The sequence below is a fragment of the Procambarus clarkii genome, unplaced genomic scaffold (assembly GCF_040958095.1).
Source record: "Procambarus clarkii isolate CNS0578487 unplaced genomic scaffold, FALCON_Pclarkii_2.0 HiC_scaffold_106, whole genome shotgun sequence".
NCBI classification, from domain to species: Eukaryota; Metazoa; Arthropoda; class Malacostraca; order Decapoda; family Cambaridae; genus Procambarus; species Procambarus clarkii.
The window spans coordinates 3,662,003-3,806,181 of NW_027189139.1; the positions used below are offsets into that span (position 1 = coordinate 3,662,003).

At 42.2% G+C, this 144,179-nt stretch overlaps 1 protein-coding gene across 1 annotated transcript; it reads left to right on the plus strand.

Annotated features, from left to right (window-relative positions):
* Positions 1–2,114: 2,114 nt before the first annotated feature.
* Positions 2,115–75,231, plus strand: LOC138360291 (methyltransferase-like protein 27). The gene is made up of 6 exons (XM_069320205.1): positions 2,115–2,243; positions 7,853–7,895; positions 16,387–16,502; positions 25,701–25,793; positions 68,881–68,993; positions 73,431–75,231. Exons 1-6 carry the CDS (start codon positions 2,192–2,194, stop codon positions 73,506–73,508), a joined length of 495 nt encoding a protein of 164 aa, XP_069176306.1. The 5' UTR covers positions 2,115–2,191; the 3' UTR covers positions 73,509–75,231.
* Positions 75,232–144,179: the final 68,948 nt, after the last annotated feature.

Genomic DNA, 144,179 nt, shown 5'->3' on the forward strand with positions numbered 1-144,179 from the left:
TATACCAACTGCCGGGTATACCACCTGCTGGGTATACCAACTGCTGGGCATACCAACTGCTGGGTATACCAACTGCTGGGTATACCAACTGCTGGGTATACCAACTGCTGGGTATACCACCTGCCGGGTATACCACCTGCTGGGTATACCAACTACCGGGTATTCTACCTACTGGGTATAGCTTCAGTACCTGCACACGTCACTCTCTGGACTCACTGACGACAGTTTTGTCTCACTAACGATAGCTTCTGACCTACTAATGACAACTCCTGATCCACTAATTATAAATACTGACAGACTGACAATAGCTACTGACCAAATGACGAGTTATCTTTACACACTACTGCACCTAACCCGCTGATGACAGCTCCTGACCCACTGACAACAGCTGCTTCTATATGTGATGTTCATTTGTCCCTTGTTCCATCTTTCTTTCATGTATATGATGTTGATCTTGTCTTTCCTTGTTACTCGCTTCATTAGTGTGGTTGCCAGCCCCTGGTCTTTCAGCAGCTTTATACTCTGTTTGAGGAGAACTTTTATTCCACGCTGTTTCTGTTTTATACAGAATATATCTTCACCCTCTTTTACAAACATATATATAATGGAAGATCCATAGTCGGCTTATATATCACATTCAGTTTGTGAAATCTGGGTGTGATGAGCCTTAAGAGACAGGTTCAGTAGATATCAACCTCAAGATCTTGTCAGTGTGAGACTTAAGGAGGGTTTCATCTCCCATTTGGTAATGTGAAACCTCAGATTCCAAGCACACAGTTGCGTTGTTTTGCACTTGCTTGAGTGGTAACGTAATGCATCATTCTTTCAGTTAATAAATTACACTTCGTAATTTTTTTTCAGTCTTCCACAACATATCTCATTATCAGAAAGCATTACGGAGGAAAAGATCCATCTATTGGGGAATATCATTTGCATAACTCAGAAGTAAGATTTGCACTATGATCCCATTGGGACTCACCTGATAACATCTTAAAACTTTAGTTTTATATCCCACTATATTTATTAATATTTTGTTAAGATGTTCCTTTACTAACTGAAGTACCTTCCCTGACTCTCCTGCTGGTTTGTCTACCTTGTGCGCTATTGTCCTCTGGCTACTGTGTCCAAGGGTTTAGACTACACACATATACAGTCTGTCCACTCTGTCTTGTCTGTACAGTCTGTCCACTCTGTGTGTCGTGTCTGTACAGTCTGTCCACTCTGTGTGTCGTGTCTGTACAGTCTGTCCACTCTGTGTGTCGTGTCTGTACAGTCTGTCCACTCTGTGTGTCTTGTCTGTACAGTCTGTCCACTCTGTGTGTCGTGTCTGTACAGTCTGTCCACTCTGTGTGTCGTGTCTGTACAGTCTGTCCACTCTGTGTCGTGTCTGTACAGTCTGTCCACTCTCTGTGTCGTGTCTGTAGAGTCTGACCACTCTGTCTTGTCTGATCTCTGTCATCTTTACTAGCATATATATATATAAAGTTCAGGTGACAAGATATCCACATAAATGTGTAGTATTGTACTATATAGTATCTTTTCATTATTTGTTCTCCCATCCTCTGAGTTACGGTATTATATATCATCTTGCATGTAAAATATATGAGGGACATGCCTATAGTTTAACCCCCCAGGACTGTCTTCATAACTTTAAATACTGACCCAACATTAGCTGCGTCCAACCATCTCACTGAACTCCAGTGTGTAGGTGTGATGTTAAACCTCAATATTACTCGTATGATAACTGAACATTTGAACATCGAATGAGTATAAACTTAAAGTGAATCCAGAAGGATTAGAAAATACAACAATACAAATAAATACAGAACAGGTAAACGTTTACAAGAATGTCTCCTAGTAAATAATGGGATGTCAGGTGTCATTAATCTATGAACACTAGGAGCAGTTTAACACATCAAAGCAATAGGATTGCTCGTAAATTCCTTATATGCATTAAAATTACCAATATCTTGTTACAATATTTATACGAATATAATTATAACCTCAGAGGAATATAAATTGAGATATTTCGTGTTTTTACCTTTCATACAAGATATTTATGGTCAATTACTTATAGGTATTATAATAATAACTATGACGCATCTCAGAAAGGTGATATTCTTCTCTTGGCCAGGTATTGGTCTGTACGGGTTATAGAGGACACGTGATCGCTGCTGACTACGTGGCTCAGATGGTCCCAGAGGACCGCCGTCAACACGTCCGAGTGATGGACATTGCCGCAGGTACAGTACAATTTGCCTTCAACATAAAGATAAATTACTTAAATGCTAAAATAATTAATCTTAAACAAAATAAAATTAGGGAAAATAAGTTATGGGTCTTAGGTATGGGTGAGACCCAACGTTGTCTCTGTATCCTGAAGACCATGTCCAGGATATGGTCAACTGGATATTGGTTATGGTCTATTATGGTCTGGTTGATAATAGTAATGACGTTATCTTACAAATGAATGAGAATAATCCACATATTTTGATATGGATTCAAAATATAATATAACTTATTTAAAAATATTCTAAGCAAAGCAAAGGAATGCAGTATACCTATGAAATTGAATAGATCGAATACTAATTACCCGAAATGGATAACAAAGAATCTGAAGAATCTTATAGGTAGAAAAAGAGCTTGGTACAAAAGGATTAAAAATGGGGAAGATAGTTTAAAACAAGAATTCGTACAACTGGTTAGAAATGTTAAAATAAATATAAGAAGGGCAAAAATGAACTATGAAGTTCGTATAGCAGGCCAAGCAAAGGTAAATCCTAAAGTTTTTTTAAGTTAAATCGAACAAAGGCTTGGGAAAGGATAGGTTCATTAAAAACCGAGACAGGTCAGATAATAAATAATGACGAAGAGATGAGTAGTATTTTTAATAAATATTTTATCTCTGTATTTACTAAGGAGGAACTTAACTCTATGCCTTCAGCCGAACAAGTCAATGTGGGTGGGAACGAGGACAGGTTGACTAGTTCAACAGCTACCAAGGATGATGTTATTAAACAAATAGTGAAACTCAAACCAAACAAATCCCCAGGGCCGGATGAAGTGTTTGCCAGGGTTCTTTAAGAATGCAAAGAGGAGCTTTCCACTGTCTACCATATTTAATAAATCATTAGAGTCAGACAAAGTGCCAGGGTCATGGAAGGTTGCTAATGTGGTACCAATTTTTAAGAAAGTAGATCACTTGCGTCAAATTATCGGCCAATTAGCCTAACATTTATTGTTGGAAAGTTGCTTAAATCGATAATTGCAAATAACATTCGTCTTCATCTTGAAAAACATAAATTAATAAATGATTCACAACATGGTTTTATAAATAGCCGTTCAAGTTTAACAAATTTGCTATCATTTGTTTCCAGCATAGTTGAGGCAGTTGATAGTGGTAAGGTTTGTGATGTTGTGTACCTTGACTATAGTAAAGTTTTTGATACAGTCCCCCATGAAAGACTGATTAAAAAGATAGAGGCTCATGGTATTGGGGGTGCTATATTAAGATGGATTAAGACATGGTTATACCAAAGGAAACAGAGAGTTAGTATAAATGGGGTTGACTGGGAAAATGTTGTAAGTGGAGTGCCTCAGGGCTGTGTCCTGGGACCTCGGTTATTCATAATATATGTGACTTAGATTCAGATGCAGGCGATGAGTCACTATAACGTGGCTGAAGTATGTTGACCAATCTACACACTAGAAAATGAAGAGACGACGTCGTTTCGGTCCGTCCAGGACCATTCTCAAGTCGATTGTGATGAGGGAATGTTGTTGTTGTTTCAGATTTAGCTACTCATGACGAAGTATAATTGTAGCACGGGCTGTGGTGAACCCGTAATTGAGTTTGGTTATACATGATAACTTTTTTCCTGTGATATTTGGGTCTAAGTTTAAAATGGAGGAGAGGACTTCTCCTTTTTCCCTGCTTATTTATCGCTTCTGTTTTAGTGCAATGGTTTTAATCTTGTTTTATTAACATTATCTTGGTGGCGGATGTAGATGCAAAATGCTCACTAATGAGTCCCATTCCTCAACAGCTTTTCTAATCATTGTAGTCGCGGTGAAATGTGAACCTAATGCAGCTGCTTTCGTCAGATTAATGTTGAGTTTGATACGCGAATTGACCATAGATCCCAATACTCTGAGTGTTGGGATCTATGGTTAATTCAGGCTGAGACTGTACAACCCAGAACCCATGCGCTGTTACAGATGTCAGCGCTTCGGCCACCACAAAGATGGCTGCAGAGGCCCGGAACGATGTGGTGTATGTATCGAGCTCCACAATACCGACATAAGCAAGAATCTGCACAACTGGCCTACCCTGACCAGGGGGCCAACTGGCCTACCCTAACCAGCGGGCAAACTGTCGTATCCTGACTAGTGAGCCAACTGGCCTACCCTGACCAGGGGTCCAACTGGCCTACCCTGACCAGGGAGCCAACTGGCCTACCCTGACCAGGGGGCCAACTGTCCTACCCTGACCAGGGGGCCAACTGACCTACCCTGACCAGGGGTCCAACTGGCCTACCCTGACCAGGGGGCCAACTGGCCTACCCTGACCAGCGGGCCAACTGGCCTACCCTGACCAGTGAGCCAACTGGCCTACCCTGACCAGCGGGCCAACTGTCCTACCCTGACCAGTGAGCCAACTGGCCTACCCTGACCAGAGGGCCAACTGGCCTACCCTGACCAGGGGGCCAACTGGCCTACCCTGACCAGGGGGCCAACTGTCCTACCCTGACCAGTGAGCCAACTGGCCTACCCTGACCAGGGGGCCAACTGGCCTACCCTGACCAGGGGGCCAACTGGCCTACCCTGACCAGTGAGCCAACTGGCCTACCCTGACCAGGGGGCCAACTGGCCTACCCTGACCAGGGGGCCAACTGGCCTACTCTGACCAGTGAGCCAACTGGCCTACCCTGACCAGAGGGCCAACTGGCCTACCCTGACCAGTGAGCCAACTGGCCTACCCTGACCAGGGGTCCAACTGGCCTACCCTGACCAGTGAGCCAACTGGCCTACCCTGACCAGGGGGCCAACTGGCCTACCCTGACCAGGGGGCCAACTGGCCTACCCTGACCAGGAAGCCAACTGGCCTACCCTGACCAGGGGGCCAACTGGCCTACCCTGACCAGGAAGCCAACTGGCCTACCCTGACCAGGAAGCCAACTGGCCTACCCTGACCAGGGGGCCAACTGGCCTAGCCTGACCAGTGAGCCAACTGGCCTACCCTGACCAGCGGCCCAACTGGCCTACCCTGACCAGGGGGCCAACTGGCCTACACTGACCAGTGAGCCAACTGGCCTACCCTGACAATCGGTTCAACTGGCCTACCCTGACCAGGGAGCCAACTGGCCTACTCTGACCAGTGAGCCAACTGGCCTACCCTGACCAGGGGGCCAACTGGCCTAGCCTGACCAGTGAGCCAACTGGCCTACCCTGACCAGGGGGCCAACTGGCCTACCCTGACCAGGGGGCCAACTGGCCTACCCTGACCAGGGGGCCAACTGGCCTACCCTGACCAGGGGGCCAACTGTCCTACCCTGACTAGGGGGCCAACTGGCCTACCCTGACCAGGGGTCCAACTGGCCTACCCTGACCAGTGAGCCAACTGGCCTACCCTGACCAGGGGGCCAACTGGCCTACCCTGACCAGGGGGCCAACTTGCCTACCCTGACCAAGGGGCCAACTGGCCTACCCTGACCAGGGAGCCAACTGGCCTACCCTGACCAGGGGGCCAACTGTCCTACCATGACCAAGGGGCCAACTGACCTACCCTGACCAGTGAGCCAACTGGCCTACCCTGACCAGGGGTCCAACTGGCCTACCCTGACCAGTGAGCCAACTGGCCTACCCTGACCAGCGGGCCAACTGTCCTACCCTAACCAGGGGGCCAACTGGCCTACCCTGACCAAGGGGCCAACTGGCCTACCCTGACCAGGGGGCCAACTGGCCTACCCTGACCAGGGGGCCAACTGGCCTACCCTGACCAGGGGCCAACTGGCCTACCCTGACCAGGGGGCCAACTGGCCTACCCTGACCAGGGAGCCAACTGTCCTACCCTGACCAGGAGACCAACTGGCCTACCCTGACAATCGGTTCAACTGGCCTACCCTGACCAGCGGGCCAACTGGCCTACCATGACAATCGGGTCAACTGGCCTACCCTGACCAGCGGGCCAACTGGCCTATTATTTTAATATTTTATTAATATTTTTACAGCTGATTTTAAAATTTTAAATTTTTAATATTAAATTTTATAATTATTTTAAATTTTCTTGGTTTTCAAGTTACGTTGGTGATCATTTAGACAAAGTTGGGGCATTTGCCAGTTAGATTATGCAAAAAACTTTGGAAAGCGTTTCAGTAAATTTAACAAACAGAGTGATATGCCCTATCGTATATATATGCCTTGCACAGTTTAAGAGTTAAATGGTCCACAAGCCAATATACAACAGAAACATTTACATAAACTCCAGTTTTTTCATTATGAATCTGTCTTTTTTAAATACAATGCATGGCTACATTTGTCATTTCAAATATATATATTTTTTCTGTTATGTATTTGTTATAATCTCTTTGTCGTAACAGTGCAATTTTCCCTATGAATTGCTACATCCAAACAATCTAGCTATGCTGTTAAATTATCTTATTACTGATGTATTTGGTATCTACATTGAAACACTTGATATTACAATGTATTCCTAGGCCTGCTAGAGCGTAGCCTAATCCAATTAAATTTTAATTGACAATATTTCCTTTTTCTTCACTACATATTTCTAAGCTATTATAAATCAATAGTTTTCAACATTTTGATTTCTAAGAATATAAAAATTCCTCTTACAAATTTCGTGTGTGCTCTTAATTTAATATGTGCATTGCTTCTCACTGACATATGCTTCATGCTTCTCACTGATATATGCTTCATGCTTCTCAGTGGCTTATCATGATATAATAAACGGTAGTTGGTTAACACTTATCTTGAAGTAACTCATTTCAGGGTTGGTATAAAAACTATTTTTAGATTAAGAAATATATTATTTGATGGTTATATAAACGTGCACTAGATTTGGTTTAGAAAAGAAATAAAGGAAGCGATATGGGAATTTACCCAATAGTAAATGATAAATATGCAGCTATTAAAAGCGTATCACACATTTGAAAACAATCTTTTTCCTTTCATTTCAAATCATGTGTATTCTCTGTAGACAGAAAAGATTCAAACGTTATTTGCACTTTTATTAGTACTAGTCGTGCATAATGAAATAAACACTATTTATATAATTGGCAAAATTATTAAAACAATACAATAATAAGCCTAGTTATATTATTCTTGTCTCTTACTTCAACATAATATTCTTGTCGCTTACTTCATAACAATATTCTCGCCTCTTACTTCATAATAGTATTCTTGTGTCTTGCTTCATAATAATATTCTTGTCTCTTACTTCATAATAATATTCTCGCCTCTTACTTAATAATATTCTTGTCTCTTACTTCATAATAATATTCTCGCCTCTTACTTAATAATATTCTTGTCTCTTACTTTATAAAAATATTCTTGTCTCTTACTTCATAATACTAATCTAGTCTCTTACTTCATAATAGTATTCTTGTGTCTTGCTTCATAATAATATTCTTGTCTCTTACTTCATAATAATATTCTTGTGTCTTACTTCATAATAATATTCTTGTCTCTTATTTCATAATAATATTCTTGTCTCTTACTTTATAATAATATTCTTGTCTCTTAATTCATAATAATATTCTTGTCTCTTACTTTAATTAATCATTAATAATTTCATTAATGATTAATTTACTAGAGAGTGGAATATATTCCACAGGTACCGGCGGCGTCGGCCTCAAGCTACACAAGAAAGGATTCACGTGAGTATAATGGGAGAATTGTACCAGACAATCCCTTCTGATTAATACATCTGTCGCGGAGTGCATAGTTGGTTTACAATGAAAACGTCCTGGGCTCGATAAGATTGAAGGACAATGCTAGGCTGGTCGTATTTATTTCCAACAACTCACATTCATATATTGTCTAACAAAACCTTCAAAAAATCTAGTGTGTTTGTCTGTGTGACATTACATAGTAACTTGTTCCATAATAATGAATTTAAAGTTCCTGGCCAGTGTTCCCTAATATATGTTTTAAATCGAAATTTATCAAACTGAAATTTATTATTTAGTTGCTTGCATAGTTTATATTTGTAACACCTAGTTTATATCCACTAGTGAACATTTTTCTTACATTTGACAACTCATTCTCATAAAATGATAATACTTATAGTCACTACTTGCTTAAATGTAATAAAATGTACTGTTAGCCCTAAAAAGTTAAAATTTTGTCCGATTAATTTGGAAGACAAAACTAAAACCCAACTTAAACATTCTTAGGCCTAGTATAGCCCCATTAGGTGTCAATATTAGTTCTAGCATAGTGTGTGGCATTGTTTGAACTGGTTAGGTTACGTTAGGTCTTTCGGTCTCATTTGTGATTTAATAGAATGTCGGCTAATTCAGTAATACAAAATATATGCAGACGATGAGTCACAATAACGTTTCTGAAATATGATGACATATGTCGTATATATTGTGACGATAATCTCTTTCAAGAGAGATTGAGCCTGCTCTTCCCTACTTCAAGTTACGTCCAAATATACAAGTATAAGATACTACATTCAAAATACGTCACCAGTAGCACAAAACGTTTTGACCAGGAGGCAAAACGTACCAAGATCCCCCCACTCCATACACCCTCCACACGCCAGCTCGTCATCAAACCAGCTAACTACCCTTCACCAGCTTGCCTGCTTCTGATTGGTGACTCGCCAGCCGCGCACCTGCACACCGCACCTCAGCTCCTCTACCCGAGTCGACTTCTGAGCCTGACCAGCTATCAACTTCAGAATATTCTTTGTGCTCTTAGCGTTGATATCTCTCTCTGGCATACTAGCTCATTAGCTCGTATACAAAGGGAGGTTTCAGCCATAGCCGATATTCTCAGCACAATTTTATTATATTACCTTTATATTATTGTGTCTCACATTGTCTTTGCCTTTTCTTTATTATTTCGTTGAATTTTTAATTCCCCGAGATTTGTCTTTATTTTCATTTATGTTTAAAGTAAATATATTAAAGTTTCATTGTTCATACTTTGTGTTTTTTTCGTGTTCCTCCCTCTCACTTACCACAGACAACAGGCAAGCCGTCTATATTTTTGTTTTAAGTGTGACCAGACCATGACACCTGCCATTGGAGGACTGCCGAACATCAACACTCCAACACTTTCCCGTCACAATATATATATATATATATATATATATATATATATATATATATATATATATATATATATATATATATATATATATATACATATATATATATATATATATATATATATATATATATATATATATATATATATATATATATGCGAACAAGCCTGAATGGTCCCCAGGACTATATGCGTCTAAAAACTCACACCCCAGAAGTGATTCGAACCCATACTCCCAAGATTACCATCCGAGTTGCCGGCGGGGAAGTGGTTCAAATAGCTTTTCAGACATATATATATATATATATATATATATATATATATATATATATATATATATATATATATATATATATATATATATTATTAAATATGACCGAAAAAGTAAGATTAATAATTCTAACACGAATTTTCTCAATCTTTCGTACATTTCGTTTCACTGTTGGAGGTAAATCAAAAATCAATTCTCCAAAATTCATTTTTATTTCTAGTCTGACGCGACACGAGCGCGTTTCGTAAAACTTATTACATTTTCAAAGACTTTAGTTCACAAATACACAACTGAATAGAACTTACGCATCTCCGATTTTATATCTACATTTGAGTGAGGTGGAAGGGGTGATGTGGCATTAACACAAGACAGAACAAGATGTGGTATTAATAGGGTATTAATTTCATCAACACAAGACAGAACAAGAGTATTAATAGGGTATTAATTTCATCAACACAAGACAGAACACGAAACAATGGATATTGAATAGAAGTGTTTGTAGAAAGCCTATTGGTCCATATTTCTTGATGCTTCTATATTGGAGCTACCTAACCCAACCTAACCTATAAAGATAGGTTAGGTTAGGTTAGGTAGGGTTGGTTAGGTTCAGTCATATATCTACGTTAAACTTAACTCTAATAAAAAAAATTAACCTCATACATAATGAAATGGGTAGCTTTATCATTTCATGAGAAAAAAATTAGAGAAAATATATTAATTCATGAAAACTTGGCTTATTAGGCAAATCGGGCATTGCATAGTATGCTGAGAAGTGCGTTCTGGCTACTAGGTACGACATATATATATATATATATATATATATATATATATATATATATATATATATATATATATATATATATATATATATATATATATATATATGTCGTACCTAGTAGCCAGAACGCACTTCTCAGCCTACTATTCAGGGCCCGATTTGCCTAATAAGCCAAGTTTTCATGAATTAATTGTTTTTCGACTACCTAACCTAACCTAACCTAACTTTTTCGGCTACCTAACCTAACCTAACCTATAAAGATAGGTTAGGTTAGGTTAGGTAGGGTTGGTTAGGTTCGGTCATATATCTACGTTAATTTTAACTCCAATAAAAAAAAATTTACCTCATACATAATGAAATGGGTAGCTTTATCATTTCATAAGAAAAAAATTAGAGAAAATATATTAATTCAAAAAACTTGGCTTATTAGGCAAATTGGGCCTTGTATAGTAGGCTGAGAAGTGCGTTCTGGCTACTAGGTACGACATATATATATATATATATATATATATATATATATATATATATATATATATATATATATATATATATATATATATATATATATATATATATATATATATATATATATATATATATATGTCGTACCTAGTAGCCAGAACGCACTTCTCAGCCTACTATGCAAGGCCCGATTTGCCTAATAAGCCAAGTTTTCATGAATTAATTGTTTTTCGACTACCTAACCTACCTAACCTAACCTAACCTAACTTTTTCGGCTACCTAACCTAACCTAACCTATAAAGATAGGTTAGGTTAGGTTAGGTAGGGTTGGTTAGGTTCGGTGATATATCTACGTTCATTTTAACTCCAATAAAAAAAATTGACCTCATACATAATATAATGGGTAGCTTTATCATTTCATTAGAAAAAAATTAGAGAAAATATATTAATTCAGGAAAACTTGGCTTATTAGGCAAATCGGGCCTTGCATAATAGGCTGAGAAGTGCGTTCTGGCTACTAGGTACGACATATATATATATATATATATATATATATATATATATATATATATATATATATATATATATATATATATATATATATATATATATATGTATATATATATATTATTAAATATGACCGAAAAAGTAAGATTAATAATTCTAACACGAATTTTCTCAATCTTTCGTACATTATGCTTCACTGTTGGAGGTAAATCAAAAATCACTTCTCCAAAATTCATTTTTATTTCTAGTCTGACGCGACACGGGCGCGTTTCGTAAAACTTATTACATTTTCAAAGACTTCACAAATACACAACTGATTAGAACTTACGTCTCTCTGATATTATATCTACATTTGAGTGAGGTGGGAAGGGTGATGTGGCATTAACACAAGACAGAACAGGAGGGGATATTAATAGGGTATTAAAAGTATCAACACAAGACAGAACAGAAACAGTGGGTATTGAATAGAAGTGTTTGTAGAAAGCCTATTGGTCCATATTTCTTGATGCTTCTATATTGGAGCGGAGTCTTGAGGTGGGTAGAATATAGTTGTGCAATAATTGGCTGTTGATTGCTGGTGTTGACTTCTTGATGTGTAGTGCCTCGCAAACGTCAAGCCGCCTGCTATCGCTGTATCTATCGATGATTTCTGTGTTGTTTACTAGGATTTCTCTGGCGATGGTTTGGTTATGGGAAGAGATTATATGTTCCTTAATGGAGCCCTGTTGCTTATGCATCGTTAAACGCCTAGAAAGAGATGTTGTTGTCTTGCCTATATACTGGGTTTTTTGGAGCTTACAGTCCCCAAGTGGGCATTTGAAGGCATAGACGACGTTAGTCTCTTTTAAAGCGTTCTGTTTTGTGTCTGGAGAGTTTCTCATGAGTAGGCTGGCCGTTTTTCTGGTTTTATAGTAAATCATCAGTTGTATCCTCTGATTTTTGTCTGTAGGGATAACGTTTCTATTAACAATATCTTTCAGGACCCTTTCCTCCGTTTATGAGCTGTGGAAAAGAAGTTCCTGTAAAATAGTCTAATAGGGGGTATAGGTGTTGTGTTAGTTGTCTTCTCTTCTTGTCTCTCCTCTGAAGAGACAACTAACACAACACCTATACCCCCTATTAGACTATTTTACAGGAACTTCTTTTCCACAGCTCATAAAACGGAGGAAAGGGTCCTGAAAGATATTGTTAATAGAAACGTTATCCCTACAGACAAAAATCAGAGGATACAACTGATGATTTACTATAAAACCAGAAAAACGGCCAGCCTACTCATGAGAAACTCTCCAGACACAAAACAGAACGCTTTAAAAGAGACTAACGTCGTCTATGCCTTCAAATGCCCACTTGGGGACTGTAAGCTCCAAAAAACCCAGTATATAGGCAAGACAACAACATCTCTTTCTAGGCGTTTAACGATGCATAAGCAACAGGGCTCCATTAAGGAACATATAATCTCTTCCCATAACCAAACCATCGCCAGAGAAATCCTAGTAAACAAAACAGAAATCATCGATAGATACAGCGATAGCAGGCGGCTTGACGTTTGCGAGGCATTACACATCAAGAAGTCAACACCAGCAATCAACAGCCAATTATTGCACAACTATATTCTACCCACCTCAAGACTCCGCTCCAATATAGAAGCATCAAGAAATATGGACCAATAGGCTTTCTACAAACACTTCTATTCAATACCCATTGTTTCTGTTCTGTCTTGTGTTGATACTTTTAATACCCTATTAATATCCCCTCCTGTTCTGTCTTGTGTTAATGCCACATCACCCTTCCCACCTCACTCAAATGTAGATATAATATCAGAGAGACGTAAGTTCTAATCAGTTGTGTATTTGTGAAGTCTTTGAAAATGTAATAAGTTTTACGAAACGCGCCCGTGTCGCGTCAGACTAGAAATAAAAATGAATTTTGGAGAAGTGATTTTTGATTTACCTCCAACAGTGAAGCATAATGTACGAAAGATTGAGAAAATTCGTGTTAGAATTATTAATCTTACTTTTTCGGTCATATTTAATAATATATGTCTACAGGAAAGACTGCTACCAAAATATACTAATAGTATATATATATATATATATATATATATATATATATATATATATATATATATATATATATATTATATACATATATATATATATATATATATATTATATATATATATATATATATATATATATATATATATATATATATATATATATATATATATATATATATATATATATATATATATATATATTGGTGTGTGTGTGTGTGTATCAAGAAAATAAACACGTGATTAAAAATGTGACAGTTTCAGACCACGGAGGAAAATTGAAACAGGAATTTCCTTAAGTACTTTTGTAAATTAACTCTTAATTAATTTCGTATATTCAATTTTCCTTCGTGGTCTGACACTATATATATATATGTCGTACCTAGTAGCCAGAACGCACTTCTCAGCCTAATATTCAATTCCCGATTTGCCTAATAAGCCAAGTTTTCATGAATTAATTGTTTTTCGACTACCTAACCTACCTAACCTAACCTAACCTAACTTTTTCGGCTACCTAACCTAACCTAACCTATAAAGATAGGTTAGGTTAGGTTAGGTAGGGTTGGTTAGGTTCGGTCATATATCTACGTTAATTTTAACTCCAATAAAAAAAATTGACCTCATACATAATGAAATGGGTAGCTTTATCATTTCATAAGAAAAAAATTGAGAAAATATATTAATTCAAAAAAACTTGGTTTATTAGGCAAATTGGGCCTTGCATAGTAGGCTGAGAAGTGCGTTCTGGCTACTAGGTACGACATATATATATATATATATATATATATATATATATATATATATATATATATATATATATATATATATATATATATATATATATATGTCGTACCTAGTAGCCAGAACTCACTTCTCAGCCTACTATTCAAGGCCAGATTTGCCTAATAAGCCAAGTTTTCCTGAATTTATATATTTACTATAATTTTTTTCTTATGAAATAATAAAGCAACCCTTTTCTCTATGTATGAGGTCAATTTTTTTTTATTGGAGTTAAAATTAACGTAGATATATGACCGAACCTAACCAACCCTACCTAACCTAACCTAACCTATATTTATAGGTAAGGTTAGGTTAGGTAGCCAAAAAAAGCTAGGTTAGGTTAGGTTAGGTAGGTTAGGTAGACGAAAAAACATTAATTCATGAAAACTTGGCTTATTAGGCAAATCGGGCCTTGAATACTAGGCTGAGAAGTGCATTCTGGCTATTAGGTACGACATATATATATATATATATATATATATATATATATATATATATATATATATATATATATATATATATATATATATATATATATATATATATATATATATATATATATGTCGTACCTAGTAGCCAGAACGCACTTCTCAGCCTACTATGCAAGGCCCAATTTGCCTAATAAGCCAAGTTTTCCAGAATTAATATATTTTCTCTAATTTTTTTCTTATTAAACGATAAAGCTACCCATTTCATTATGTATGAGGTCAATTTTTTTTTATTGGAGTTAAAATTAACGTAGGTATATGGCCGAACCTAACCAACCCTACCTAACCTAACCTAACCTATCTCTATAGGTTAGGTTCGGTTAGGTAGCCGAAAAAGTTAGGTTAGGTAGGTTAGGTAATCGAAAAAAATTATTTCATGAAAACTTGGCTATATATATATATATATATATATATATACATATATATATATGTCGCACCTAGTAGCCAGAACGCACTTGTCAGCCTACTATGCAAGGCCCTATTTGCCTAATAAGCCAAGTTTTCATGAATTAATATATTTTCTCAATTTTTTTTCTTTTGAAATGATAAAGCTACCCATTTCATTATGTATGAGGTCAATTTTTTTTTATTGGAGTTAAAATTAACGTAGATATATGACCAAACCTAACCAACCCTACCTAACCTAACCTAACCTATCTTTATAGGTTAGGTTAGGTTAGGTAGCCGAAAAAGTTAGGTTAGGTTAGGTAGGTTAGGTAGTCGAAAAAAAAAATTAATTCATGAATATTTGGCTTATTAGGCAAATCGGGCCTTGCATAGTAGGCTGAGAAGTGAGTTCTGGCTACTAGGTACGACATATATATATATATATATATATATATATATATATATATATATATATATATATATATATACGTGTACATACAAAAGAATGGGGGTGGTAGGAGAAGATAATATTAGTGTTCAGTGAGAAACCACAAGGTCTCCTTTGAATACTTTTTATTTTCTTCTCTGAGGCTATGGGTCCCCACATTGGCACCAGAGGTGGTACCCTCACAAATTTTATATAAAAATATATATATATATATATATATATATATATATATATATATATATATATATATATATATATATATATATATATTTATATTTATATATATATTTATATATATATACTTATATATATACTTATATATATATATATATATATATATATATATATATATATATATATATATATATATATATATATATATATATATATATATATATATACTTATATATATGCTTTTATATATATATATATATATATATATATATATGTATATACTTATATATATACTTATATATATACTTATATATATACTTATATATATATATATATATATATATATATATATATATATATATATATATATGGTGTATATATATATATATATATATATATATATATATATATATATATTGTATATATATATATATATATATATATATATATATATATACACCATATATATATATATATATATATATATATGTATATATATATATATATATATATATATATATGTATATATATATATATATATATGGTATATATATATATATATATATATATATATTTAATATAATATATATATTAATATATATATATATATATATATATATATATATATATATATATATATATATATATTTATATATTTATGTAAATATAAATATATTTCAAAATGAAAATGTTGACATATATTCATTCCATAAATTTTAACAGAAAGTAACATTCTAGGAACATAGATGCCCTGGATCCATCAGAAGGAATGTTGAACATTCTTACAGAAACTGGAGTGTACAGCCTTATTTATCAGGAGTTCATAAGCCAAGACCCGACAACCATTCCTGAAGGTGAGAACCCGTCCACATCTTTGTCTTTAATAAATATAAATATGTATGAAAATCCAGAGTATGGAACCTTAAGTGAATACTGCAATGCTTCTGTATTGTAAATAAATGCTAATATACATAGAGATACTTAACGCCTTCCTAAAATTCATGTCACTACACTCACTTATCTAAATCCATAACTTATATAAAACCATGTGTTCAATAATGCTATCATTATTATATAATAAACTTCCTAACTTATAACTGGTATTTAAAAAAAAATAATGTTTTTCAAGTTTTTATAGCAAAAAATTTAGTCTGTGTATATTGTTGTTTTACAAGTGCTGATAGTCAGTAAGCTAATTAATAACTGCTTGATTATGTTCCATTTAGTGTTGGTGTCACGTTTTCTAAAGGAAGGAAATTGTAGTTTCTTTGAATAAAAAGATGGCAGTCAACAGTGATCTGATGTTATGTCATGTGTTTAATCCAATGGAGGCAGGTGTCATTATGGCGAGCTTTGATTGGTCCGATTGAGGCAAAGAATGCTAGGGAAGAGAGGACGTAATGAGGGCAGCCAGGGAGAGAGGGCCTGAGGATGGCAGCAGGTGTAGGAGGACCTCATGCTGGCAGCAGGTGTGGGAGGACCTCATGTAGGCAGCAGGTGTGGGAGAACCTCATGCTGGTAGCAGGTGTGGGAGAACCTCATGCAGGCAGCTGAGGAGAGAGCCCAGCAAACACTTTTAGGTTGTCACAACGTACCAGGAAAGTTTTTGAAAGCAGAGGCAACGTTTGTTTTCACGTATTAGCTACGTTATTGTGTGGAGTTATTACGTTGTTTTGTCTTTGCTCGGAGTCTGGATAGATTATAGAGCTTTCCATCAGATCTTGTACGGAGATAGATGCCTTTTGTGGTTGTTTCAAAGGCATGCTTGACGAGGATCGCGAAGAAGATGCCGAACAGGGTTGGAGCAAGAACACACCCTTGTGTTAAACAGGGGTGTGTTCGAAATAAAAAAAAAAGCACTGCCAGTATTGGATCTATTTGTATAAGTGAAGGTTCATACACGGAGGATGACAAAGAAATTAGTGAAATCCTAAAAAAAAAAATTGAGGACATGCTTAGTACTCCAAAAAACTGCATGAAAGTGGAAGATCCAGACAACTTCTTTATGCGTGATATCCAAACTCCTGCAAATATAACTGATATCAACACGAGCATGGCAGATTTTGAAAGGGAAATTGAGAACATGCCCATGCACTCAGCATGGATATATACCATACTCCATACTCATGGATTCAATTTTTATAAAGAAATGCAAGGTGCCAGTAGCACAGGCACTTAGTATAGTGTGGAGGAAGCGCGTGGACACAGGGAAGATACCAGATGTGCTTAAATCAGCAGACATAGCCCCTTTACACAAAGGAGTGAGCAAAGCATTGGCAAAGAATTATAGACCAGTTGCACTAACATCCCACATAATAAAAGTATTTGAGAGAGTGATCAGGAACCAGATCACAAGTTTCATGGAAATCAATGTCCTCCACAACCCAGGCCAACATGGATTTAAAGCGAGGAGATCATGCCTCTCACAGCTACTTGACCATTACGACAAGTTCACTGAGGCATTAAAAGGAGAACAGGATGCAGATGTGGTATTCACGGACTTTGCGAGGCATTCGATAAATGTGACCATGTAGTGATAGCACACAAAATGAGGTCAATGGGAATAACTGGTAAAGTAGGACGCTGCATACTCAGTTTTCTGTCGAACAGAACACAAAGAGCAACAGTCAATCATATAAAAATTGAGTCCAAGCGCAGTTAATTGCTCTGTACCTCAGGGTACAGTCCTTGCACCACTGCTTTCCCTTATTCTCATATCAGATATAGACTCAAATACAAGTCACAGCTTCGTATCATCATTTGCAGATGACAAAACATGAAAATGACCTCTGTTGAAGACATTGAAAAACTTCAAGCAGATATTAATGAAGTTTTCGACTGGGCAGCATACAATAACAAGATGTTTAACAGTGATCAGTTCCAGGTACTCAGGTACGGTAAAAATGAGGAACTTAAACATAATACAGGGTACAAAACACAATCAAATATGCCCCCTAGTAGGAAAACAGCATGTGAAGGATTGGGGAATTATGATGTCTGACGACCTAACGTTTAGGGAGCAAAACCAAGCAAATATTGCGCCAGCCAGAAAAATGATGGGATGGATTACGAGAACTTTAAAATCCAGGGATCCCATCACAATGGTTGTACTCATGAAATCACTTGTGCAGTCCCGTCTTGAGTACTGACCAGTAGTCGCTTTCCCTTTCAGAGCAGGAGAGACTGCTGAAATAGAGGAAATACAGAGAGCATAAACGGCATACATTGACACGATAAAGCACCTAAAATATTGGGATCATCTCAAAGCTCTCCAAATGTACTCCTTAGAAAGGAGACGAGAGATATATCAAAAAATATATACGTGGAAAATACTGAAGGGCCAGGTTCCAAATCTACACAATAAAATAACAACCTACTAAATTGAACGATATGGAAGAAAATGCAGAATAGAATCTGTATAGAACAGAATAGAACACTGTATAAGCATCAGAGGTACACGGTTATTCAACATCCTCCCAGTGAGCATAAGAAATATTGCCGGAACAACGGGGTGGATATGTGGGCCTGCGGGCCGCTCCTAGCAACAGCCTTGTGGACCAAACTCTTACAAGTCAAGCCTCGCCTTGGGCCGGGCTTGGAGAGTAGAAGAACTCCCAGAACCCCATCAAGCAGGATATAAAGAATATTCCTATCCTCAAGTACATGCTTTCATCCTCAAGTATATCCTACCATCCTCAAGTACATCATGCCATACTCCAGTACATGCTACCATCTTCAAGTACACCTTACCATCCTCAAGCACATTCTACCATACCCAAGTACATCCTACCATACTCAAGTACATCTTACCATACTAAAGTACATCCTTCTATTCTCAAGTAAATCCTACCATCCACATATATATCCTACTATCCTTAAGTACATTCTACCATCATGAAGTACACACTACCATCATCAAGTTCATCCTACGATACTCATGTGCATCCTACCATCGTCAAGTACATCCTACCATCCTCAAGTATATCCTAGCATACTCATGTACATCCTACCATACTCAAGTACATCCTACCATTCGCAAGTACATCCTACCATCCTCACGTATCCATCTTCCATCCTCAAGCACATCCTAAAATCCTCAAGTACATTCTATAATTTTCAAAGACATCCTACCATCCCCAAGTACATCCTATAATCATCAAGTTTATCCTACAATACTCATGTACATCCTATTATTCTCAAGTACATCCTACCATCGTCAAGTACATCCTACCATCTTCAAGTATATCCAACCATCCTCACTTACATCCTACCATCCTCAAGTTCACCCTACAATACTCATGTACACCATACAATCCTCAGGTACATTCCTACCATCCTGAAGTACATCCTGCCATACTCAAGTACATTCTACCATCCTCATATATATCCTACCATCCTTGGGTACACCCTACCATCCTCAAGCACATTCTACCATACTCAAGTAGATTCTACCATCCTGAAGTACACCCTACAGTTTTCAAATAAATCCTGCTATCCTCAAGTACATCCTACCATTCTCAAGAACATCCTACCATCCTCAAGTACACTCTACTATACTCAAGTACATCCAACAATCATCAAACACATTCTATTATACTCAAGTACATCCTACCATACTCAAGTACATCGTGCAATCCTCACTTACACCCTACCAAACTCAAGTACATCCTACCATCCTCAAATACATTATATAATCTTCAAGTACATCCTACCATCCCCAAGTACATCTTACCATCCTCAACTTTATCCTACAATACTTATGTACATCCTACAATACTCATGTACATCCTATTATTCTCAAGAACTTCTTACCATACTCATGTATATCCTACCATCCTCAGGTACATCCTACCATAATCAAGTACATTCTTCCATACTCAAGTACATCCTTCCAAAACTTAAGTACATCCTTCCATCCTCAAGTACATGCTACCATTCTCAAGTACATGCTACCATCCTCAAGTATATCCTACCATCCTCAAGAACATGCTACCATCCTCAAGTACATCCTACCATCCTTAAGTTCACCGTACCATCCTCAAGTACTTCCTTCCATACTCAAGTACATCCTTCTATTATCAAGTACATCCTTCCATTCTCAAGTACATCCGACCATACTCAAGTGCATCTTTCCATACTCAAGAACATCCTACACTTCTCAAGTACATACTCAAGGTAAACTTCTAAAATGGAAGGTGTAGTGAGTGAACTAGTGCTGGCGAGGGAACAATGTGGAGTTCTCAGGGCAGTGTTGGATTCCCTGCGGGAGGAGCTACGACAGATGAAGGAGCTAAGACAGACGAAACAACGTTAAAGGGAAGCAGATGAGGAGAGCAGCAATAGAAAGTCTTCGCCTTGGAATGTCGTAAAGGACATGGGTCTTAAGAAGACTCTGGCAAAGCCGCTGACAGATGTCATAAAGACTTCCAACCTATTCCCCGTTCTGGAAGACGAGTGCTGTAGGGAGACTGCAGTTCGCACGAAAGTCAAGGCAACACAGGAAGCGCAAGTCCATCAAAGTGCTCACAAAGTAAAGGAAGTACCTAAGCAAATTTTGGTTGTGGGAGATTCCCAGGTGAGTTATTTAGATAGAGCTTTTTGTCCCAGAGATAGGGGGACAGATTAAGGGTTAGCTATCCGGGAGCTGGAATTGGCGATATAGTAAATAACATGAATGATATTATGGCTCGAAATGGGAACAAACCCTTTATATGTATCAGTGCAGGTGAACGAGTTAGGAGTGAGGCACTGATACAGAAGTTAAAGACAGCCATAGAATTAGTTAGGAGCAAGGGAGGAATCCCGATCATATGTGGCATTCTTCCAAGAAAGGGAGTTGGAAATGAATGGTTGTTGAAGGCACTTGATATCAATTGCCAGCTGGACAAATATTGTAAATTAAATGCAATATCCTTCATTGATAACTGGGAACACTTTTATGGAAGGAATGACATGTATGCTCAGGATGGGCTGGGGTTGTTGCTGTTGCAAACTCGTTGGAATCTGTGTTTGGATATTTTTTTTGGGGGGAGGGGGGTTTAAACTGTTAGTAGAAAGTGGTGTGGGAATTAATATGGAAAAAGGAGGTAATAATAGTATGTGTCTGTGGGGAAACAAATTGACAAAATGAACAGGGAAAGAGAAGGGCCTCAAAATAACAATACACTTAGGGTATATTACATGAACAGTAGGAATTTAAGAAACAAAATAAACGATTTAAATGCTCTTGTCTGCACAGAAACAATAGATATTATTGCGCTTACCGAAACATAGATGAATGAAGAAAACAGAGAACTTGTAACACCGGGTGGAGAAGGGTTATCTTGAGATGATTTCGGGGCTTTAGTGTCACCGCGGCCCGGTCCTCGACCAGGCCTCCACCCCCAGGAAGCAGCCCGTGACAGCTGACTAACACCCAGGTACCTACTTTACTGTTAGGTAACAGGGGCATAGGGTGAAAGAAACTCTGCCCATTGTTTCTCGCTGGCGCCCGGGACCACAGGATCACAAGTCCAGCGTGCTGTCCGCTCGGCCGACCGGCTCCCTAGGGTAAAGCAAAGTAAATGAAGAAGGAGAAGGGGAGGAGGAAGGGATGAAGGAAAGGAGTGGATGAGGAGGTGGAACATAGATAAGGTTGAGGGGGAACTCGTCAGTCTGCCAACAGGACACGAGGGGCGCGCGGGAAGGGTGAAGGTAGGAGAGGAGAAGGAAGGAGGAGGAGGAGGAGGAGGAAGGAGTAGAGAGTAGCTGATGTTGATTACTCTCTAATATATGCTGCCACCATCCTGCCAGTTCTACCACATTTTCCACTTCTACTAAATAATGGTGAGGTGAAAGAAGGTAGCGCGAGGTACCTCTCACCAGGCCACACCTTCCCTCATTCAGTGGCCCGTGCATCCCTCACTGGTCCACCTTGTTATCTCTCACTTGTTCATCTAGGTATCTCTAGTCTTAACTCTTCTCTAGTTTTACTTGAGAGATCCATATCACTGATCATCTTATAAATACTTTGCCATGGAATATTAATTAAAAAATGAATGAACACAACTCAAGATTGCTATTCAACACTAAGGCAATTATTATACCAAATTATCTCCATTTTAGTCATTTAACACTTAGTTCTAAAACTTTTGAACACTTTATAAAATTACTATTTAACATTGAATTAGTCAACCCAAGAAATCCACCAATCCACCCATCCTCAACCATACAGTGGTTTCCTGGTTCAGGCTACACTCGTCACCACTAAGACACTCCTGGTCAAAACAAGCAATACTCACACTCTAACCTTACGACTCAGATGGATGCACTCTGATGAGTGACAGGCACCCACCAAATTGGCGATTGCCTGAGGAAAGCTCTCTGGTCACCCTCTGTCTGTGCAAGGCTGTCTCTAATTGAATCATCCAGCCTCACCCCAACGTGGGGAAGGCTGGTACTGTAGCATCTTGACTGCCCTTATATGGACTATGACATCCTAGACTGATCCTTACTAACCTCATGTGGGCCCGGCAGTACACAAGGCGCTCCTTGTGGAAAAGTACTGCTGTCAGCAGCTTGTGCCAGCCAGTGCCTGCTCCTACCACCTCGCATACACACACACACACACACACACACACAGTACACCACATATGTAAGACCAATCCTGGAGTATGCGGCCCCAGCATGGAGCCCGTACCTTGTCAAGCACAAGACGAAGCTGGAAAAAGTCCAAAGGTATGCTACTAGACTAGTCCCAGAACTAAGAGGCATGAGTTATGAGGAAAGGCTGCGGGAAATGCACCTCACGACACTGGAAGACAGAAGAGTAAGGGGAGACATGATCACAACCTACAAAATCCTCAGGGGAATCGACCGGGTAAACAAGGACGAACTTTTCAACACTGGTGGGACGCGAACAAGGGGACACAGGTGGAAGCTGAGTACCCAAATGAGCCACAGAGACGTTAGAAAGAACTTTTTCAGTGTCAGAGTAGTTAGCAAATGGAATGCATTAGGAAGTGATGTGGTGGAGGCTGACTCCATTCACAGTTTCAAATGTAGATATGATAGAGCCCAATAGGCTCAGGAATCTGTACACCAGTTGATTGACGGTTGAGAGGCGGGACCAAAGAGCCAGAGCTCAACCCCGCAAGCACAATTAGGTGAGTACACACACACACACAACTCACAATTAACATGAAAGAGTACAAAACACTTGCAATGTTACCAACTTTTAGCTGAATATCAAATAATGGATTTACACTATTTCACACAGATAGATAAAATGGACGAGAATCGGGATTAGCAATATATTTGGAAATACAAATATACATTGAAAAAAGGGAAAATTTGAAATGTAGTCTCAAAGAGGGAATTAAAACTGAGCCACACACTTAACCTATATGACTAGAATTAGAGGACAAAGCTAGAAATCTTATTATAGGAGTTATATATTGCACAGAAAGTACATCCACAAGTACATTCTACCATCCTCAAGTACACCACTACCATCCTCAAATATATCCTACTATTATCATGTACACTCTACCACCCTCAAGTACACCCTACTATCCTCAAGTACACCCAACTATCCTCAAGTACACCCTACCATCCTCAAGTACATCCTACCATACTCAAGTATATTTCTAATATCCTCAAGTACACCTTACAATAATCAAGTACATCCTACCATTCTTAAATACATCCTACCACACTTAAGAACATCATACCATCCTCACCTACACCCTACCATTCTCACCTACACCCTACCATTCTCACCTACACCCTACCACAATCAAATACATTCTAACATCCTCAAGTACATCCTACAATACTCCAGTACATTCTTCAATACTCAAGTACATCCTACCATATTCAAATACATCCTACCATACTTAAGTACATTCTACCACACTCAAGTACATCCAACCATTCTCGAGTACATCCTACAATTTTCAAGTACATCATAAAATAATCAAGTTCATCCTTCATGCTCAAAAACATCCTTCCATTCTCAAGTACATCCTTCTATACTCAAGTACATCCTACCATACTAAAGGACATCCTACCATACCCAAGTACATCCTACCATCCTCAAGTACAGCCTACAAAACTCAAGTAAATTTTACTATACTCAAGTACATTCTACCATACTCAAGTACATCCTACCATTTTCAAATACGTCCTGCAATCCTCACGAACACTTTGTTATCTTCAAGTACATCCTACCATCTTCAAGTACACCCAACAGTCCTCAAGTACATTCTACTATCCTCAAGTACATCCTACATCCTTAAAGTAATTCCTACTAAACTCAAGTACATCCTAGCATCCAAAAGTACATCCCTTCATCCTCATGTACATCCTACCATACTCAAGTACACCCTACCATCCTCAGGTACATCCTATCACCCATTAGTAAATCCTAAAATACTCTGGTACATCATTCCATACTCAAGTATTCTATCATCCTCAAGTACATCCTACTATCCTCATGTACAACCTACCATCCTCAAGTACATCCTTCCATCCTCAAGTATATCCTACTATCTTAAAGTACATTCTCCCATCGTCAAGTACATCCTAACATCCTCAAATACATCCTACCATTCTCAAGTACATCCTACCATACTCAAGTACATCATACCATCCTTAAGTACATTCTATCATCCACAAGTACATCCTACCATCCTCAAGTACATCCTACTACAAAATAAACTTGAATGAAAAAAATGTTACTTGCCGAAAATGTAATAATTTGACAAATGGAGAATAATAATGATGTTTTGACTTTTTTGTCAAGGGTAGAAATGTCTACTTATATATATAGTAAGCTCTCTGAAAAACTATATATAAATATCTTTTTTATTTTAAGTATGATGTTTTACATAAACGTCTTCCATTCTATATATATATTTATTTATTTATGTGAGTGTAGTGCAAATCATGTAATGACATCATGAATGATCATGTTTCAATACTTGTTATCATGTTAATCATGTATCATGTTACTTGATCATGTTGATAATGTTGCTGCTGGTGGTAATGTTGATCTTGTGTGATGTTGCCAGACACATATGATGTGGTGGTGACATCTGGCAGCCTAGCTGAGAGCCATATGCCTGTTCAAGCCATCGATGAATTTATCCGGATCACCAAGCCAGGTGAGAAGCCTTAAACTGTATTCCCAACACACCCAATAACCATTACATAATACAGTGTCAGAAGTAGATAATAAATAAATAGTTGCAGTACCATATCACTGAAATATCGTTCCTTGTTTGTAATTGTTGATCGCCTTTACGTGACCGTAAGACAGATAAAGTTCATTGTCCATCTACAGTGTTTCATTAATTTTATGTGAAATGATTGATAACTGTGGATAAATCTTTCATATGAGCCCACTTCACCTCAGGGCTCCCTGAGTGGGACTAGACACCAGGGCTCACTGAGTGGGATTACACATCAGTGCTCACTGAGTGGGACTACACACCAGGGCTCACTGAGTGGGACTAGACACCCGGGCTCACTGAGTGGGACTACACATCAGTGTTCACTGAGTGGGACTACACATCAGGGCTCACTGAGTGGGACTAGACACCCGGGCTCACTGAGTGGGACTACACATCAGTGTTCACTAAGTGGGACTACACACCAGGGCTCACTGAGTGGGACTACACACCAGGGCTCAGTGAGTGGGACTACACACCAGGGCTCACTGAGTGGGACTACACACCAGGGCTCACTGAGTGGGACTACACACCAGGGGTCAGTGAGTGGGACTACACACCAGCACTCAGTGAGTGGGACTACACACCAGGGCTCACTGAGTGGGACTACACACCAGGGGTCAGTGAGTGGGACTACACACCAGCGCTCAGTGAGTGGGACTACACACCAGGGCTCACTGAGTGGGACTAAACACCAGGGGTCAGTGAGTGGGACTACACACCAGCGCTCAGTGAGTGGGACTACACACCAGGGCTCACTGAGTGGGACTAAACACCAGGGGTCAGTGAGTGGGACTACACACCAGCGCTCAGTGAGTGGGACTACACACCAGGGCTCACTGAGTGGGACTACACACCAGGGCTCACTGAGTGTGACTACACACCAGCGCTCAGTGAGTGGGACTACACACCAGCGCTCAGTGAGTGGGACTACACACCAGGGCTCACTGAGTGGGACTAAACACCAGGGGTCAGTGAGTGGGACTACACACCAGCGCTCAGTGAGTGGGACTACACACCAGGGCTCACTGAGTGGGACTAAACACCAGGGGTCAGTGAGTGGGACTACACACCAGCGCTCAGTGAGTGGGACTACACATCAGGGCTCACTGAGTGGGACTACACACCAGCGCTCAGTGAGTGGGAATACACACCAGGGCTCACTGAGTGGGACTAAGTAGTGTAAAAGGAGACACATGGGGAATAAATTTTTCAGAAACGGTTGGGCACTTCCATGTCGACTCAACCCTGGCGGGCGGATTCGACCAAAAACTTGTTTTTGGTGGTTAGGTTAGGGCACGCAACTGGCTGGCTGGCTGGGTGGAGTGGTTGTCCGATCCCCCCAGGGGTACCCAGGGCCCACCACCCAGGGTGTACCTGAGGAACTGGTGCCCTATCCTAACCTGTTTTTTCACTTTTTGTCTCTTGCTTTTAAGATGAGTCTAAGGCGTCAAGAAGGGGGTCTCTACTTATGGAAGGTACCGAGGATGAATGTTCAATAGATGAAAACCAAAAAATACACTGGTGAAAGGCATATAAACGTTTTTGGAGTATTTTAATGGCATGAGCAAAATTCACGATTTGGGCCGGGGGTGTGACCAGAGTACTATGGTATCAATTTGGGGGCTCCTACTTATGAATAGATCAGAGGGTGAATGTTCATTAGATTCAAACCAAGAAACACAGTTGAAAGCGTATATAGAAGTTTTTGGAGTACTTTAATGAGGCTATGACTGAAGAGTACAGGGAGCCCTTGGCACCGCTCCATTTTCTGTAATGGTCAGAGGTGAGCGGTGAGAACGGGGCGCGATTTTTTGACCAATCAGGAGCAGAGTAGAAAAATTCTCTTTCTGTCCCAGGGTCATGGGCCAATCAGGTGAAATTTTCCTTATTTGTCGCGGGGGTGTCACGTGACATGATGTCGGCAATAGGGACCCCCTACCTATGATTACCCCATTGGGGTCAAGCATAGAAGGGGGGGTCAAGATTCCTTACAAAGACCAAGTTGGATATTTAGGTGTAGTAAGCCTTATCTTGAATTTGCATGATACTGTGGGGTACATTGACATGAAGGGCGAGTCATAGAACAGGATCTGCATGTGAGATGGGTCATATCAGGGTTTTTAAGAAGTTAAGATAGCTTTAAAGAGTCCTGTGTGTGTGCTTGATAGTGGGTAAATGTTCAGTCAATAATTCTCGTGTTATGAATCTGAATGAGGGGTCCTAGTTTGCGTTCTAGTCGTAAAATGAGTTCCTTAGTATATTTGCTATGGAAAATGAGCTTTCAGTACTCTATATAATTTGAAATGAGGTCAAGAAAGACATGTTTATGTGTGAGAAGAGTCAGGTTGGAAACTGTTTATTCCAGTCATCCCCCTTGGCTTTGCTCCGTTTTCTGTAGCCAAAGTAAAGATTCCATTTTCTGTGGCATTCAGTTGATTACTGGTGAAAAAGGCATGCTTGCATTTGTATGGTTCTAACCTGTTTATAGATTTTATAGATATATTTGTCGGGCCTTAAATTAGATTTTAATATGAAAAATAGCATCAAATGTATGTCTATCTTTTGTAATAAACGTTACAAGCATTAAAAATATCTGTGATATTTCATAGAATATGAAAAGAAGGCAAAATAGTGGGGCCTCAGCCATATTGTGTTGGGTTTGACACTCCAAACATTAATTTGACACATGTAAATATACTATGAAGGAAAGTAGTTGAGTGGTTTAAGCAATTTAATATATATTAGGAATCTGTTCATATTCTGCATTAAATTGCATTTTTTAGCATCATAGTAGTTCATAGCTATTGTGGTGGGGTCCCCAATAACTTCATGTAACGTTTCGACTGGCACTATCTGTTGCTATGAAATGCTTTTTGATATCATGTGTAAAAATTTAAAAGTCGACTCCATCAGTTGCCTTTTATGTCAGTGGTGGTATATCAAGCGCAAAGGTTTTCAGAAAATGTTACACCTCCACCTTTCAAAAAGTGAAAAGAGGAATTCATTTTGGCATTACTGTCATTACTTTGGAAGTTTTTAATGATAGCACATGCTTAAACAAACTCGCTCGCAAAAACAAACTCATTTTTTTTTGGTTCAACTTACACAAATAAACCCAGGGCTTTCACATTCGCGTAAAATACTTAGTCCCCCCTAAACTTAAACAGTTGCACAATCTTAAACACATTGCTAAACTCTTATACACAAACAAGAACTCAATTTTTAACTTACACAAATAAACACGGGCTTTGCACATTCACACACAAAAAAATGCTTAGTCCCCCCTAGACTTAAACACTCACAATCTTACGGTGCTTTAATTGCCAAAGCCTTCCAAACCTGCACTGGGTCGTTAGTCATACATAGAATCAGCAAGAGCCCACCTCAGTCGCTCACGCGGGCAATAGACATGCTTTTCGCCCAACTGTATTTATTTAAAATAATACGTCAGATAGAAAAGAGTTTCGCATTGCTATTATATTTACCTTATAAAGCCTCTCTATAAAAATGATATGCCACTGTGTATTATGATTGTTTTATAATAAATATTGCATAAATACTTACGCGATTTCATAAACAAAAAATTATTTTAATGAGCCATGTTTGGAAGGCATCATTATAACAATAAATATAAACTTTTAAACTAACTAAAAATATGTATCTCGGTGGAAGATTTATTCGTCAGGATATATGTTATTGTTTAAGAGTTTCATTCTGTATATAAAAGTTGCCAATATTTTCAAAAAACTCTGGCCACAAATTTTTTTTTAAGGTTTTCTAAGGAAGTAAATCTTGCTTCCTCTCTTTCTCCCACGTGTTTCCTCACTTGGAGTGGATGCAGAGTAACCTTCGTGCAAGTCCTGACTTAGTTCCCCAACGTCCAAGCTATTGAACATTGCAAAAATTTCACTAAATGATGCGGTATTTTAGTTGCCCCCTCTAATTATAGAGATTTTAATCTCTAAACATTTGAGTGCCAAGAACAACTCTCGTGCAGGCCCACGTTCAGTTCACGACGTTCAAGCTTTTGCTATAGTAAATGTCTCTTAAATGAGGCCGTATCTTGCCCGGACCAACTGTTTTTGGATCAATTGTAACCCATCCTGCCGCAGTCTGCTGGATAGAAGGGCAGTGGGCCTGATAAAAATAAAAAAATAAAAATCATATAAATTGTTAGACTAGCTCTTTACATATGCTAGTTGTTTAATTTATTAACTGCTACTAATGCGATGATGATGCAAGAGGAGCCAGTACACATCTATGGGTCAACCAATAAAAGCAGCAGACTTCTAGATGTTACTACTGCTCAGCTTAGCCCCCACTGGATGGGCGGCAGTGCGCAGGAAAAACAGATAAATTATGACACTAGCTCGCCACATATCCCAGCCTTGATTTTAATATAGAAAACTGCACTTGCGATCTTTCTCGTGCCACATTGTTGATGTGTGACAATGACCATTGGATTTTTTTAAAAACTAGCTCATTAAGATTGCGAAAACTTGCTTTAGCTAAATGAATTGTGACGTTCTGACGCTGAGGCCCATTATGCATCGCTGCAGCCCTTTCCGCTACTGCCCGCAAGATGGGATTGATTGATTGATGAAGATTAAGCCACACAAAAGGTGGCACGGGCATGAATAGCCCTTACGTGGTGGCCCTTTTGAGCCATTAGCAGTATCAATAGCTGATACTGGAGATCTGTGGAGGTGCGACTGCACCTTGCGTGACAGGTGATGTCGACCCCCCCTTGGCAAGATGAGAATAGGGGGGCTGCATTAATAAAATGAATTAAAACTAACATTCAATTATATATTCTCAAACTTATGCAAAAAAAAAAAAACTTTACAATCACATTTGCAAACTTGCACAAATTAATTTTGGCAATTTCGTTTACACATTATTTGTTTGTTTTTCTTGCTTGAGCCAAAAAATGAATTGTTGGGTTCATTACCAGAGTCCATTTCCCACCTTGGTTACCCTTCCCACTACCCGCCCCACAAGATGGGATTCATAATAAATGAACTAAACTAGCATTCAATTATATTCTCAACAAACTTACGCAAACCCCATACAATTACATTAGCAAGCTAACACAAATTCATTGAGCAAGTTTAACTATTTGCATACTTAGCGTCATTATATATGGAATTCGAAAAAAGAAATTAGCAGAATTCAGAGATAACACCATCAATGGAGTCCAAGAAATATGCATGTACTTCATTCATAATGATGCGCTGCCAGGAATCTTAGCAAAGTAACCAAAATATTTGCTTACTGTATGTATGTGAAGGATGCACATGACTCTCCGGGTAGGTGGTTGTGGAGTGAGACCAGCAACTGCAGACTTCCCATAGTCGTAAAAATGCCTTGCATAGAGACCGTTGCAAGCCTCTTGTTGAATCACTTAGGGTGCATATATGTGTGTGTGTGTATGTAGCAGTGACAATCGCGTAACGAGCTTTTAAGAGATTGTCACTTACATAGCTAAACAATATGTAGGGTTCAGTTTCCAAACCAATTATGCGGCACTCGAACCCTTTTCCCCCCGCTACATGCGGGAGATCCCTTTTATTTTCAGCTAAAATATGCATTATATTCAGGTGGTTCACCGTGTCATAGCACAACCAAAAGCTCAATATACTCCCCTAAACTTTCCCTATCCCATCAAAATTTAAAAAAATGCATTTCCAATATATATATATATATATATATATATATATATATATATATATATATATATATATATATATATATATATATATATATATATATATATATGCGAACAAGCCAGAATGGTCCCCTGGACAATATGCAACTGAAAACTCACACCCCAGAAGTGACTCGAACCCATACTCCCAGAAGCAACGCAACTGGTATGTACAAGACGCCTTAATCCACTTGACCATCATTATGGTCAAGTGGATTATTAGTCCTGGTCATTAGTCCGGTCGTGATGGTCAAGTGGATTAAGGCGTCTTGTACATACCAGTTGCGTTGCTTCTGGGAGTATGGGTTCGAGTCACTTCTGGGGTGTGAGTTTTCAGTTATATATATATATATATATATATATATATATATATATATATATATATATATATATATATATATATATATATATATATATTAAATATGACCAAAAAAGTAAGATTAATAATTCTAACACAAATTTTTTCAATCTTTTGTACATTTCTTTTCACTGTTGGAGGTAATTCAAAAATCAATTCTCCAAAATTCATTTTTATTTCTAGTCTGACGCGACACTTGAGCGCGTTTCGTAAAACTTATTATATTTTCAAAGACTTTAGTTTACACATACACAACTGAATAGAACTTACACATCTCCGATTTGTTTATATCGACATTTGAGTGAGGTGGATGGGGTGAGGTGGTTTTAATAGGGTATTAAATTCATCAACACAAGACAGAACACGGAACAATGGGTATTGAATGGAAGTGATTGTAGAAAGCCTATTAGTCCATATTTCTTGATGCTTCTATATTGGAGCAGAGCCTTGAGGTGGGTAGAATATAGTTGTGCATTAATTGGCAGTTGATTGCTGGTGTTGACTTCTTAATGTGTAGTGCCTCGCAAACGTCAAGCCGCCTGCTATCGCTGTATCTATCGATGATTTCTGTGTTGTTTACTAGAATTTCTCTGGCGATGGTTTGGTTGTGGGAAGAGATTATATGTTTCTTAATGGAGCCCTGTTGCTTATGCATCGTTAAACGCCTAGAAAGAGATGTTGTTGTCTTGCCTATATACTGGGTTTTTTGGAGCCGTTGAGTCGCTTTGCCAGTCTGTACGTGGGTGTGGGTATCTGGCTAATGATTGGCCGAAGTGGGTTTCCAGGCTTGTGTGTCTAGACACACAAGCCTGGAAACCTGACGCTTTAAAAGAGACCAACGTCGTCTATGCCTTCAAATGCCCTCTTGGGGACTGTAAGCTCCAAAAAACCCAGTATATAGGCAAGACAACAACATCTCTTTCTAGGCGTTTAACGATGCATAAGCAACAGGGCTCCATTAAGGAACATATAATCTCTTCCCACAACCAAACCATCGCCAGAGAAATTCTAGTAAACAACACAGAAACCATCGTTAGATACAGCGATAGCAGGCGGCTTGACGTCTGCGAGGCACTACACATTAAGAAGTCAACACCAGCAATCAACAGCCAATTAATGCACAACTATATTCTACCCACCTCAAGACTCCGCTCCAATATAGAAGCATCAAGAAATATGGACCAATAGGTTTTCTACAATTACTTCCATTCAATACCCATTGTTTCGTGTTCTGTCTTGTGTTGATGAATTTAATACCCTATTAAAACCACCTCACCCCATCCACCTCACTCAAATGTAGATATAAACAAATCGGAGATGTGTAAGTTCTATTCAGTTGTGTATGTGTAAACTAAAGTCTTTGAAAATGTAATAAGTTTTACGAAACGTGACGGTAACGCGTTGGTGTTCGGCTGTTTAAGGCTAGGGGTATGGCCTCGTCACATAGTTATAAAAAAAAATAGAAAAAACTGGAACTTCGTCTGTGGTAAGGTAAGGAGAAGACACACAAAACACAAGTAAACTTTAACAATGAAATTTTAATTACGTTAAATAAATCAAAACATGAATAAAATGCACAAACAAATTCTTATAATAAAATCAATCAAAATAATAAGAATAATTAAATGACACAATGAAAAGTTACGTTAAGGCAAAATAACAAGAAGTGCAATACAAAAGTTAAGTGGGAGGTGTTGGAATATTGGCTTAAAGCCACCACTCTTCTCAGTACACGCTAGAGTCTAGCTGGGAGGAGTGGTGACAACGAGAGCACTGAACATTCTGAAGTCTGGGGTCGAGGCGACCCCAGACATCAAGTAGTATGGGGGGCGGCGAGGCAGGTGCAGCCAGACCGGCGACCAATCAGCGGAGCCGTAGCGATCAACGGGTAGTTTGGTGGTTGGAGTTCGAACAGGTGGCTGGCTGCATACGTTTTTGCTCACCCTGGCAAGCCTTGCTGGTGTTGTTGTCGTTGTTGGACATTTCTTCCATAGTCTTTTTATATAATTGTGAAGACGTAATTATGGAGGGAAGAGCAGGCTCAATCTCTTGAAGGAGATTATCGTCACAACTCTCCCCCGAAGCCTGCGGTTCTGGAAGAAGTACGTCGTTATGTGGTGGAGTATATTATAGACTGTGGGTTGGTTGGTGTTGTCGTCGTTGATCCTTCTCTATGGACAACCCAACCCACAACTCGGCAGAGTGCTTATACTAGGAGATCACCCTTGGCGCTTCTGGCTCTTGGAGAGGGGCTCAACGTCACACGTTTAGGGGATGCGGCTCCAACACTTAGCCTCGTTGTCACGTGCACACACCCACTCGAGCCGCTGTGACTCCCCACTCTCTCCTTATGAGATATGATCTCCTCAATCCCCTATGACTTACTAGAATTACCTCTTACCCTGTCCACAGCAGTGGTTCTTGGTTCTTTCTCTCTCTCTCTCCTTCTTTACTACCTCCTGGGAAGCCTCACTAGGACAAGGGCAAACACCAGCAAATTGTGACACATTTACTGGACAAAGCACATACACGATACATACACACATATAATAATAATGAATCCTATACTCTATAATATCACAATCAGGTTGCACTCCAACACCTTCAGAACTCTATTATCAGCTTATCAAGTGGTATCCTATCTCCTGGTTCACCACCTGATACTATTAACCTCCTCAAGTTGGTCAAACCTACATACACTGTTGCACTATCAGCAAGATAATATATATATAGAAAAACAGCATTTGAATGCAATAACATATATCAGTATAAATGTTCATTGATACACAACAATGATTAATCGATCACTGTCAGTCCTCATGCACATACATCTGTAGGTAATCAAGCCTACGACTGCAACTCTAAACTTCAATATAAAAACTCCTTGACATAAGAATGCAAACAGTCACTCACCTCTCACTGCGTCTTGCACGCTAATGACAACCAAACACTATCAACTCCCTACTAGTAATCCACCAGAACTTCCCCTTCCACCTCTGGAAGTTCACAACCCTAATATCCTTAGGTTCTTCCGGGCTTCACTACCAGGATCCTCTGCAGCTCCTCCAGGCTGCTATCATGAAGTTTCCTTGTGCAACTACGGTGCTTCACCCTTCTGTTAGGTTCTTCCACAGCTCTCTTGACTGCTACACCACCTCTACAGAAGCACGTGACACTCCTCTTCACTGCTGCTTCTCCTCACAGCTCGAGGTCCTCTGCTCCACTACCTTGGAGTCTCATCAGCTACATCATCTGCTGGCTTCGAAGTTCTCAGCAACTTCTTCCCCAAAAGACAAACCTGCAACCCATCGACACTCCAATAAAATGTTCCCCTTTAACACATAAACAAAAATAACCGCACAATATGCTTGCCTCAAACCTCTATCTGTCCTCTACATACAGTGAGAGTGGACTCCCCCGTTTTGGGCGGGTCCATACTCCACCTCGCCTGGCGGCGGTGTCCTCACTCGCTGGGAGGGTCTTCCTCCATCCGGAGCCAGGCTCCCTCAGTCGTCCGCCAGCGCTCAGAGGGGACGGACGTCGCTCCGTGTTCCTCCCTCTCCACTCTCTTATTTCAGGCTTTCTGCCTTATTAAAACATGCCTAACTTATAAATAAACATTGCTACTGTCGCTGGGCACACGACCAACTACAAGTGATCACTATGAACTGGCGTTTATCGTGCTTACCACAGATTAATTGGTCGAGGGCGCTTTCCCTCTGACGGCGTCTGGCCAGGGCGCTCCACACAGCCCACAATAATGCTTCTGGGCGATTTAATATCTGCTCGTCGACCAGGACTTGAGACCACAACGTTCCCAGCTCGATTCCACAGCTGGTACGTCCGCACACTTCTCTTCTCTTCGAGATATATCACTAGGGGTTCCCTTCTGGCGGGAGCTCAAACGGAGCGCGGCTTCCCCCTGCGATGTCTGGCACTCAAGTGAGGTCAAGGTCCTCCAGAAGCGAGCCTCACGCCTCCAGCAAAATGTCCACATCTCCTAGCCAGTCATTTATCTATTTCCTTACTTACTGCCCATAATCTTAAATTGTTTTACATATCCAACCAGCCATTTTTCATATGGGTTATCACCTCAATATTTGCTAGACCTTCTAGTTAGGTCAGGCTTGCTGAATAACTCTCAAGAAGGGAGACTCGTTTCTCCTGCAGGCTGAGATCATAACACTCCCCTCCCCTTATTTTTGAGAGTTATTCCAGTGGCAAAGCTCGGGATAATACATCCGCCACTACACTGTCTCGTTCTTCACCCCATATACTCTCTTAGGAGTCTACAATTAATCCGTTGCACCTTGCAACATCTGGCTCACAACTCTCCAGAAACACGGTCTTCTCATAAACGATTTGACTTCTCTGGCACCTCTTGGCTAGGCTGTCCTCCCTGGACGCCTGCACTCCATCGGTCCACTCTACTTATTGTCTCCACCCTCCGTTTCCTCGTCTTCTTCTCTTCCCGTCCAGAGTCAGACATCTGCTGTCTGTACCTCCTCTGTCGTCTTCACTCTTCCATCTACTGCCATTATACTTTCGTCTCCTGTCATCATACTTCACTCCATCGTCTTCACCGACGATTCTCCCTTTCGTCTCCTCATTTATCCGAGACCTCATCCTGTTCGACCTCCATCGAGTCCTCGGCTTTCTTCTATTCCTCCATGCTTGTATCATTATCCTCTTCTCACATTTCTCACCTCTATACAACTCCATTTTTTCTCCTTCAACTCTTCTTCGTTCCCTAAAAGTTTCTTCGAGCGCTGTACTACACTCAACAGCACTCGACCGTACATGTTGCTCTACCTCTCCCAGAGTGCTCGTAAGCATCTCTCCACACATACTGTCTCTTCTCCTTTCATTTTCCCGGCTATTACTCTTCTTCATTATTTCTCCTCCACGTTGTCTGTGAAACATGCCAACTCTTGACATCTCAAACAACTTACCTCCACTATCCCTATGCCTCTGTGCTCGTGGACAACTTGACGCTCTACTCCCGTCCTCAGTATGTCCACATCTTTCCTCATTCCTACTCAGCACAGTTGCATTCACCTTCCGACCCTTAATTTCAGCAGTCTGGGCTCTACTCAGGTCCGCTCTCTTCACAGTATTCTTCTTCGGCTGGGTCATCCTCACTTTCGACCTCACCGAGACTTCATTTTCCTTGGCTGGACCTTCATCAAACAGCCACGCTATGTCTACGTCAATATCTTCCACCGGCTGAATCGACACTGTCTCACCTTCTCCAGTGTCTTCCTCGTCGGCCACCTCTGCCTTCGTCACTACCGAGACAGGGTTTTCAATGGCTTGGCGGTCTCCTGACTCATCTCCTCGGATGTCAGTCAGGTTCACACTCTCAGGTGTCCCACCCGTGCCGTGGCCTTCTGGGCACTCCTCTGGCACAGTCTCCGCCATGACTCTTGTCAACACCTTTGTCCCGCACAAGTCATTCCCCAAGATCACTTGGACTCCTGGAACAGGTATGTCGGGGCACACTCCCAACATCACCTCTGCCGACACATATTCCGACCTTAGCTGGACAGTACAAACGGGCATGTCACTTTCAGACAACAACCCATATACTTTCATCTTCCCACTGCCAGCTAACCGTCGATCATTCCCAATCAGGCTTCTCGCAATCAAGCTCTGATTAGCTCCGGTATCTCTTAAGATACCAACTTCTACCTCAGGTTGGCCTCCTACACTGATCCAACCTTTGCTCATGAACGGCCTATACCTCTCGTTCACTAAGTTCGCTCTCTGTGGTTTGTCTTGGAACACATTGATATATTTGCTTCGGGGGTCACACATGGCCAGGGTCACAACTCTCTTGCCCTGCCGACAATCTCGCATCACGTGACCCAATCCGTTACAATTGTAACATCTCATCTGGGAAAAATCTCTTCTATATGTACCAAAGCGGCTCTGACTCTGCCCACTCGTATTGGAGTTCCTCGGGCCAGACGTACTACTCGTACTCTGTGGAGCTTTACTGGATTCTTGATTTCCTGGATACCGATCAGTTTCTCGTTTTGCTCCTCCATCTTCACTTTCAGACGAAGTGCGCGACCTACTCTTCTGAGCTTTAGGGTACTTACTTTTATCTGCCCATTTATCAAAATTTTTCTCACCCCAGACTCTCCTGGGTCTCTCATAATTTCTTCCTCCCCAGACTCCATTGGATCTGCCATTGCTGCGTCTCACCTCGCTTCTCACTCTGTTCTCCCTTAAGCTCTTGTATGCTTCAGTAATCATATCCGCCCTATCTGCGGCATCTTTCACCCCCATTATCCCTGCTTCTTGGATCTTGAACTTTGTTTCGGGATGCATCATCTCCAAGAACTTCTCCATGACCATCAGTTGCTTCAGGTCAGCATAAGATCCAACTCCAGCAGCCTCAATCCACTTCTGGAATCGTCTTTCCAGATCTCTTGCTGTCTCAGCAAACGTACATGCTCCAACTTTGATCATTTCTCTGAAGCGCTTTCTATAAGCTTCTGGGGTTAACTGAAACGAGCGCAATATGCTGCTCTTTACTGTGGCGTAATCCTGGCACTCTCCCAGTGACAATTGGGTGTATGCCTCCCTGGCTGCACCGGTCAATCTTAACTGGACCAGCTGGGCCCATTCCTCCTGTGGCCACTCCTTGATACTGGCTACTTTCTCAAAATGCTCGAAGAAGCTCTCTGCCTCTTCGGGAACAAACAAGGGAATGTCCTTCTCCCTAACCCTAACATCTGGTGGGTGTGATACCTGGGTGGTGCTCTCTGGCAACCCATGTTCGATCCTTTGCTCAGCCAAGGTTCTATTCGCTTCTATCTGCATTTGTTTTGTTCTCTCTTTTTCTTTTTCGACCTGGGCTTTTTCTTTTTCTATTTCCAGTCTGGTTTTCTCTTTTTCTTTCTCGGCTTCATTTTTCATCTGGAGTTCTAATTTCATCTTTTCCAGCTGGAACTGTCTCTCCTCACGCTGTTGTTGGATCTGGAGCTCTAACTGGAATCTCTCCAAGCTCCTATTTCGGCTACTCCTACTACTGCGGCTACTCTTGCTGCTCCTACTCGATCCCTGGGATCTCACTTCATCCTGCCCATCATCCTCCTTTCTACTTTCAGCTCCTTCCTGGGCTCCTTGCTCTGCCGCTTCATTTTTGGCTCTTAATTGCCTCAGGATCTCATCCTTCATCCCAGCTACTTTAGATGCTTTCAACCTGATGCCACATTTTTCTGCTATTTGTTTCAATTGATCCCTCGTGCAACCTTCTAAATCCTCAGGCTTGCCTGACTCCACAAATGCTTGCACCTTATCCATCTTTGTCCTGTGAGTCTTCCCAAGAGAGAGAGTATACACCTGCGGTCACACAGTTTATCTCAGCAGGGGTGTACAAATCCACTCTTGGACAGGGTGTGGGTGTGTCAGTTCACTCTCCCGGACACAGGCCCCCAATTTATTATAGACTGTGGGTTGGTTGGTGTTGTCGTCGTTGATCCTTCTCTATGGACAACCCAACCCACAACTCGGCAGAGTGCTTATACTAGGAGATCACCCTTGGCGCTTCTGGCTCTTGGAGAGGGGCTCAACGTCACACGTTTAGGGGATGCGGCTCCAACACTTAGCCTCGTTGTCACGTGCACACACCCACTCGAGCCGCTGTGACTCCCCACTCTCTCCTTATGAGATATGATCTCCTCAATCCCCTATGACTTACTAGAATTACCTCTTACCCTGTCCACAGCAGTGGTTCTTGGTTCTTTCTCTCTCTCTCTCCTTCTTTACTACCTCCTGGGAAGCCTCACTAGGACAAGGGCAAACACCAGCAAATTGTGACACATTTACTGGACAAAGCACATACACGATACATACACACATATAATAATAATGAATCCTATACTCTATAATATCACAATCAGGTTGCACTCCAACACCTTCAGAACTCTATTATCAGCTTATCAAGTGGTATCCTATCTCCTGGTTCACCACCTGATACTATTAACCTCCTCAAGTTGGTCAAACCTACATACACTGTTGCACTATCAGCAAGATAATATATATATAGAAAAACAGCATTTGAATGCAATAACATATATCAGTATAAATGTTCATTGATACACAACAATGATTAATCGATCACTGTCAGTCCTCATGCACATACATCTGTAGGTAATCAAGCCTACGACTGCAACTCTAAACTTCAATATAAAAACTCCTTGACATAAGAATGCAAACAGTCACTCACCTCTCACTGCGTCTTGCACGCTAATGACAACCAAACACTATCAACTCCCTACTAGTAATCCACCAGAACTTCCCCTTCCACCTCTGGAAGTTCACAACCCTAATATCCTTAGGTTCTTCCGGGCTTCACTACCAGGATCCTCTGCAGCTCCTCCAGGCTGCTATCATGAAGTTTCCTTGTGCAACTACGGTGCTTCACCCTTCTGTTAGGTTCTTCCACAGCTCTCTTGACTGCTACACCACCTCTACAGAAGCACGTGACACTCCTCTTCACTGCTGCTTCTCCTCACAGCTCGAGGTCCTCTGCTCCACTACCTTGGAGTCTCATCAGCTACATCATCTGCTGGCTTCGAAGTTCTCAGCAACTTCTTCCCCAAAAGACAAACCTGCAACCCATCGACACTCCAATAAAATGTTCCCCTTTAACACATAAACAAAAATAACCGCACAATATGCTTGCCTCAAACCTCTATCTGTCCTCTACATACAGTGAGAGTGGACTCCCCCGTTTTGGGCGGGTCCATACTCCACCTCGCCTGGCGGCGGTGTCCTCACTCGCTGGGAGGGTCTTCCTCCATCCGGAGCCAGGCTCCCTCAGTCGTCCGCCAGCGCTCAGAGGGGACGGACGTCGCTCCGTGTTCCTCCCTCTCCACTCTCTTATTTCAGGCTTTCTGCCTTATTAAAACATGCCTAACTTATAAATAAACATTGCTACTGTCGCTGGGCACACGACCAACTACAAGTGATCACTATGAACTGGCGTTTATCGTGCTTACCACAGATTAATTGGTCGAGGGCGCTTTCCCTCTGACGGCGTCTGGCCAGGGCGCTCCACACAGCCCACAATAATGCTTCTGGGCGATTTAATATCTGCTCGTCGACCAGGACTTGAGACCACAACGTTCCCAGCTCGATTCCACAGCTGGTACGTCCGCACACTTCTCTTCTCTTCGAGATATATCACTAGGGGTTCCCTTCTGGCGGGAGCTCAAACGGAGCGCGGCTTCCCCCTGCGATGTCTGGCACTCAAGTGAGGTCAAGGTCCTCCAGAAGCGAGCCTCACGCCTCCAGCAAAATGTCCACATCTCCTAGCCAGTCATTTATCTATTTCCTTACTTACTGCCCATAATCTTAAATTGTTTTACATATCCAACCAGCCATTTTTCATATGGGTTATCACCTCAATATTTGCTAGACCTTCTAGTTAGGTCAGGCTTGCTGAATAACTCTCAAGAAGGGAGACTCGTTTCTCCTGCAGGCTGAGATCATAACAAGTAATGGATGGAGTTGCTTCTACTTCATAAACTCTGGAGAGGGCATCGGCTATGGTGTTGTCAGAACCCTTGATATAGCGGATCTCCAGGTTGAAGTCTTGTAAATACAGAGCCCATCGTAGAAGACGCTGGTTGGTGAATTGGGCTTGATGTAGGAAGCGGAGAGGGTTGTGGTCTGAGAAGATGGTGGTAGACCTGGCGCCTTGTAGGTACGGAGCGAAGTGTTGGAGGTTCAGGACGATGGATAGTAGCTCCTTTTCAATAGTGCTGTAGTTCCTCTGGTGTGGTTTCAGTTTGTAGCTGTAGTAGCTGACAGGTAGAACCTCCTCGCCTCGTTGTTGCATCAGGACACCACCAACGCCGGTACCACTGGCGTCGACATGAAGGACGAAAGGCTTGGTGATATCTGGAGAGGCGAGAATGGGGTTAGAACAGAGGAGGAATTTGAGTTGTTCGAAAGCAACGGTTTGCTGCATGGTCCAATTATACCGTTGCTTGGGACTGGTTAATAGAATTAGAGGTGTGGCGACTGTACTGAAATTCCTCACAAACCTACGGTAGTAAGAGGCAAGACCAAGGAAGCGCAGGAGCTGCTTCCTGGTGGTAGGCTGTGGATACTGTAGGATGGCTTGAGTGTGTGAGTCTAACGGAGCTATGCTGCCACTCCCAATAACATGACCCAGATAACGCACTTTACCTTTCGCGAAAGTGGACTTGCCCAGGTTGATGGTGAGGCCGGCTGTCAGGAGCTTGGAGAACAGACGTCGCAGCTGGAGCAGATGTTCACTCCAGGAGTTGGAGGCTACGACGATATCGTCCAGGTAGGCGTATGTGTTATCCAAGCCCTGGATGACACGGTTGACAGCTCTTTGAAAGGTAGCCGGGGCATTACATAGTCCGAAAGGAAGGCGTTCATATCTGAAAAGTCCAAAAGGAGTGATGAAGGCAGATATCTCTTTAGCGCGCTCCGTTAGACACACTTGATAGTACCCCTTAAGCAAGTCCACTTGGGACAAGTACTGGGCACTACCAATGGCATCAAGGATGTCATCTATCCTTGGCAAGGGGTAAGCATCCTTGACAGTGACAGAGTTCAGTTTACGATAGTCAGTGCATAACCGCACCTTACCTTGGGGTTTGGGCACCAAGATACAAGGTGAGGCCCAGGGGGACTCACAAGGTGTAGCCAGTCCATGATCCAAGAGGTATTGCACCTCAGCACGCATGACTTCCTTCTTGCTCGGGCTGATTCGGTAGAAGGGTTGACGAATCGGCCGGGTGTCGGGGAGCAGTTGGATGTCGTGCTGGGTAACATTACACTCTTGGGGATCATCTCTGAACAACTCTTGATGTTCTCTGAAGATCTTGACGAGAGGTGCACTATGATTATCCTGAAAGTATTTGGGAAGATCATTAAGGATTTCGGAATTAGAAAGCGCTGACTCCTTGTCAGTGCTTTCGGGAGGAGAAGCCGGGAAGGTCTCACTGTGGATGTTGGGTTCTGTGAAAGTAGAATAGTTAATCAAGACAGTGGGAGGAGTACCATTATATTGCTTCAGGAGGTTGACGTGGCACAGCTGGGTCTTCCGCCGCCTATCTGGAGTCTCTATCACATAATTATTATTATTCCTGCACTCTTTGACGCAGTAGGGTCCTGAAAATCTGTTTTGTAAAGGTGAACCTGGGATAGGGAAATAGGCAAGGACGAAGTCTCCCGGCTTGAATTTTCTTACTTTGCTGGTCTGGTCGTAATGAGTCTTCATTCTCACCTGGGCTTTCAATAGATTATCATGGGCAAAGCGGTGGACTCTCTCTAGAATGTGCTGAAGGTTTTGAAGAAACTGGGGCACATTCTGATGCTCACTGAAGGTGGCATCTCTGAGAGAGTCTTTGAAAGCCTTAAGGGGAGTACGGCACTTACGGCCGTAGAGCATCTCATAAGGAGATACTCCTAGGGACTCATTGGGGAGACTTCTGAAAATACACATTATTAGGTCAATCTGCTTATCCCAATCCTTCGAGGTTTCACTACAAAACTTTTTCAAGAGTGCTTTGATGGTCTGATGACTACGTTCAAGAGAACCCTGTGAAGCAGGATGATAGGGGCTGGACAATACCTGTTTGATGTTGAACTCCTCCAGTGTCCTTTTGAAGAGATCACTGGTGAAGTTGGTGCCACAGTCACTTTGAATCTCCCTGGGAAATCCGTATTGAGTGAAGATCTTCAATAGATGTTTGATAACCGTAGCAGCCGTGATGTTCTTCACTGGAACTGCTATGGGAAATCTGGTGGTAGGACACAGGATGGTTAGGATGTAGGCGTTACCTGAACTGGTCCGAGGTAAAGGACCAACACAGTCTATTATGAGTCTGTGGAAAGGTTCCGCAGGCACCTGTATGGGAATCAGTGGTGCTCTGGGAATGGAGACGTTCGGTTTGCCTGCCATCTGACATGTATGACACTGTTTTACGTACTGTTTGACGTTGTTTACCATACCTGGCCAGTAGTAGTCTTGACGAATCCCATGGTAAGTCTTGTTGAAGCCGTAGTGGGAGAATGCTCCGTGGGCCAGGTGTAGAATAGTGGGCCGCAGGCTGGTGGGAATCACAAGTTGTTCGGTGTTGGCCCAATCGTCCTCCTCCTTCAGTTTACTGGGTCTATATCTGCGGTAGAGCAAGTCGTTCTCTAGGAAGAACCCAGGAATACTGTCGGGTTGAGTCTCAGCCTGGAAAAACAATGGTGTTAAAGTAAGATCTTCCCTCTGCAACTTACGGAACTCCAACTTGGTCAGATGCGGGGGTAGTTTCTGAGGGTCTTGAGGGACAGCGGTAGCAGTAGAGTCAGCTGGCTGTGGACGTGCGGCTTGTGCACGGGTGGTCACGAGAACCGGAGGAGAAACTTCATCACTCTCTTGAACCTCTGCTGGAACATACTCAAGAATAGGATTTATTGGCACAGAGTTACACACCTGGGGTTTGTCCATGACGATCAGGTTGGTCGGTTGCAGGTCTTCTGCCAAGTCGTTGCCTAGGAGAAGTTGCACTCCAGGCATGGGAAAAGGCTTTTCCCTGACGGCGACTTGGACTTCCCCGTTCACGTAGGGACAATTCAGGTGGACTCTGGCGAGAGGGTATGGAGTGGTAGCAGTGAGGTCAGTGATGAAGACTGTTTCCCCGGTGTAGACGATGTTGGGCACAGCCGACTTCAAGATGATCGATTGTAGAGCCGCTGTGTCCCTCAAGATCTTCAATTTGAAACGTCCCTCCGGATTTGAACCGTTGGCAGAGACAGTTCCAGTATACAGGTGGTTACTGAAAAGAGAAAGATCATTAACATCAACACCAACATTCATCACAGGCTTACCGGACTTAGGAGGAGTTGGTTTGGGTCTTTGTTGGTCAGTGGTTCCCTTGTATTGAGACTTACCACACTTGTCTATGGTATGTCCATAGAGTCTACAATACTTGCAGTACAGTTGTGAACCAGCTTGATCGGGGCTCACCTTCTCGTAACTGTACCACGACTTCTTACTGGAGGATGGTTCGGGTGTCAGCCGGTGGATGAGGCTGTAAGTGTCAGCCGACTTTGCACACTTCAGGTAGTCGGTTTCTTCTTTATCTGCTAAGTAGAGGCGGACAGGAGGCGGCACACGTCTCAAGAATTCTTCAACAAGCATCAGGTTGACGAGTTCTGCAAAAGTAGAGACATGTGCTGCTTCCAGCCATTTCATGAAATACCTCCGTTTCGTGTTAGCAAACTCAAGGAAGGTAGTGGTACTTGCCTTCAGGTGGTCACGGAATTTCCTTCTATAACTTTCTGTGGAAAGTAGGTAGGCGTCTAACACTGCTTGTTTCAGAGTGTAGAAGTCATTCTCAGACGCCAAAGTACTGAGTGTGACTGCAGCTCTACCTGTAAGATGGACTCTGAGAAGTGTGGCCCATTGGTCGACAGGCCAACTGAGTTGATTAGCAAGGGTTTCAAAGGTGGTGAAAAAAACATCAACTTCTGTTTCTACAAAGGATGGCATTAACTTACTTGCATGTGATATATTAAAACTGACGGGAAGATTGGCAGTAGCTTGCTGGCGTTGAGTGAAGTGTGAAGTTTCCAAGGAGATTTCGCGTTGACGACACTCTAGAGCCAGAGTTGCTTGTTGCTTGTCATGTTCGCGTTGCATCTCCAACTCGCGTCGTTTGGTTTCAAGCTGTACTCGTTCCCGCTCCTGGAGTGTTTCAAGCTGTACTCGTTCCCGCTCCTGGAGTAGTGCAACCTCACGTTCCTGGAGGGCGAGTCCACGTTCGTGTTCTTCTCTCCTCAAGGCAGCTTCACGTTCTCTGAGGGTGATTTCTCGTTCTTGTTCTTCCCTCCTCAAAGCAGCTTCGCGTTCTTGTTCTTCTCTTCGTATGGCAGCAGCTCGTTCTTGCTGCTCACGTTCAATCTTAGCCAGCTCTAGTTTAAGTTTCATCGTTGCCAAGTCAGTTTTATCTGCAATATAGTAAGTTTCATGAGTTTCAGAGTCTATCTTACCTTGCTCTAAATAGGAATCCAGCAACAGGTTGTGTAGGTCATTTTTGTTGGCTTGGTAGGGAACTTCTAGTTGATACTCATGTGCAAGAGTTTGTAATTCAGTCCTCTTGGCACGACTTAAAGTCCCTATTTCACCTGCTGGATTTGCACGGAAAGTTTGGAGACGAAACATGGTGAAATTAGCAAATAAAGGTACACGAATATTCAATAGTGAAATGTCAGAAACAGGACAACGTGGCAACTGGTACCTATCCTGTGTGATCTTTAACAATTAACGTTAAGTGAAAGATATTAAATGATTAAATTAAATCAAGGGCGCAGGAAATCTTGTACCCGGTACTCATGTAAGAGAATAAGGGCAAGAAAATCCTACTAACAAATGAAACAGAGTTTCGAAAACAAATGAAACAGTTAAATGCTTCAAAAGTAAAATTGGTAGTCCAAGGATGTAGGCATACCTTGCCAAGTCTCTATAGGACATAAAGCAAGTTTTTCCTACTGAATTTAATATGATACTTACAGAATTAGCGAACTTTTGTGCTCTGAAAAAATAAGCTAATTCCCTACCGTTGTATGTATCATCATCTCTGACTGACGTGTAGGGGTGCGAGGTGTCAACTGGTGACGAGAACTGCTGCTGAGGTCCCAATTCAGCAACTAAAGTTCGAGCTAGAGGAACTATGGCCCTCTTTGTCCTCCTACAGTCAGATTGCAGAAGATTGGGTACTCTTGACCCGGGGCAGACCACAGTACCAGGGTACCAATATGATGATCTGTCAGAATGAGAAATATTCAAGGGACATGGATGGTAAACACGAGTAATAACAAGGAGGGAGAGATGACCAATTAAGAGTATGACTGAGGCCTACAGTCACCACGTAATCCAAAGTTGTCTCACCTTCACTATATGTTACTCTCGTAATGCACAATACACCGCACCTTATAAAAAATGAAATTGAATGAAAAATAGTAAAGCTACGTTAACAAAGTTAAATACGCTTACCATCAATTACCACTTGGCACCAGTACCTGAGTGAAGCTCCTAGGACAGGCCCCCATATAACTTGTGACGGTAACGCGTTGGTGTTCGGCTGTTTAAGGCTAGGGGTATGGCCTCGTCACATAGTTATAAAAAAAATAGAAAAAACTGGAACTTCGTCTGTGGTAAGGTAAGGAGAAGACACACAAAACACAAGTAAACTTTAACAATGAAATTTTAATTACGTTAAATAAATCAAAACATGAATAAAATGCACAAACAAATTCTTATAATAAAATCAATCAAAATAATAAGAATAATTAAATGACACAATGAAAAGTTACGTTAAGGCAAAATAACAAGAAGTGCAATACAAAAGTTAAGTGGGAGGTGTTGGAATATTGGCTTAAAGCCACCACTCTTCTCAGTACACGCTAGAGTCTAGCTGGGAGGAGTGGTGACAACGAGAGCACTGAACATTCTGAAGTCTGGGGTCGAGGCGACCCCAGACATCAAGTAGTATGGGGGGGGGCGAGGCAGGTGCAGCCAGACCGGCGACCAATCAGCGGAGCCGTAGCGATCAACGGGTAGTTTGGTGGTTGGAGTTCGAACAGGTGGCTGGCTGCATACGTTTTTGCTCACCCTGGCAAGCCTTGCTGGTGTTGTTGTCGTTGTTGGACATTTCTTCCATAGTCTTTTTATATAATTGTGAAGACGTAATTATGGAGGGAAGAGCAGGCTCAATCTCTTGAAGGAGATTATCGTCACAATATATATATATATATATATATATATATATATATATATATATGTATATATATATATATATATATATATATATATATATATATTTATATATATATATATATATGTATATATATATATATATATATATATATATATATATATATATATATATATATATATATATATTTATATATATATATATATATATTTATATATATATATATATATATATATATATATATATATATATATATATATATATATATATATATATATATATATATATATATATATATATACAGCCAACGCACATTATACAACATCCCCAAGACCATTTCATAAGGGTTAGTGTTGCACCCCTCCAGGTAATTTCATTAAATTAAAGACAATTTTACCTAAAATTTGTTGTGTATGGCACAACCAAAAGCCCAATTTCCCAAAGCTTAAAAAAAAAAAAAGCCCAAGCTAAATTTATTTAAATTTACTCCAGTTTAAAGACAAGTCCACCAAAAGGTGTCTCCAATTATATAAAAAAAAAAATAAAACTGAATTTAAATGTAACTAATCATATAAGAACCAAAAGCTAAATTTCCCTGTCCCTCCCCCTCCCCCACCCACTCAACCCCCACCCGACCCCAGGAATAGGCCTGATTTGTTCAAGCCAAAGCTCAATTCACCCGAGTTTTCTCTATCTCATCTAAAAATAACGTTCATTTCCAATGCCCATTATCCAGCCACCACATATTCCCCATTCCCAAGACCATTTCATAGTGTTAGTGCTGTGGCCATCTACCTAATTTCATCCCAATTAATGACAATTCCCCATTAAATATTGGCAAAAAATATGCCAAATCATATCACAGCCAAAGCCCTTTTCACCCAAGTTTCACCTATCCCATACAAATATAATGTGCATTTTCAATATCCAATATCCAGTTGCCCCATGTCACGCCCTATTCCCAAGACTATTTCATAGTAATAGCGCATTGTCCTTCCAGCTATTTCCAAATATCCAGATGTCCCAATTGGGACAAATGTGTGTTAAATTTGGGTTATATTAAGCTAATGTGAAAATATATTCCTACTTTAATTCTTTAATATCCATAATTTGCCAGAATTTTGAGGGGGGGGGGGATTAGAGGCTAGGTTAAGGAAAATTTGATTATTTTAATGATAGAGATATGGCGAATCTTATCATGTTTCCTAAGAACATGTGTACAAATGGAGTTCAAATCCATTTATATGAGGTTGAGTTGTGTTTGAACTGATGTAGAGAAAAATGGCCATTAAACCCATAGTTAATAGAGGTTAGGTTGGGATGGATTGGCTGTATCCCAAGAATAAGATACCATATATGGAACCAAGATCTTGGTATCAGAGGTATGGGCAAGGGCGGTTGGAATGATGCAAAAACATCACGTTCCCCCCAAAAAAAAGAAGGTGCAACAATTAACGTCAGGTCAAGGCAGGTTAGCTTCAGGGTTGTTGAGTCCATAAACAACATTGACAGGAATATTCGGCAAAGATCCATGCAGGTTAGGGTACAGGGTAGTTTGGTTAATATCCAAACAAATACTTTTCTAAGAATATAAAATACAATATTTAACAAAGATCCATAACTAACAAAAAAAAAAAAAAAACAGTCGAGAATATTGGACTGCATATTGAAAATGCGCCTTAAATTTGCAGTGTATGGAATAGGCGAAACTTGGGGGGAAAATTGGGCATTGGCCTTGCTATAATACGTAAAATCGGGTAAATTTGGTAGAAAATGTCTTAAATTTAAATAAATTGGGGCAAATTAGGTAGAAATTGTCTTAAATTGTGATACATTTGGTTAAATTTGGTCTTAGCCATGTTAGGGTTGGGTCTAGTTTTTAGGTAGGATTGATGTATATAAACGCATCTGTATATTGGAAATTGCTGGTCGGACCCTACACTATCACTATGAAATGGTCTCTGGGAATGAAGTATGACATCGACCACTGGATATTGGATACTGGAAATACACATAAAAGTTATATGGAATGGGTGAAACTTGGACAAACTGGGGCTTTGGCTGTGCTATGATAAGGTGAACTATGGTAAAATTTGGTGGAAAATTGGATAAAATTGTGGCAAATTAGGTGGAAATTATCTTATATTGGGGAAAATTTGGTTAAATTTGGCCTTAGCCGTATTGGGTTAGGTCTGCTTTTGGTTGGTTTGATTATATATAAACACATCTGGAACATGGAAATGGCTGGATGAACACTGCACTATTACTATGAAATAGTCTTTGGGAATAGGCTATGACATTGGGGGCGACCTGATATTGAAGATGCACATTAAATTTAATTGGGATAGGTGAAACTTGGTCAAATTGGGGCTTTGGTTGTGCTATGAAATGGTAAACTCGGGTAAATTTGGCGGGAATTGGATTAAATTTGAATAAATTGGATTAAATTAGAATAAATTGGATCAAATTAGGTGGAAATTGGATAAATTTGGCCTTAGCTGTGTGTTAGGTTAGGTCTGGTTTCGTAGGATTGAAGATATATAAACACATCTGGATATTTGGAAATGGCTGGATGGACACTGCGCTAATACTATGAAATGGTCTTGGGAATAGGGCGTGACATAGGGCACCTGGATATTTGATATTGAAAATGCACATTAAATTTATATGGGATAGGTGAAACTTGGTCAAATTAGGCTTTGGTTGCGCTATGAAATGGACAAACTCGGGTAAATTTAGTGGAAATTGGATTAAATTAGGATAAATTGGGGCAAAAATTAGGTGGAAATTGGATTAAATTGCCATAAATTAGGTGGAAATTGTCGTAAATTGGGATACATTTGGCTAAATTTGGCCTTGGCTGCATTAGGATAGGACTGGTTTCCTAGGAGTGATGATATATAATCTGGATATTTGGAAATAGCTGGAAGGACAATGCGCTATTACTATGAAATAGTCTTGGGAATAGGGCGTGACATGGGGCAACTGGATATTGGATATTGAAAATGCACATAATATTTGTATAGGATAGGTGAAACTTGGGTGAAATGGGCTTTGGCTGTGATATGATTTGGCATATTTTTTGCCAATATTTAATGGGGAATTGTCATTAATTGGAATGAAATTAGGTAGATGGCCACAGCACTAACACTATGAAATGGTCTTGGGAATGGGAAATATGTGGTGGCTGGATAATGGGCATTGGAAATGAACGTTATTTTTAGATGAGATAGAGAAAACTCGGGTGAATTGGGCTTTGGCTTGAACAAATCAGGCCTATTCCTGGGGTGGGGTGGGGTATATATATATATATATATATATATATATATATATATATATATATATATATATATATATATATATATATATATATATATATATATATATATATATATATATATATATATATATATTGGGTATTGGAAATGCATTTTTTTAAATTTAGATGGGATACGGAAAATTTAGGGGAGTATATTGGGCTTTTGGTTGTGCTATGACACGGCGAACCCCCTGAATATAATGCATATTTTAGCTGAAAATAAAAGGGATCTCCCGCATGTAGCGGGAGAAAAGGGTTCGAGAGCCGCATAATTGGTTTGGAAACTGTTTAGCTATGTTAAGCTATGTTTAGCTATAGCTATGTTTAGCTGTTTAGCTATGTTGGAAACTGTTTATCTATATATTGTTTAGCTATGTAAGTGAAAATCACTTGAAAGCTCGTTACGCGATTGTCACTGCTACATACACACACACACACATATATGCACCCTAAGTGATTCAACAAGAGGCTTGCAACGGTCTCTATGCAAGGCATTTTTACGACTATGGGAAGTCTGCAGTTGCTGGTCTCACTCCACAACCGCCTAACCGGAGTCATGTGCATCCTTCACATACATACAGTAAGCAAATATTTTGGTTACTTTGCTAAGATTCCTGGCAGCGCATCATTATGAATGAAGTACATGCATATTTCTTGGACTCCATTGATGGTGTTATCTCTGAATTCTGCGAATTTCTTTTTTCGCATTCCATTATATTATGACGCAAAGTATGCGAATAGTTAAACTTGCTCAATGAATTTGTGTTAGCTTGCTAATGTAATTGTATGGGGTTTGCGTAAGTTTGTTGAGAATGTAATTGAATGCTAGTTTAGTTAATTTATTATGAATCCCATCTTGTGGGGCGGGTAGTGGGAAGAGTTACCAAGGTGGGAAATGAACTCTGGTAATGAACCCAACAATTCATTTTTTGGTTCAAGCAAGAAAAACAAACAAATAATGGGTAAACGAAATGGCCAAAATTAATTTGTGCAAGTTTGCAAATGTGATTGTAAAGTTTTTTTTCTTTTGCATAAGTTTGAGAATATATAATTGAATGTTAGTTTTAATTCATTTTATTAATGCAGCCCCCCTATTCTCATCTTGCCAAGGGGGGAGACATCACCCGTCACGCAAGGTACAGTCGCACCTCCACAGATCTCCAGTATCAGCTATTGATACTGGTAATGACTCAAAAGGGTCACCACGTACGGGCTATTCATGCACGTGCCACCTTTTGGGAGGCTTAATCTTCATCAGTCAATCAATCCCATCTTGCGGGCAGTAGCGGAAAGGGCTGCAGCGATGCATAATGGGCCTCAGAGTTCGAACCTACACAATTCATTTAGCTAAAGCAAGTTTTCGCAATCTTATTGAGCTAGTTTTTTAAAAAATTCAATGGTCATTGTCACACATCAACAATGGGGCACGAGAAAGACCGCAAGTGCAGTTTTCTAAATTAAAACCAAGACTGGGATATGTGGCGAGCTAGTGTCATAATTTATCTGTTTTTCCTGCGCACTGCCGCCCATCCAGTGGGGGGCTAAGCTGAGCAGTAGTAACATCTAGAAGTCTGCTGCTTTTATTGGTTGATCCATAGATGTGTACTGGCTCCTCTTGCATCATCATCGCATTAGTAGCAGTTAATAAATTAAACAACTAGCATATGTAAAGAGCTAGTCTAACAATTTATATGATTTTTATTTTTTATTTTTATCAGGCCCACTGCCCTTCTATCCAGCAGAATGCGGCAGGATGGGTTAAAATTGAGCCAAAAACAGTTGGTCAGAGCAAGATACAGCCTCATTTTAGAGACATTTACTATAGCAAAAGCTTGAACGCGGGCCTGCACGAGAGTTGTTCTTGGCACTCAAATGTTTAGAGATTAAAATCTCTATAATTAGAGAGGGCAACTAAAATACTGCATCATTTAGTGAAATTTTTGCAATGTCCAATAGTTTGGACGTTGAGGAACTAAGTCAGGACTTGCACGAAGGTTACTCTGCATCCACTCCAAATGAGGAAACACGTGGGAGAAAGAGAGGAAGCAAGATTTACTCCCTTAGAAAACCTTTAAAAAAAAATTGTGGCCAGAGGTTTTTTGAAAATATTGGCAACTTTTTTATACAGAATGAAACTCTTAAACAATAACATATATCCTGAAGAATAAATCTTCCACAGAGATGTATATTTTTAGTTAGTTTAAAAGTTTGTATTTATTGTTATAACGATGCCTTCCAAACATGGCTCATTAAAATAATTTTTGTTTATGAAATCGCATAAGTATTTATGCAATATTTATTATAAAACAATCATAATACACAGTGGCATATCATTTTTATAGAGAGGCTTTATAAGGTAAATATAATAGCAATGCGAAACTCTTTTCTATCTGACGTATTATTTTAAATAAATACAGTTGGGCGAAAAACATGTCTATTGCCCGCGTGAGCGACTGAGGTGGGCTCTTGCTGATTCTATGTATGACTAACGACCCAGTGCAGGTTTGGAAGGCTTTGGCAATTAAAGCACCGTAAGATTGTGAGTGTTTAAGTCTAGGGGGACTAAGCATTTTTTTGTGTGTGAATGTGCAAAGCCCGTGTTTATTTGTGTAAGTTAAAAATTGCGTTTTTGTTTGTGTATAAGAGTTTAGCAATGTGTTTAAGTAAGATTGTGCAACTGTTTTAAGTTTAGGGGGGACTAGGTATTTTGCGCGAATGTGAAAGCCCTGGGTTTATTTGTGTAAGTTGAACCAAAAAAAAATGAGTTTGTTTTTGCGAGCGAGTTTGTTTAAGCATGTGCTATCATTAAAAACTTCCAAAGTAATGACAGTAATGCCAAAATGAATTCCTCTTTTCACTTTTTGAAAGGTGGAGGTGTAACATTTTCTGAAAACCTTTGCGCTTGATATACCACCACTGACATAAAAGGCAACTGATGGAGTCGACTTTTAAATTTTTACACATGATATCAAAAAGCATTTCATAGCAACAGATAGTGCCAGTCGAAGCGTTACATGAAGTTATTGGGGACCCCACGACGATAGCTATGAACTACTATGATGCTAAAAAATGCAATTTAATAGGAATATGAACAGATTCCTAATATATATTAAATTGCTTAAACCACTCAACTACTTTCCTTCATAGTATATTTATGAGTGTCAAATTAATGTTTGGAGTGTCACACCCAACACAATATGGCTGAGGCCCCACTATTTAGCCTTCTTTTCGTATTCTATGAAATATTTCAGGTATTGTTAATGCTTGTAACGTTTATTACAAAAGATAGACATACATTTGATGCTATTTCTCATATTAAAATCTAATTTAAGGCCCGACAAATATATCTATAAAATCTATAAACAGGTTAGAACCATACAAATGCAAGCATGCCTTTTTCACCAGTAATCAACTGAATGCCACAGAAAATGGAATCTTTACTTTGGCTACAGAAAACGGAGCAAAGTCAATGGGGGATGACTGGAATAATCAGTTTCCAGCCTGACTCTTCTCGCACATAAACATGTCTTTCTTGACCTCATTTCAAATTTTATAGAGTACTGAAAGCTCATTTTCCATAGCAAATATACTAAAGAACTCATTTTACGACTAGAACGCAAACTAGGACCCCTCATTCAGATTCAAAACATGAGAATTATTGACTGAACATTTACCCACTATCAAACACACAGGACTCTTTAAAGCTATCTTAACTTCTTTAAAACCCTAATATGACCCATCTCACATGCAGATCCTGTTCTATGACTAGCCCTTCATGTCAATGTACCCCACAGTATCATGCAAATTCAAGATAAGGCTTACTACACCTAAATATCCAACTTGGTCTTTGTAAGGAATCTTGACCCCCCTTCTATGCTTGACCCCACTGGGGTAATCATAGGTAGGGGGTCCTTATTGCCGACGTCATGTCACGTGACACCCCCGCGACATATAAGGAAAATTTCACCTGATTGGCCCATGACCCCGGGACAGAAAGATAATTTTTCTACTCTGCTCCTGATTGGTCAAAAAATCGCGCCCTGTTCTCACCGCTCACCTCTGACCATTACAGAAAATGGAGCGGTGCCAAGGGCTCCCTGTACTCTTCAGTCATAGCCTCATTAAAGTACTCCAAAAACTTCTATATTCGCTTTCAACTGTGTTTCTTGGTTTGAATCTATTAAACATTCACCCTCTGATCTATTCATAAGTAGGAGCCCCCAAATTGATACCATAGTACTCTGGTCACACCCCCAGCCCTAATCGTGAATTTTGCTCGTGCCATTAAAATACTCCATAAACGTTTATATGCCTTTCACCAGTGTATTTTTTGGTTTTCATCTATTGAACATTCATCCTCGGTACCTTCCATAAGTAGAGACCCCCTTCTTGATGCCTTAGACTCATCTTAAAAGCAAGAGACAAAAAGTGAAAAAAACAGGTTAGGATAGGGCACCAGTTCCTCAGGTACACCCTGGGTGGTGGGCCCTGGGTACCCCTGGGGGGATCGGACAACCACTCCACCCAGCCAGCCAGCATGGTACGCGCTGACTGTGCCCTAACCTAACCACCTAAAATAAGTTTATGGTCGAATCAGCCTGCCAGGGTTGAGTCGGCATGGAAGTGCCCAACCGTTTCTGAAAAATTTATTCCCCATGTGTCTCCTTTTACACTACTGGACTACTGTTACGAACCCGAGCCCAGCGTCCGAGCATGGAGCAGTGACGACCGCGCCATCTGTGGGTCAGCTCCCGAAACCCCCTCCAAATGGACGGCGCCATCTAGTGAGGACGAGATATACTGGCCACAAGGGCTAGTTTCCCGTCCTGATCAGCTCATAACACAGCCGCTGCTGACCTCTGGTGAGGTGACGCTTGGACAGCAACGCCATCTATGGAGCGGATAGGTGGACGTTTGTGTCTAAGCCTGTGAGTGAGGTGCCCTAGAGTGTCATTAGTACTGATGACGTGTCTAATTACAGAGTCGACCTTGGACTACTGTAATGGAAGGTGGATCAGTCTACCCAAGGCAGCCGTAGAATCTCCAAGTGTTAGCTGCAGAAGTTGTAAGTCACCCCCCCCCCCCCCCCGGATGAACACTGTTCTGTTAGCCTGCCTGTGACGTGGCAGTTGAGGATTTGTCGTACCTGGGGCTGACTCGTGGAGAAGAATAGCCACTGGGGTGTTATGGTGAGGAGAGTGATCTGTGGAATCACACGAGGCTCTTGCCTAGGGCTCGCAACCCTTGTATCGGTCGTGGAGTGGCCTACGCAGCGTAGCTGATTGGAACCTGCCAGCTACAGGCTGGATTTGTGGTTGACGGCTTCCATGACGGTGCACCCAGTGGGATTGTGTTTTGGCTGGCCTGTGGCCGGGGTAGACTCGCTAAGAGAATCTAAGGATTCGTCGAGAGGCCACAAGAAGAGGACCAGGGCTACTCGTCTTGAGCACCGTTAAGCAGAGCATCCTGTGTCTTCAGAAGAAGACAAGACGTGTACATAAGTGTAGTTATAGTAACAGCGTGTGACTGTTTATATATTTATTTATTGGTGGTGGTGAATATATATTTATTTCTGAGCAGTTTTATCCCTTCCCCATTTAATTTACTTGCGTTACGGAGCACACCCCTTGAAAGCCACTACTAGCTTGGGGCCGGATACCCAAGCTCTACTAACATCAGAGAAAGAACCCAGCTGCGACCCAAGAGGGCCGTAACATAATTGGCATCCCCAGCGGTATCCGACCCCTTGTCAAGTATGTTTGACAGGGGTGGTGAAGTGGCGTTATCCCTGTAAATAATTTCCCCTGTGTGTGACTATTAGGACGTTATACATCCTGTGCGGTGCTCGGAGTGATTCAGTGCAATATTGTGTAGTGCGGTGCTCGCTGTGATTACGTGCAACATTGTATAGCGAAGTGCTCGCTGTGATTAAGTGCAATATTGTGTAGTGCGGTGCCCGGTGTGATTACGTGCAACATTGTATAGCGAAGTGCTCGCTGTGATTAAGTGCAATATTGTGTAGTGTGGTGCCCGGTGATTACGTGCAATATTGGCAAGTGAGGCGCTAGGTGCGATAAAGTGGAATATTGACGTAGAACAGTGCTTGGTGCGTTAAGTGCTAAAGTGAAAGCGGTGTGTTAAGTGCTAGTGTTCCGTCTAAGTGACAATGGCAGAAAAAGCGACCATCGATGATCTGGACGATGTTCAGGCTTTTCTGAACAGGGAAGACTGTCTTGCCAGATTAAAATATCTGGGGAAACAGGAACTTGTACTAGTAAGTGCCTACCTGGAGATCAAGATACGTGCCAGTGATTCCCGTGTGGAGATCTTGTCCAAAGTTCACCGGCATTTGAAGGCCAAGGAAAAACATGAAGGTGAGGCACAAGGTACAAAAGAAAGTGAAGAAGTAGCTTCCACTGAAAAGGAAGATAAAGGCAGTGACATTGACAGTGATGCAGGTGAGCTAAATATAAGTTTACTTACAGTCAAAATGCGTGCCTTAGAAATAAATCGCGAGATAGAATGGAAGAAATTGGAATTAGAACGAGAATTGAAAGATAAAGAATTGGAAATGAGACATTTAGAATTAGAAGAAAGAAGAGAAGAGCGAGAAAGAGAAGAGAAACGAGGAAGAGAAGAGCGAGAAAGAGAAGGAAGTTACGAAGTTCTTCGCGGCCTTCGAGAAAGTCGAAGGTAGTACCTTCCTGTTTTTCCTGTCACGACCCTTGAGACTAAATAATGTTCTTCTCCCCACAGTGTAAAGAACAAATAAAAATCTGCCATGCCAATAGGTGTCTAGGGGTATAATTAATCACTGTATAAAAACGGGAGAACAATATATTTTGCTAAGGGTGACAACTTAACAACAATTAAATAAATAGTAGCCAGAAATATTTATCAGCATGTAATACTATAGAATGCAAGTAATTATTTGATGCAGTCTTTGTCACTTCCCTTGCAAAATCTGTAAGAGGTATCTGATGATATCCCTTAGATAGGTCCAACTTAGATACAAAGTTAGCATGACCTATAGTATCTATACAATCTTCCAATAATGGTAAAGGGAAAACATCAACTACAGTTACCTGGTTGAGTTTTCTATAATCCACTACTAATCTCAACTTATTTTCTGGTTTTGGTACTAATAGACATGGTGAACTCCAGGAACTCTGACTGGGTCTAATGAACCCATGTCGAAGAAGATAATCAACCTCCTCCTGGATGATACGACGTTTCTCGGGTGTCACTCGATAAGGGTGTAGCCGAATTGGAGTCACATTTGTCAGGGTGATATCATGCGTAATGAGAGGAGTCTGAGTGGGGACCTCCCCAAACAAGCTAGAAGACGCCTCCAGAAGGTCCTGGAACTCCGTTCTCTCCTCATCCGGCAAATGACTCAATTCTTCCCCGGAATTACTGGAATTAGATAAATAATTATTACTATCTTCTTCAGCAACACTCGACTCTTCAGGAATTACCTCCTCAGCAACACAATAAGCCACAATACTAGGCTCACAATAAGCCTTCAACCGGTTTACATGTACACTCATGGTCTGTCGTTTCTGCTTGGGATGGCAAACCTTGTAAGTCACTTCTCCAAGACGTTTTAATACTTGATATGGTCCTGCAAATTTGTTGGACATAGACGTACCCATACGAGGCTTCAAGACCAATACCAAATCTCCTGGCTCAAAAACTCTGAGTTTGGCCTTGAATCTCTGGTCATGCTTCTGCTTCATTACTTCTTGTTGTTCACTTAGATGTCGTAAGGCCAACTCCTTCGTTCTTGACAGCTTGCTCTTGACATCCGTCAGATAACGCTCACTCTGCCTGGCTGTAACATCTCCTAACAATTTCTCATATAACATCTTTAAAAGTCCTCTCACCTGATGTCCGAAAACCAGCTCGAATGGAGAACAGCCTAGTGCACTGTGCAATCCATCTCTAGCAGCAAATAAAACAAATGGCAGATTATCATCCCAATGCCTTGGTGAATCTTCCCCAGTTGCCTTCAACATTTGTTTTAGAGTTTGGTGGAACCGCTCGATTCCGCCTTGACTATGAGGATGGTAAGGACTGGAAAAATTGTGCTTTATACCAAAAGTATTACAGAAGTGGGTAAAAGTGGTGGAACAAAAATTACTCCCATTATCAGTTTGAATTATACGGGGCATACCAAATAGTGAGAAAAATCATTCCAACTGTCTTATAATGGTAGAAGCTCTAATGTTCCGTAAAGCATATGCTTCAGGGAACCTGGTGGTCATACATAAAATTGTGAATATATACATATTTCCGGATTTGGTACGGGGTAAAGGTCCGACACAATCTAGTACCACATGAGAAAAAGGCTCCTCTGGCACTACAATAGGGTATAATGGTGCTCGTGGCACAGTTTGATTAGGCTTACCAATAGTTTGGCACACAACACAATTGTGGCAATATCTGACAACATCCTTTTTAAGTTTTGGCCAATAAAAAAGTTTACAGATCTTATGATACATACTGGTAATGCCTTGATGGCCTCCCATCAGGTCATCATGAGCAGCTTGCAATACCTGTTCCCTATACTCTGTTGGCACAACAAGCTGGGTTCTAGACTCCCAATCATCTGATGCGGGAGTTCCTGGTGGTCTCCATCTTCTCATCAGACAACGATCTTGAAAATAACAACCCGTACTCTCCTCCAAAGTATCTATGGAGTCGGCTGCTTCTGCATAACACTCAGCTAAACTGGGATCAGTACTCTGTAACTTACGCAAGGTCTGGAACTCTGCAACTGGAGCGAGCGGGCAAGGAATTGGTACCTGGGCCACATCTTCCAGACCATCTGGGTCAGAATAAATTAGGGCTTTGGCACCGGTCTCACTCTCATCATCCATGTCAGCTAAAAATGTATCTTCAAGGTCTACCTCCACCTCTTTGTCTGAAGGGGTCCTGGCCTCGAGAACATCCACCTTGGTAGTAGCAGGACTTACCACATTCTGCTTAGCCATGGATCTGGTCACAACACAGGCGGGATAAATTACATCATCATCCGCATCTGGTTGAGCCAGTACTGCATCAGGTTTAGTATACATAACAGGACAATCGGTCCCACTAAATTGACACTTGTCAAAATCATTACCTACAATTATATCAATCCCAGGAATGGGCAACTGCTCACTGACTGCTACAGTGCACCAACCTGGTGTAATAGAAGAATTCAGGTTAACCTTAATTAAGGGTACACTCTGTATATGCCCTCCAAGTCCCTGCAATAACACTACCTCTCCAGTGTCTTCTGTGCTAACATCAGTAAGAACACGGCGAGAAATTAAAGACTGGGAAGCACCAGTGTCCCTTAACAATTGGACTGATTTCCAGGCTCCACTAGTACATAATAGGGTTCCCGAATGTAGGTATGGATCAAAATTAGTCATCCACTTGGGCTTGACTGGCGCAACATTGGCATTAATGGTTTGCAAACCCCTACTCATAATTAGACCAGTTGGTCTCAACTCTGGGTGCAAAACATAACATGAATTTACCACCTGACCTCTTCTCCTGCAATGCGTGCAATATCTGCTAGTGGTCGGAACAGCCGAACCCACTGCAGGCTTAGGCACTACATTACTTGAGGTTGACAACCCTGGCTTTACAGGAGAAGGGAAGTAGAGTGGCAGCTGCGGTCGAGTGCAGTTGTGTTTAAGCTAAGTTCTTGGTTTTTGTTTATTTTAAGCCCAAATAAATATTAGTTTATCTGGATAGACGATTTTAGTGTATTTATGGCTTACTCCATATTCTGGTGATAGTGCTCAGGTCTCAAATAATTACTTGCATTCTATAGTATTGCATGCTGATAAATATTTCTGGCTACTATTTATTTAATTGTTGTTAAGTTGTCACCCTTAGCAAAATATATTGTTCTCCCGTTTTTATACAGTGATTAATTATACCCCTAGACACCTATTGGCATGGCAGATTTTTATTTGTTCTTTACACTGTGGGGAGAAGAACATTATTTTATCTCAAGGGTCGTGACAGCAGCCTCTTTGGAGTGGCCAAAGGAGAATTGGGCCATCATGATACAGTCCGTCTTGACTGGGAAGGCCCAAATCGCCTACTCCACGTTGTCCCTTGATGACTCTGGCGATTACGACAAGGTGAAGAAGGTGGTGCTCATGGCGTACCAATTGGTACCTGAGGCGTACAGGCAGAAGTTCAGGAACCTGAAAAAGACCTCAGAGCACACGTTCACCGAATTCGCCACAATCAAGGAGCGACTTTTCCAGGAATGGTGTGCCTCTCGGAAGGTGGAGACCAAAGAAGACCTCGAGCAGCTCATACTGTTAGAGGACTACAAAGACTGTCTGTCTGGAGACCTGAAGACGTACTTTGAAGAGCAGCAGGTGGAGACCTTGAGTGCGGCAGCCACCATGGCTGAAGAGTACATCCTAACGCATAGGCCTTCTGCTAAGTATGTTCCGAGGAATTACCCACGCCGGTTTGACAAACCTCGTCATGATGAAGAGGAGACCCCCGTCCCACAAAGCGCTAAAAAGACGTCCCCAAGTAGCCCTCGAAAGACAAGTCCTAACAGTCCGAAACACTGGAGTCCGAGGAGGAATATGGTGTGCTGGACTTGTGGGCAGAAAGGGCATGTAGCTGCTATGTGCCGAGGCAGAAGAGGTAGCGGCGCCCGTAGGGAGGTGATGTTGATGAGCTTTGTGACAACACCAGTAGGAAGCCAGACTATGACTACTCAGGAAGAACCAGGATTGTTTTCCCCTCACACTTCAAGCGGGTATGTATCGAGTGATCATACTGGTAGATCAATTGTAATGCTCAGAGATAGTGGAGCAGCCCAGTCCCTGATCGTGAAAAACTCGTTACCCGAGGGAGTGAGTATGGATGGGAGACAAAAGGTTGTCCTGGTTGGGTTTCCTAGGACGCGGTACGTCGCAGCCTTAGTGCCAGTACATCTTGACTCGCCTTACTTCAGCGGCACATGTGCGTTGGCAGTAGTCGATACCCTACCTATAGCTGGGATTGACGTGGTACTAGCCAACGACTTGGTGACAGATTGGAGTAACAATCATCCCAAGGTTGTGGACGAGTCAGCCGGAACAGCAAGGTCCGAGGTAACGGCAAGCATTGGTAATACCCAGGTACAGACAGACCCGGAATTAAATATGTTTAATCCTTCCTCTCACCTACAGATCGACAACATCCTAGCAGAGTCTCCTGATTCTTCTCCCAATAAGGAACATGAGGTTACGATGGCAGAGGCAACTGAGCATGAAGAGAGGTCTCGTGTGCAAGCACCCACGGATACCAACGAGTCTGGAGCGAAGGCGGATGAGTACTTGCGGTATGGCAAGGTACAGCGTTCATTGAACCGGCCAGAGATTCCCCAGACGTCAGAGGTATGTGAGGTATGTGCGAAGGTTTTAGAGCCCTCTTTGGTCCAAACCAGGCTAATGGATGTAGCCGGCTATGGACATTACAGGCTCAGGAAGCTTATCCCTCGGTTGGCCATAGGTTTCTTAGCAGTATTTTGTTTTGTTCTCGTGTGTGTTCTCGGTAAGGACCGGTGGAGGACCCGACAGATGATGGCTCCCTTGAACATCGCGAAGAGATCCCAGGGATTGAAGATTTGCACTGCGAGTGTTGCAGTCAAAGGAGGGACCTGGAAGGTGATGGTAGATACAGGAGGTACGAGATGTGATATTATGAGTGACTGTTTCCGACAGGTTGACACTCCCCGTGTGCTTGTTAAGCCTGGAGGTAGCGTTATGCGGAACGTTGGTCGACCTGACGGTGGTAGAGTGGACACCATCTTCGATGTACGAACAGCCCTGTTGGGACTAGGTGTGAACCTAGTAGAGGCGTATGCAGTAAGTATTGACTTACCCACTGTCGCTGTCGCTCTAAATTATCAGACCCCTGTATTCCAGGTTCCCGTCTCCCTGAAGGACTACCGGAACGGTACCAGAAATACCGTCTGTAACCAGCCATCATCGGTGTCACGACACAGGGAAGTGTTGATTCACCCCAGATCGCGTCAATATCGATCCTTACTCGAGAGATGTGAGATTATGCTCCGGATTGACATCTCTGTAAAGGTGTGGGAAGTTGCAACAGGCAGGCCATTGCCTACCATCTTCAAGTTTCATCTGTGCCAGAGTTTCCCGTTCGGACAGTTCTGTGGACAAGACATCCTCGCCATTCCAGTTCTTAGAGTACGTGAGTCCATTTGGAGTTGTATCCGCGTACTAATTTGGTTTGTGTTTTTCTTTATAGAGCCCCAAACCAAATTATTTTTGGTGGGGAGGTGTTACGGACCCGAGCCCAGCGTCCGAGCACGGAGCAGTGACGACCGCACCATCTGTTATCTTGAGGTTATCTCGAGATGATTTCGGGGCTTTAGTGTCCCCGCTGCCCGGTCCTCGACCAGGCCTCCACCACCAGGAAGCAGCCCGTGACAGCTGACTAACACCCAGGTACCTATTTTACTGCTAGGTAACAGGGGCACAGGGTGAAAGAAACTCTGCCCATTGTTTCTCGCCGGCGCCTGGGATCGAACCCAGAACCACAGGACCACAAGTCCAGTGTGCTGTCCGCTCGGCCGACCGGCTCCCTAGAGCCAGTCGGCCAGTGGGTCAGCTCCCGAAACCCCCTCCAAATGGACGGCGCCATCTAGTGAGGACGAGATATATTGGCCACATGGGTTAGTTTTCCGTCCTGATCAGCTCATAACACAGCCGCTGCTGACCTCTGGTGAGGTGACGCTTGGACAGCAACGCCATCTATGGAGCGGATAGGTGGACGTTTGTGTCTAAGCCTGTGAGTGAGGTGCCCTAGAGTGTCATTAGTACTGATGACGTGTCTAATTACAGAGTCGACCTGGGACTGCTGTAATGGAAGGTGGATCAGTCTACCCAAGGCAGCCGTAGAATCTCCAAGTGTTAGCTGCAGAAGTTGTGAGTCACCCCCCCGGATGAACACTGTTGTGTTAGCCTGCCTGTGACGTGGCAGTTGAGGATTTGTCGTACCCGGGGCTGACTTGTGGAGAAGAATAGCCACTGGGGTGTTATGGTGAGGAGAGTGATCTGTGGAATCACACGAGGCTCCTGCCTAGGGCTCGCAACCCTTGTATCGGTCTTGGAGTGGCCTACGCAGCGTAGCTGATTGGAACCTGCCAGCTACAGGCTGGATTTGTGGTTGACGGCCTCCACGACGGTGCACCCAGTGGGATTGTGTTTTGGCTGGCCTGTGGCCGGGGTAGACTCGCTAAGAGAATCTAAGGATTCGTCGAGAGGCCACAAGAAGAGGACCAGGGCTACTCGTCTTGAGCACCGTTAAGCAGAGCATCCTGTGTCTTCAGAAGAAGACAAGACGTGTACATAAGTGTAGTTATAGTAACAGCGTGTGACTGTTTATATATTTATTTATTAGTGGTGGTGAATATATATTTATTTCTGAGCAGTTTTATCCCTTCCCCTTTAATTTACTTGCGTTACGGAGCACACCCCTTGAAAGCCACTACTAGCTTGGGGCCGGATACCCAAGCTCAAGTAACATCAGAGAAAGAACCTAGCTCCGACCTAAGAGGGCCGTAACAACTACACATCAGGGCTCACTGATGTAACAAACTAGGTTGTTGTAGGAAAAATCCAGTATGTTCTTCTCAGACATGGGAGTGTGGGAAGTTGGAGTCACGGGTAGGGACCTGACTGGGAGCACGGGGCATCCCCTAGGAATTGGCGGTTGAAATACAAAATGACTGGCGCCTTTGTCTCATAGTATCGTATAATGAATTATTTTACAGAATTCAGTAATTTAGAGAAATTAGTCTTCATTCAAATTGTAGTCAATAGTATTCCTGTTTATAGTATCAAGAGTATCCTAATTGTCAGTATAATGAGCAAGTCTCCATCAGTGACGTCACGAGCCGAGACTAGGCCTTGGCGCGGAGTGACCTCGGTGACCTGGCGGTCACGGGTCATCAGAGTTTCCACATTCAGTATTTCTCAAAGGTCAAATAGCCATTTTGTATTCGGAAATAGCTCTTCCCTATGATGCCTGTGTAATTACCTTCAGTTAAAAGAATTCAACCATCTGGGTCGTTCAGTACAACAGAGATTAGTTGTTCAACTTAAACCCTACGAGTAAACTTAGTAAAGCCAGGCGTAGGGATACCCATCTGGAGTAGAGGAGTGAGAGGGAAGATCAGTGTAGAAAAAGCAAAGACTCGGGAAGGTGACCTCTATCCAACTCTCCCCTAGACCAGCACTACCACCGCTGGTCGCCATAAAAGGTATAGTTGCTATGGTTTTGAGTATAAGAAAGTTAGTTATCTCATTGCCTTTAAAATAGGGAGTGTTAAACCAGGGAGTGCTTTGAATTAGATTTTGTTTAGTTTTTGAATAAATCATTTAGCTAGTAAATTGCCTTTTTATTAAGTCCATTTTATGTACTATTATTTACATGTCCTGGCCACGTGGTGCCAACGAGGCCGAGTTTCGTTGGGCCGCATATAATAACACCGATTAAGAATTCATTATCCCTTTGATTGTTATTATTTCCGCACTTTAACGTAAAAGTCATCCCTCCAATACCAACGAGTCGGGGATCAAGCCCAAAGGTTTATTGAGAGTATAATCAATCCAAACCTCGGTTATTGATCAGTGTTAATGGTCTGATGGTGGCATCATAAGGAGGTTCTAGAGTTTTGCTAGAGGTCTACTTCCACGTCATAAAGGTTGTAGAATCTTAGGTCGGTCAAAACGGCTTAAGATCACGTGGCGTGGGATTCGGCTAAAGTAATAGCTCTGGAGTCCCTTGGTTTGAAGAGAGTTGAATAAGAATAGGGTGGAGAATAAAAAAAGAAGAAAGAACCCCCCCCCCCCATGTTACACTGAGAGGGACTAGACATCAGGGCTCACTGAGTGTGACTACACACCAGGGCTCACTGAGTGGGACTACACACCAGTGTTCACTGAGTGTGACTACACACCAGGGCTCACTGAGTGGGACTACACACCAGTGTTCACTGAGTGTGACTACACACCAGGGCTCACTGAGTGGGACTACACATCAGTGTTCACTGAGTGGGACCAGACTTCAGGGCTCACTGAGTGGGACTACACATCAGTGTTCACTGAGTGGAACTACACACCAGGGCTCATTGAGTAGGACTTCACACCAGGGCTCACTGAGTGGGACCAGACTTCAGGGCTCACTGAGTGGGACTAGACATCAGGGCTCACTGAGAGGGACTAGACATCAGGGCTCACTGAGTGTGACTACACACCAGGGCTCACTGAGTGGGACTACACATCAGGGCTCACTGAGTGTGACTACACACCAGGGCTCACTGAGTGGGACTACACACCAGGGCTCAGTGAGTGGGACTAAACACCAGGGCTCACTGAGTGTGACTACACACCAGGGCTCACTGAGTGTGACTACACACCAGGGCTCACTGAGTGGGACTACACACCAGGGCTCACTGAGTGGGACTACACACCAGGGCTCACTGAGTGGGACTACTCCTCAGGATTCAGTGAGTGGAAACAGACATCAGAGCTCCCTGAGTGGCGCTATTCATCAGGGTTTTGTGTGTGGGGGGGGGACTTCACATCAGGGCTCCCTAAGGATGCTTATTGTTACGTGGACCATCATGCTCCGACTATTAACCACTGCACTGTGCAGGGCGCTGGATCGAGGCTGCACAGAGCGCCATAAGGCGATCTTAGGTATATTGTAGGATTCAAAACTAGCACATGGTCACTTGGGTACGATATAGACTTAGAGGCATCAGGCCTCCAGTGAGCGTCCGACATTTTTTTCTATTCCCAGCAAGCCCCGCAGCATTGTGGAGTCTCAGTTTCAAAGTAGCAACCATGTCTGACTCATCAGATATGGAAATACAGGACATATTGTTTGATGATGACCATATCAGTGATACTGAAGACCGGAAAAAAGACCTAACTCAGGTGTCGGACACTAGTGATACAGACATTGAAGTGGACAATGTGGGAGAGTGTGGGCACAGCCCGGCCTGCCGCACCGAACTGGGTCAACACCAGTGGTGTTACCATCCTCCTAACACAGCGTCACATGACTTAGTGACCCGTCCTCCTAACACAGCGTCACATGACTAGGTGGCCCGTCCTCTTAACACAGCGTCACATGACAAGGTGACCCGTCCCCCCTAACACAGCGTCACATGACTTAGTGACCCGTCCTCCAAACACAGCGTCACATGACTAGGTGGCCCGTCCTCCTAACACAGCGTCACATGACTTAGTGGCCCGTCCTCCTAACACAGCGTCACATGACTAGGTGACCCGTCCCCCCTAACACAGCGTCACATGACTTAGTGACCCGTCCTCCAAACACAGCGTCACATGACTAAGTGGCCCGTCCTCCTAACACAGCGTCACATGACTTAGTGGCCCGTCCTCCTAACACAGCGTCACATGACTAGGTGACCCGTCCCCCCTAACACAGCGTCACATGACTTAGTGGTCCGTCCTCTTAACACAGCGTCACATGACTAGGTGGCCCGTCCTCTTAACACAGCGTCACATGACAAGGTGACCCGTCCCCCCTAACACAGCGTCACATGACTTAGTGGCCCGTCCCCCGAACTCAGTGTCACATGACTAGGTGGCCCGTCCTCCTAACACAGCGTCACATGACTTAGTGGCCCGTCCTCCTAACACAGCGTCACATGACTAGGTGACCCGTCCCCCCTAACACAGCGTCACATGGCTTAGTGGCCCGTACTCCTGAAACAGCGTCACATGACTAGGTGACCCGTTCTCCTAACACAGCGTCACATGACTTAGTGGCCCGTCCTCCTAACACAGCGTCACATGACTTAGTGGCCCGTCCTCCTAACACAGCGTCACATGACTAGGTGACCCGTCCCCCTAACTCAGTGTCACATGACTTAGTGGCCCGTCCTCCTAACACAGCGTCACATGATTTAGTGGCCCGTCCTCCTAACACAGCGTCACATGACTTAGTGGCCCGTCCTCCTAACACAGCGTCACATGACTAGGTGACCCGTCCCCCTAACTCAGTGTCACATGACTAGGTGACCCGTCCCCCCTAACACAGCGTCACATGACTTAGTGGCCCGTACTCCTGAAACAGCGTCACATGACTAGGTGACCCGTCCTCCTAACACAGCGTCACATGACAAGGTGGCCCGTCCTCCTAACACAGCGTCACATGACAAGGTGGCCCGTCCTCCTAACACAGCGTCACATGACTAGGTGACCCGTCCCCCCTAACACAGCGTCACATGACTTAGTGGCCCGTCCTCCTAACACAGCGTCACATGACTAGGTGACCCGTCCCCCTAACTCAGTGTCACATGACTAGGTGACCCGTCCCCCCTAACACAGCGTCACATGACTTAGTGGCCCGTCCTCCTAACACAGCGTCACATGACTTAGTGGCCCGTCCTCCTAACACAGCGTCACATGACTAGGTGACCTATCCTCCTAACACAGCGTCACATGTTGATGTATACTCTATTAAAACCAAAAATTGTTGTAAGAGAAAATGGAATCGGCTCGCAAAATTGACATACTATCTCGTTTTCTTTTTTGGGTCCTCTGGTAGGTTAGGATAAGACACCTCAGTATAACAGTTCCTTGACGTTGGAAACGCCCACAAGAACGGGCGGGACCACCACCCGAAATGATTGAGAATTGTTGGACAGCATCTTCCACACTCACCAGTGGTGGTGGACAACACCGTCCACGCTCACGAACACTGTCAGGCAGGTCTAGTACGCAGCGCCTGCTAGCACTGGGCGTTGTAAGGCAGCACCTTTTTCAGGTACTAATACTCTTCCTGTCCCACAGGTGGTCTGGTGATAATTGTGACGGATGTGAAGTACCTGACGACAGTGGATGCTTACAAGGACAAGCTGGAGCCACACATGGAGTGCCTGGAACAACAGGGGTTGTGGCACAAGGTAATATTTCCTCTAGTGTTGTTGTAGTTGTCGTTGGTTGAGGGCGATGACGATCTAGGGGTCAGAGGCGCCCCGGTTGCCCGAGACCGGAAAATCCTCAAACGTTATGGTCTTATTAGGAACAAAATGTACCATTCGTGAAAGATGGCAAACGTAAACAAGCTAAATACATTTTATTATACTGCACACTTTATATATATATATATATATATATATATATATATATATATATATATATATATATATATATATATATATATATATATATATATATATATATATATATATATATATATATTAGTATATTTTGGTAGCAGTCTTTCCTGTAGACATATATTATTAAATATGACCGAAAAAGTAAGATTAATAATTCTAACACGAATTTTCTCAATCTTTCGTACATTATGCTTCACTGTTGGAGGTAAATCAAAAATCACTTCTCCAAAATTCATTTTTATTTCTAGTCTGACGCGACACGGGCGCGTTTCGTAAAACTTATTACATTTTCAAAGACTTCACAAATACACAACTGATTAGAACTTACGTATCTCTGATTTTATATCTACATTTGAGTGAGGTGGGAGGGGTGATGTGGCATTAACACAAGACAGAACAAGAGGGGATATTAATAGGGTATTAAAAGTATCAACACAAGACAGAACAGAAACACTGGGTATTGAATAGAAGTGTTTGTAGAAAGCCTATTGGTCCATATTTCTTGATGCTTCTATATTGGAGCAGAGTCTTGAGGTGGGTAGAATATAGTTGTGCAATAATTGGCTGTTGATTGCTGGTGTTGACTTCTTGATGTGTAGTGCCTCGCAAACGTCAAGCCGCCTGCTATCGCTGTATCTATCGATGATTTCTGTGTTGTTTACTAGGATTTCTCTGGCGATGGTTTGGTTATGGGAAGAGATTATATGTTCCTTAATGGAGCCCTGTTGCTTATGCATCGTTAAACGCCTAGAAAGAGACGTTGTTGTCTTGCCTATATACTGGGTTTTTTGGAGCTTACAGTCCCCAAGTGGGCATTTGAAGGCATAGACGACGTTAGTCTCTTTTAAAGCGTTCTGTTTTGTGTCTGGAGAGTTTCTCATGAGTAGGCTGGCCGTTTTTCTGGTTTTATAGTAAATCGTCAGTTGTATCCTCTGATTTTTGTCTGTAGGGATAACGTTTCTATTAACAATATCTTTCAGGACCCTTTCCTCCGTTTTATGAGCTGTGGAAAAGAAGTTCCTGTAAAATAGTCTAATAGGGGGTATAGGTGTTGTGTTAGTTGTCTCTTCAGAGGTTGCATGGCTTTTCACTTTCCTTCTTATGATGTCTTCGATGAAACCATTGGAGAAGCCGTTATTGACTAGGACCTGCCTTACCCTACAGAGTTCTTCGTCGACTTGTTTCCATTCTGAGCTGTGGCTGAGAGCACGGTCGACGTATGCGTTAACAACACTCCTCTTGTACCTGTCAGGGCAGTCGCTGTTGGCATTTAGGCACATTCCTATGTTTGTTTCCTTAGTGTAGACTGCAGTGTGGAAACCTCCGCCCTTTTCCATGACTGTTACATCTAGAAAAGGCAGCTTCCCATCCTTTTCCGTCTCGTAAGTGAAACGCAGCACGGAACTCTGCTCAAATGCCTCCTTCAGCTCCTGCAGATGTCTGACATCAGGTACCTGTGTAAAAATGTCGTCAACATACCTGCAGTATATGGCCGGTTTCAAGTTCATGTCGACTAAGACTTTTTGCTCGATGGTACCCATGTAGAAGTTTGCAAACAGGACACCTAGGGGAGAACCCATGGCGACCCCATCTACTTGCTTATTCATGTGCCCATCCGGGCTCAAGAAGGGTGCCTCTTTAGTACAAGCTTGGAGTAGTTTCCTCAGAATACGAGGAACGTGTCTCTGTGGACGAGACAATCGGAATGATAGCCGACAGAGTGTATCGTGATCCAGCCTGTACTCCTCTTGATATGCCAGAAAGTATTCTGAGGAAACTACTCCAAGCTTGTACTAAAGAGGCACCCTTCTTGAGCCCGGATGGGCACAGGTATAAGCAAGTAGATGGGGTCGCCATGGGTTCTCCCCTAGGTGTCCTGTTTGCAAACTTCTACATGGGTACCATCGAGCAAAAAGTCTTAGTCGACATGAACTTGAAACCGGCTATATACTGCAGGTATGTTGACGACATTTTTACACAGGTACCTGATGTCAGACATCTGCAGGAGCTGAAGGAGGCATTTGAGCAGAGTTCCGTGCTGCGTTTCACTTACGAGACGGAAAAGGATGGGAAGCTGCCTTTTCTAGATGTAACAGTCATGGAAAAGGGCGGAGGTTTCCACACTGCAGTCTACACTAAGGAAACAAACATAGGAATGTGCCTAAATGCCAACAGCGACTGCCCTGACAGGTACAAGAGGAGTGTTGTTAACGCATACGTCGACCGTGCTCTCAGCCACAGCTCAGAATGGAAGCAAGTCGACAAAGAACTCTGTAGGGTAAGGCAGGTCCTAGTCAATAACGGCTTCTCCAATGGTTTCATCGAAGACATCATAAGAAGGAAAGTGAAAAGCCATGCAACCTCTGAAGAGACAACTAACACAACACCTATACCCCCTATTAGACTATTTTACAGGAACTTCTTTTCCACAGCTCATAAAACGGAGGAAAGGGTCCTGAAAGATATTGTTAATAGAAACGTTATCCCTACAGACAAAAATCAGAGGATACAACTGACGATTTACTATAAAACCAGAAAAACGGCCAGCCTACTCATGAGAAACTCTCCAGACACAAAACAGAACGCTTTAAAAGAGACTAACGTCGTCTATGCCTTCAAATGCCCACTTGGGGACTGTAAGCTCCAAAAAAAACAGTATATAGGCAGGACTACAACATCTCTTTCTAGGCGTTTAACGATGCATAAGCAACAGGGCTCCATTAAGGAACATATAATCTCTTCCCATAACCAAACCATCGCCAGAGAAATCCTAACAAACAACACAGAAATCATCGATAGATACAGCGATAGCAGGCGGCTCGACGTCTGCGAGGCACTACACATCAAGAAGTCAACACCAGCAATCAACAGCGAATTAATGCAAAACTATATTCTACCCACTTCAAGACTCCGCTCCAATATAGAAGCATCAAGAAATATGGGCCAATAAAAATAGGCCTTCTGCAGTCACCTACTTTTAATACCTGTTTGTATTTCAATGTTTCGTGTTCTGTCTTGTGTTAAAAGTTTATTTTCACCTCATCCAAAACTATTGTAACATGTCACATCACCCAAATGTAGGTATAAAAACTCGAAAGATGTTTAAGCTCTATTCAGTTAAAGTTGTGTGTGTTTGTGTAAACTAAAGTCTTTGAAAACGTAATAAGTTTTACGAAACGCGCTCAAGTGTCACGTCAGGCTAGAAATAAAAATGAATTTTGGAGAATTGATTTTTGAATTACCATCAACAGTGAAAAGAAACGTAAGAAAGATCGAGAAAATTTATAATTATATATATAAGATCGAGAAAATTTATAATTATATATATATATATAATTATAAATTATATATATATATATATATACATATATATATATATATATATATATATATATATATATATATATATATATATATATATATATATATATATATATATACATACATATATAATATATATATACATATATAATATATATATATATACATATATAATATATATATATATACATATATAATAAATATATATTATATACATATATAATATATATATAGCCAAGTTTTCCTGAATTAATATATATATATATATATATATATATATATATATATATATATATATATATATATATATATATATATACATATATATATATATATATATATATATATATATATATATATATATATATATATATATACATATATATATATATATATATATATATATATATATATATATATATATATACATATATATATATATATATATATATATATATATATATATATATATATATATATATATATATATATATATATATATCAGGATTCTACTACTTATCTGATCTATTTAGATTTATTTTAATATTTTCTCGGAGAAAAAGAATTGAATAAAACAATTATAATTCTTTAAAGTGCTTTCCATTCTGAAAGTCAACGATTGTTAACCAATTGATATCAACCATTCAAGATCCATTCAATTATCAAGATCCAAGTACGAGGCAGTTGCTCCTGACTCATCATTGGTCGACACACTTACTTTTCTGTAAAATCTATGTAAGAGTGACAATGTTTATTTGTAAAGAAGAATGTTTTAACCTTTGTTCAGATATATGTTTTCCCTTAACACTCTACCTCTATCCAATTGACTTTATTACCAGTGTAATGTTCTCATATCATTTACTGTCAAAAGGTAAACTTTTGCGTTTTTGTGTTCAACAGGAAGTAAGGACGGTGGTGCCGAACTATGACAATACGTGTGATGCAGTGGTGTACATCTATCGTGTTGTGAGGAACTAGGTCCCTGCCAACAGCTGCGACGTCTACTGTGTTCCTCAAGACTAACCTCAATACTGTATTCAGTTATTGGTTCAAGCAGCTTCCCCACTATGGACATTAACTAACTGGTCGATAGGTGGTGGATGTGACCAACATCCAACTTTACCAGAAGTGCCACCACGTTGTCAGAGGTCAGGTCACAGACAGGGCCGCAGGTACCGTGATCCCCGGAATCCCAGTAGTCACGTTTGCAACCCTCCATGATTTCAGGCACCCTGCATGCCTCTAGTGACTTATTAATATTTGAATGGGCTTACTATGCTAATCTCCGACCTTTTCTGATTTTTTATAAATAGTCCAACTGGGACTTTGTTGACCAGAACACACACTAGAAGTTGAAGGGACGACGACGTTTCGGTCCGTCCTGGACCATTCTCAAGTCGATTGTGATGAGGAGGTAGAGAAAGGCAATAAATAGGCAAGATAGAGCTGAGGAGGAAAGTAAGGTGTAGCGGATAATAGTAATAATGAGAACTGCAGAAGGCCTTTTGGCCCATACGAGGCAGCTCCTATTATAACCACCGAAGGAGATAGTAATAGGAAAAAGAAGAGGATAGCAAGGGAGCGTAGGAGAAGACAATGAACAGAAAAAGGGGAGAAGAGAGAAAGAAAAGGAAAGAGAAAGAAAGATAAATGGAAGGGGTAAGCTAATGTTAAGTCACGTTTGTTAGAAAGATTAGAGCATTTGAGTATATACTGTGAAAGGGAAGAGTCCACAGCAACAAAGCCAGGACTCAAGTTCATGTTGAGTACATTGTGTATAAGAGCCGATTCTACAAGACGGCGTCTGTGTAGAGTAGAGGCAGGAAAGATTATTTTAGAGGAAGACCAATCAATGGGATGATTAGAATCCCTCACATGGCAGAAGAGAGCATTGTTAGTGTCTGCAGACTTAACACTTCTCTTGTGTTCTTTAAGTCTGTCATTCAGTGTACGGCCAGTTTCGCCAAAGTATTGGAAAGGACAAGATAAACAGGAAATAGAGCAGACACCAGCAGCATTAGAAGCAGGAGGAGCAGTGTGAACTAGATTGCTACGAAGTGTGTTAGTTTGTCGAAAGGCGAGTTTAATGTCAAGAGGACGAAAGGTATTGGTAAAAGTTTTGAGTTCAGATATGAAGGGAAGGCATAGTACAGTGCTACTAGTGTTGGAAGCAGGTTTAGGATGAAAGAAATTTCGTTTAGCTTGAGAGTAGGCACAGTTGATGAAATGCAATGGATAACCAAGGCGAGAGAATGATTTGTAGATAAAGGCAATTTTAGAATCAAGAAACTGAGGGTCGCTGATGCGTAGAGCGCGGAGGAAGAGAGAGACGAGGATACTTTTCTATAGACACTTTTCGAATTCGTTATTGAATACGTTATCGAATACGAGAATAAGAGAATGGTCCTGGAGAATAGTCCAGGACAGACCGAAACGTTGTCGTCCCTTCAACTTCTAGTGTGTGGTCTGGTCAACATACTTCAGCCACGTTATTGTGACTCATCGCCTGCACTGGAGTTCCTGTTTTTCTTGTGAGTTTAAAAATATTCTGAGTTATGTTTAACTTTGTAAGTTATATTTTTGGTTTATAGATATCCTGAGTTATGCCTAACTTGGCCAGTTATATATTTTTTAATGCATCTGCAAATTTATTTAATCAAATTTTCAACTGTAAAGACTAAAATAAAAAAATTACAATTCATTTTTGCCTTCATTACACCTTTATGATATCTTAAGGCTATATTTTATTTTAGGAAAACTGTGATGGGTTTTATTCCATTCATATATAGAGTTCTCATTTCCACATTCAGAGAGTTTAGTACAAAATTTAAATTTATGTTCATTATCACATGATTTAGTTAATCTAGTAGGAACAGTTGGGTCATGAATCGAATATATAATGAAGGTATACATGTTGTGTGATGAATCTAGAGAATGGAATAATGTGGTGAGAGGTTGAGTGCGCCCAGTTGACCTCGACGAAATCCTGCCCCAGTCGTATGTAATAAGCTCAACGAATATCTTGAACGCCAATGGATTTCTACGTCGTATAATGAGTCAAAAGAACATTTACAATGTGTCATTGTTCATTTTGGAACATTTACAATGTTCCAAAAGAACAACATATACAATTTAATTGTAATCATACGATGAAATCACGTATATAACTATTATTCCCAGCGATACCAGGATGTGGCGTTATCAGTAATTATCCCAAGTATCACCAGGGTGAGGTGTTATCAACCATTATTCCCAGCATCATCAAGGTGTAGTATTATCAAAAATTATTCACAGCATTCAAAAGGTGTGGTGTTATCAACCATTATTCCCAACATCACCAGGGTGTGGTGTTGTTGTTGTTTAAGATTCGCTACTCAGAACAATAAGTTCCAGTAGCACGGGCTATGGTGAGCCCGTAAGTGGAGACTCTTTAGAGCCATTATCTGTATCAGTGGCTGATACTAGAGATGTGGCGATTCATGAGGGTTTTCATCCTGGAGGGCTGGCTATACCAGTTATGGAGCTGGTGGGGTTAGTGTAGACCTCTAGGTTTTCTGCTTTTTTTTGCCTGCAACTTTGGCTGAGCAGTGCTGTCGTTAGAGTTTGGTGACGTGGCCTCCATGAGGAAGTCTTGACCCGTGTCGTATTCGTGATGCGGCGGTGGAGCTCCTACTATGATTTCCTCGTCTGAGGAGTCCGTAACCTCCGTAGTGGGCGTTTTTGTCTTTCGCCTCGCAGCCTTAGGTAGGCTTAGGTGTCATTGATTGGTGGTTGTAGCTATTTCAGGAGCGCTGGTGGTGCTGTGATCGTTTGTAGACAGCACGTCTGCTAGCGCGGCTGCTGAGATAGTGATGGTAGGAGTGTTGGGAGCTGGAGAAGGAATTACCTCTGTTTGTGTCGCCCGGGTCATGGGTGGTTCTGGAGTCGGTGTTGAAGTTGACCACTTGGTCGTCCTGGTAGTAGTCTCCGGAGTGGTAGAGGAGGCAGTGAGATTTACGCTAGTGGCTATGATGGGGGCCAGGCCATTGTCTATGTATAATGCGTTTAGTTCACTGACAAAACGCTGGTTGTCTGGTCCTGCAAGCCTTTCCGCTAGTTTAAGAAGACCAGGGATAATGCCCTGCACGTGATGCAGGGGGCTGTGAAGGAGCCTGTGGGACCTTGGGTTCCTAATGAGAAGGCTGTGTCGCCTGCTGGGAGGAGCTACATGTTGGTAGGACCGGAAAGTCTTCTGGTCGACTAGTGAGAGTTGAACGCTTGGGGCTCTGGTCGAGGAGGTAGACGAGTTGTTTCTTTTGGCTTCAACCTGGGCCTTGATGATTTCCTGTCTGCGGGGGCAGCGGTAGGAAATTGCAGGGTGATTGCCATCACAGAACAAGCAGTGATGGACTGTTGCCTTGCATATGGAGTAGTGATGGTCCAGTGCGCACAGGCTGCACCTCTGGACAGGGTGCTGACACTTGTTGGTCGAGTGGGAGAGCTCGTAGCACTTAAAGCACTGCTGGATCTCATGGTAGCGTTCCTTTTTTATTTGATGGGGTGGTATTTTTAGGCCGAAGCAGTAGAATCCTTGTGTGGCAGCCTGGGTGGCCGCAGCTATGGTGGTGATCGTAATCTTCATTGATGTTTTCTCGGTGTTGCAGAACTCTTGGTTGAATACCGACAGGTTTGGATTTTCGTCCTCGATATTGTTTATGATATGATGTTGAGGTCGCTCAGCGATCCACCGGCTAGTCCTGCTGGTAAAAACAGTTCTTCCAGGAACTGACGGCCAGGAACTGACGGCCAGGAACTGACGGCCAGGAACTGACGTGGGAAGTGAGGATGTAGGTAGTGCTCTTTGCGAAGAAAGGAGTTTTTCATCGTTAGTGAGGAGTTTTTCTAGCTCCTCTTCACATGAAAAGTAGAGCACGATATCTTCACCTTCCTGACTAATGTCAGCGGGTTTTAGGCCAGTTACGTCCTTCAGGACCTTTAAAATATTGCTTCTTCCGATAGCATGACCTTCAAGTGGAGTAGCTCTGACCTTAAGACGTTTGGGTCGCATTGTAACCACACTGCGCCTTGTGATGTGTTGGCGGGAGATGTCTCTCCCGTCGTCTCTGAGGTGTTATCAACCATTATTAAAAGCATTTCCCAGGTGGGGTGTTATCAGCCTATATTCCCAGCATCATCAGGGTGAGGTTATCTTGAGGTTATATTGAGATGATTTCGGGGCTTTGGTGTCCCGGCCTCGTAGCCTGGTGGATAGCGCGCAGGACTCGTAATTCTGTGGCGCGGGTTCGATTCCCGCACGAGGCAGAAACAAATGGGCTAAAGTTTCTTTCACCCTGAATGCCCCTGTTACCTAGCAGTAAAATAGGTACCTGGGTGTTAGTCAGCTGTCACGGGCTGCTTCCTGAGGGTGGAGGCCTGGTCGAGGACCGGGCCGCGGGGACACTAAAGCCCCGAAATCATCTCAAGATAACCTCCCTGCGGCCCGGTCCCCGACCAGGCCTCCACCCCCAGGAAGCAGCCCGTGACAGCTGACTAACACCCAGGTACGTATTTTACTGCTAGGTAACAGGGGCATAGGGTGAAAGAAACTCTGTTTCTCGCTGGCGCCTGGGATCGAACCCAGGACCACAGGATCACAAGTCCAGCGTGCTGTCCGCTCGGCCGACCGGCTCCCCGGGTGAGGTGTTATCAGCCAATACTCCCAGCATCATCCACTGAGTTATCATCATCAGTGTTATCATCCATTATTAAAAGCATTACCAGGGTGGGGTGTTATCTGCCAATATTCCCAACATCATTAGGGTGTGGTGTTATCAACCATTGTTCCCAGTATCATTAAGGTGTAGTATTATCAAAAATTATTCCCAGCATTCAAAAGGTGTGGTGTTATCATTCATTATCCCCAGCATCACCAGGGTGTGAGTAGTGTAAAAGGAGACAAATTGAGGTAAAATTTTTCAGAAACGGTTGGGCACTTCCATGCCGACTTGACCCTGGCGGGCGGATTCGTCCAACCCTCTTGTTTTAGGTGGTTAGGTTAGGGCACAGTCAGCGCGCTCCTGGCTGGCTGGCGGGGGTGGGGTGGTGGTCCCCCCTGGGGTCCCGGGGGGACAACCACCCAGGGTATACCTGAGGAACTGGTGCCCTATCCTAACCTGTTTTTTTTTTACTTTTTGTCGCCTTGCTTTAAGATGAGTCTAGGGCCTCAAGAAGGGGGGTCTCTACTTATGAGAGGTACCGAGGATGAATGTTCAATAGTTGGAAACCAAAAAATACACTGGTGAAAGGCATATAAACGTTTTTGGAGTATTTTAATGGCATGAGCAAAAATTCACGATTTGTCCCGGGGGTGTTACGAGAGTACTACGGTATCAATTTGGGGGCCCTTACTTTTGAATGGATCAGAGGGTGAATGTTCAATAGATTCAAACCAAGAAACACAGTTGAAAGCGAATATAGAAGTTTTTGGAGTACTTTAATGAGGCTATGACTGAATAGTATAGGGAGCCCTTGGGCACAGCTCCATTTTTTGTAATGGTCAGAGGTGGATGATACTGTGATACTGTGATGATACTTTGCATGATACTGTGGGGTACATTGACATGAAGGGCGAGTCATAGAACAGGATTTGCATGTGATATGGGTCATATTGGGGTTTTAAAGGAGTTAAGATAGCTTTAAAGAGTCCTGTGTGCTTGATAGTGGGGAAATGTTCAGTCAATAATTCTCGTGTTTTGAATCTGAATGAGGGGTCCTAGTTTGCGTTCTAGTCGTAAAATGAGTTCCTTAGTATATTTGCTATGGAAAATGAGCTTTCAGTACTCTATATAATTTGAAATGAGGTCAAGAAAGACATGTTTATGTGCGAGAAGAGTCAGGTTGGAAGCTGTTTATTCCAGTCATCCCCCCTTGGCTTTGCTCCGTTTTCTGTAGCTAAAGTAAAGATTCCATTTTCTGTGGCATTCAGTTGATTACTGGTGAAAAAGGCATACTTGCATTTGTATACCTGGTTGATACCTGGTTGATGGGGTTCTGGGAGTTCTTCTACTCCCCAAGCCCGGCCCGAGGCCAGGCTCGACTTGTGAGAGTTTGATCCACCAGGCTGTTGCTTGGAGCGGCCCGCAGGCCCACATACCCACCACAGCCCGGTTGGTCCGGCACTCCTTGGAGGAATAAATCTAGTTTCCTCTTGAAAATGTCCACGGTTGTTCCGGCAATATTTCTTATGCTTGCTGGGAGGACGTTGAACAACCGCGGACCTCTGATGTTTATACAGTGTTCTCTGATTGTGCCTATGGCACCTCTGCTCTTCATTGGTTCTATTCTACATTTTCTTCCATGTCGTTCACTCCAGTACGTTGTTATTTTACTGTGTAGATTTGGTACTTGGCCCTCCAGTATCTTCCAGGTGTATATTATTTGATATCTCTCTCGTCTTCTTTCTAGTGAGTACATTTGGAGGGCTTTGAGACGATCCCAATAATTTAGGTGCTTTATTGCGTCTATGCGTGCCGTATATGTTCTCTGTATTCCCTCTACTTCAGCAATCTCTCCTGCTTTGAAGGGGGAAGTGAGTACTGAGCAGTACTCAAGACGGGACAACACAAGTGCCTTGAAGAGTACAACCATTGTGATGGGATCCCTGGATTTGAAAGTTCTCGTAATCCATCCTATCATTTTTCTGGCTGTCGCAATATTTGCTTGGTTATGCTCCTTAAACGTTAGGTCGTCAGACATTATTATTCCCAAATCCTTTACATGCTGTTTTCCTACTATGGGTACATTTGATTGTGTTTTGTACTCTGTATTATGTTTAAGGTCCTCATTTTTACCGTACCTGAGTACCTGGAATTTATCACTGTTAAACATCATGTTATTTTCTGATGCCCAGTCGAAAACTTTATTAATATCAGCTTGAAGTTTTTCAATGTCCTCAGCCGAGGTAATTTTCATACTGATTTTTGTGTCATCTGCAAAGGATGATACGAAGCTGTGACTTGTATTTTTGTCTATATCTGATATGAGAATAAGGAAAAGCAGTGGTGCAAGGACTGTACCCTGAGGTACAGAGCTTTTCACTGCACTTGGACTAGATTTTATATGGTTGACAGTTACTCGCTGAGTCCTGTTTGACAGAAAACTGAGTATCCAGCGTCCTACTTTACCGGTTATTCCCATTGACTTCATTTTGTGTGCTATCACGCCATGGTCACATTTATCGAAGGCCTTTGCGAAGTCCGTGTATATCACATCAGCATTCTGTTTCTCTTCTAATGCCTCAGTGACTTTGTCGTAGTGCTCAAGTAGCTGTGAGAGGCACGATCTTCCCGCTCGAAATCCATGTTGGCCTGGGTTATGAAGGTCATTGGTCTCCATGAAATTGGTGACCTGACTCCTAATCACTCTCTCAAATACTTTTATGATGTGCGATGTTAGTGCAACTGGTCTATAATTTTTTGCCAATGCTTTGCTCCCTCCCTTGTGTAGAGGGGCTATGTCTGCTACTTTAAGTGCATCTGGTATCTCCCCCATGTCCAAGCTCTTCCTCCACACTATACTGAGTGCCTGTGCTACCGGCACTTTGCATTTCTTTATAAATATTGAATTCCATGAGTCTGGACCTGGGGCCGAGTGCATGGGCATGTTTTCAATTTCTTTTTCAAAATTTAGTGCGCTCGTGTTTATATCAGTTATATTTACCGGGGTTTGAATATCCCGCATAAAGAAATTGTCTGGATCTTCCACCTTCATGTTGTTTATTGGAGTGCTAAACATGTCCTCATACTGCTTTTTTAGGATTTCACTAATTTCTTTGTCATCCTCCGTGTATGAACCTTCACTTATACGAATAGGTCCAATACTGGCAGTGGTTTTTGCTTTTGATTTCGCATATGAGAAGAAATATTTTGGATTTTTCTTTATTTCCTGAATTGCTTTCTGTTCTAACTGCCTTTCTTCAGTTTCATATGAGTGTTTCAATTTCCGCTCGATTTCTTCAATCTCCCTATTTAAATTATTCCTTCTTTGACGGGAAATTCGTGTCTGCATAAGCAGTTCCGTTATTTTTTTCCTGCGTTTATAGTGTCGTCTCCGTTCTCTTTCTACGTTAGATCTCTTTCTGGCTTTCCTCAAAGGAACATGTTTCAGACAGACTTGATACGCTTCTGAAGTAAGTTTTTCTATTCCTTCTGTAGGACTTGTATTATTTAGAACAGTTCCCCATGGAATGTTTGTAAGTTCCCTGTTTATTATCTCCCAGTCTATCCTTTTATTATTAAAATTGAATTTACTGAATAGCCCCTCTCGCTTTATCAACGTTTTAGGTCTATTCTGAGTATTGATGGTCGTTTGCACTTCAATGAGTTTGTGATCTGAGTATGTGGTATCTGATATCGTAATGTCTCTGATAATGTCTTCATTGTTCGTAAAGACCAGATCTAGAATATTTTCATTTCTCGTTGGCTCCGATATCTGCTGATTGAGTGAAAATTTGTCACAGAATCTAAGTAGTTCTCTAATCTGTGGTTGGTTAGGTCCTGATAGATTTCCTGGTATAATATTATTGTTTGCTATTTTCCACCTGAGACTAGGCAAGTTGAAGTCACCTAGGAAAATAATATCAGGTATCGGGTTCTCCAAATTATCAAGGCTATTCTCTATTTTGCTTATCTGTTCTGTGAATTCCTCAGCCGTTGCATCTGGCGGTTTGTATATTAGTATAATCACTAAATTTATTTTCTCAATTTTTAATCCCAGTACCTCTACCACCTCATTTGTAACGTTTAGGAGCTCCGAGCATACAAGGTCTTCCCTAATATACAGACCCACTCCTCCATGTGACCTAATTTTCCTATCACACCTGTATAGGTTATATCCTGGAATCCAGATCTCACTGTCCAACAATTCCCCTGCATGGGTTTCTGTGAAAGCTCCAATTACTGCATTTGACTCCGTGAGGAGGCCATTTATGAACTGTACTTTGTTGTTTGTTCTTGTTTTCAGTCCTTGTATGTTGGCAAAGATGAATGAGGTTACTCTATTAGTGATAGTTTGAATGGGAGACTTTTTCGGCACGTCCATTAATCGTGGACATAATGAGTTTGTTCTGACCAGTACTGATTGTTGTAGGGCAGTTTTCTGTCGTAGTTGTAGTTCCCTTTCGGTGGGTAATTGTATCTGTAATTTTGGAATGCCAGTGGATCTGGCATCCAGTTCCATACACTCCCCCTGCTGCTCCTTTTGAATTCTCTGCCGGTCTGGTATAAAAAATTTATAGAGTTTCCTCCAAATTCATTATCCTGCTTGCCACTCTTTATGTAGCGTTCCGTGCCTTTCACGTGAAAGTGTGGGCAGCTAAGGTCATAGCATTTTCTGTCCTCCAGTGAGGTTTGGCACATGTCAGGATGGAAAAACCTACATATTGATCCAAATCGACACTCACCTTTCCTAAGCATATTTAAACATTTTTTGGGATGTTGGTAACTGCATTCTAATCCTTTCTTATTACCAGCATATCTATGTCTGCATATGCCCTTTGCATAAAATTTGCATAAGTCTGTCCTTCTGTTCTGAATTGCTCTATCGCGAACCGTCGTGGTGTCTGTACCTATCGAGCTGTCAGTATGGTTCTAACCTGTTTATAGATTTTATACATATATTTTTCGGGCCTCAAATTAGATTTTAATATGAAAAATAGCATCAAATGTATGTCTATCTTTTGTAATAAACGTTACAAGCATTAACAATACCTGTGATATTTCATAGAATACGAAAAGAAGTTTAAATAGTGGGGCCTCAGCCATATTGTGTTGGGTTTGACACTCCAAACATTAATATGACACTCGTAAATATACTATAAAGGAAAGTAGTTGAGTGGTTTAAGCAATTTAATACATATTGGGAATCTGTTTGTATTCTGTATTAAATTTCATTTTTTAACATCATAATAGTTTGCAGCTATTGTGGTGGGGGCCCAGTAACTTCATATAGCGCATCGACTGGCACTATCTGTTGCTATGAAATGCTTTTTGAAATCATGTGTTAAAATTTAAAAGTCGACAGTTGCCATTTATGTCAGTACCATGGTATATCAAGCGCAAAGGTTTTCAGAAAATGTTACACCTCCACCTTTCAAAAAGTGAAAAGATGAATTCATTTTGGCATTACTGTCATTACTTTGGAAGTTTTTTAATGATAGCACATGCTTAAACAAACTCGCTCGCAAAAACAAACTAATTTTTTTTTGTTTAACTTATACAAATAAACCCAGGGCTTTCACATTCGCGCAAAATACTTAGTCCTCCCTAAACTTAAAACAGTTGCACAATCTTACTTAAACACATTGCTAAACTCTTATACACACAAACAAAAACTCAATTTTTAACTTACACAAATAATCCCAGGGCTTTCACATTCGCGCAAAATACTTAGTCCCCCCTAAACTTAAAACAGTTGCACAATCTTACTTAAACACATTGCTAAACTCTTAAACACAAACAAAAACTCAATTTTTAACTTACACAAATAAACCCAGGGCTTTCACATTCGCGCAAAATACTTAGTCCCCCCTAAACTTAAAACAGTTGCACAATCTTACTTAAACACATTGCTAAACTCTTATACACAAACAAAAACTCAATTTTTAACTTACACAAATAAACCCAGGGCTTTCACATTCGCACAAAATGCTTAGTCCCCCCTAGACTTGAACACTCACAATCTTACGGTGCTTTAATTTCCAAAGCCTTCCAAACCTGCACTGGGTCCTGCCCAGCAGACTGCGGCTGGATGGGTTACAATTGAGCCAAAAACAGTTGGTCAGGGCGAGATACGGCCTCATTTTTAGAGACATTTACTATAGCAAAAGCTTGAACGTCGAGAACTGAATGCGGGCCTGCACGAGAGTTGTTCTTGGCACTCAAATGTTTAGAGATTAAAAAACATAGAATCTGCAAGAGCCCACCCAAGTCGCTCACGCGGGCAATAGACATGTTTTTCGCCCAAATGTATTTATTTAAAATAATACGTCAGATAGAAAGAGTTTCGCATTGCTATTATATTTACCTTATAAAGCCTCTTTATAAAAATGATATGCCACTGCGTATTATGATTGTTTTATAATAAATATTGCATAAATACTTACACGATTTCATAAACAAAAAAAAACTTTTAATGAGCCATGGTTGGAAGGCTTCATCATTACGGTAAATACAAACTTTTAAAAGTAACTAAAAATATATATCTCATAGAGGAAGATTTATTCTTCAGGATATATATTATGTATTAATTAAGAGTTTCATTCTGTATAAAAAAAAAGTTGCCGATATTTTCAAAACTCTGGCCACAAATTTTTTATAAAGGTTTTCCAAGGGAGTAAATCTTGCTTCCTCTCTTTCTCCCAAATGTTTCCTCATTTGCACAGGAGCAGAGCAACCTTCGTGCGGGCCCTGGTTCAGTTCCCCAACGTCTGAGCTAATGGACATTACAAATTTCACTAAATGATGCAGTATCTTAGCTGTCTCTCTAATTATAAAGGTGTTAATCTTTTTTATTTTTTAACCTTTGAGTGCTAGGTCTCAAAAAAGGTTCTTTACCTCAGAAAGAAAGAGAGAGAGAGAGAGAGAGATTCTATTTTTGTCCATATTCGAGCGGAATGTTGAGCAACCTTTGTGCAGGACCCGGTTCAGTTCCCCAACGTCCGAGCTATTGCACATAGCAAATTTCTCTAAATGAGGCAGTATCTCGCCCCCACCCCCTGGATCAATGATTTTAGGGCAGTAAATAAGCAATTGCAATCCATCCAACCGGCGACTTATCAGTGACTGTGGAAAGAATGTGTGTTCTTAGGACCATTATGGCCTCTTCGCGCATTTTCATTCCCTCACACATTTGAGTATTTGTTTCCCACATCAAGAATTTTGTCAAAAAAACGTTCAAGGAAATACGAGCTTATTTATTCCAACTTATAGATAAAAAACAAAAAAAAATAAACTGGCGACCCCTGGCAGCAAGTTCAGGAGGTCTCGGCCTATATCTGGCTGGGGGGGTGTGGGGTTCTTAGTGAGAGATCATACGACCAAGCTGTGATGGAGACTATAAATGGTATGCATAAACTCTAATACTTTACAGGACTTGTCATGGTTTGTGCCTCATTGATAATTCGTTCCAAGTAGTTAAAAGTTAAATCTAAAAGAAATCCAATAAAGTTCAACGATTTTTTTTTTCTCTCTCTCTCTCTATGGGCGTATGCAATTAATTTTTTCTGTTATATCTTTTATCAGAGCTCGGCCATCAGGCTGTAGATGTTGAGGAAAAGAGGAAGATGCAATGCAGGGAATCGACCCTGGTATTTATTTCACGAGGTCATTGCGTCGTGGAGTATGAGGAATTGCCCAAGTTCATCGCACGCGTCAAGGCTTTGGCGGCAATTGAAAAGCAGTATGAAGGCGCAGATTTAGAAGACTCACATGTTCAAAGACAGAAAACAAAAAAAATTAACGCCGTTGAGACCGTATATGGCGGTTTTTGTGACGAAACAGAAATAAGACTACCTGTCGAAATAGGAATAGGCTTGATTAAAGTGGCGTATAATGGAATACCCAACTTTATCGAGTGGGTGCAAGCCCAAGGTGAAATAGACAAACAGTTTGCGGGGATTGATTTTAAACAGCGTGAAAACTGGTTTATTTATCATGACAAAGTTCGAGCGCAGAATGCATTTAGAGAAATTTTCTTTGGGGATTATTGTTCCACCTCCGAAGCTGAGGAAATTGCGCCAGAGGATGAGGTTTATTGGAGGGAAAATTTGCATCCAGTCATTAAGGCAGATCTAGATAAAGCTCCACCCACAAGATAACTCTTAGAAACTAATGATGCAAAGGGGACATACTACAGGAACAATCTGCGGGTGGCCTGATGGGGGGGGGGGGGTTATCCCCAAATCCCGAGACTTTGTCCCCCAACCCAGACTCTGTTCAACCAGAACATTATTTTGTTTGTATATATATATATATATATATATATATATATATATATATATATATATATGTGTGTGTGTGTTTTTTACCTAAATAAAAAAAAATCATGTATCATTATTATTATTGCACACTCCCCTTGAAGATGAAATATGTTAAAAAAAAAATGTCAGGTAGTATTTGCTAGAGTACTTGTCATGGGGGTGAATAAGTGATGAGGTCTCTCTCTTATTTTTAAAAACTACTTTAACAGATAAAATAAAAATAACTTGACATTTATACAATTTTTTATTTTATTATGAGTACATATACAAAAAAAAAAAAAACAAGCACTTTTTTATTATTCGTCGTTAGTGTAATAAGATCTAAGGTTCCTCCTTTTACTCGATGGTCTTTTCAGTACTTGTGGCGGTACTTGACCTTTCCCTGCTCCATCTTGTTTAGGACGCACCAGCACAAATTCTTTTTTGCATTTTTTCATTACATGGGCCAAATGAGCCAGTGTAGGGTAGTAAGATGCCAGCCATTCTTCTTCTTCACCCGCTCTAGACCAACCCACCCCAGAATTGCAGCCTATACCAAATGGCATAACTATCCGTTTGATAGAATTATTACTCTTGGCTTCGCTCATAATGCGACTCACGGCCTTTTTAAAACACCATCGTCTGTTGATAGTTGTATCTCTCCGCAATCCCGCTACTAAATCAATATCTTTACTGTGCTTAATATGAAATTGGTTAATGTCATTATTTTCAATAGACGCACCTACACTATATTGACATATGAGGGCTATGAGATAAGGCTGCACATTAGGTTCTGGTGGCAGGGAGAGGATTATATTTCCTGGAGTGTCACGATCCGTAACTACAGCACAAAGCGTTTCAGGACATATTTTCTTTTCAACCACCCCATAAGGATATTTTTCCCACAGCTGTTGGGAGTAACCATTAGAAAACTGGTGTAGGGCAGGAAGATCATAGACAATATAGTCCCCGGGTTTAAATATATCATCGTTGGGGAAATCCACTTCAATAATAGAATCTTTGAGTCTCCGTAATTTGGCTCGCATGTAGTTGGAACACATCTCGAAGCGATTAAAAAGGTTTTTTAACATAACCTTAGTCTTATATACACCTTGTCACATAGAGTTGTTAGAGGCTTTTATAATATGTAATTCATCGTTTTTCTTTTTGTACAGAGAAATTAGGAAACAATAAATAAATAAATGTGTGTGTGTGTGTAGAGAAATTAGGAAAAGTAAATAAAAATACAGGTTAACATTTCTTTTTTTTGTGGTTTAATTTGTATGAAATATTACAATATAGATTCTACAGCTTTTCTAATCTCATCTTCATTATATTCCATTTCCATTTTCTCTTTGTCTTCATTGTCGTCGTCTTTCACAATAGTGAGCACTTCATCACCTACAGTAACCCAGCAAACACAAATCATCTACACAACGTTCGCCTATCTCTTCCCATAGGTGTGGGAATGATTTGCATTGAGAATGGTGCAGGAGAGCCTTTGAGAAACTTTTACTCAAAAAATCCAAACACAAAGGTTTAATTATAAATAGTTTTTCTACAATTATTTTCTTCCAAATGTAAAACAAATAGTTTTTACATGTTTAAATATAAAATTTATGGTGTTTTTTTGTAAAATTCATTAATAAATTGTGAATGATATATATTGGCTGAGTGAAACCTTTAAAATCCATTTAGTTATAATATGAACAGAAAAAAGTAGTTTTCCAAATTTTCTAAAAATCGCTCTTTTTAACACAATTTGACTCCTTATGCATTCCACTAAACACTAATATCATGTTTAAATATATAATTTATGTATTATTCCCTAAGATAATTTATATAAATTATAAAAGTTGCTGGAAAGTGGTGAGAAAGAATCTGAAAACGTTTTGTTGTCTTATATTGGCGTGTTCTTATTAACTAGAGTGAGTAAGAGTGAGCGAGAGTGGGTAAGAGTGAGTAAGAGTGACTGAAGGTGAGTGAGAGTGCCAGAGAGTGTGTAAGTGTGAGTAAGAGTGAGTATAAGTAAGAGTTACTGAGAGTGAGTAAGAGTGAGAGTAAGGGTGACAGAATGAGTAAGAGTGAGAGTAAAGTGATTGAGAGTAAGGGTGAGTATGAGAGTAAGAGTGATTGAGAGTTAGAGTGAGAGTAAGAGTGATTGAGAGTTAGTGAGAGTAAGAGTGATTGAGAGTAAGAGTGATTGAGAGTAAGAGTGATTGAGAGTAAGAGTGATTGGGAGTAAGAGTGATTGAGAGTAAGAGTGATTGGGAGTAAGAGTGATTGGGAGTGAGAGTAAGAGTAAGAATGAGAATAAGAGTGATTGAGAGTAAGAGTGATTGGGAGTAAGAGTAAGAATGAGAGTAGGAGTGATTGAGAGTAGGAGTGATTGGGAGTAGGAGTGATTGGGAGTAAGAGTGATTGAGAGTAAGAGTAATTGAGATAAGAGTATGAGAGTAAGAGTGAGAGAGTGAGTATGAATGGGTAAGGGTGACTGAGAGTGAGTAAGAGTGACAGAGTAAGAATGACAGAGTAAGAGTGATAGAGAGTAAGAGTGACAGAGAGTAAGAGTGACAGAGAGTAAGAGTGACAGATAGTAAGAGTGACAGAGAGTAAGAGTGACAGAGAGTAAGAGTGACAGAGAGTAAGAGTGACAGAGAGTAAGAGTGACAGAGTAAGAGTGACAGAGAGTAAGCGTGACAGAGAGTAAGAGTGACAGAGTAAGAGTGAGTATGAGAGTGAGTAAGGATGACTGAGAGAAAGAGTGAGTAATAGTGCGTAAGAGTGATTGAGAGTTAGAGTGAGAGTAAGAGTGATTGAGAGTTAGTGAGAGTAAGAGTGATTGAGAGTAAGAGTGATTGAGAGTAAAAGTGATTGAGAGTAAGAGTGATTGAGAGTAAGAGTGATTGGGAGTAAGAGTGATTGAGAGTAAGAGTGATTGGGAGTAAGAGTGATTGGGAGTAAGAGTGATTGGGAGTAGGAGTAAGAATGAGAATAAGAGTGATTGAGAGTAAGAGTGAGTAAGAGTAAGAATGAGAGTAAGAGTGATTGAGAGTAAGAGTGATTGAGAGTAAGAGTGATTGAGAGTAAGAGTGATTGGGAGTAAGAGTGATTGAGAGTAAGAGTGATTGGGAGTAAGAGTGATTGGGAGTAGGAGTAAGAATGAGAATAAGAGTGATTGAGAGTAAGAGTGAGTAAGAGTAAGAATGAGAGTAAGAGTGATTGAGAGTAAGAGTGATTGAGAGTAAGAGTGATTGAGAGTAAGAGTGATTGGGAGTAAGAGTGAGAGTAAGAGTAAGAATGAGAATAAGAGTGATTGAGAGTAAGAGTGATTGGGAGTAAGAGTAAGAATGAGAGTAGGAGTGATTGAGAGTAGGAGTGATTGGGAGTAGGAGTGATTGGGAGTAAGAGTGATTGAGAGTAAGAGTAATTGAGATAAGAGTATGAGAGTAAGAGTGAGAGAGTGAGTATGAATGGGTAAGGGTGACTGAGAGTGAGTAAGAGTGACAGAGTAAGAATGACAGAGTAAGAGTGATAGAGAGTAAGAGTGACAGAGAGTAAGAGTGACAGAGAGTAAGAGTGACAGAGAGTAAGAGTGACAGAGAGTAAGAGTGACAGAGAGTAAGAGTGACAGAGTAAGAGTGACAGAGAGTAAGAGTGACAGAGAGTAAGAGTGACAGAGTAAGAGTGAGTATGAGAGTGAGTAAGGATGACTGAGAGAAAGAGTGAGTAATAGTGCGTAAGAGTGATTGAGAGTTAGAGTGAGAGTAAGAGTGATTGAGAGTTAGTGAGAGTAAGAGTGATTGAGAGTAAGAGTGATTGAGAGTAAAAGTGATTGAGAGTAAGAGTGATTGAGAGTAAGAGTGATTGGGAGTAAGAGTGATTGAGAGTAAGAGTGATTGGGAGTAAGAGTGATTGGGAGTAAGAGTGATTGGGAGTAGGAGTAAGAATGAGAATAAGAGTGATTGAGAGTAAGAGTGAGTAAGAGTAAGAATGAGAGTAAGAGTGATTGAGAGTAAGAGTGATTGAGAGTAAGAGTGATTGAGAGTAAGAGTGATTGGGAGTAAGAGTGATTGAGAGTAAGAGTGATTGGGAGTAAGAATGATTGGGAGTAGGAGTAAGAATGAGAATAAGAGTGATTGAGAGTAAGAGTGAGTAAGAGTAAGAATGAGAGTAAGAGTGATTGAGAGTAAGAGTGATTGAGAGTAAGAATGATTGAGAGTAAGAGTGATTGGGAGTAAGAGTGATTGGGAGTAAGAGTGAGAGTAAGAGTAAGAATGAGAATAAGAGTGATTGAGAGTAAGAGTGATTGGGAGTAAGAGTAAGAGTAAGAATGTGAGTAGGAGTGATTGAGAGTAGGAGTGATTGGGAGTAGGAGTGATTGGGAGTAAGAGTGATTGAGAGTAAGAGTAATTGAGAGTAAGAGTATGAGAGTAAGAGTGAGAGAGTGAGTATGAATGGGTAAGGGTGACTGAGAGTGAGTAAGAATGACAGAGTAAGAGTGACAGAGAGTAAGAGTGACAGAGAGTAAGAGTGACAGAGAGTAAGAGTGAAAGAGTAAGAGTGACAGAGAGTAAGAGTGACAGAGAGTAAGAGTGACAGAGAGTAAGAGTGACAGAGAGTAAGAGTGACAGAGTAAGAGTGACAGAGTAAGAGTGACAGAGAGTAAGAGTGACAGAGAGTAAGAGTGACAGAGAGTAAGAGTGACAGAGAGTAAGAGTGACAGAGTAAGAGTGACAGAGAGTAAGAGTGACAGAGTAAGAGTGACAGAGTAAGAGTGATAGAGAGTAAGAGTGACAGAGAGTAGGAGTGACAGAGAGTAAGAGTGACAGAGTAAGAGTGACAGAGTAAGAGTGATAGAGAGTAAGAGTGACAGTGAGTAAGAGTGACAGAGAGTAAGAGTGACAGAGTAAGAGTGACAGAGAGTAAGAGTGACAGAGTGTAAGAGTGACAGAGTAAGAGTGACAGAGTAAGAGTGACAGAGTAAGAGTGACAGAGTAAGAGTGACAGAGAGTAAGAGTGACAGAGTAAGAGTGACAGAGAGTAAGAGTGACAGAGAGTAAGAGTGACAGAGTAAGAGAGTGGGAGTGATTATGAGAGAGTTAAGAGTGTGAGGTGTGAGAGGGTAGCAGGCCAGGGAGGCAGGATGTGTGGTCACAGGCGAGGCCTAGGCCTCGTGATCTCTAATGTTGGTTTTTATATATATGTTGGATTTTTTGTCCTGTTTCAAATTATAATTATTTAGCAGGAATGTAATAAGATATTGCACAGTATTAATGTGACAATAATATATGCATTATTTCCTTGATAATCAAACTTGTTGTTCAAAGATAATATACAATCTTTGAAGGAAACATTTTGAGAGCGCGAGCTGGCAACACTGGGCTGGTGGGTGAGAGAGACATATGGTTAGTTGTACTCAGACCTTCAGTGGTGAAGGGTGTGTCCCAGCTGGCCGCCACCAGCCGCCACCCGACGCCACCCGCCGCCCACCACCAGCCGCCACCCGCCACCACCCACCACCAGCCGCCACCCACCACCAGCCGCCACCCGCCACCACCCACCACCAGCCGCCACCCGCCGCCACCCGCCACCCACCACCAGCCGCCACCCGCCACCCACCACCAGCCGCCACCCGCCACCCACCACCAGCCGCCACCCGCCACCACCCACCACCAGCCGCCACCTGCCACCACCCACCACCAGCCGCCACCCGCCACCACCCACCACCAGCCACCACCCGCCACCACCAGCCGCCACCCGCCACCACCCACCACCAGCCGCCACCCGCCACCACCCACCACCAGCCGCCACCGCCACTCACCACCCGCCGCCACCACCCACCACCCGCCACCCACCACCAGCCGCCACCCGCCACCACCCACCACCAGCCGCCACCCGCCACCACCCACCACCAGCCGCCACCCGCCACCACCCGCCACCAGCCGCCACCCGCCACCAGCCACCGCCACCCACCACCGCCACTCACCACCCGCCGCCACCACCCACCACCCGCCGCCACCCGCCACCAGCCACCGCCACCCACCACCGCCACCCGCCGCCACCACCCACCACCAGCCGCCACCCGCCACCACCCACCACCAGCCGCCACCCGCCACCACCCACCACCAGCCGCCACCCGCCACCAGCCACCGCCACCCACCACCGCCATTCACCACCCGCCGCCACCACCCACCACCCGCCGCCACCCGCCACCCACCACCAGCCGCCACCCACCACCACCCACCACCAGCCGCCACCCACCACCAGCCGCCACCCGCCACCACCCACCACCAGCCGCCACCCACCACCAGCCGCCACCCGCCACCAGCCGCCACCCGCCACCAGCCACCGCCACTCACCACCCGCCGCCACCACCCACCACCAGCCGCCACCCGCCACCAGCCACCGCCACCCACCACCGCCACCCGCCGCCACCACCCACCACCACCACCCACCACCACCAGCCGCCGCCGCCACCACCACCACCCACCACCACCGCCGCCACCACCTATCACCGCCGCCGCCACCACCACCCACCACCACCGCCGCCGCCACCACCCATCACCGCCGCCGCCACCACCACCTGCCACCAGCCGCCACCACCGCCCGCTATCAGCTGTCACCGCCCGTTGCCACAGTCGCCACCGCAAGCCGCCACCGCCAGCCGCCACCAGCCCCCCCCCACCGCCGATCGTCACCACCCACCACAGCCGCCGCCGCCCGCCACCACCCACCACCACCAGCCGCCGCCGCCACCCACCACCCGCCGCCACAACCCACCATCACCACCAGCCGCCGCCGCCACCACCACCCACCACCACCGCCGCCACCACCCACCACCACCAGCCGCCGCCGCCACCACCACCCACCACCACCGCCGCCGCCACCACCCACCACCACCGCCGCCGCCACCACCCACCACCACCACCGCCGCCACCACCCACCACCGCCAGCCGCCACTACTCATCACAGACGCCGCCACCCGCCACCACCGCCAGACACAGCCACCAGTGTCCGCCACCGCCGCCACTGTCTGCCACCGCCGCCACTGTCCGCCACCGCCGCCACTGTCCACCACAGCCGCCACTCTCCGCCGTACAACCTCTCTCCGTTAGTAAATAATTTTAATTGTTAGTAAATAATAAAAGAAATATAAATTATTAGATTTTTTTTACCCTTCAATTGGTTTTAATATTAAAATTGAAAATAATAATATAATATAAAATATAATATAAAATATAATTTAATTTCAAGAAATTTAACTTTACACACAAAGATGTGAAAAGGGTTCAGATTATTGGCTCAAACCTTTCATAAGAGATTCATATTGGTATATGAATGAATTATGAATGACTCATGTTAGGAGTGTAAAGTTGCCACAACATCTCAAATTAGTGTTAGATACATATGTCTTGGTTATAAGTTTTGGAAACCTATTTAAGTCCACACACAATATCGTATCTGATACGATAAAACAAACGTTTCCAATACTTTCAAATACTTTCCAGATATGTTGTGGCAACCTAAAATTGTTTGCTGGGAACAGACATGGCGCCGGTAGATGGATCATCTTCCACGACAGCTGACCCGTCTTCTCTCACGTCAGCGGCAGGTCCGACAGTAGAAACAGAGTCTTTATCATTCGTAGAAACAGGTGGAATGGCCATACGTGGAATCTTGTGACTAAAGATGCCATGGGTTGGAGAGCGAGTTGGCGTGTCATTATTTACAGGACATATCATTAAAGTGTCTATACCACGTTCTTGCAGTTTCTGAGCTAATTTGCACATCACAGGGAAATATTTAGTCTCCCATATGTTGCGTTCGCCACTTGTGAGATACTGCCCGCAAGCCTTGCCCAACCCATATGGGAAAATAATCCTTCCCACTTGTCCTCTTCGGCTTCTCTGAAGAATATGTTCAATGGCTTTTCGCAGAGCTTTGTCAAACCAACGCCATCTTTGGTATTCGGTATCATTTTTCAGGACGTCATAAAAATGCTCATCCAAACTCCATGCTTCGTGCCTGGGCTTTTTGTAAGAAGATGGCGTCGCTGGACCGTTGGTAAACTGGGTGATTAATCCAATAAGGTGCGGTAAAACAGCATAACTTTCATAGGGGTCGTCATCCATCCTATTGCAGAATTCGGGTGCTTCGCCAACAAATATGAGGCCGGGGATATCTCTATCAGTTCTAACAGCACGATTTTTGTACGGCAGGTTTTTCCGATGCAATCGAGCATAGGGGTATCGTTCCCATAAAGTGTGCACCATTTCGCTCAACTGCACGCTTGTTGCATCCAAATCATAGAGCAGACAATCGCGATTGTTATAGATGGGCAAAGAGGCAAAGTCGCCAATCAGGGAGGGGAGCTCCATAGTGCTGGCTTGTGAGGTAGTGACTCGGAAGGGGGTCTATATACACTTTTCACGCCGGCGCGGGGGACAACTGCGCATCGTAGAGTTGCCAGGTACATTTTTTTTTCCTTGGAGCTCTGGTCATTACGCACCAATATAACATTAACATCGTAATGTTTTAAGTTTTCATACAGATCTTCGATAATTGGAAGATATGTTTCCTCCCAAACTTCATCTCTTTGAACACAGGTGCGACCAATACCCACAGGTAATACAACTCGTGCGATTTCCGGAGAAGACTTGATGAATCTCGTTATGGCTTCTATAGCCTTTTTGAAATAGATGAGGCGATTTTGCGTTGTATCTTCTTTTAATCCGGCGAGCATATCACGATCTTTAGATTTTTCTATATGCGACTTGGCGATCTCATTGTTCTCTACAGGCGCCCCTATACCATATTGCACTGCTGCAGCAATAATGCAGGGGAGATTTTCAGCTCGACAATTGGAGACATGAATTGAACTGGGAATTGGGCGATCATGGGGAACACATCTCTTGAGATTATACAAAGGCCTGCGTTCACCATAGGCGCTTGCGTGTTTCTATTTCAATGATATGTCCTTCGCCATCCCTTACGGAACGCAAGATATGCAGTTTACAGGATACACAATGCAAGTTTCATTATTGCAAAATTCTTCATCGGTTAAATATCCGGTGTGCGTTTCCAGCCACGTCTCCATTTTTCTTTTTTTTTTACTTTCCCTTATGTTTTGGATAAAGTCTAGTCAACCGCCCTGTGTCGACCCTGCGAATATTCGTCGTGGGGGCTTTGCGCCCTTATATCTCCATCCCTGTTAGTGCGTGTAAAAGTTACCACGTACTGAGCAAATATTTATATTATTATTATAAGGGCCTCGGCCAACAAGAAGCCCATAGGAACATTTTTTTTTCACTGACTTAATTAGTAAAAAAAAAAAAAAAGAAACACCTCAAATAGCGCAATATGTATCTCAAAATATCTTGCCATAAAATATCAATATACGTCAGCTTAATACCCAAACACTGGCAACCTTTTTTTTCAGAAGCAGAAAAGGTCAAACACAGTGCGACATGTTACAATTTTTTTTTAATGTTCCCCCCCCCCCCCATGAAAAAACCATAGTCAGACCATATTCCCTTAATAAAATATATATATATATATATATATATATATATATATATATATATATATATATATATATATATATATATATATATACATATACATATATATATATATATATATATATATATATATATATATATATATATATATATATGTATATATATATATATATATATATATATATATATATATATATATATATATATATATATATATATATATATATATATATATTATATATATATATATATATATATATATATATATAATATATATATATATATATATATATATATATATATATATATATATATATATATATATATATATATATGTATAATATATATATATATATATATATATATATATATATATATATATATATATATATATATATATATATATATATATATATATATAAAGTCATGGAGGCCACATCATTATTGGAAGGTTTGTGATAATTTATTGACATTAGGGATACCTTATGTAGTTAATGACATTTCTCGATAATTATCACAAAAAATAAGTACTTGGTCACCTTTCCTAGACTACCAACTGCCATCTTTTTTTTTTTAATTCACTGCATTATGCAACATGATTTAGCACATTTGCGAGTCATTTTTTTCCTTTCCCTGTTTCCTCATAATTATGCCATAAAAAAAGAGTAGCGGTGGCTAGAATTGCCAAACCAAAAAAAAAAAAAGAAACTAGCACATATGTAGCGATCTTTGACACTTATTTCAAGAAGGGAAAGGACAGGCAATATATAGCCTAGGATCTTGCCTCCATTCGCCAGTGTCGCACCAGTACACAATGGAACCTTCCCGTACTAAAACGTTTTACTCCAGGGACAGTCTTAAATGTGCCCAAATGCGTTTAGACACCTTTATAAATTGGCCTGTCGATTGGCTAAACCCCCAAGACCTGGTGAATGAGGGATTTTATTATCTGAGAGTTGCGGATCATTGTTCCTGCGCCTTTTGTTGTAAAGTTGTGCATGCTTGGATTGAGGGCGATACGCCCCGTAGTAGGCATGCAAAAGTGTCGCCAAATTGTTCCTTCATAAGAGGCGAAAAGGACAATAACGTTCCTTTGGAAATCACCAAACTGGCATTCGAATATGGGCTGGATTTCTTTTCACCCCTATTCGAACCAAAGAATATAGCAACATCTGATCGTGAGTATATTGTATAAATATAATTTACTAGTTTATCTGTGAATAATTAGTATTGGGGATGTGGAGGGAGGACAAAAATAAGTATAAACGCAGGAAGTCTTTTCAAATAATTTTTCTTTATTTTTTTTGTTTTTGAAAGAATTGACTTAGAACCTGTGTCTTATGCATATATGTGATGGAGCATCTTTGTTTTTTTAGAGACCCCACCCCGCGAGGAAGAAACTAAAATGACTGGAGATGATTTGCAGGTTCTGGGGGTAATTCCATACGCTAAACCTAGATATCCAGGCTTGGCAACATACAAACAGCGTTTGGAAACATTCGACCTCAGCTGGACTGGTTGTGTCAAGCAAACATCTCACGAATTGGCAGAATCAGGATTTTTCTTCTGTGGTAAACAAATATTGTTGGAGTTTTTGTTATTTTTAGTGTGTGCGTGTGTATCCTCCTGGCCGGGGAGGATTTACTGGGCGCAAATCCTTAACTGTAGCCTCTGTTTAACTCAACAGTAAAATGGGTACTTGGTTGTAAAAAACGATTCTTCGAGGTGGGGATTGTATTCTAGGGACCTGCCCGAAATGCTAGGCCGTACAAGAATGTAACAACTCTTGTATATATCTAAAAAAAAAAAAGTATGTTTACTCCCCCAATTGTGCTTGCGGGGGTGGAGCTCTGGCTCTTTGGTCACGGGAAGTGTGTGTGTGTGTGTGTGTGTGTGAGTGTGTGTGTGTGTGTGTGTGTGTGTGTATGTGTGTGTGTGTGTGTGTGTGTGTGTGTGTGTGCGTGTTCGTGAGTGTGTTTTGTATTACAACATTGCCGGATGTGAGCTATAATAATAATAATGAATGGGAATATTTTTTTTCTTAAATTTACAGGCCTAAGTGACCACATGCGCTGCTTTTTCTGTGGAAATGGTTTTCGTTATTGGGAACCCGCTGACGACCCTTGGACACTGCACGCGCAATGGTATCCTGAGTGCACCTTTGTGAACATTAAAAAGGATGCACAGTTCATTAAGAATGCTTGAGAATCTTCGCAGCGTCGAACTATAAAACCCATAGATGAACATCTTTTAACTGGTCTGATGGAAGGTTTGGGTTTTTCCCAGCATTAATTGAACATTTTGGATTTCCTGATGTCTGTGTGAGACCTGCCTTAAGGCTATATCTCAAAAGCACCAAAGATTTATTACCGTTGGTTACAGAGGCCAGATGTATAGAATTAATGTTGTGGTATATGCAAGAGAGCACTAAAGCCGAAATGGGTTTAAGGGGAATTCATCATGAGGATGTGGAAGGTAGGGTAGAGCCTGCGAATCTGGAATGGCAATCCGCGCCCTCTGACATGGAAACAGTCGCCAGAGCTAATGAAATGGATGTCGACGTTGTTGGATCAATGAGCGGGTTCATGAGCACTAATCTTGGTTTGCGGGCTTTGCCTTCTCCTGTTGAAACAGAGGCGGAAGAGACGACTATAGTCGCTAATGAAATGGATGTTGAAACTGGCGAAGAGGCCACAGACTTTGATGCGACATCCCATGTTGAAACTGTGATGAACACATCTACGCCAACGTCTTGGGCTGCTGATATTTTGTGTAACGTGTGCTTTAACAATGCATTGATTGTCGTACTGCTGCCCTGCAGACATATGGTAACATGCAGTAATTGTCTTGTATCTATGAGAAACAGCCCCATTTGCAGATGCACCATTTCGCATGTCCTTCAACCGATTATATCCTAAGAAGACAAAAAAGGCATAGACTAATTTATTTATGTAAATAAAAATTGAACAAATGTCGAGTTGTTTTTTTATATTCATAAATTAGTATAAATAAGCTCACATTTTCATGAACAGTATTTTTTTTTTTGGGGGGGGGGATTAGATTGCAATTGCTTATTTACTGCCCTAAAATCATTGATCCGGGGGGTGGGGGCGAGATACTGCCTCATTTAGAGAAATTTGCTATGTGCAATAGCTCGGACGTTGGGGAACTGAACCGGGTCCTGCACGAAGGTTGCTCAACATTCCGCTCGAATATGGACAAAAATAGAATCTCTCTCTCTCTCTCTTTCTGAGGTAAAGAACCTTTTGAGAACTAGTACTCAAAGGTTATAAAAAAGATTAACAACTTTATAATTAGAGAGGCTGCTAAGATAATGAATCATTTAGTGAAATTTGTAATGTCCAATATCTCAGACGTTGGGGAACTGAACCAGGACCCGCACAAAGGTTGTTCAACATTCTGCTCGAATATGGACAAAAATAGAATCTCTCTCTCTTTCTTTCTGAGGTAAAGAACCTTTTTTGAGACCTAGCACTCAAAGGTTAAAAAAAAAATGATTAACACCTTTATAATTAGAGAGACAGCTAAGATACTGCATCATTTAGTGAAATTTGTAATGACCATTAGCTCGGACGTTGGGGAACTGAACCAGGGCCCGCACGAAGGTTGCTCTGCTCCTGTGCAAATGAGGAAACATTTGGGAGAAAGAGAGGAAGCAAGATTTACTCCCTTGGAAAACCTTTATAAAAAATTTGTGGCCAGAGTTTTGAAAATATTGGCAACTTTTTTTTTATACAGAATGAAACTCTTAATTAATACATAATATATATCCTGAAGAATAAATCTTCCTCTATGAGATATATATTTTTAGTTACTTTTAAAAGTTTGTATTTACCGTAATGATGAAGCCTTCCAACCATGGCTCATTAAAAGTTTTTTTTTGTTTATGAAATCGTGTAAGTATTTATGCAATATTTATTATAAAACAATCATAATACGCAGTGGCATATCATTTTTATAAAGAGGCTTTATAAAGTAAATATAATAGCAATGCGAAACTCTTTCTATCTGACGTATTATTTTAAATAAATACATTTGGGCAAAAAACATGTCAATTGCCCGCGTGAGCGACTTGGGTGGGCTCTTGCAGATTCTATGTATTTTAATCTCTAAACATTTGAGTGCCAAGAACAACTCTCGTGCAGGCCCGCATTCAGTTCTCGACGTTCAAGCTTTTGCTTTAGTAAATGTCTCTAAAAATGAGGCCGTATCTCGCCATGACCAACTGTTTTTGGCTCAATTGTAACCCATCCAGCCGCAGTCTGCTGGGCAGGACCCAGTGCAGGTTTGGAAGGCTTTGGAAATTAAAGCACCGTAAGATTGTGAGTGTTCAAGTCTAGGGGGGACTAAGCATTTTGCGCGAATGTGAAAGCCTGGGGTTTATTTGTGTAAGGTAAAAATTGAGATTTTGTTTGTGTATAAGAGTTTAGCAATGTGTTTAAGTAAGATTGTGCAACTGTTTTAAGTTTAGGGGGGACTAAGTATTTTGCGCGAATGTGAAAGCCTTGGGTTTATTTGTGTAAGTTAAAAATTGAGTTTTTGTTTGTGTATAAGAGTTTAGCAATGTGTTTAAGTAAGATTGTGCAACTGTTTTAAGTTTAGGGGGGACTAAGTATTTTGCGCGAATGTGAAAGCCCTGGGTTTATTTGTGTAAGTTAAAAATTGAGTTTTTGTTTGTGTATAAGAGTTTAGCAATGTGTTTAAGTAAGATTGTGCAACTGTTTTAAGTTTAGGGGGGACTAAGTATTTTGCGCGAATGTGAAAGCCCTGGGTTTATTTGTGTAAGTTAAAAATTGAGTTTTTGTTTGTGTGTATAAGAGTTTAGCAATGTGTTTAAGTAAGATTGTGCAACTGTTTTAAGTTTAGGGGGGACTAAGTATTTTGCGCGAATGTGAAAGCCCTGGGTTTATTTGTGTAAGTTAAAAATTGAGTTTTTGTTTGTGTATAAGAGTTTAGCAATGTGTTTAAGTAAGATTGTGCAACTGTTTTAAGTTTAGGGGGGACTAAGTATTTTGCGCGAATGTGAAAGCCATGGGTTTATTTGTATAAGTTAAAAAAAAAAAAAAATAGTTTGTTTTTGCGAGCGAGTTTGTTTAAGCATGTGCTATCATTAAAAAAACTTCCAAAGTAATGACAGTAATGCCAAAATGAATTCATCTTTTCACTTTTTGAAAGGTGGAGGTGTAACATTTTCTGAAAACCTTTGCGCTTGATATACCATGGTACTGACATAAATGGCAACTGTCGACTTTTAAATTTTAACACATGATTTCAAAAAGCATTTCATAGCAACAGATAGTGCCAGTCGATGCGCTATATGAAGTTACTGGGCCCCCACCACAATAGCTGCAAACTAATATGTTAAAAAATGAAATTTAATACAGAATACAAACAGATTCCCAGTATGTATTAAATTGCTTAAACCACTCAACTACTTTCTTTTATAGTGTATTTATGAGTGTCAAATTAGTGTTTGGAGAGTCAAACCCAACACAATATGGCTGAGGCCCCACTATTTAAACTTCTTTTCGTATTCTATGAAATATCACAGGTATTGTTAATGCTTGTAACGTTTATTACAAAAGATAGACATACATTTGATGCTATTTTTCATATTAAAATCTAATTTGAGGCCCGAAAAATATATGTATAAAATCTATAAACAGGTTAGAACCATACAAATGCAAGTATGCCTTTTTCACCAGTAATCAACTGAATGCCACAGAAAATGGAATCTTTACTTTAGCTACAGAAAATGGAGCAAAGCCAAGGGGGGATGACTGGAATAAACAGTTTCCAACCTGACTCTTCTCGCACATAAACATGTCTTTCTTGACCTCATTTCAAATTATATAGACTACTGAAAGCTCATTTTCCATAGCAAATATACTAAGGAACTCATTTTACGACTAGAACGCAAACTAGGACCCCTCATTCAGATTCAAAACATGAGAATTATTGACTGAACATTTCCCCACTATCAAGCACACAGGACTCTTTAAAGCTATCTTAACTTCTTTAAAACCCCAATATGACCCATATCACATGCAAATCCTGTTCTATGACTCGCCCTTCATGTCAATGTACCCCACAGTATCATGCAAAGTATCATCACAGTATCACAGTATCATCCACCTCTGACCATTACAGAAAATGGAGCTGTGCCCAAGGGCTCCCTATACTATTCAGTCATAGCCTCATTAAAGTACTCCAAAAACTTCTATATTCGCTTTCAACTGTGTTTCTTGGTTTGAATCTATTGAACATTCACCCTCTGATCCATTCAAAAGTAAGGGCCCCAAATTGATACCGTAGTACTCTCGTAACACCCCCGGGACAAATCGTGAATTTTGCTCATGCCATTAAAATACTCCAAAAACGTTTATATGCCTTTCACCAGTGTATTTTTTGGTTTCCAACTATTGAACATTCATCCTCGGTACCTCTCATAAGTAGAGACCCCCTTCTTGAGGCCCTAGACTCATCTTAAAGCAAAGCGACAAAAAGTAAAAAAAAAAGGTTAGAATAGGGCACCAGTTCCTCAGGTATACCCTGGGTGGTGGTCCCCCCGGGACCCCAGGGGGGACCACCACCCCACCCCCGCCAGCCAGCCAGGAGCGCGCTGACTGTGCCCTAACCTAACCACCTAAAACAAGAGGGTTGGACGAATCCGCCCGCCAGGGTCAAGTCGGCATGGAAGGCCCAACCGTTTCTGAAAAATTTTACCTCAATTTGTCTCCTTTTACACTACTGGTGTGGTGTTATCAACCATTGTTCCCAGCATCACCAGGGTGTGGTGTTATCAACCATTATTCCAATCATCTTCAGGGTGTGGTGTTATCAACCATTGTTCCCAGTATGACCAGGATATAGTGTTATCAACCATTGTTCCCAGTCTCACCAGGGTGTGGTGTAATCAACCACTGCTCCCTTTATCACTAGGGTGTGATAAAAGGAACACTCAAGATAGCATTTACGCACAAAGCATTTCCACACTAAATTCATTTACACAGAAAAAACAACATTTACGGAACAAATATGCCCTTTATACACAAAATGTATTATTTACACTCATAATATGCCATTCACACATAAAATATGTCATTTATTGATAAAGTGTGTCATTTACATACAAAATATGTGAGTTGCACACAAAAATATACCATTTACACATATATTGCATGAACGCTCAAAGTATAACATTTACACAAAGTATGATATTTGCACAAATAAAGCAAATTGCTTATACATTTAGACAATCAAAATGCGCTTTCACTAAAACTACTCAATTTCACAAACATAATTTTTACAAAATACCCACACATTGTCTCATAAACAAAAATACTCTTTCAGACTTGCACATGAAGACCTATTTTTTTAGATTACATATACAGAACTTACACAAACGCACAATTTGCACACAAAAATACAGTTGCACCAGTTCCACTTCAGCAAATTAAAAACACAACTTGTGTAAATACACTATTCGCACAAAAAGATTATAAAACATGGACAATTATTACACAAATGGTGTAATTATTACACTTCTTTGCCCAATTAATACCAGCAAACATGCTATTTAATTACATAACTTGCGCAATGACAATCAATACACAACAGGTGTAAATACACAATTCGTCCATATGCAATTATACAACACGTGCAATTAATACACAAATTGCACAATTATTATACATCTTTCATAATTATTATTACATAACTTGCATAAATACAATCAAATACATATTCACCACAATTACATAACTAACCCAAACATGTAAATGCACAACTAGCACAAACACACAAATCCAATTACAACATGTACACAATTAATACACAACTTGCACAAAATATAATCAATTCACAACTAGCCCAAATATGAACAATACATAACTAGTGCATATACATTAAATACACAATTCCACATATACACATACAAAACATGAATAATGAATACACATCCTGCACAAACAATACACAATTTGTCGGAATATAATCAATACATAATTGCAATCATCATACAACTGATGCAAAATACATAACCTGCACAATTAATACACAACTTGCACAAGTAAAATAATTGTGATATATGTACAAATACAAACAAATCCAACTTGGCCAAACAATACTCATTTTGCATAAAATTTGTCTAGGCATAATTAGGACGTCATTTATAATATGTTGAATTCATTCAACTCCCCTAAAGTCAGTATTTCACATACATGAATGGTACATCTGACTTACTATGAGCTCAACATAAAACACACATTCGTTCTCCATAAAGGTTTCAACATTATTATTAATAGTGGCGGAGCGCAGGCCCCTCAGGCTGCTCAGAAAGTTAAGGAGGTACCGAAGCGAATTTTGGTTGTGGGAGATTCCCAGGTGAGGTATTTAGACAGAACGTTTTGTGCCAGAGATAGGGGGAACAGATTAAGGGTTTGCTATCCGGGAGCTGGAATTGGTGATATTGTTGGAAACATGAATGATATTATGACGGGAAATAGAAACAAACCCATTATTTGTATTAGTGCAGGGGGTAATGATGTTGGGCGAGTTAGGAGTGAGGAACTAATACAAAGATTAAGACAGCCATTGAATTAGTTAGGAGCAGGGGAGGAATCCCGATCATATGTGGCATTCTTCCAAGAAAGGGAGTGGGAAATGAACGGATGTCGAGGGCACTTGGTGTCAATTGCCGGCTGGAAAGTTATTGCAAATCAAATGCAATATCTTTCATAGACAACTGGGAACACTTCTATGGAAGAAATGAAATGTATGCTCGTGATGGGGTGCATCTATCGAGGGCTGGGGTTGTTGCTGTTGCGAACTCGTTGGAACCAGTGGTTAGAGGTGTTTGTTTGGGTTTAAACTGTTAGTAGATAGTGATATGGGAATTGATTTGGAGGAAGGAGGTAATAAAAGTATGTGTTCGTGGGAGAAAAGAATTGGCAAAATGATCAGGGAAAGAAAAGGGCCTCAAAATAACAATTCACTTAGGATATATTACACTAACAGTAGAAGTCTAAGAAATATAATTAATGAATTAAATGCTCTTGTCTGCACAGAAAAAAAAGATATTATTGCACTTACCGAAACGTGGAAGAATGTAGAAAATAGAGAACTATTAGCTGAATATCAGATAAATGGATTTAAACTATTTCACACAGATAGATATATTAGACGAGGAGGTGGAGTAGCCATATATGTTAGGGACAATTTGAAATGTAGTCTCAAAGAGGGAATCAAAACTGAGCCACACACAGAAACTATTTGGATAGAATTAAACGAAAAAGCTAATAATATTATAATAGGAGTTATATATAGGCCACCAAATTTAGACAGAATGGAAGCAAAGCACCTGTGGGATGAAATATCTAGAGCATCTAGATCTAACAGTATTTATGTCATGGGTGACTTTAGTTTTAGTGGAATAAACTGGGTGAACAAAACAGGGAATAGTGAAGCAGAAGATTTTCTAGAATTAATTGACGATTGCTTTCTTATGCAACACATTAAGGAACCAACGCGGGAAAATAATATTTTAGATTTAGTGTTAACTAACAGGGAAACACAAATTAATGACATCGAAATAGGGAGTGAGCTAGGGAACAGTGATCACAAAGTAATCAGATTAAGCATAGAATGGAATAGACCTGTAGGAGAAAATTCTGTTAAAGTGCCAGATTTTCGAAAAGCTGATTTTAATAGCCTAAGAAATTTTTTGGGTCAAATAGATTGGAAACTCTTGGGTATGGGGTGTGGGCCGGTCTTAGAGCGAGACATGAACCCAGCGATAGGTGACGTAAAAGGGGATTTCGATGTGGATTTAATATATAACTTATTTAAGAATATTCTAAACAAAGCACAGGAACGTAGTATACCATACAAATTGAATAGGTCGAATACTAATGACCCAAAGTGGATAACAAATAATTTAAAGAACCTTATAGGTAAAAAGAGAGCTTGGTACAAAAGGATTAAGAATGGGGAAGTCAGGTTAGAACAGGAATTCATACAACTGGTTAGAAATGTTAAAAAAGAGATTAGGAAAGCAAAAAGAAACTATGAAGTTCGCATAGCAGAGCAAGCAAAGTCAAATCCTAAAGGGTTTTTTCAGTTATATCGAACTAAGACTAGGGAAAGGATAGGTCCATTAAAATCTGAGACAGGTCAAATAACGGATAATGACAAGGAGATGAGTAGTATTTTTAACAAATATTTTATATCTGTATTTACTAAAGAAGAACTTAACAATATGCCTTCAGCCGAACAAGTCTATGTGGGTGGGGATGAGGACAGGTTGACTAGTTTAGCAGTTACCAGGGAGGATATAATTAAACAATTAGAAAAACTAAAACCAAACAAATCCCCAGGGCTGGATGAAGTGTTTGCCAGGGTGCTTAAAGAATGAAAAGAGGAGCTTTCCGAGCCACTGTCTACCATATTTAATAAATCAATAGAGTCAGGCAGAGTGCCAGAGTCATGGAAGGTAGCTAATGTGGTACCAATTTTTAAGAAAGGAGATAGATCACTTGCGTCAAACTATCGGCCAATTAGCCTAACGTCTATTGTGGGAAAGTTACTTGAATCAATAGGCAGATAAGCAGTCTCCGTGGTGTAGTGGTAAGACGCTCGCCTGGCATTCCGCGAGCGCTATGTCATGGGTTCGTATCCTGGCCGGGGAGGATTTACTGGGCGCAATTCCTTAACTGTAGCCTCTGTTTAACGCAACAGTAAAATGTGTACTTGGATGAAAAAACGACTCTTCGCGGCAGGGGATCGTATTCCAGGGACCATAGGATTAAAGACTTGCCCGAAACGCTACGCGTACTAGTGGCTGTACAAGAATGTAACAACTCTTGTATATATCTCAAAAAAAATAATTGCAAATACAATTCATCTCCATCTTGAAAAACATAAATTAATAAATGAGTCGCAACATGGTTTTACAAATGGCCGTTCATGTTTAACAAATTTGCTAACTTTTTATTCCAGCATAGTTGAGGCAGTTGATAGTGGTAAGGATTGTGATGTTGTGTACCTTGACTTTAGCAAAGCTTTTGATACAGTGCCACATGAAAGACTAATTAAAAAAATAGAAGCTCATGGTATTGGGGGTGCTATATTAACATGGATTAGGGCATGGCTATTCCAAAGGAAACAGAGAGTTAGTATAAATGGGGTTAAGTCAGAGTGGGATAATGTTGTTAGTGGAGTACCTCAGGGCTCTGTCCTGGGACCTCTGTTGTTTATAATATATATAAATGATTTAGATTCAGGTTTGAGTAGCAACATTTGCAAATTTGCCGATGATACGAAAATCGGTAGGGAAATTAATTCGGAGGAGGACTCACTATCACTTCAAGTTGATCTAGATAGGGTTTTGAAATGGTCAAATGATTGGCAAATGCAGTTTAATGCTGATAAATGTAAAGTTCTGAGGCTAGGTAATGATGATAGAGTTACAAGATACGAGCTAGATGGTGTTGAGATTGCGAAAGGGATCTGGGAGTTATGATTAGTAAGAATTTAAAACAAAAGGATCAATGCATGAATGTTCGTAATAAGGCGAATAGGACACTGGGATTTATTAATCGAAGCGTTAGTAACAAGACACCTGGTGTGGTTCTTAAGCTATATCTTGCTCTGGTTAGGCCCCATTTAGATTATGCAGTTCAGTTTTGGTCGCCGTATTATAGAATGGATATAAATTCACTTGAACGTGTCCAACGTAGGATGACTAAGTTAATTCACCAAATTAGAAATCTTTCATATGAAGAAAGATTAACAAAGCTTAAGTTGCATTCACTGGAAAGGCAAAGAGTTAGGGGTGACATGATAGAGGTTTACAAGTGGATGAATGGACATAACAGGGGGATATTAATAGGGTATTAAAAATATAAACACAAGACAGAACACGAAACAATGGGTATAAATTGGATAAGTTTAGATTTAGGAAAGACTTGGGTAAATACTGGTTCAGTAACAGGGTTGTTGATTTGTGGAACCAATTGCCGCGTAACGTGGTGGAGGTGGTGTCCCTCGATTGTTTCAAGCGCGGGTTGGACATGTATATGAGTGGGATTGGGTGGTTATAAATAAGAGCTTCCTCGTATTGGCCAATAGGCCTTCTGCAGTTGCCTTTGTTCTTATGTTCTTATGTTCTCATGGGTTGGACATGTATATGAGTGGGATTGGGTGGTTATAAGTAGGAGCTGCCTCGTATGGCCAATAGGCCTTCTGCAGTTGCCTTTGTTCTTATGTTCTTATGTTCTTATGATCCATGTGTGCTGAAGTTTTATAGCTGGAGCTGGAAGATCCTGTCGAGATGACTTCTTCAAAGAGACTATTAGCTTCCCACACATTGTGTATGAGAAGTACTCCAGTACTTGGCCTACAGAGTTACCAGATCTGATTTGCAGAAACTAGTGAAAGAAAGTATTATGGAGATGAGATTGTTAATAATATATTTTTTTTGAGATTCATATGACTTGAAGATTAAAAACCAACCTTATTTTAAAATAGTACACTAAAGTACATAGCAAATTGCGAAATTCGTAGCTTTAACTACTTTAAAGTACACTAAAGCACATAGCAAATTGCGAAATTCGTAGCTTTAACTACTTTAAAGCTAAAAACAAATAAATGCTTTGAAAATAAGCACAATATGCCAATTCAAGCGGAATCTGGCAACTCTGATTTAGCATGTAAACATTGACTTGCATTCACAGTGTAGTTATTTATTTTTCAACAATTTATAATGGGTTATAAAAATACACACATTGGTACATTATTGCAAAGGCACTATACTACATACATATATAAAAATTTATTGCAAGTCGAGCAACAAATATTTTACATTGAACAACAAATGAGATTGGAAAAGCATTATTGCCACCTCTGCTATACAGAAAAAAATACACCCCAGACACACCCTGTGGGTAGTAATGAACCACCATACCGACACTATGAGGGGTAGTGGACCCCATAATAACACTATGGGCGATAGTGGACACTATACAAACACTATGGGTGGTAGTTGACTTCAAAGCGACCTTGTGGGTGGTAGTGGACCCCCTACCGACCCTGTGGGCGGCAGTGGACCCCTACCGACCCTGTGGGTGGTAGTGGACCCCCTACCGACCCTGTGGGCGGCAGTGGACCCCCTACCGACCCTGTGGGTTGCGGTAGTGAACCCCCTACCGACCCTGTGGGCGGTAGTGGCCCCCTACCAACCCTGTGGGCGGTAGCCATTCTGTGGGTGGCGGTAGTGGATCCCCTACCGACCCTGTGGGAGGTAGTGGACCCCCTACCGACCCTGTGGGCGGTAGTGGACCCCCTACCGACCTTGTGGGCAGTAGTGGACCCCTACCAACCCTGTGGGTGGTAGTGGAACCCCTGCCGACCCTGTGGGCGGTAGGGACCCCTACCGACCCTGTGGGTGGCGGTAGTGGACCCCCTGCCGACTCTGTGGGCGGTAGTGGACCCCTACCAACCCTGTGGGCGGTAGTGGACCCCTACCGACCCTATGGGTGGTAGTGGACCCCCTGCCGACCCTGTGGGCGGTAGTGGACCCCATACCGACCCTGTTTGCGGTAGTGAACCCCCTACCGACCCTGTGGGCGGCAGTGGACCCCCTACCAACCCGGTGGGCGGTAGTGGACCCCCTACCGACCTTGTGGGCGGCTGTTGACCCTATATACTAATCCTGTGGGCGATACTGGACCCTATACTCATCCTGTGGGTGGTTGGAGCCCCATACCCATCCTGTGGGTGATAGTGGATGCCATACTCATCCTGTGGATGGTATTGGACCCCATTCCCATCCTGTGGGTGGTTGTGTGCCCCATACCCAGCCTGTCGGTGGTAGTGGATGCCATACACATCCAGTGGGTGGTATTGGACCCCTTACCCATTCTATGGGTGGTTGGAGCCCCATACCCATCCTGTGGATGGTAGTGGACGCCATACTCATCCTGTGGGTGGTATTGGACCCTATACCCATCCTGTGGGTGGTTGTGAGCCCCATACCCATCCTGTGGGTGGTAGTGGGCGCCATACACATCCAGTGGATGGTATTGGACCCCATACCCTTCCTGTGGGTGGACGTGATCCCCATACCCATCCTGCGGGTGGATGTGAGCCCCCCATACCCACCCTGTGGGTGGTATTGGACCCCTTACCCACCTAACAGGTGGTAGTGGACAATATACCTATCCTATAGTTGGTATAGTAGACACCATACTATGCTGTTTGCAGTAGTTTTCCCCATAGACATTCCAACGTAACATCGTTTTCTGTTAGCGTTCCTACAAAACATTCTTTAAAGATTTTTAAAGCACAAACTATGGTATATAATATTGATTGGTGAAGCACTGTTATTCTATGTAATAATTTATAGTGCTTATTATAATTTATTAAGAACAACTAATATTTCTCAAAACAAAACTACGAGCCTTCAATAGGATGTAGCTGATCTGTAATATTCTAAGAGCATGGACAATAGTAGGTAAATTTCACAACCCATGTGGGACCTGAAAACTACAATTTTCATTATAATTGAACCAATCACGACTATTCTGCTATCTACGTTGATGGATGGGTACTGTGAAACGAAAATTGGTACGTGAGGAAGAGTTTGGGCCTTGGAAAAAAAGGTAACTGGGAATATATCACATATGTACTAATTCACATTCAACATATTGACTTTAAGCATTAAGTCATATATATATATATATTTTTTTTTTTGAGATATATACAAGAGTTGTTACATTCTTGTACAGCCACTAGTACGCGTAGCGTTTCTGGCAGGTCCCTGGAATACGATCCCCTGCCGTGAAGAATCGTTTTTTCATCCAAGTACACATTTTACCGTTGCGTTAAACAGAGGCTACAGTTAAGGAATTGCGCCCAGTAAATCCTCTCCGGCCAGGATACGAACCCATGACATAGCGCACGCGGAACGCCAGGCGAGTGTCTTACTACTACACCACGGAGACTTTATATGCTGTCTTGTGTGAGAACGGGTTGTTCAGGGAGGGTAAATCTTGTCTTACTGGCTTAATAGAATTCTACGATCAGGTGACAACGATTAAGCAAAAAAAGAGAAGGCTGGGCAGACTGCATTTTTTTTGGACTGTCGGTAAGCCTTTGATACAGTCCCTCATAAGAGGCTGGTACATAAGCTGGAGAGACAGGCAGGAGTAACTGGTAAAGTGCTCCAGTGGATAAGGGAATACCTAAGCAATAGGAAGCAAAGAGTTACAGTGAGGGGTGAGACCTCAGATTGGCGTGAAGTCACCAGAGGAGTCCCACAGGGCTCTGTACTAGGTCCTATCCTGTTTCTGAGATACGTAAACGATCTCCCGGAAGGTATAGGCTCATTCCTCTCAATGTTTGCTGGCGATGCCAAATTATGAGAAGGATTTAGACAGAGGAGGACTGCTTGCAGCTTCAAAAAGATCTAGACAATCTAAAGGAATGGTCGAACAAATGGTTGTTAGAGTTTAAACCAAGCAAATGTAATGTAATGAAGATAGGTGTAGGGAGCAGGAGGCCAGTTACAAGGTATCATTTGGGAGATAAAATTCTACACGAGTCAGAGAGAGAGAGAAAGACCTGGGGGTTGATATCACGGCAGACCTGTCCCCTAAAGCCCATATGAAGAGGATAACATCAGCAGCATATGACAGGTTGGCTAACATAAGAACGGCATTTAGACACTTGTGCAAGGAATCATTCAGAACTTTGTATACCACCTATGTCAGACCAATAATGGAGTAAGCAGCCCCAGCATGGAGTCCATATCTAGTAAGCATAAGACCAAACTGGAAAAAGTTCAAAGGTTTGCCACCAGACTAGTACCCGGGCTGAGAGGTATGAGCTACGAGGAGAGACTACGGGAATTAAACCTTACGTCTCAAGAAGACAGAAGAGTTAGGGGGGATATGATCACCAAGTACAAGATTCTCAGATGAATTGACAGGGTAGATAAAGACAGGCTATTTAACACAAGGGGCACACACACTAGGGAGACACAGGTGGAAACTGAGTGCCCAAATGAGCCACAGAGATATTAGAAAGAATTTTTTTAGTGTCAGAGTGATTGACAAATGGAATGCATTAAGCAGTGATGTGGTGGAGGCTGACTCCGTACACAGTTTCAAGTATAGATATGATAGAGCCCAATAGGCTCAGGAACCTGTACACCAGTTGATTGTGTGATGAGGGGCGGGACCAAAGAGCCAGAGCTCAACCCCCGCAAGCACATATAGGTGAGTACAGTACTGACACTACACTCACTCCCCCATATACAGTACTACAACTACACACTCTCCCACACACACAGTACAACCATTACACATTCTCCCTCACACACAGTACTACCGCTACACACTCTCCCCCCCCACACAGTACTACTACTACACACACTCCCCACATACAGTACGACTACTACACACTCTTCCCAACATACTGTACGACCACTACACACTCTCTCTCACACATAGTACTACCACTACACACTCTACCCCCACACACAGTACTACTAATACACACAGATTGGTAGTACTGCATATCTGGAGAAATATTTTCTCTCCAGATATATTTTCAGATATATATAAGACTCAACTGGAAAAGGTTCAAAGGTTTGCCACCAGACTAGTACCCGAGCTGAGAGGTATGAGCTACGAGGAGAGACTACGGGAATTGAACCTCACTTCGTTGGCAGACAGAAGAGTTAGGGGGGACATGATCACCACATTCAAGATTTTTAAGGGAATCGACAGGGTTCATAAAGACAGGCTATTTAACACAAGGGGCACACGCACTAGGGGACACAGGTGTAAACTGAGTGCCCAAATGAGCCACAGAGATATTAGAAAGAACTTTTTTAGTGTCAGAGTGGTTGACAAATGGAATGCATTAGGAAGCAATGTGGTGGAGGCTGACTCCAGACACAGTTTCAAGTGTAGAAATGATAGAGCCCAATAGGCTCAGGAACCTGTACACCTGTTGATTTACGGTTGAGAGGCGGGACCAAAGAGCCGGAGCTCAACCCCCGCAAGCACAACTAGGTGAGTACACACTCCCCCACACACAGTACTACCACTACACACACTCTCCCCCACACACAGTACTACCACTACACACTCTCCCCCACACACAGTACAACCACTACACACTCCCTCCACACACAGTACGACCATTATGCACATTCCCCCACACACAGTACTACCACTAAACACACTCCCCCACACACAGTACAAGCACTACACACTCTCCCCCACACTGCACTACCACTACACACTCTCCCAAATCACAGTACTACCACTACACACTTCCCCCACACACTCAGTACTACCATTACACACTCTCCCCCAAACACAGTACTACCACTATACACTATCCCCCCACACACAGTACTAACACTACACACTCTTCCCAACATAGAGTACTACCACTACACACTGTTCCCCCACATAGAGTACGACCATTACACATTCTCCCCAACATACAGTACGACCACTACACACTCTCCCCCCCCACACAGTGCAACCACTACACACTCTTCTTCCACACAGAGTACTACCACTAAATACTCTCCCCCACACACAGTACTACCACTACACACACCCCCCCAGCACACTCAGTACTACCACTACACACTGTTCCCCCACATAGAGTACGACCATTACGCACTCTCCCCCACACACAGTACTACCACTACACACTCTCCCCCACACACAGTACTACCACTACACACACTCTCCCCACAAACAGTACAACCAATACACACTCTCCACCCCACACAGTACTACCACTAGACACACTCTCCCCACAAACAGTCCGACCACTACACACTCTCCCCCCCACACAGTACTACCACTAAACACTCTCCCTCACACATAGTACAACCAAGACACACTCTCCCCCACACACAGTACTACCACTACACACACTCCCCCTTATTCAGTTCGACCAATACACACTCTTCTGAACATACAGTTCGACCACTACAAACTCTCCCCAACATACAGTACTACCAATACACACTGTTCCCCCACATACAGTACGACCACTACACACACTCTGCCACACACAGTACTACCACTACACACTCTTCCCCCACACAGTACTACCACTACACACTCTCCCCCACTCAGTACTACCACAACACACTCTCCCCAACACATAGTACTATAACTACACACACTCCCCTACACACAGTGCAACCACTACACACTTTCCCCTACATAGTACTACCACTACACACTCTCCCAACACACAGTACTACACTACAAACACTCCCCCACACAGTACTTCCACTCCACACTCTCCCCTACAAATAGTACTACCACTACACACTTCCCCGACAGACACAGTTCTACCACTACACACTCTTCTCCACTCAGTACTACCACTACACACACTCCCCAACACAGAGTACTACCACTACACACACTCCGAGGTCGACTGCTAGCGGCCGTGGAGTGAGGACGTTTACCGACCCTCCGTGGCTGTTGGAGTTGTTTGCCGTTTGGTCGCCAGGTGGTGGGGCGTCACTGCCCTCCCAGTGTTGTTGCCTGCCTGGCTGCGTGCTGACGTGGCCGTTTTGACATGGGGGCCTCGCATTTCCTCTTGTTTTGCGGGTGAATTCTTGAGTTTTGGGACTAGAATTCTCGTGCAAGGCTGGTTATCCGGCCCCTGAGTTGGTAATGTGCGACATGCTTCGTGTCCCGGTGGAGGCTGTATATGGAGTTGAGCTTGTTACGGCCCACCGGGTGATTGTCAAGTTCGTGCGGGAGGAGGAATATCGGGACTTCCTCCGGCGGAACGAAGGGCATTCGTTGCAGTTGCCGGATGGCGCCGGCTCCGTTACGATCTCGGACTGAAGTGGTGCCCTGACATATGTCAGTGTGCACGGTGCGCCCCTGGAGTTCCCTGAAGACCTTCTCCGGCGCTTCTTCGGGAGGTATGGTGCTGTCATCAGTGTGCGGGTGAACACGCTTTCCTCGGGGAAGTATGCTGGGAAGAAGACGAACATCCGTACCTTAGGTATGCCCTTGCGGTTGGATATCCCATCTTCTGTCCGGCTGCTAGGTTACTACGTTCGGGTGTATTATGCCCGGCAGCCCCGTACTTGTTTCCGGTGTGGCCAGTTAGGGCATCAGGCTGCCGGGTGCTCTGAGGCCCCTGCTGCACCTGTTAACTTGTTTCGAAAAGAGGATTTCCCGCCGCTCTCTCAGGGCGTGGATTCCGGTGATGAAGAGGGGCAGGTCCCATTCGCTGCTGATGCGGCCCCCCCCCTGCGTCACCCGACATGCCCCAGGTGGTTGTTGTCCCTCCGCCGAGTGTTCCGGTGGCTCCTATCGCTGGTCACTTCGCTGTGCCAGTTGCTCCCGAGGGTCTTCCGGATGGTCTCTGTGGGTCGTCTGCGTCTTCCTCGACTCCTGCTGCTGCGCCTGGTCCTGCACCCTCGCCAGGTGTTACGGCTGTGCTGGGTGTTGGGGGGGGCTGCGGAGCGTCCTGTTGTGTGCGGCCCGGTTCCCCATGTGGTTGAGGCTGCTGCCGTACTGCGACGGGCGTTTGTTCGCCCGGTTCGTGAGGCCCGTGGTTCTGGGTCCGCCTCCGGCTGTGAGGATGTGCGGCCAGTGCCCAAGCGTTCCAGGCGTTCTTCTACTGCTTGGGCTGATGTGGAGGACTACGACGCAGGTGGAGCTTTGGGAGATGATGTGGCGATTCCGGATGCTTCGCTCTCTACGTCGCTGGTGGTGGTTGACGTCCATGTGTCTGCTGTTGACGATGGTTGTGCATCTAATTTACCTTCTATTCTTTCTCCTGCAGAAGGTACTACGCAGTGGGAAGTGGTTGCTCCTACAGACGTGGGTGGTGTGGGTTCTGGTGCGAGCCGAGGCATCAAGCTGGTGCTGAAGAAGGATGCCAAGCGTGGGGGATCCCAGCAGGTACAACGTTCGGTGGTTGACGCGGGGCCCTGTGAGGCAGCCGAGGAGGCTCCCAGTGCGCTGCTGTCTTGGCCTCCGGAGTGGTGAATGATGCTGACCATCCTTTGCGGTTTGACATTGATGACCGCGTGCGTCCTGTTTCGTGGTGCCCTTCTTCCATCTGGATTCGACGGGCTCGATGTTTTATTGTGGGTGTGCAGGAGTTAATGCCTGATCCTCGTACGGTTCGTAATGACCCTGTTTCGGAGGACATTATGTTACTTTGGGAGGCGTATTGCATTCGATTCCCGGCAGCGGAGTGGCCGGAAATGTATGAGAAATTTTAGTAGTCTGTGTGCTTGCTGTGTGTTTGGTGTGTGCTTGGACCTGTGGTTTGTTTATAATGTGTTGTACCTATTGTGCGCCCTACAGGCCGGTGTTATGTTTGTTCTCATGACCGTTGTTTTGTTGTATTGTATTGTGACTTTTTCTTGTGTTTCATATTGTTTCTGTTTTTGTTGTCGGCCCTTCAGGCCGGTGTTTAGTGTCTTTGTAAGAATTTGTATTGATTTGTTTTGTGCTACAGTGTCTTGTTATGTTTCTTGATGTGCTTTGTTGTTTTATTATCGGTCCTTCAGGCCGGTGCATGTATGTTGTTGTGTTTGTGCCTGTTTTGTTTTCAGGTGTGCGTGTTTTGCTTGTTTCTTATTATTGTTTATTTTGGCCTCGCCCTTTGTTTACGGGGCGGATGGCTTGGTGTGTGTTTTTTTTATTCCTGTATTGTTTGTGCTGTGCGTTTGGCCTGGTGTTTTTATATTGCTTTGCCTGTTGTATGTGTTTGTTCTTTATGTTTTGTTTGGAATGTATTGTGTTTGTCCTGTTCTGTTTCCTGCTATGTATCTGGATGTTACTGTGATTGCTAGTTGGCCATTGTATTATGGTTTGTGTTTTTGATGTATGCTGTATTTTTCTATGTTTTTCTCGTGTATGTGTTTTGTTGTGCTATGCTGTCGGTCCTTCTGGCCAGTGGTCTATTGTTTTCCTTTGTTATATATTCTGTTTTTATTGTATTTAAATTGCATGCTTTGCATGTAAAAATAAAAAAACTAAAAAAAACTACACACTCCCCCACACACAGTGCAACAACTACACACTTTTCCCTACACAGTACTACCACTACACACTTTCCCAACACACAGTACTACCACTACAAACACTCCCCCACACAGTACTACCACTCCACTCTCTCCCCCACAAACAGTACTACCACTACACACTCTCTCTCACACAGTACTGCCACTACACCCTCTTCCCCACACAGTACTACCACTACACATTCATCCAACACATAATACTACCACTACACACACTCATGGGAGTTCCACCTGCGCTGCCTTTGAGTGAGGACGTGTCGCTTGACCGCTCCGGCAGTTTGGGGTAGTTGCCATTTTCGCCAGCAGGGGGTGTGAGGGTGTCTACCCTCGCTGCTGTTCCTGGTGGTGGGGACGTGGCGTGTTTTACGATGGGCGTCCCTATTCCTGCTGTCGTGCAGTTAAACTCCATCGGATTGGAGTTTACTGGCCGTGCTGGTTACCCGTTGGTGGACGTGGTATTGAGTGACATGCTTCGAGTCTCGGTTCGGGACGTATATGGTGTTGAGCTGGTCACTGCTCACCGTGTCATCATCAAGTTTATGGGTGAGGCGGTGTACCATGCTTTTCTACGGAGGTATGAGGGACGTACTTTGCAGCTGCAGGAAGGCTCCGGGTCTGTGACCATTTCGGACCGTAGTGGTGCTGTGACGTATGTCAGTGTTCATGGCGCCGCCATGGAGTTTCCTGAGACTCTCCTCCGGCGATTCTTCCAGAGGTATGGCTCCGTCATCAGTGTGCGGATGAACTCACTTTCGTCTTGCACGTATTCGAGTGTGAAGACCAACATTCGGACCCTCGGGATGCGATTGAGGTCGGACATTCCGTCCTCTGTCCGGCTGTTGGGATACTACATGCAGGTGTTTTGTGCCCGACAACCCCGTACTTGCTTCCAGTGTGGCTTGTTGGGGCATCAGGCTGCCGGGTGTACTGCTGATCCGGTTGCTCCCGTGAACTTGTTCCGTGAAGAGAATTTCCCACCACTCCCTCTGGAGGAGGACTCCGGGGGTGAGGAGGTGAGGGTCCCGTTCGCTGCTAAGGCTCCCCCAGCGTCTTCCGGCGTTTCCCTGGTTGTCGCAGACCCTCCTCTGGGTGATGCGGTGCCGTCGGATGTTCCTCCTGACCATGTCTCTGGCCCTGCCGATCCCGTGGACCTTCCTGGTACACTCTGTGGAGCATCGCCGTCTGCTTCCTCGTCTTCGGATGCGGATCCTGGCCCTGCGTCCGCGCCTCGGGTCCCTGCTGTACTGGGTGCTGGGGTGGTTGCGGAGCCTCCTGCTGTGTGGTCTGGTTCCTCCTGTGGTAGAGGCTGCTGCCGTTCTGCGTCGGGCGTCAGTTCGTCTGGCTAGTGGTGCCCGTGCTTCTGAATCTGCTTCCAGCTCTGATGATATCTGGCCAGAGCCCAAACGTTCCAGGCATTCGTCTACTGTCTGGGCTGATGTTGAGGACTTCAGTGACTGTGGGTCTTCAGGTGTTGACGGCGTGGCTCCGGATGAGTTGTTGTCTCCACGGTTGGTGGTGGCGGAGGTACATGTGCCTGCTGGGGCTGGTGCCTGTGTCTTGGGTGTGTCTCCTGTTCCTTCCCCGCCCGGGGGCTCTCCGCAGTGGGGTGTGGGGGCTTCCGGTGCCGGGGGTGGTGAGGATGCTGGTGCTGGGCGTGGCCTGGTGGTGACTTTGAGAAAGGATGCGCGCCGCCATGGTTCCCTGCAGTCGTCTGGTGGTGTGCCCGTGGCCGCTGGTGCCCCTGTGCCCGGCCTCCTACTGTGGAGGACCTGGAGGCCTGGGTTGCCGAATTCCTGCTGTTTGAGAAGCCGGAGGACTTTTCTGATGAGCGGGTTCCAGGTGTATGGGATAGGGTGGCTGTTACTCGCGTCCGGAGGGACACCATATGGGTTCCCTGTCTGCGAGTGTTTGTTGCCGGGGTTCCGCTTCACATGGCGCCCCCGGTGGTGGGTCAAGCCTCTTGGGGGAGGTGGCTGATTTGGGAGGCGTTTAATGTGCGGTATCCCCATTCCCGGGCACATAAGTAAGCTGATTTTACTTTGACATGTATGTTATCCTTCTGCATTACTCGCATGTGTTTTTATTCTTAGCTTGTTGTGTGCTGTGCGGTTTTCTTGTTTTGTTTCATGATGTCCTTTATGTTGTGTTTTGTTCTCGGTCCTTCAGGCCGATGCGTGTTTGTTGTTGTGTATGTACCTATGCTTATTTTCTGATTTGCACGGGTTGCTTGTTTATTATTGGTTTGTTGCGGGGCGGTTGGTTTGGTGTGGGTGTTTTTATTCATGTCTTGTTTCTGTGCTGTACGTTTGCACTGGTGTTTTAATTATTACTTTACATGTTGTACTTGTTTATTATTTTTGTGTGTGTGTGTATTGTGCTTGTCCTGTTATGCTTTCTGTTATTCGTCTTGATGTTTGTTTTGTTTTATGATGTTCTCTTTTGAAATGTTACTGTGCTTGCTTGTTTGACAATTGTTTTCTTTTTTGTGTCTTGATGTCTGTGTTTTTCACTGCATTTATCGTGTTTGTATTTTGTTGTACTGAGCTGTCGGCCCTTCTGGCCGATGGGGTATTGTCTTGTTTTGTTATGTTTTCTGTGTGTTTTCCCGTTTTTATTGTATTTAAATTGCATGCTTTGTATGTAAAAACAAAAACAAAAAATTCACACACTCCCCCACACACAGTACTACCACTAAACAACATATGTAAGACCAATCCTGGAGTATGCGGCCCCAGCATGGAGCCCGTACCTTGTCAAGCACAAGACGAAGCTGGAAAAAGTCCAAAGGTATGCTACTAGACTAGTCCCAGAACTAAGAGGCATGAGTTATGAGGAAAGGCTGCGGGAAATGCACCTTACGACACTGGAAGACAGAAGAGTAAGGGGGGACATGATCACAACCTACAAAATCCTCAGGGGAATCGACCGGGTAAACAAGGATGAACTATTCAACACTGGAGGGACGCAAACAAGGGGACACAGGTGGAAGCTGAGTTCCCAAATGAGCCACAGAGACATTAGAAAGAACTTTTTCAGTGTCAGAGTAGTTAGTAAATGGAATGCACTAGGAAGTGATGTGGTAGAGGCTGACTCCATACACAGTTCCAAATGTAGATATGATAGAGCCCAGTAGGCTCAGGAATCTGTACACCAGTTGATTGACGGTTGAGAGGGGGGACCAAAGAGCCAAAGCTCAACCCCCGCAAGCACAATTAGGTGAGTACACAGCGCAGTCTCCCCCACACAGTACTACCACTGCACACTCTCCGCAACACATAGTACTACCAGTACAAGCATTCCCTTCCCCTACACAGTACTACCACTACACACTCTCCCCCACACAGTACACACACTCTCCCTAACATACAGTACGACCACTACACACTCTCTCACACACAGTACTACCACTACACACTCTACCCCACACACAGTACTACCAATACACACTCCCCTACACACAGTAAAACCACTAGACACTCTCCCCCCCACACAGAACAACCACTACACACTCTCCCCCACACACAGTACTACAACTACCCACTCTCCACTACACACAGTACTATCACTTCACACTCTCCACCACTCACAGTACTACTACTACACATTCTCCCCAATATATACTAGGACCACAACACACTCTCCCCAACATACAGAACGACCACTGCACACTCTCCCTCACACACAGTACTACCACTTCACACACTCCCCCAAACACAGTAATACCACTACACACTCTCCCCCACACACAGAACTACCACTACACACACTCCCTCACACACAGTACTACCAAGACACACTCTCCCCCACACACAGTGCTACTACTACACACACTCCCCCATATTCAGTTCGACCACGACACACTCTCCCCAACATACAGTACTATCACTACACACACGTCCCCCACACATAGTACTAACACTACACACTCTCTTCTGCACAGTACTACCACTACACACTGTTCCTCTACACAGAACTACCACTACACACTCTCCCTCACACAGTACTACCACTACACACACTCTCCCTAACATACAGTACGACCACTTCACACACTCTCTCACACACAGTACTACCACTACACACTCTACCCCACACACAGTACTACCAATACACACACTCTCCTACACACAGTACTACCACTAGACACTCTCCCCCACCCCACACAGTACAACCACTACACACTCTCCCCCACACACAGTACTACAACTACACACTCTCCACTACACACAGTACTATCACTACACACTCTCCACCACTCACAGTACTTATACTACACATTCTCCCCAACATATACTACGACCACAACACACTCTCCCCAACATACAGAACGACCACTGCACTCTCTCCCTCACACACAGTACTACCACTACACACACTCCCCCAGCACACTCAGCACTACCACTACACACTGTCCATCACATACAGTACGACCATTACCCACTCTCCCACACATTCAGTACTACCACTTCACACACTCCCCCAAACACAGTAATACCACTACACACTCTACCCCAACACACACAACTACCACTACACACTCTCCCTTACACACAGTACTACCAAGACACACTCTCCCCCACACACAGTACTACCACTACACACACTCCCCCATATTCAGTTCGACCACTACACACTCTCCCCAACATACAGTACTATCACTACACACTCTCCTCTGCACAGTACTACCAATACACACTGTTCCTCCACACAGAACTACCACTACACACTCTCCCCCACACAGTACTACGACTACACACTCTCTCAACACACAGTACTACCACTACAAACATTCCCCACACAGAACTACCACTACACACACTCCCCCACACACAGTACTACTATTACACACTCCCCCCACACGCACAGTACTACCACTTCACACTCTCCCTGACAAACAGTACTACCACTACACATTTACTCCCACACACAGTACTACCACTACACACTCTCCCCCACATAGTAACCACTACACACTCTCCCCAACACATAGTAATATCCACTACACACACTCCCCCACACACAGTGCAATCACTACATACTCTTCCCCACACAGTACTACCACTACACACTCTCCCAACACACAGTACTACCACTACACACACTCCCCAACACACAGTACTACCACTACACACTCTACCTCACACACAGTACTTCCACTACACAATCTTCCACACACATTACTACCACTACACACACTCCCTCCACACACAGTACGAAATCAACATACTCTCACTCACACACAGAACTACCACTACACACTCTCCCCCACACACAGTACTACCACAACACACACTTCCTCACATATAGTACGATCACTACACACTCTCCCCAACATACAGTGCTACCACTACACACTCTCTCCAACATACAGTACTACCACTACACACTGTTCCCCCACATACAGCACGACCGCTACACACACTCCCCCAAACAAGGTACAACCACTACACTCTCTCCCCCACAGTACTACCACTACACACTCTCCCAACACACAGTACTACCGCTACAAATACTCCCCCACACAGAACTACCACCACACACACTCCCCCCACACACACAGGGAGTACCTAAGCAATAGGAAGCAGAGAGTTACGGTGAGGGGTGAGACCTCCGATTGGCGTGAAGTCACCAGTGGAGTCCCACAGGTGACTTCACTTCACTCTGTACTCGGTCCTATCTTGTTTCTGATATATGTAAATGATCTCCCGGAGGGTATAGATTCATTTCTCTCAATGTTTGCGGACGATGCCAAATTTATGAGAAAGATTAAGACAGAAGAGGACAGTTTGAGGCTTCAAGAAGACCTAGACAAACTGCAGGAATGGTCGAACAAGTGGTTGTTAGAGTTTAACCCAACCAAATGTAATATAATGATATTAGAAAAAACTTTTTTAGTGTCAGAGTGGTTGACAAATGGAATGCATTAGGAAGTGATGTGGTAGAGGCTAACTCCATACACAGTTTCAAGTGTAGATATGATAGAGACCAATAGGCGCACACCTGCTGATTGACGGTTGAGAGGCGGGACCAAATAGCCAGAGCTCAACCCCCGCAAGCACAACTAGGTGAGTACAACTAAGTGAGTACAGTACTACCACTCCACACTCCCCCAACACGCACAGTACTGCCACTACACACACTCCCTAACACACAGTACTATCACAACACACTCTCCCCCACATAGTACCACCACCACACACACTCTCCCCAACATACAGTACGACCGCTACACACTCTCCCTCACACACAGTGCTTCCTTTACACACACTCTCCCACACACAATACTACCACAACACACTCTCCCGCACACATTGTATTACCACTTAACACACTCCCCCACATACTGTACTACCACTACACAGACTCCCTCCACACACAATAAGACCACTAAACACTCTACCTCACGCAAAGTACTACCACTACACACTCTCCCCCCCACACAGTACTACTACTTCTCACTCTACCCTACACACAGTACTACCAATACACTCACTCTACCCTACACACAGTACAACCAATACACACACTCCCTCCACACACAGTACGACCACTACTCACTCTACCCCACACACACAGTACTACCACTACACACACTCCCCCCACACAGTATTACCACTACACACTCTACCCCACTACACACTACTCCCACTACACACCCACTAAACATTGTTCCCCCACATACAGTACGACCACTAAACACTCCCCCACACACAGTACTACCACTACACACTCTCCCCCCCCCCACACAGTACTACCACTTCACACTCTCCCCCACACACAGTACTACCACTACACACACTCCCTCCACACAAAATACGACCACTACACACTTCCCCACACACAGTACTACCACTACACACTCTCCCCAACACACAGTACTAACACTGCACACACTCCCCCAAACACAGTACTACCACTACACACTCTTCCCCCACACACAGTACTACCACAACACACTCTACCCCACACACAGTGCTACCATTACACACTCTCCCCCACACAGTACAACCACTACACATTCCCCCAACACATAGTACTAACCCTACACACACTCCCCCACACACAGTACTACCACTACACACTCTACCCCACACACAGTACTACCACTATACACTCTCCCCCACAAAGTAATACCACTACAAACACTCCCCCACACACAGTACGACCACTACACACTCTCCCCAAAACACAGTACTATGACGACACACACTCTCCCACACACAATACTACGACTACACACTATCTCCCACACACAGTACTACCAATACACATTCCATCCAACACATAGTACTACGACTACACACACTCCCCCACACACAGTACTACCACTGCACAATATCCCCCACACAGTACTATCACTACACACATTCCCTCACGCACAGTACTACCACTACACTGACCCCCCCCCTACACGGTACTACCACTACACACTCTCTCCCACACACAGTACTATCACTACATCCTCTCGCCTACACACAGAACTACCACGACACACACTCCCTCCACACACACAGTACTATCACTACACACTCTCTTCCACACACAGTACTACCACTACACACTTTACCCCACACACGGTACTACTACTACACACTCTCTCCCACACACAGTACTACCACTACACACACTCTCCCCCACACAGTACTATCACTACACACATTCCCCCAACACGGTACTACCACTACACACTCTCTCCCTCACACAGTATTACCACTACATCCTCTCCCGCACACAGTACTATCACTACATCCTCTCCCGCACACACAGTACTACCGCTAAATACACTCCCCCCCCCCCCCACACAGAACTACCACTACACTTTCCCCCCCACACGGTACTACCACTACACACTCTCTCCCTCACACAGTATTACCACTACATCCTCTCCCACACACAGTACTACCACTAAATACACTCCATCCACACAGAGTACGCCCACAACACACTCTCTCCCACACACAGTACGCCCACAACACACTCTCCCCAACATAGAGTTCGACCAATACACACTCTCCCCAACATACAGCACTACCACTACACATACTTCCCCTCATATAGTACGACCACTACACACTTTTCCCAACATACAGCACTACCACTACACACTGTTCCCCACACACATGACTACTACTACACACTCTCCCTCACACAGTACTACCACTACACACTCTCCCCAACACATAGTACTACCACTACACTCACTTCCCACACACAGTACTTCCACTACACACTCTCCCACAAACAGTACTACCACTGCACACTCTCCCCAACACTCAGTACTACTACTACACACTCTCTCCCACACACAGAACTACCACTACACACTCTCCCCCACACAGTACTACCACTACACACTCACCCCAACACATTGTACTATCACCACACACACTCCCTCACAAACAGTACTACCACTACACACACTCCCCCGCACACAGGACTTTTACTACACACTCCCCCACACACACAGTACTACCACTACACACTCTTTCCCACACACAGTTCTACCACTACACACACTCCCAACACACACAGGACGACCACTACACACTCTCCCTCACACACAGTACTACCAATTCACACTCTCCCCCTCACACAGTACTACCACTATACACACTCCCCCACATACAGTACGACCACTACACACTCTCCCCAACATACAGTTCGACCACTACACACTGTTCCCCCACAAACAGTACTGCCACTACACACACTCCCCACACACAGTACTACCACTTCACCCTGTCCCCCACACAGTACTACCATTGCACACTCTTCCCAACACACAGTACTACAACTGCAAACACCTCCCACACACATTACTACTCCTACACACACACTGCCCAACATACAGAACGACCAATACACACTCCCCCCACACACAGTACTACCACTACACACTCCCCCCACACACAGTACTACAACTACACACTCTCCCCCACACACAGTACTACCATTACACACACTCCCCCACACACAGTACTACCACTATACACTCTCTTCCACACACAGTACTACAACTACACACTTTACCCTACACACAGTACTACCACTAAACACACTCCCCCACACACAGTACTACCACTACACACTCTCCCCCACACACAGTACTACCACTACACACACTCCCTCCACACACAGAACGACCACTACTCACTCTCCCTCACACACCGTACTACCACTACACACTCTCCCCCACACACAGTACTACCACTACACACACTCCCCCACACACAGTACTACCACTACACACACTCCCACGCACACAGTACTTTTACTACACACTCCCCCACACACACAGTACTACCACTACACACACTTCCAACACACACAGTACTACCACTACACACTCTCCCCAACATAGAGTTCGACTACTACACATTCTCCCCAACATACAGTACTACCACTACACACTGTTCCCCCACATACAGTACGACCACTACACACACTCCCCACACACAGTACTACCACTACACACACTCCCCCACACACAGTACTACCACTACACACTCTCCCCCCCACACAGTACTACCACTACTCACACTCCCTCCACACACAGAGTAACTACTACACTCTTTACCTCACACACAGTATTACCACTACACACTCTCCGCCACACAAAGTACTACCATTACACACACTCCATCCACACACACAGTACGACCACTACACTCATTCCCCCCACTCAGTGCTACCACTACACACTCTCCCTCACACAGTACTACCACTGCACAGTCTCCCCAACACACAGTACTACCACTACAATCACTCCCCCCCACACAGTACTACTACTACACACACTCTCCCCAACATACAATACGCCCACTACACGCTCTCCCCACACACACACAGTACTACCACTAGACACTCTCTCCCACACACAGTACTAAAACTACACACTCTTTCCCACACACAGTACTACCAGTACACACACTCCCTCCACACACAGTTCTTTCACTACACACTCCCCCTCCACACACAGTACTACCACTACACACTCTTCCCCCCACACAGTACTACCACTACACACACTCCCTCCACACTCAGTACGACCACTACACACTCTACCTCACACACAGTACTACCAATACACACTCCCCCCACACAGTATTACCACTACACACACTCCCCAACATTCAGTACGACCTCTACACACTGTCCCCATCATACAGTTCGACCACTACGCACTCCCCCCAACATAGAGTACTACCACTACACACTGTTCCCCCACATTCAGTACGACCACTATACACAGTCCCCCCACACAATACTACCACTATTCATACTCCCCCACATATAGTACGACCACTACACACACTCCACCACAAACATTAGTACAACTACACACTCTCTCTCACACACAGTACTACCACTGTACACTGTCCCTAACACTCAGTTCTACCACTACAAACACTTCCCCTCAGTACTACCACTACACACTCTTCCCTCCACACAGTACTACCACTACACACACCCCCTCCACACTCAGTACGACCACTACACAGTACTACTACAGTACCACCACTATACATACTCCCCCACATATAGTACGACCACTACACACACTTCCCCCAAACAGTAGTACCACTACACACTCTCTCCCACACATAGTACTACCACTACACTGTACTATCACTTCAATAGTACTATCACTACCACTGTGATAGCCTTCCTGGTTTGGTGCCTTCTTTTTAATAATTACTTCTGTTCATCCAGACTACCAAAGTATCTTCAGAATATTAAAAGTAAAGTGCTGAGGCACCACTACTCTCAAAATCTTATAGAACTAGTTCCTTTGGAGCTAACAGGAAAAGAAGTTACTCTAAGACGTCCAACTCTTGCAACTCCATTTATTGAACGGAATCTTGAGTTATCAAATAGGTCCTTTAAAAGTGACATTAGACGAGAACTCCTGAATGAATTTGAGGAAAGTAGAACAGTGCAAACTAGAACTAGCAGGTCAATTGTTCATCACAATGAAATGTGTGAAGTAAAACATGTGTATGGGGCAAGGAACTAAATCAGTAGACTAACAGATGTTATCACAGCTCGTATAAGACTTGGCTACAAGTATCTCTGGCAGTTCGGCTTGTATAGAGATCTAGATGAAGTGTAAAGTGTGTGGACAAAGACAGGGACACACTCTAACACTATATCGAAGATTGTAGTAAAATTGAGCTATTTAGAGATAAATCTAAGCTTACTCTGTATGATATGGCAATCTATCTTATTACCATGGATAAATTACCTGAAATTCTTGTACTGTATCCACATTTCGCTTCCAGTAGATGAGCGACATGTGAAATTCAGAAACAAGTAGTGTATTGTGAGGACTAATAATAAACAGAAGCTACCCTATGACTCTGTAATATCGCCATTGGCCAAACTATTATGCATTAGCGATAAGACCTACCATTATTGTATGATGACTTACTGTAAATATGTAGCTCTTGAAATAGCGCTTTCAGTGTAACTAGCTGACATTGTAACTATAAGGTGTGAAGGATAGACGAAATTGATTATGTAATAATCTAAGATGAGGTCTGATAAAGACCTTTTGTGCCCTCTATAATGCTTTTGCGCTACCGCTCACAAGATGAGTATGGGGTGCACAATAAATTAGCCGCCTTCGGCGGCAATAATACAAAAATCAAATGTTCAGAAAGGACTCCCACACAACAGTTCAAATTAAAATTAAAACAGTATTATAATTCTGAAGGAGAGGAATGAAGTGTTCAGTAGTCCAAATAATTGGACTTCGACCAGTGTTTCCTAAGAACCACTTGGGGTGGACGGTAGAGCGACGGTCTCGCTTCATGCAGGTCGGTGTTCAATCCCCGACCGTCCAAGTGGTTGGGTACCATTCCTTTCCCCCGTCCCATCCCAAATCCTTATCCTGACCATATTTTCCAAGTGCTGTATAGTCGTAATGGCTTGGCGCATTCCCCTGATAATTCCTCCTCCTCCTTCCTCCCCCCCCCCCCCCCCCGAATTTTGTCGGAAATCCGACACTAACATATTAACATTGGTGAGTCATAAAATGATTACAGAGAATGAAAGATCCGTGGCGTCATCAAAATATATTTAAGACTCATCACTTATCTTTAGACTACCAGTCTACACATTAGAATTAATAAAAAAGTTTTCTCTATGATTGGATCTAATATAATTATCAATGAAACTAAAGTCTACCTCCCTAAGACAATACATCAAAAAATAGAACCATATTTTTGGGAGACGCCGCTCCCAGGGAGGAAAGCTTGCAGAATGAATGTAAACAAAGACTCGACGGCCATTATGTGCATGGTCATACAGGCGACCACATACAGAGAGTAAACTCCCTCTCCAGTCGGAACATACAGATCTCAAACACTTCCCACGAGCTTCGACAAAGGAACAACTAAGTCTCCGATTAATCGAAGATCTCGCTAACCTTGAGAAGTATTGTATCTGGTTAAATTAGTTGTGTATTTATATATTAAGTTAATGGCCATTCAATTTATGTTCAAATTTTGCCGGTTATGATACACATACAACACACAGAACTGGTAAGCTGTTGTTCTAATTAAATATAATCTTTCTCTACTATATGCTGTGCTTAGTAGTGACAGTTTACTACTGGTAAATAACTCGGTAGGTGACGATCAGAAGAGAGGAAGCAGCATTGCATCGAGTCATCCTAGTGCAACAGAAAGCAGTCACAGTCACCATTACGGCTCACACCATAGAAGTCCCACATTCGTGCCTGATAATGTCTAGGCCTATTATTAGGCTATTACAACTTAACAGGTCAGAAATAATAACATTTAATTGACCCATTTTAGCTGTGGTACTAACATTAAATTTTGAAGCTTATTAATATCCACTATATGTGGTATAAGCTATGTATAAACCCCCCACCTCTTCCACAAACTTGTGTCAAGGTAAACACCAGCAGGATATACTTTCAATACACTCCACTTTGAATTAATACTAATAAAACAAATTTAAGAAATCAATAATTTAATAAAAACAAATTAAAAACAAATGCATGCTAGAAAAAATAACCCACATCTGGCACCCTGGGATGGCACCATTAACACCCTGGGATGGCACCCAGTGATGGCACCACTGTCACTATGGGATGGCACCACTGGCACCCTGGGATGGCACCACTGGCACTATGGGATGGCATCACTGGCACCCTGGGATGGCAACACTGGTACTATGGGATGGCACCACTGGCACCCTGGGATGGCACCATTAACACCCGGGGATAGCACCACTGGCACCCTGGGATGGCACCACTTGCACCCTGGGATGGCGCCACTGGCACCCCTGGGATGCCATCCCTGGCACACTGGGATGGCATCACTGGCACCCTGGGATGGAACCACTGTCACGGCAACACTGGCACCCTAGTATGGTACCACTGGCTAGATGGTACCAGAAATCTTTAAAGAATTCTGATAAAGAATTCTGATTTCAATGTAGAAAATAGAGAACTATTAGCTGAATATCAGATAAATGGATTTAAACTATTTCACACAGATAGATATATTAGACGAGGAGGGGGAGTAGCCATATATGTTAGGGATAATTTGAAATGTAGTCTCAAAGAGGGAATCAAAACTGAGCCACACACAGAAACTATTTGGATAGAATTAAGCGAAAAAGCAAATAATATTATAATAGGAGGTATATATAGGCCACCAAATTTAGACAGAATGGAAGCAAAGCATCTATGGGATGAAATATCTAGAGCATCTAGATCTAACAGTATTTATGTCATGGGTGACTTTAATTTTAGTGGGATAAACTGGGTGAACAAAACAGGGAATAGTGAAGCAGAAGATTTTCTAGAATTTTTTTTTTTTTTTTTTTTTTTTTTTTTTTTGAGATATATACAAGAGTTGTTACATTCTTGTACAGCCACTAGTACGCGTAGCGTTTCGGGCAAGTCCTTGATCCTATGGTCCCTGGAATACGATCCCCTGCCGCGAAGAATCGTTTTTTCATCCAAGTACACATTTTACTGTTGCGTTAAACAGAGGCTACAGTTAAGGAATTGCGCCCAGTAAATCCTCCCCGGCCAGGATACGAACCCATGACATAGCGCTCGCGGAACGCCAGGCGAGTGTCTTACCACTACACCACGGAGACTGCAATTTAGAGACGGATTTACGGTTTACGGATTTACGGATCCGAGACGGATTACGGACGGATTTACAGGCAGACAGAGACAGAGACGGATTCACGGAGACGGATTTAGATTAATTAATTGACGATTGCTTTCTTACGCAACACATTAAGGAACCAACACGGGAAAATAATATTTTAGATTTAGTGTTAACTAATAGGGAAACACAAATTAATGACATCGAAATAGGGAGTGAGCTAGGGAGCAGTGATCACAAAGTAATCAGATTTAACATAGAATGGAATAGACCTGTAGGAGAAAATTCTGTTAAAGTGCCAGATTTTCGAAAAGCTGATTTTAATAGCCTAAACAATTTTTGGAGTCAAATAGATTGGAAAGTCTTGGGTATGGGGTGTGGGCCGGTCTTAGAGCGAGACATGAACCCAGCGACAGATGACGTAAAAGGGGATTTCGATGTGGATTTAATATATAACTTATTTAAGAATATTCTAAACAAAGCACAGGAACGTAGTATACCATACAAATTGAATAGATCGAATACTAATGACCCAAAGTGGATAACAAATAATTTAAAGAACCTTATAGGTAAAAAGAGAGCTTGGTACAAAAGGATTAAGAATGGGAAAGTCAGGTTAGAACAGGAATTCATACAACTGGTTAGAAATGTTAAAAAAGAGATAAGGAAAGCAAAAAGAAACTATGAAGTTCGCATAGCAGAGCAAGCAAAGACAAATCCTAAAGGGTTTTTTCAGTTATATCGAACTAAGACTAGGGAAAGGATAGGTCCATTAAAATCTGAGACAGGTCAAATAACGGATAATGACAAGGAGATGAGTAGTATTTTTAACAAATATTTTATATCTGTATTTACTAAAGAAGAACTTAACAATATGCCTTCAGCCGAACAAGTCTATGTGGGTAGGGATGAGGACAGGTTGACTAGTTTAGCAGTTACCAGGGAGGATGTAATTAAACAATTAGAAAAACTAAAACCAAACAAATCCCCAGGGCCGGATGAAGTGTTTGCCAGGATGCTTAAAGAATGCAAAGAGGAGCTTTCAGAGCCACTGTCTACCATATTTAATAAATCAATAGAGTCAGGCAGAGTGCCAGAGTCATGGAAGGTAGCTAATGTGGTACCAATTTTTAAGAAAGGAGATAGATCACTTGCGTTAAACTATCGGCCAATTAGCCTAACGTCTATTGTGGGAAAGTTACTTGAATCAATAATTGCAAATACAATTCGTCTACATCTTGAAAAACATAAATTAATAAATGAGTCGCAACATGGTTTTACAAATGGCCGTTCATGTTTAACAAATTTGCTAACTTTTTATTCCAGCATAGTTGAGGCAGTTGAGAGTGGTAAGGATTGTGATGTTGTGTACCTTGACTTTAGCAAAGCTTTTGATACAGTGCCACATGAAAGACTAATTAAAAAAATAGAAGCTCATGGTATTGGGGGTGCTATATTAACTTGGATTAGGGCATGGCTATTCCAAAGGAAACAGAGAGTTAGTATAAATGGGATTAAGTCAGAGTGGGATAATGTTGTTAGTGGAGTACCTCAGGGCTCTGTTCTGGGACCTCTGTTGTTTATAATATATATAAATGATTTAGATTCAGGTTTGAGTAGCAACATTTGCAAATTTGCCGATGATACGAAAATCGGTAGGGAAATTAATTCGGAGGAGGACTCACTATCACTTCAAGTTGATCTAGATAGGGTTTTGAAATGGTCAAATGATTGGCAAATGCAGTTTAATGCTGATAAATGTAAAGTTCTGAGGCTAGGTAATGATGATAGAGTTACAAGATACGAGCTAGATGGTGTTGAGATTGCGAAGTCGGATTGTGAAAGGGATCTGGGAGTTATGATTAGTAAGAATTTAAAACAAAAGGATCAATGCATGAATGTTCGTAATAAGGCGAATAGGACACTGGGATTTATTAATCGAAGCGTTAGTAACAAGACACCTGGTGTGGTTCTTAAGCTATATCTTGCTCTGGTTAGGCCCCATTTAGATTATGCAGTTCAGTTTTGGTCGCCGTATTATAGAATGGATATAAATTCACTTGAACGTGTCCAACGTAGGATGACTAAGTTAATTCCCCAAACTAGAAAACTTTCATATGAAGAAAGATTAACAAAGCTTAAGTTGCATTCACTGGAAAGGCGAAGAGTTAGGGGTAACATGATAGAGGTTTACAAGTGGATGAATGGACATAACAGGGGGGATATTAATAGGGTATTAAAAATATCAACACCAGACAAAACACGAATCAATGGGTATAAATTGGATAAGTTTAGATTTAGGAAAGACTTGGGAAAATACTGGTTCAGTAACAGGGTTGTTGATTTGTGGAACCAATTGCCGCGTAACGTGGTGGAGGTGGTGTCCCTCGATTGTTTCAAACGCGGGTTGGACAGGTATATGAGTGGGATTGGGTGGTTATAGAATAGGAGCTGCCTCGTATGGGCCAATAGGCCTTCTGCAGTTACATTTGTTCTCATGCTTATGTTCTTAAAGAAAAAGATTTAGGGGTGGTTCTAGATAGAAAACTATCACCTGAGGACCACATAAAGAATATTGTGCGAGGAGCCTATGCCACGATTTCTAATTTAAGAATTGCTTTTAAATACATGGATGGCGATATACTAAAGAAATTGTTCACGACTTTTGTTAGGCCAAAGCTAGAATATGCAGCGGTTGTGTGGTGCCCATATCTTAAGAAGCACATCAACAAACTGGATGGAAAAGATGCAAAGACATGCTACTAAGTGGCTCCTAGAACTGAAGGGCAAGAGCTACGAGGAGAGGTTAGAGGCATTAAATATGCCAAAACTAGAAGACAAGAAAAAGAGGTGATATGATCACTACATACAAAATAGTAACCGGAATTGATAAAATCGATAGGGAAGATTTCCTGAGACCTGGAACTTTAAGAACCAGAGGTCATAGATTTAAACTAGCTAAACACAGATGCCGAAGAAATATAAGATAATTCACTTTCGCAAACAGAGTCGTAGACGGTTGGAACAAGTTAGGTGAGAAGGTGGTGGAGGCCAAGACCGTAAGTAGTTTCAAAGCGTTATATGACAAAGAGTGCTGGGAAGACGGGACACCACGAGCGTAGCTCTCATCCTGTAACTACACTTAGGTAATTACTGGCACCCTGGCATGGCACCATTGGCACTATGGGATGGCACCACTGGCACCCTGGGATGGCACCACCTTCACCCTGGGATGACACCACTGGCACTATGGGATGACACCACTGGCACCCCTAGGATGGCACCCTGGGATGACACCACTGGCACTCTGCTGGGCAGTGTTCATTGTCCCTCGTCTTTTCTTCATAGGTAGTCCATAGGGCGCACTTGAATTGGTTTGGAAAAGTTGTTCAAAGTTTCAGTACTGCAGCCTAAATAGAAAGGGAATGGAATGGAACTATGAGGAGAAAGCGCGAAGCCATTACGACAATATAGCACTTGGAAGGGGGGGGGGGGTCAGGATAAGGATTTGGGATGGGAATGGTTGAAGGAGTGGTAAGGAAGATATAATTTTTTTTCAACAAAAATTACACAATTTCAAGTGACTTCACACCCTTCACCTTTTCAGATATAATCATTCTATGACACTTTTCTGACACATAAATAAAGGATCTGAAGTTTAGGAGTTTTCAAAACATCTTCAGTTTTCCTAATACAATAGTCAAAGTTCCCCCCAAAAAATTATGCATATATGTCATGTTTATTGCTATTATAAAATCAATAAATGAACTTAGGAAAAACGCTTCCTTCGGAGTTTAGAGACATAAACTTTATGTATAAGGTGTAAGTTTCATGTAAATTGAATAAAAAGTGAAAGAGTGACAAGAACTTTTATGTTACTTGAAAATAATGAAAATAAATAAGAAAATAATAAAGTCTAAGGTGCTGCCATCTGTGGTTGAGGTTGTCATGAACCAGTTTCCTCCAAAATTGGTACCCTTACAGATAGGCTTACGTGCAGTCAGGTGTATAAGTTTCATGCAAATCATCCGATAAAAAAAATGAAAAATAAATTGATTTTTATTAACTTAATTATTTTTCTAATAATACTAATTATAATATTCTTCTAATTTATGCTATTGTGATAGCTGAGAGTCATAGGTATGATTTCAGTTGACACGTGTGTTTGATAATCGTTTTTGAACATTTTGGAATAATTTTGACACCTACTTCAATATTTTTTTCTCCCTTCCTATGTATGCTTCGATGATGAGACTTGGACCAGATGAAACTCTTTTCATATAAAACTCGTCCAAAAAAAATTTGATTGAAATCGAACCAGTTTTCATTTATTGCATATTTGGATCGAAAACCATTCAAATGCCCCCTTAGGCACACTAACCGATTGGGCTCTCTCATTTCCCTTTCCTTAACTTTTTCTGTTCTGCAGTCTTGTATCGCATAGGTAAATGCACTTACCATTGCTGTCGCTCATTCTCGATCCGGATTTACTCGTTGAGGTAAATTTGAGGTCAAAAACTTTGATATTCGTTACAAGTTTCATCATTTAGCTAGTTGAAGTAGTCTTACTATAACTCTATTATTTCCTGCGCACGGGCGGCGACGTCGGCGAAGAAAGCTTCCAAAGCCTTTTCCTCCGAAGCTTTTTCCTCATCCATGAGTGCCTTTTCCTCGTCCAAACGTGCCTTTTCCTCGTCCAAACGTGCCTTTTCCTCATCCAAACGTGCATTTTCCTCATCCAAACGTGCCTTTTCCTCGTCCAAACGTGCCTTTTCCTTTAAAGCCTTTTCCTCGTCCAAACGTGCCTTTTCCTTTAAAGCCTTTTCCTCGTCCAAACGTGCCTTTTCCTCATCCAAACGTGCCTTTTCCTCATCCAAACGTGCCTTTTCCTCATCCAAACGTGCCTTTTTTTCCAACGCCTGTTCCTCTATCGCCTTTTCCTCTAAAGACTTTGGTCTCTTTTTTTTGTGTTTCTTTTTTATGGAGACCTTTTGGTCTGATTTGTGTTTCATATCGTCGGGCTTAAGACCATAATGAGGCCAAGCAAAGTAAGTTTTCAGCAGGGATAGAAGGACAGAAACTGTAGTAGCGAGGATGGCTCCCTTCATCAGGCTAGCCATAACCAGCCGCCAGACGGGGATCTCATCCGGGAAGGAGCAGGATGGAGGAGACGAGACCAGACGGCCGATCAGGGGAAGCTTCCTTGCTTTACTTCCCCAACCATTGGTTTGCGCGAACTGGGTCTCGGATTCCGCCCGGGCCGCTCTAATTAGAGCATTTTGCCTGGTATGAGAAACAGTAACACTGTAAGTGAGCACACTCAAGCTCACCGTCACAACTAAACCCAGCCAAATGATTTTGGGTTTCGTCATTTTGAAAAATTTAAAGAAACAGTAACACTAGGTATTAAGTAATATTATAACCCACTTGTGGATTTATAGTTAGGTTAGAACTGAGAATTTTATTGGTCAAGGGGAGATCATGTCTCCCCTTACTCTTCTGTTTTCCTGGGACGTGAGATTCAGCTCCTTTAGCCTTTCCTCGTAGCTCATTCCTCTCAGTTCCCGGACGAGCCTGGTGGCTTACCACTGAATCTTCCCTAACTTTATCCTGTGTTTAACTAAGTATGGACTCCAGGCTGGAGATGCATATTACATGATTGGTCTGACATAAGTGGTATACAGGGTCCAGAACTATTCCTTACACAAGTTTTTAAAAGCTGTTCATATGTTGGCCAAAATAGCATATGCCGCTGATGATATCCTATTGTTGTGGGCCTCTGGGGACAGGTTGTGTATGATGGACTGTATGTAGTGGACGTACTGTGTGGGGGAGTGTGTGTAGTGGTCGTACTGTGTGAGGAAGAGTGTGTAGTGGTCGTACGTTGTGGGCGAGAGTGTGTGTAGTGATCGTACTGTATGTGGGGGAGTGTGTGTAATGGTCGTACTGTGTGGGGGAGAGTGTGTAGTGGAAGTATTGTGTAGGGGGAGAGTGTGTAGTGGTCGTAATGTATGTTGGGGGAGAGTGTGTAGTGGAAGTACTGTATGTTAAGGGAAGAGTGTGCACTGGTCGTACTGTATAGAGGGAGAGGGAGGGAGGGAGTTTTCAAGGGAAAGCGCCAAGCCATTACGACTATATAGCACTGGGAAGGAGTCAGAATAAGGATTTGGGGATGGGACGGGGGAAGGAAGGAACGGTGCCCAACCACTTGGACGGTCGGGGATTGAACGCCGACCTGCATGAAGCCAGACCGTCGCTCTACCGTCCAGCCCAAACGATTGGGTATGTATAGAGGGAGAGTGTGTAGTGGTCGTACTCTATGTGTAGGGTGTGTGTAGTGGTCGTACTGTATGGAGGGAGAGAGTGTAGTGGTCGCACTCTGTGTGTAGGGGTCGTACTTTGTGGGGAAAGAGTGTGTATTGGTCGCACTATATGGAGGGAGAGTGTGTAGTGGTCGTCCTGTGTGTAGTGGTGGAACTGTGTGGATGGAGAGTGTGTAGTGGTCGTACCGTGTGTAGTGGACGTACTGTGTGGGGGAGAGTGTGTAGTGGTAGTACTGTGTCAGGGGGAGAGTGTGTAGTGGTAGTACTGTGTCAGGGGGAGAGTGTGTAGTGGTAGTACTGTGTGGGGGAAGAGTATGTAGTGGTAGTACTGTGTGTGGGGGGAGAACATAAGAACATAAGAACAAAGGTAACTGCAGAAGGCCTATTGGCCCATACGAGGCAGCTCCTATTCTATAACCACCCAATCCCACTCATATACTTGTCCAACCCGTCCTTGAAACAATCGAGGGACCCCACCTCCACAATGTTACGCGGCAATTGGTTCCACAAATCAACAACCCTGTTACTGAACCAGTATTTACCCAAGTCTTTCCTAAATCTAAACTTATCCAATTTATACCCATTGTTTCGTGTTCTGTCCTGTGTTGATACTTTTAATACCCTACCAATATCCCCCCGGTTATATCCATTCATCCACTTGTAAACCTCTATCATGTCACCCCTAACTCTTCGCCTTTCCAGTGAATGCAACTTAAGCTTTGTTAATCTTTCTTCATATGAAAGATTTCTAATTTGGGGAATTAACTTAGTCATCCTATGCTGGACTCGTTCAAGTGAATTTATATCCATTCTATAATATGGCGACCAAAACTGAACTGCATAATCTAAATGGGGCCTAACTAGAGCAAGATATAGCTTGAGAACCACACCAGGTGTCTTGTTACTAACGCTGCGATTAATAAATCCAAGTGTCCGATTTGCCTTATTACGAACATTTATGCATTGATCCTTTTGTTTTAAATTCTTACTAATCATAACTCCCAGATCCCTTTCGCAATCCGACTTCGCAATCACAACACCATCTAGCTCGTATCTTGTAACTCTATCATCATTACCTAACCTCAGAACTTTACATTTATCAGCATTAAACTGCATCTGCCAATCCTTTGACCATTTCAAAACCCTATCTAGATCAACTTGAAGTGATAGTGAGTCCTCCTCCGAATTAATTTCCCTACCGATTTTCGTATCATCGGCAAATTTGCAAATGTTGCTACTCAAACCTGAATCTAAATCATTTATATATATTATAAACAACAGAGGTCCCAGGACAGAGCCTTGAGGCACTCCACTTACAACATTTTCCCACTCTGACTTGATTCCATTTATACTAACTCTCTGTTTCCTTTGGTATAGCCATGCCCTAATCCAGCTTAATATAGCACCCCCAATACCATGAGACTCTATCTTTTTAATCAGTCTTTCATGTGGCACTGTATCAAAAGCTTTGCTAAAGTCAAGGTATACAACATCGCAATCCTTACCACTATCAACTGCCTCAACAATGCTAGAATAAAAAGATAACAAATTTGTTAAACATGAACGGCCATTTATAAAACCATGTTGCGACTCAATTATTAATTTATGTTTTTCAAGATGAAGACGAATTTTATTTGCTATTATAGATTCGAGTAACTTTCCCACAATAGACGTTAGGCTAATTGGTCGATAGTTAGACGCAAGTGATCTATCTCCTTTCTTAAAAACTGGTATCACATTAGCAACTTTCCAAAGCTCTGGCACTCTGCCTGACTCTATTGATTTATTAAATATGGTTGACAGTGGGTCACAAAGCTCCTCTTTGCATTCTTTAAGCACCCTGGCAAACACTTCATCCGGCCCTGGGGATTTGTTTGGTTTGAGTTTTACTATTTGTTTAAGAACATCCTCCCTGGTAACTGCTAAACTCGTCAACCTGTCCTCGTCCCCACCCACATAGACTTGTTCGGCTGAAGGCATATTGTTAAGTTCCTCTTTAGTAAATCCAGTCGGTCAGGTGAAGTCACAGTGAGAGGTTGTGTTAACCGGAGCTCCTGAGTGTTGTTATATTATCATAGCAATATGGAAGTTGTAGTGAAGGACCTGGTGACTCTAGTGGGAGCCCTGAGGACAGAGTTGGACTCTCTGCGGGAGGAGGTGCGTCAGCTTAAAAAACAACGAGAAGTAACGAAGGAGGAGACCAGCAGTAAAGGGACCTCGTCTTGGAGAGTTGCGAAAGACAGGGGCCTTAAGAAGACTTTGATAAAGCCGCCTTCAAACGCCATAGCAACTTCAAATTCATTTGACGTTTTGGAGGACGAGTGCTGTGGAGAGACTGTGGATCGCGCAAGAGGGAAAGCAACGAAGAGAAAGGAAGCGCAGGCCCCTCAGAAAGTAAAGGAAGTACCTAAGCAAACATTAGTTGTGGGAGATTCCCAGATAAGGTATTTGGATAGAACGTTTTGTGCTAGAGATAGGGGGAACAGGTTAAGGGTTTGCTATCCCGGAGCTGGCATTGGTGATATTATAAACAACATGAATGATATTATGGCTGGTAATGGGAACAATCCCATTATTTGCATTAGCGTGGGAGGAAATGATGTTGGTCGAGTCAGGAGTGAGGAACTGATTCAGAGGTATAAAACAGCCATAGAGTTAGTTAGGAGCAAGGGAGGAATCCCGATCATATGTGGCATTCTTCCAAGAAAGGGAGTGGGAAATGAATGGATATCGAGGGCACTTGGTGTCAATTGCCGGCTGGAAAGATATTGCAAATCAAATGCAATATCTTTCATAGACAACTGGGAACACTTCTATGGAAGAAATGAAATGTATGCTCGGGATGGGGTGCATCTATCGAGAGCTGGGGTTGTTGCTGTTGCGAACTCGTTAGAAGAAGTGGTTAGAGGTGTTTGTTTGGGTTTAAACTGTTAGTAGATAGAGGTATGGGAATTGATTTGGAGGAAGGAGGTAATAAAAGTATGTGTTTGTGGGAGAAAGGAATTGGCAAAACGATCAGGGAAAGAGAAGGTCCGCAAAATAACAATTCACTTAGGGTATATTACACTAACAGTAAGAACATAAGAACATAAGAACAAAGGTAACTGCAGAAGGCCTATTGGCCCATACGAGGCAGCTCCTATTCTATAACCACCCAATCCCACTCATATACTTGTCCAACCCGCGCTTGAAACAATCGAGGGACCCCACCTCCACCACGTTACGCGGCAATTGGTTCCACAAATCTACAACCCTGTTACTGAACCAGTATTTACCCAAGTCTTTCCTAAATCTAAACTTATCCAATTTATACCCATTGTTTCGTGTTCTGTCCTGTGTTGATACTTTTAATACCCTATTAATATCCCCCTTGTTATGTCCATTCACCCACTTGTAAACCTCTATCATGTCGCCCCTAACTCTTCGCCTTTCCAGTGAATGCAACTTAAGCTTTGTTAATCTTTCTTCATATGAAAGATTTCTAATTTGGGGAATTAACTTAGTCATCCTACGCTGGACACGTTCAAGTGAATTTATATCCATTCTATAATATGGCGACCAAAACTGAACTGCATAATCTAAATGGGGCCTAACTAGAGCAAGATATAGCTTGAGAACCACACCAGGTGTCTTGTTACTAACGCTGCGATTAATAAATCCAAGTGTCCGATTTGCCTTATTACGAACATTTATGCATTGATCCTTTTGTTTTAAATTCTTACTAATCATAACTCCCAGATCCCTTTCGCAATCCGACTTCGCAATCACAACACCATCTAGCTCGTATCTTGTAACTCTATCATCATTACCTAACCTCAGAACTTTACATTTATCAGCATTAAGCTGCATCTGCCAATCCTTTGACCATTTCAAAACCCTATCTAGATCAACTTGAAGTGATAGTGAGTCCTCCTCCGAATTAATTTCCCTACCGATTTTCGTATCATCGGCAAATTTGCAAATTTGCAAATGATTTCTTAGAAGTCTAAGAAATAAAATTAACGAATTAAATGCTCTTGTCTGCACAGAAAAAATAGATATTATTGCACTTACCGAAACGTGGATGAATGTAGAAAATAGAGAACTATTAGCTGAATATCAAATATATGGATTTAAACTATTTCACACAGATAGATATATTAGACGAGGAGGTGGAGTAGCCATATATGTTAGGGACAATTTGAAATGTAGTCTCAAAGAGGGAATCAAAACAGAGCCACACACAGAAACTATTTGGATTGAATTAAACGAAAAAGCTAATAATATTATAATAGGAGTAATATATAGGCCACCAAATTTAGACAGAATGGAAGCAAAGCATCTATGGGATGAAATATCTAGAGCATCTAGATCTAACAGTATTTATGTCATGGGTGACTTTAATTTTAGCGGAATAAACTGGTTGAACAAAACAGGGAATAGTGAAGCAGAAGATTTTCTAGAATTAATTGACGATTGCTTTCTTACGCAACACATTAAGGAACCAACACGGGAAAATAATATTTTAGATTTAGTGTTAACTAACAGGGAAACGCAAATTAATGACATCGAAATAGGGAGTGAGCTAGGGAGCAGTGATCACAAAGAAATCAGATTTAGCATAGAATGGAATAGACCAGTAGGAGAAAATTCTGTTAAAGTGCCAGATTTTCGAAAAGCTGATTTTAATAGCCTAAGAAATTTTTTGGGTCAAATTGATTGGAAAGGCTTGGGTATGGGGTGTGGGCCGGTCTTGGAGCGAGACATGAACCCAGCGATAGGTGACTTAAATGGGGATTTCGATGTGGATTCAATATATAACTTATTTAAGAATATTCTAAACAAAGCACAGGAACGTAGTATACCATACAAATTGAATAGATCGTATACTAATGACCCAAAGTGGATAACAAAGAATTTGAAGAACCTTATAGGTAAAAAGAGAGCTTGGTACAAAAGGATTAAAAATGGGGAGGTCACTTTAGAACAGGAATTCGTACAACTGGTTAGAAATGTTAAAAAAGAGATAAGGAAAGCAAAAAGAAACTATGAAGTTCGCATAGCAGGGCAAGCAAAGACAAATCCTTAAGGGTTTTTTCAGTTATATCGTACTAAGACTAGGGAAAGGATAGGTCCATTAAAAACTGAGACAGGTCAAATAACAGATAGTGATGAAGAGATGAGTAGTATTTTTAATAAATATTTTGTATCTGTATTTACTAAAGAGGAACTTAACAATATGCCTTCAGCCGAACAAGTCTATGTGGGTGGGGACGAGGACAGGTTGACGAGTTTAGCAGTTACCAGGGAGGATGTTCTTAAACAAATAGTAAAACTCAAACCAAACAAATCCCCAGGGCCGGATGAAGTGTTTGCTAGGGTGCTTAAAGAATGCAAAGAGGAGCTTTGTGACCCACTGTCAACCATATTTAATAAATCAATAGAGTCAGGCAGAGTGCCAGAGTTTTGGAAAGTTGCTAATGTGATACCAGTTTTTAAGAAAGGAGATAGATCACTTGCGTCTAACTATCGACCAATTAGCCTAACGTCTATTGTGGGAAAGTTACTCGAATCTATAATAGCAAATAAAATTCGTCTTCATCTTGAAAAACATAAATTAATAATTGAGTCGCAACATGGTTTTATAAATGGCCGTTCATGTTTAACAAATTTGTTATCTTTTTATTCTAGCATTGTTGAGGCAGTTGATAGTGGTAAGGATTGCGATGTTGTATACCTTGACTTTAGCAAAGCTTTTGATACAGTGCCACATGAAAGACTGATTAAAAAAATAGAGTCTCATGGTATTGGGGGTGCTATATTAAGCTGGATTAGGGCATGGCTATACCAAAGGAAACAGAGAGTTAGTATAAATGGAATCAAGTCAGAGTGGGAAAGTGTTGTAAGTGGAGTGCCTCAAGGCTCTGTCCTGGGACCTCTGTTGTTTATAATATATATAAATGATTTAGATTCAGGTTTGAGTAGCAACATTTGCAAATTTGCCGATGATACGAAAATCGGTAGGGAAATTAATTCGGAGGAGGACTCACTATCACTTCAAGTTGATCTAGATAGGGTTTTGAAATGGTCAAAGGATTGGCAGATGCAGTTTAATGCTGATAAATGTAAAGTTCTGAGGTTAGGTAATGATGATAGAGTTACAAGATACGAGCTAGATGGTGTTGTGATTGCGAAGTCGGATTGCGAAAGGGATCTGGGAGTTATGATTAGTAAGAATTTAAAACAAAAGGATCAATGCATAAATGTTCGTAATAAGGCAAATCGGACACTTGGATTTATTAATCGCAGCGTTAGTAACAAGACACCTGGTGTGGTTCTCAAGCTATATCTTGCTCTAGTTAGGCCCCATTTAGATTATGCAGTTCAGTTTTGGTCGCCATATTATAGAATGGATATAAATTCACTTGAACGTGTCCAGCGTAGGATGACTAAGTTAATTCCCCAAATTAGAAATCTTTCATATGAAGAAAGATTAACAAAGCTTAAGTTGCATTCACTGGAAAGGCGAAGAGTTAGGGGTGACATGATAGAGGTT

Excerpts from the sequence above, each read along its gene's own strand:
- LOC138360291 (XM_069320205.1), top strand. The coding sequence starts at position 2,192 with ATGGTCCCAGAGGACCGCCGTCAACACGTCCGAGTGATGGACATTGCC. Across the intron at positions 7,896-16,386 it reads CTACACAAGAAAGGATTCAC|GAACATAGATGCCCTGGATC; the intron begins GTGAGTATAATG and ends GTAACATTCTAG. Across the intron at positions 25,794-68,880 it reads TATCCGGATCACCAAGCCAG|GTGGTCTGGTGATAATTGTG; the intron begins GTGAGAAGCCTT and ends CCTGTCCCACAG.